General features: G+C 39.2%; 1 protein-coding gene and 1 pseudogene across 2 annotated transcripts; one reads left to right on the top strand and one right to left on the bottom strand.

Moving 5' to 3' along the window:
- Positions 1-45,793: 45,793 nt before the first annotated feature.
- Positions 45,794-98,288, bottom strand: LOC149251516 (uncharacterized). Of its 2 annotated transcripts, none has more exons than XM_089459479.1 (4): positions 97,895-98,288; positions 47,762-48,111; positions 46,624-47,035; positions 45,794-46,524 (listed from the first exon to the last, which is right to left on the bottom strand). In XM_089459479.1, the coding sequence occupies exons 2-4, from the start codon at positions 47,928-47,930 to the stop codon at positions 46,149-46,151; spliced, it is 957 nt and encodes a 318-aa protein (XP_089315605.1). In that variant the 5' UTR covers positions 47,931-48,111; positions 97,895-98,288; the 3' UTR covers positions 45,794-46,148. The 2 variants fall into 2 exon arrangements, with proteins under 2 accessions (XP_089315605.1, XP_089315604.1); XM_089459478.1 differs by having other exon boundaries at positions 97,975-98,288.
- A 17,696-nt stretch (positions 98,289-115,984) lies between these two features.
- Positions 115,985-117,585, top strand: LOC149251515 (RNA polymerase II C-terminal domain phosphatase-like 1 pseudogene; annotated as a pseudogene).
- The last annotated feature ends 26,594 nt before the right edge of the window (positions 117,586-144,179 follow it).

The raw sequence follows: 144,179 nt of genomic DNA, 5'->3' as shown, positions 1-144,179 counted from the left end.
CCCTATTTTACTCTAATCTTCAGGTGAGGAGTGCGACCAATCTAGGACACCATTCGTCGAGTCGTTTGTTGCAGGTAAGACATTCGCCCCTTCTCTCTCATTTGGTTGTAATTTCATGTGTTCTCATTCATAGAGTAGGTAGTAAGGAAGATTTGCAAAAAAATTATGCCGAAGGCGATCAACACGGGTTTTACCTATCACATTTGTGTTGCTCACCCTATGGCCAACTGTGTCAGCACGCTAGCAGCACGAAAAAATACATGAACAATTGCGTTGGTGTAGAGTTAAAAAAAATTTGGAAAATCCACCACGTTTAATGATTTTCTTTTTAGATTTGTTTCCATGGATGCTCATGAAAACTTTTTTATGGATGTTCCACATGTAAATCAACCAAAAATGGTGTTTGAATGGAAATAAGTAGGACACGAAGTTGAAGACCATCAAGAATCCCAAGACCCGAATTGCATTGCTGCCCTTTGAGCATGCGGGTTGCTAAAATTCTTCAAGATTCCTGGGATTAGAACCCAAATCAAGTTATTACATCATTTGGTCGATTGGTGGGATGTAAACCGACAACTATTCATCATTGGGGATCAGGAACTTGAGATTGACATCTCAATTATATACTTCATTACCAATTTGTCTAGGAGGGGAGAATGAATTCAGATGTCTGGTCATCATCCTGTTTGGGAGAGTACAGATATACTGAGCATGAGGCATTCCCAAGTTCCCAGAAAACCAAAAGTGGGAAGATTGACATAAATACCATCACTAACCTCCTGCTAAGAACAATTTTGCATACCATGTCTCGATTTGTTGGATATTACGTGTTGCATAAGGCAACAAAGTCTCATTTTCAGTATGCTATAGACTGCCTAAATCCCATAGTTTTCAATCGGTGTGAGGGATTGTTGGTCAACATGAAATACCAAATTAAAAAGTGTAAGACAGGGAAGCTTAAATAGTTCGACTATGGATCCATCTTGGTGACATTCTTCTTGGAATTTGTACCATTGTTTCGATATCAGTGGATAGAATTGGATGCTCCAGCGCCCAGGGATCAATGATTACTAAGATGGGGCAAGTTGATTCCTCGACATCGAGGTGGTCAGCAAATGTCGTTTCCTCTAGCATTTTTTGGATGGCTGCATCAACAGCTAATCATGGTTGATGATTGGGCATATGTGGGCACAGATTTTTGAGGAGGTCCTTATCTTCCACTTCCACCTAGTACACGGTGGACCGATGCAGGTAAAACTATTTTTAAACTTTTTTGAAGATTTTGATTTTTGTTTCATGTGCATTGAGATTTGATACTTGTGATTTTTGTAGATGTTGTACTAGACAGACCTCCGGGGGTTTCTCCGATTGTGAGGCGGGTGGCACTACAAATCGAGGAGGAGGCACCCTATGAGGACGGAGTTGACTCAATCGTAGAGGTGGAACGCAACCTGGAAGTCTTGACAAGAGGCATTCCAGAATATGCGTCGATCTATGAGGTGCCATTGCGATATCAAAGGCATATTATAGGGGTATCTTCCAAACTGCATCGGTTGTTGAACCAAGTCATCATAGTTGTGTCGTGCTATCATGAGCACCATGTTGGCAGATAGCCATCTCTAGCTTTTATCTTTCTACATTTATGTAGGCTCGAGAAGCCTTGTGTCTCATAACAAAGATTTTGATTTTTGATGTAATAAACTTTTTTTTTTTTTGTAAACACTATATATATATATATATATATATATATATATATATATATATATATATAGATGGTTTTACTATTCACTGTTTCTACTATGTGATGGTTTTTGTTTTACATATGTCGCAAATGTCTATCTAATACATAATTAGCCAATGTATCTATTAATGTTTTCAAACGTCTCGGAATATGTTGATACGTGATGTGATCAAAGTCTTGTTCCAAGAGACGAATATTGTCTATTAATTTGTAGCACAATGCGATGCGAATGAAGATTAATGACTAACTCTCTAATGCCAAGAGAAATGGCTTCTGACAAAAGATCGATAAACTCACTATATTCGGAAATGTTATTAGTAGTACGACCTAAACATATGCCTTGTAAATTCACTAACTAACCATTAGGGTCATAGATTTCCCATGTGGCGAAGATAGATTCCATGTACTACAACAAGAACCATTAGCAAAACTGACATAAACGTTCAATGGCATATGCAAACCAAGTAGAACACGTGGTAAGCAAAGAAAAACAAGCTTGAAAAAGAAAACAAACACACCAAAACCAACTGCACACTAATGAATCACAAGTCTAATGTAAAAATTATTTACATGAAATCGTGCATAATACATTTTTAGGTAAAGCTTGTTTCAGGGCTCAGCCAACTAATTTCCTTCATATTCAACCAACTCATAGGCACCTTTCTATAGTACTCGTTTAACAATGTAAGGCACATGCCACATTAGTTAGAATTTCCCAACTCCTAATTTATCATTGGCTTGATCGTATAACAAGACCAATTCACCTTCAGCAAAAACACAGGGAGTAACAGTTTTATTGTATTGTGCTTTAACTCGTTTATTTTGAGCTTCAATTACTAACGCAGCAATATGGCAAGTTTCATCAAGCCTTTCGAGGTAAATTAATCATTCCTCCTCCGGATAAGTACCAGGGAGTTATTCAAAATCTATTTTTAATGAAGGAATCTCGCATTCAACAAGAAGGGTTGTGTCTAGACCATACATCAACTAAAATGGTGTGAATCTATTTGTTGTCTTAGATGTGGTTTGGTATGACCACAGAGCTGAAAATATCATAAGGTGCCAATTTCGTTTATGCATCCCAACAGTACATTGAAGCATTGTAACCAAGATTTTGTTGACTACCTCAACTTGGTCGTTGGCCTGTGGATAGTAAGGAGTTGAGTTGTCATGACGAAACTCCAACTAAGCAGTAAGCTCTATCATCATATAATGTTGAAAATGAGAACCATGGTCAATGACAATGGCTTGAGGGACACCAAATTGAGCTATGACGTGATTAAAAAGGAATTAAGCCACAACTTTACCATCAGCAACATATGTGAGCATCACCTCGGCCCATTTAGTGAAATAATCGATGGCGACAATGATATAACCATGCACCTCAGTCGAGTGAGGGTTACATGTCATGAACTCAATACCCCATTTTGAAAAGGGTCCGATGGTAACAACTGGGTGCAAGGGTACAGGTGGCGTGCATAGTTTTCGATTATAAATATGGTAGGCATGCCATTTTTGGACTGCTAAAATTCAATCTTTGAAGATCGACAGCGAAAAATAACTGGCACGAAGGATTTTTTTAACCATATAGTATCTCGACATGTGACCACCACAGGCCCCATAGTGACATTCATTTAGTACTCTCTTAGCTTCCTCAACTGTTAAACATCGACGAAGGATGGAATCAACACCAACACAATACAAAGTATCCCCAATAATTCGATAAGGTTGAGACTGATGTCGAATGCGACGACGTTTAGAGTGGGATAACTCTAGTCGAAAAGTTTGGGTCTAGAGATAGATAATGATATCTCCATACCATGGGTCGAAAATATTGATGAGGAAGAGAGTTTCGTCAGGAATTAGCTCATCAGATGCAGTAGATGTGGTTGCAGAGGGAAGGTCACAAATCAACTCGACAAAAACCAGTGATTTCTTCGATTTAGCTTTAGAAAATTCCAAATCAAATTCTTGTAGGATAAAAATCCATTTAGAATACTTACCCCCTAGCAACTAACGAGTCAGAATGTATGTCATGGGGTTGCAGTCAGAAATCACAGTGGTCTTTTGTAAGAGAATATAGTGTCGAAAGCATTGAACATTGTGAACAACTGCTAAAGCCAGTTTCTCAACCTGCGCATATTGAGTCTCGGATTCAATAAGATTTCGACTCAAGTAATAAATCAAATGTTCGTTTCCATCATCATCATCATAAACAGGTACCATAGCAATAGTATTGTCTGTTGCAGCCAAGTACAAGAAATAGTCATGGTGATAGTTTGGGGATGTAGTAAAGGATCACTAATGAGGGTATTCTTCAAAGCATGGAAGGATTTTTTAGAAACTTCATCCCAAATGAATGGGATCCCTTTATTTAACAAGCAAGTAAATCCCTTAGCAAGTTCAACGTAATTCAGGACAAAACGACTAAGGAAATTCACTTTATCTTGTAAACCCTGCAATTGATGTAAAGAAGAGGGAGGGGGGAATTCACAATGGCCTACATCTTAAGGGGGTCGATTCGGATGCCTTCCTTGGATACGAAAAACCCTAAGAAACGACTTGATTCAATGCAAAATACACACTTATTTGGATTCAATCGAATATTGTAGTGTTGATAGTGAAGAAAGATCGCTCTAAGGTGATCAGGATGGTCGTGACACCTAGAAGAATGTGTTGGTAAGTTGTCGAGATATGGTTGAAAGATATGCTTAATATCATGAAAGGAATAAGACATCGCTCATTGGAAGGTAGCGCCAACATTCTTCAAACCAAAAGGGATTTTTTGTAAGCAAAGGTTCCCCAAGGACAAATAAAATAATTTTTGTGTTGATTGGCGGGAAGAATATTAATCTTGTTGTATCCAGAAAAATTGTCCATAAAGGAAAAAATCTCACTCCCAGCACATTCGTCAATGATATGATCTATAAAGGGAGTTGAATAATTATCTTTAAGACATGCCCAATTGATATCACGATAGTCAACACAAACGCAGATAGTCCCTTGTTTCTTAGTCACAGGAACAATATTCGAGACCCAATTTGTCAATGGAATAGGATAAATGAAACCAACTTTAAGAAGTTTTTCAACTTCTCCCTTTATGGAAGTTTCCTTCTAGGGTGCAAGGGGTGAAGACACTAACGAACAGGTTTCACATCTAGATAATTAGGTATCTCATGCACTACTCTACTCAAATCTATGCCAGGCATCTCTTCGTATGAAAAAACAAAGACATCTCAGAATTATTTGAAGAGGGTTGTATAAATCTTGATCTCATCTGGAGAAAAAGAAACCCCAACATGGATAGTTTCGAAAATCCCTGGTTTGACAGAGATGTCAATGGGTATTGTAGCTATAATGTTTCCCGTGTTTCTTTCGGACAACACTTCGTGAACCGAAATAGGTGTCTGAAGTGGATGAGTCAGTACACTGGAAACAAGGATTTCTAGACAAGACTAAATCTCACCAAGGCTTGGGAGAAACAAGGAATGATGATGGGCATCATTCCAAGAAGTTTCCTCAAGAGACATAAATTCTATGATACTTTCATCAATTAGAAATGTCTCATTCAAAGGATCTAGAGAATCACAGGAACTGAGCTAGGGAGATTGTGAATATGCATCTAGACTCATACTGAAATGATTATGAATTTTAGAATTAGCCACAGAAGCCAAAATGACAGCCTGATATGCTTTTTTTATGAGGCTAAGTGGCATAACATTGCCCAAACTATCAATCTAATTAGGACGGGGAACAATCCAAGGATCATGATGAGTTGAGATCATGTTAATCGAAGTGACACTTGGAGGTGGAAGGGAAAAATTTCCCATAAGGGAAGACTCTTTAAAAATAACCGCCCCAACACTTTTGTAAGCGATATCGATATTTCCAACATATGGCACATTACCATTTGAGGAGTTGGAAGAGAAAAAGGTGAGTTGATTGACGGTGACCATTTTCCCTTGATGAGGAAACTAGAGCACATGAAATAGGGTAGAAATATGACCAATTAGAAGATTGTAATTCAAATTGGCATCGACAATTCTACTTCTAGGTTAAAAGTTTTCCCTTCCAATTGATCTGCCAAGTCATTCAGAATACCGTATGGACGGAAACATCCACCATCAAAACCTTCTAATGTATTAGGGGATTGGTTGAGAGTTGGGGAGCGAATAGCTTTCCAACATTAAAGGGACATGATAAAAGCAGAAGAACCCTCGTCAACAATATTCTGATGAATAGTCTTCCTTTTGATAATAACTTGTATCAAAAAGGAAAGTTGATGCGGGATACGAGGAATGTGGTTTTCAAGGTCAAAAGTAATCAGATTCGAATCTGTAGGATCAATCCCTCCAATGATAGATAGTAATTCTTCCCTTTGTGATGGAAAATTATAAAGGACTTCCAAAGTTGACATCGCTGAAGGTACTTGAACTAAATCTTCCACAATGTTATAATGTTGAGCAGCTCGCGCATTCAAATTATACAATGACCTTCAAAGAACACCTTTGGGAGGTGGTCAGATAATGGAATAATTACTAGGTCTTTCAATATGAAGAGGACTAGAACTGGGTGGAGTGGAAGTAGAGGGTGTATCAGTGACATCCTTTTCCACAACTAGTTTGGTAGGACTCTAATAATCTTTTGATAATGTAACAACAGAAATAGGTGTCGTATCACTCATAAAAACTTGAGAACCTCCAGATGATGAGGGTTGTGGTTGATCTACCAATTAAGTCTGCTATGATGGAAAGGGTTCTTTCAACATGATCAATGTCCTTGGGGTGCCTTTTAATAAATGACTAACCTCAGCATGACGGGGACAATCCTTGGTATAATTATCTTCATCACATATAAGACAAGGATATTTCGTCTTGCATTTGGATGCATCATCAACAAACGGTTTAAGAGGATTATGTTTAGGGGTATCATATTTAAACTTACCTTTACTCTTATTTTTTCCTTTCAAGGCTTTGTTTACTGTGGTAGATTGGAAAACATTCACCTAAGAAGTTTTACCAGGATTTTTGGGAGTATTCAAAGGAGGAGAAGGTGCAGTAGCTGGAATAGATATCTACTTCGTAGAAGTAGAAGAAGCACTAATAGAAGTTTGAGATATTGACCCAATAATACCATCAAGAAGTGGTGTCTCCATAGGTTTATAATATGCCAGATCAGTTGAAGGTCATGGAGCATCGTATAAGAGATCATAAAGCATTCCAAATTGCAGATATATCAAATCTAGATACTGAGCACAAGCGATGTCTTGTTCTTCAGTCACACAGCCACCCATATCTATGTCTTTGGCAATTTGATTAAAAAATGGAAATAAACCATTCGGTTAAAATTTCGTCAGGAATATCGAACTTAATAAGACGACACTGATGTCTCCATTCATGGATGTGATCAGATATGTGGATAGTAGTTGTCTGTTTCAAAGAAGTTAGGAGATGGGTACCAGTTCCATATAGAATGGGTAGATGGAAGTGAGTAAGAAAACCATAGCCAAAGTGTTGAAATCTTGAAAGGCACCTCGAGGTAACTTGATGTACCATTTGGCATAACACCCATTAGAGCTCTTTGGGAAAGACGCAATCGAATGGAATCATCAACCCAATAGTTGGACGAACACCATAAATGGTATTTCATGACATGAGCTTGGGGGTATTCTCCATACTTCCCTTCGAATTTTGGAGAATCGTCGGGAATTTTGGTAGGAACCGGAGGCCAATATGGTGAATGAAGTATTGGGTCATTTGTGAGCCTTAACACATCTGGTAACTCCAATGTAGACAAAAACGGGAATTGAGGATTAAAATGCATGAAAGGCTTTTGATAAGGTCCATATTGAGGATTCCAACTTTGCTAGTACTAATTTTTCCCCCATAGTGGTGGATTTTGACCATAGGTATTTTGATATTGTCCCCACTGTGAGGAATTTTTACCATACAAAGGTTGAGTTTGTCCCCACAGAGGCAGGTTTTGACCAGGAAAAGTTTGATATTAACCTGACACGGGTAGTTGAGAACCATAAGGGGGATAGACAGCCTGTGAAGAGTATTGAGTATAGGGTTTATGAAGCAATGGTTGACCTTGATACTACAATGGTTGAACTTTCTACTACAATGGTTGACCTTGCTACTGTAATGGTTAACCTTGATGTTGCAATGGTTGTTGATAAGACCCTTTCTGCACGTAAGGTCCTTGTTGTACGTAAGGTCCTTGTTGCTGATAAGCCCCTTGTGGGATTTGATAGATTCCTTGTTGATATTGATAGGTTCCTTGTTGTTGATATGAGCCTTAATGCAAAGGATTACCATCTCCTAAAGGATAAGTTCCAGAAGCAAGCTGAAACTGACCAGATGCCCCAAATGAGGGATTAGGACCAGACTGCATTTGGGATCATGCCTGTTGATTGAAAGGTGGATTTTGAGGTTATTGTGAACCATAAGGAGGGTATGGTTATTGGTAAGGTAATTGAGCCGAAAGAAGCTACTAATAAGGAATTTGACCAGATCCAGATGGAATGGAGGTTCCACTAGGATAAGGAATACTACCAAAAGTTTTACTTTCTCCCATAATGTGAATTTGGGATCCACTCACATAGGTTCCACCAGAGCCAGGAGGTACATATGGAGGAGTTGGTTGCCCCCCATATGGTGGGATAGGGGGTGGTACATATTGTCCACTCAATGGAGGAGGGATAACCATTGTACATGTCAAAAGAGGAGTTTACGGACCTATAGGGACATTAATTGTCCCAATCGTGACTGTAGGTTGAACAGGAACCGAAGAAACCACAGTTTTAACAGGAATTTGGGAAGCCACGCTTGAAACGAATGGGCCAGTGGTAGATGTAATGACAAATGACCATATTGGATGATGATAAAGAAAATATGCGCCTGGAGTAGCTGAAACCAAATGACCAAGAGAGGTGTAACCTGGCAGGAATAAAGGTTCACTAATTTTAGGTGGTGGAGTTGGCCCACTCCCCACATGAGGAGAAGACACATATGGAAAGCCTTCAGGTGGAAATTGATATTCATATTCATCACCAACACCAGGAGTATGGGTGGCTGAGACTTCGGTAAGAGGGTCTCGAGGAGATGATGGAATAGATGGAATCTCACCTTTTGATGCCATGGCTGGAAATAGTTAACGAGGAGGAACTCGTGACGTACGAGGAGAAAATTCCAAAGGTACATTGGAATTATCAAACAGACTATATGGGCGTTGAGAAGATATCACCAAAGGATCGTAAAGCATATTCAGGGGAAACAATAAGAATTGTTGAGGAACCTCAGAACCTTCTGGTTCAGATTTTGAGATGACAAAGATGACTCTCGAGGTGGAGGACGAGAAGTAAGAAGTTGAATGCTCGGGACAAGTTCAAGTTCAAAACCTTGATCTTCAAGTGACTCTAGAATATCAAGATGGACTCTTTGTGGTGACCCTTCAGTGTCATATTTTGAAGGGGATATGTAAGGTGGACTCGACAGTTTTGCCACGATGACCTTTTCTCAAAATAAAAAGGAGAGGAGGTTATTTATATGAGATTTAATTAAAATTTACCATTAATAAGGCATAATGAGGTCAAGGATAACTGCATGGGTAAGACATGTTATCGAGGGCAATAAATATTAGAACTTAAAAACAAAAAATAAATCAGAAAGGGTAATCTAGGCAAGAGGGTTTCCCAAGTATCCGTGAACCACTATATACACCTTAGTCGAAACCAAGGACTTAATGTACAGTATCCAATCTCCCTGAATGTTGTGTTTGGTTATCGTGTTTACAAGGTGGCTAACTCGGTTACCTGTGACTAAAGGATAGTAACCTAGTGGGGTATCCCAATATATACGCGACGGTACGGGGAGCACAAGTCCGTGTTAGCATTGTCTAATGCATAATCGTTCGATGAAAGAGCTCCCATATACTTTCCATAAGTTGAGCACCTCCGATATACTTGAGAGTACTGGAGAAAGATCCTATATACTTCCGTACATGGAACGAGATTTCACCCTCGGGATACAATGCTAGCAGATAACAACAACTACTAGGTTTATAGATGCTAGAACACGTATCTAGCCTAGAACTCTAAATTTTTGCGTTAAGTTCCAAATGCTCCTTAGGTTAATTGAGTAAACTTGAATGCGTAAGATGCAACTATATGAGAAAAGTAAAACTTTCCATTTCTATGAAAGCTAGACTAATCAAGGGAAGAAGTTTCAATCAATAATGCATCAAAAAAATGCCTTCCACTAACTTTCACTTTCGTTTTCCAAATTTAATGCCAAAAAGTACAAACGATTTTCACTTTTCACTATCTTAAATGCAACTTTTTCAGAAGTAAAATGACTTTCACTTTTACTAAGATGCACTTATATGAATGATATATTTTCTTCTATTTCAAATGATCGAATGCAACTAATGCATCACAAAGCAAAATAAAGATATGGTTCAAATTCTCTAATGCAACTGACGCACCAACCAAAGAGACACGAAATCGAATCCAAAAGTACTTAAATGAAAATATTTTCACTTCTCGTTTTTAACAAATAAATGGTGCAGTATTTTCAGCTTGAAAATAAAACAATGTAATTTATGCTTGATTAATAACAAAAATGATTTCCAAATACAAAATGATCTAATGCAATTGAAAATAAAATTATGACAAACAAGTTAAAGAAAATGAAAAAAGATGTTTTTTTAATGATTCCCACATAAAACAACACTAAATCAATCAGCAAACCAGTATCTCAGCGACACAAACAAGTAGCAAGTGATAACCAATTGACCTAAAAACCCTAGAACTCAATCAAATTTCCACTTCTAGCACTTCAAAGCCAAAGAGACAAATTTTGCCAATTAATCAAGACAATCAGATAATACACTGACAAACCCAAGCATACAAGACAGGGAAAGACCTTAGAGGTCAAGACACACTAGACCCTACGGCAGAAACCCTATTTTTTCTCAAATCTCTGAGATCAGCGCGGCTGTCATAGCCAAACCCATGCTGAAAGTGGTTTCAGCACAACTGTTTTAAGGAAAAGCATGCTGGCAACGCGACTGTTCAGGGAAAAAACGTGCTGGGCAAGAAAGTTGGGAAAAAATAAAAATAATTTCAACAAATAATTCAGACCTAACACTCTAAAGCAGTGATCATTCAATGTGAAGACCTATACATACTCACACTAACTGATAATTAAATGGTCAGTCAAACTAATCAAAAGACTAAATTAAATTAAAAATTAAATTAAAAATTAAAAAAAAAAAACAAAACAAAACAAAAACAAAACCAAAACAAAAACAAAAACAAAAAAACAAAAAAACAAACAAACAAACAAGCAAACAAAAAAAAAGAGATTGAAGAGATGGACATAAGAACCCTCTCTAGCCCAATGAGTGGGTATAGCAACAAACTAATGCAAATTTTCCTAGCTTACGTTGAAAAATACAGAGAGAAACCCACCTCGCTTTTATGCTAAGCACTCAATCATTTGATGATGACCTTGATCCCTTGGCTTCCAGGCTCACTCCTATCTATTCCTTGTGTCTGAATACCTATAAGAGAGATTAAAAGACAACAAGAGATACAAGAGCATACATAGTATATATCAAACATAATATACTTGACAGATCAAGGATTATCAATCTAAATGCATAAATATTTAGACATTTATGGAAAGTGAACACCAGATGTATATATTAATGAATCAAAAAGGGAATCATACAATCATTTCCTTGATGTTGGATACCTCCTTTTGGGTGGAATTCCAAGTCCAAGCGAGGAAACTTCAAGAACTCCTTCTCCAAGTTAGCTGGGCAGCATTTGGGAATAATTTTATCATAGGAATCCAGGAAATCAATGACCAACCATTTAGGGATGGAGGAGACTTGATTTATAGGAAGGGAGAGGGAGTTAGGGATCCACAAAAGAGGGAGGAAGGTCCACATCTCAAGGGGAAGGCCTTAAAGGTAGGATCAAGAGCTCCAAAGGGCAGAGATCTACCATATATCTACCCAACAACATCCATCTTATTGTTCTCGAAGTTTCTATTGTGCGGAGCTTCTCCTCCATTTTGGGAAAACTTGCCAGAAGAGGTTCAGCAAGGGATTTCATATGAAAAATCGTGCAGGTAATTATAGGTCAAAGAACTGCAACCTGCCATTAGCACGGGCAAGCAGTGGAGCAAATATCATTGGTCTTGAAATTTAGGGTTTCAGTCAACCTTCTCTAGAATTGACTCATGGCAGCTTTTCTTCCATTCTTCAGGGATGTTTTAGTATGTGTTTCATGATGATTACGCTTCACAGTTGTTAACATTTTGGCACTTCCAGATATGGAACGGGAAGTGTGACAAAATACTGTGTAACAAGTAGTTTCCTTTGAAATTTATTATATGAGAAGGAAATATAGGGACAAAGAAAAGTTTTTTTTTTAATATAAAAATTAGGATCCTTCTCCTCCTCTGTTAAAAAGGAAAATTTAACACTATCTCTACACCTGAGACTGCTCTAAGGCCAATATTGAGAATACAACCAAAATAACCTTGAGAAGGAGTTATAGGAGCAATGGGGAGAGGTTTCAACATAAAGGAACCCACAGACACAAAAAGAATCCATCAACATCCCCCTATTTTGGACATTTTCATGAGACATCAATGGATGGGATTGTTTGAGCAATTAAAGGGATATGATGATGAGATAACTCAAGAATTTTCCATGGCCCTTAGATGTCATGGAAAAAAGAGTTCCACTATTGTTGTTAGAGGACTTGCAATCCATTTTAGCACATAACTTATAAGTAGAGTAACCACCATACCCTTAGGAGTTCGATGGATAAAGGAAGATAAGGAAATAAGTGTTACATACAGGAAAAAAACTTCTTCCTCCATAGAGAGAATCCTATGGAAGACAAAAATGGAGTAAGAAGAGAGAACCTCCCTTACCCTTGGAATGAAGTGGCCTATCGCATCCTCAAATACATATTATGTGAGGGGAGGTTGAGCATTGTGTATGGCTACCAATTTAGGTTTCTCTATGAGCTAAGGTTCCAAACAAAGTTACCCATTCCAAACAGACTCAGTATGCTACATTTCCTATTACAATCCATCATTTAAATGAGTCTAAAAGTAATGGAAGGGAAACACCAACACATTTCTCAACATTGCCACATCAAGCTAATTGTCATTGATTCCTTGAGCCACCTAAGGAATCTTGTGCTATGGACTGACTTTGTAGACATGGACAGATATATTTTCATTGAAATACAAGCCCTCACCTCCACACAGCAAGAAGAACCACCAACCTCTAGTACTAGGGGTGTTGATATTGCAACAAGATGATGGAGCTTAGTGAAAAGAGTCGCCTTCACTAAGTGGACCCGCAGGCAAATTATGGCGCAAGTTCTATTTTTGATCCCAGCAGGGATGATCACAGTGTGGGTGACCACAGTATGAGTGATCACAGTGTGGGTGACCACAGTATGAGTGATCACAGTGTGGGTGACCACAGTGTGAGTGATCAAAGTCTATTTTTAGACTGGCTGTCAAAAATAGAAAAGTCAAATATTATTGTCTTATAATAATATTTGGACTATAAACTTGATCTTATTCTCTTGGAGCACTTCAGGATGAGCTACGGATGGGTACATGCAGATCCCAGAGGGAAATACGTGGTTACCTATGGGATGACTAATATTTGCATGCAGGACTTCAGTTAGAACTCAAGTGAGTTGAGTTTAGTGGACTGGAGGTGCAGTTGATGGAGTTGTGTTCAGTTTAGCTTTGTTAAACTAGTTGTATTTAGTCTAACTGGCAAATAGACTAGAGATGAGTTGGGTGAATTAGTTATTAATTAATTCACAAGTTATTAACTCATAATGCAACTATAGAATACATCAGTTAACTCAGTTGCATGTCAGTGCATGTTCAGTTCAACAGGGACAGGTGTTAGAGGATCAGATTGCTATCAGTTGTGACTATAGTTGTGCATCAGATCTTGCACAATCAGAGGGATTGAGTATGCCAATGAATTGGCCAATATCAAGAATTGTAGCCTGTGCTCACGTCAAACAGAGTGTGAGTGATTCTTTGCAGGTGAAATACGAGTTTGGTAAACCATTCTCATCAGTTCTTGAGCAGGTATTGAGCTGGAGAGGCAGGCAAGCAGTGGAATAGATTTGGAGATCATATCTGAGCTGTATTGTGTGTAACAGGTGGAGCTGGTACTAGATTGCTTGTGATAAGCATTGTACTTTGTAATGTTACATGTTCTCAATCATTAATGTACAGATAGTGTGGGGTTTTTAGCGAGATGCTTTCCCCGGGTTACATACTGTGTTAATGTGTGAATGCTCTTGATGTTTTATTGTTATTGATGTTGATATATTGATGATCAACGTAGAGGAGCTTATGTATTGTGTATGTATTCCGCAATAGTACATGATTAGGATAATCTCTGTTGAATATGTGTTAAATTATTCAAAATTTCTACAAGGGGTAGCGAAGAGAAGGAAGAAGAAAGGGAAGAAGGGAAGGAGAAAGCATAAACAGAGGAAAAGGAGCAAGAGGAACAAAAATTAGAGGAAGAGAACCCTGAAGATCCCTCCAAACCTCAAGGGACAAAGAGACAAGGGGAAACAATGAGCCTATCACTAGGAAACATAGAGCAAGAGGTGGTTGCCACATTGGCCACATTGGTCACACTAGTTAAACCCAAAAGGAGGCAGCCAAGACAAGGCCCCTTGTACTTTAAAACAAGGAAGAGCACCAAGATAAGGCAAGGGAAACCTCAACCTCCTTCAAAAATCCCTAGTGAGGGAAGAAGTGGGACCTAATGAGGCAAATATTGAAGAATTTACCTCTCCTAAGGCCAAGACTAAGAAACCCGTGCAACCCATAGGGAGGCCCACCACTGGAGCAGTCATATTTAAGAGGAACAAGACACAATTTTCCCCGTTACAAGAGGAAACAAAAGAGCTACAGGAGAGCTACAGGATAAAACAAAGGAGCTATAGGAGAAACAGTGGCTACTACAGGAGCAATAGGAGACGCTACTGGAAGAGGTAGAGCCACACCAAAATAAGAGGAAAATGGCCTCCAAGAACTCCAAGAGACTGATCCACAACCCAATCTAGAATCCTACTACCAATTTGTTGAGGGAGGTAGGATTATACATCGGAAATTTTCTATACCAATCTTCTTTGAGTTGGAGAAGGAAAGAGGAAGAACACATAGATGGATGCAAATTGAAAAATCCAAAAAGGTAGAAGATGAGGGCCTCATCAAGGAAAAATTAAATTAAATGAGCAAGGAATTAAACAACTTAAGGTTGAGAGAGTCAATCATGAAGGAGCAGCTACATGCAGAAAGAATAAGTCTAGGAGAGAAGCTACAAGAAAAAGAGGTGCAACTTGCCACTATGGCAAGTCTATCCATGGAAGCCATATAATGTAGGAAGTCATCCAAGTCCTATGCCATCTTCCTCAAGGAGAAGTGGTTGCAATTTCAGATAAATACCCTAGCATAGTATGGCTCTCTTCCTCTTCAAGACTACAAGAAGTTCATTGATTTTTTCAAAAAGGAAAGTATTAAGGATGGAACGAAACTGATTGAGTTCTACATGCACAATATGATCCTCACAGACATGAAATTTTGGGACCCCAACTCAATATTGAGGGACATGCAATTAATTGCATTAGCCTCTTGGTTGACTCATGAGGAAACAAGAGTTGAGGAATCAAAGTGGGTGATGGCCAAAGAAGAGAGGGAGCCCTTATACATCATAGCAGAATTAGTGAGCCCCAAGACTGTCATTAGTAACCACAACCTCATCTCCACTGATCCTGAATTGGCACCTTGGTATATGGTAGCCCAAGAACAAACTATAATCCATTTTGAAGACATCTTTAGGATGTTGGGGACAAAAATTTTGTAGGCTTTCCAAAGAAGATGGCATGCCCTGCCTCATAATTTGCAAATCAAAGAGTATCACTCTCCTGAAAGACTAATGAATGCCTTGGAGAGAACCCCACTATATAAGAGAATCATGAAAAGGTTGAAGATCAAGTGGATAGGAGTCAAACTAAATCCTCCCTTACTGTTGGGTTTATAGGAGGGAAGAAACCAAATAGAAAAACAATTGGAATGGACAGACATAGAATCAAATGCAGGTTTATATCCCTAGGAAAGCACACCATCTGAGGTGCTTGGGATGTCAAAGAGGCCACCAAGTCCGTGAATGAACTTCATATCAGTGATTGAATTGATTAGAGGGTGAGAAACACCTTTAGCATGGGGTGATGATGGGTCCCATCAATAGGTATATTTTGAGGCCCATTGCACTATACTCCAGCCCTTAAAACTCTCCTTTTCTCACATTAATTTTCATTTTTAACCATAATATTCTTAGTAGGAAGACTAAAGGGTGTTTGTCATATTTCATGGCCTAATGTGATTAATATGGGGGAAAAGAAGCATTTTTGGAGATATTTACTATGCAGGAGCTGATTGGAGACATCTAGAGAGAATATGGGGGGGTTTTCCAATACATTAACTCCCCAACTCATCTTTAGATCAAAGATTCCTCACCAACAACTCGAATTCACTAGTAGCCAAGGAAATCAAGTGCATGTGAATATCCAAGGGAACCAGATCCACCAATCTCGATATTTTGGGGGGAATCACTCCTCTTTTCAAAGGAGATGCCCCTCGACTACTTTTTGTATAAATAAACAAGCCAAAAGGCTCATTATGATTCAAATTTGTGTTGTAGCTACTGAAAGCCTAGTGATTGACATTTTTATTCTCATCTTTCATATGATGTTTGTGATTCTTATTTTATGTTAATGAGAAGTTCACTATTGTTCTGCATTTAACTTATTTTTGGAGGGATAGAACCCTTGGGTTTGGGCACAACCTAGAGGCTTGAGTCCCTCTCTTGTATTTATTCCATGTTCTTATTCAAGTCATTTTAATTCTTTTCTTTTTTCAGTAGGTATTATATCATAAAACTTCTAGTTCCAGGTTTCCCTATCACCTATCTCGTGGGAAGAGTGATTGGAAGATCTATAATAACGACCCAAAAATATATGTTTATAATTTCCTATAAATTGTTAAGTATTGGATTGTAATGCTTCTGCATGTTTATTTTCTACAACTTAGAAATTAGTAGCATTGGTTTGGCAATTAGATTTGTGTAGTAGAGTCGAGTAGATTTTAATAAAATTCAACTCATCTTTTCCATGTTAATTTACTTTGTTGTAATAGTGATCATTTGATGCATGTGTTTGACTAGTTTTTAGGGATTGTGTTGACCTGCAGGGGTGGGTACACCTTTACACATCCACCTAGACCATTCCATCTCCCTCCTATACACCTCACATTGCCTCCAAACTCTGCCATTGAGATCACTCTTCTAGGATAAATGGATGGCACCGTGGGAACAAACTTTAGTGCAAGAAAGAACTTTGATGGGTACTAGGATTGGATAAGGAGCTCCCACACCCTTCATTCACATTATTCTACCTTCATCCACCTTATTCTACCTTTATCCACCTTGTTCTACCTTCAAGACACCATTCTTGTCCTCATAAATCTATCAGACCCCCCTCCTATAACAAAACAGGGCCTCCTATAACAGGCTTGTAGCATTCATTTCTCCAACTAGATTTGCTCTATATTTTGATCCTTGGATATTGAATTTGAATAATGGCACACAAGCCTTGATTTACAATGAGGAAATACTCTAAGACCACTCCAACCACATCCTCTCCTCACTACAAACGTAAGACAACAAATAGAATTAGAATTAGCATGTTTTCCATAATTGTGTTAAAGATTGAATTTCTCGTTTTCAAGCAAGTTGAAAATACATAAATGATTCATGCAAGTATGATGTTAATTTGATTAAGTATGCAAATAAAGAAGCATGGTTTACTTCTACAACTAGACTATCATTTTCCTTTCATGCAATTTCAATCAGCATTTACATTGAATGAGTGGCATTTTCACTTATGTAGTTAGAATCATGTTCATCTCCTTACAATAATGACATCATTTTCTCTTTGTAGTTAGTTGAAGGAGGGGTATCTGAACACCTTGATTTGGTCTCATGACTGAGGGTGACATGAGTAGAACCTAACCTATTATGCAGATAGCACTATCACCTCTAAGTTTGTACAAACCCCGGGATGATAATTTAAGTTGAGAAGCCCTTGGGAGTTGCAACATCCTTAGTACAATATAGGGGCTCATAAATCTTGTAGATGCCTCTGATCCAATTAATCACAAGCTTGGAATCCCCATAAATATTCAACTATTGAATATTCTATTCAATAGAAACCTAAAAAATTATTTTAAGAGCCATCATCTCAGTTGAATTATTTATAGCTAGACCCAATCCTGCCTTGAAGGAGAAATACTAATGTTATTATAGGAAAAGGACGCCCCCAACCCACCCTTTGGTGGATTTTTTTATGTTTCCCCATCAAAGAATGCCCATTGGAGGTCTGTTTGAATGGGATTTTTTGCATGAGTGGAGGAGGGGGGTGATGAACAAAATCATATGAGCATAAGATTACAAAGCTCTGAGAAGATACATTAATATCAACCGAAGGTTTATCTTCGAAAATCATAAATCAAGGAGAAAGCCTAGAAGTTATTTTGAACATGTGCAAAAAACCAATTTTGTAAGTAAGATTCAATTGTATCACCTTCCCAAAGAAAATTGTTATGGAGAAGTCGGCACAGCTCTACCCAAACAGACTTGGAAAAGTGACAGAGATGTGATAAACATATTCAACCTCTAGATGAAAAAGAGCACATCTGCCAGGCCCCTGAAAAGAACTCTTTTGAATCTTGTCCTAAGTAGGGATCTTGTTCTTTATCATATTCCAAATGAATAACTTTGCTTTTGGCAGGGCACTTGACCTACCAATTTTTCCCCACCAATGTTGAGTCGTTTGAAGAGAATCAAATGTAATCTTAAGATAACATTCCTGGGGGTATATCGACCATATGTATCGAAGGTCCATACTAGATTATCTGGTGACTCAAATAGTGATATATGGCTCATCATAAGAGACTAAGCGAGGTTTTCTAAGAGAGCTTCTCAATGGTCTCCAATACCCGATTCCTTACTAGATTCCCACACTTGAGACCCCACCTGTTGTGGGAGACATGAAATATTCCTAAGAGGGAAATTTTTGTGTTCAATTAAAAACATAATTAACTCTTCAGATATAAGGGAGTGCTAGTTACAACCAACCCAGGCATCTCTACCAACAAGGAGGTCAACCCCATTTCCAATCTGCCAGCAAAGACCAAATCTGATGAGAGTGAAGGCAACAGTGATAACGTTCCATATGGTTGATCACCCTGATGGAGTAGGGGAATCTAAATGAATCCAATCATATAATGGATGAGGAGAAACATACTTCTTATATATGCATTTTTCCCAAATCCCTTAACCCGAAATAAATCTCTAGGCACTCTTAGCTACTAAAGATAATGAAAACCAATAATATCCTTCAAGCCCAAACCCCCATGCTTTTTTGGGAGAGTGATTGACTTCGAGGAGGCTAGATAAAAGGGCCTATTATCCTCTTTCCCTTCCCAAATAAAAGAAGGGAAATCTTCCTGATGTATTTAATAATTCACTTGGAATCTAGGCCAAAGTGGCCCAGAAAACTGGGATAATTTCAATAACAATTTTGATGAGCACATATTTTATTATGTGGGAAATCCATTCGTTGCACCAAACCTTGATTATTTTTCAATTTTATCAATAATCCACAACCAATCATTTTTTTTTGTAATTATTTGGCTTGAGCGTGAACCCTGAATATTTGAAACCGCTAGAAATGTCCTCTAATTTTCCTTCCAGAATCCCATCCAATTGTTGCTTGCCTTGGTCTGAGATACCCCAATTGAACAGAGATGACTTATCCAGGTTAATGATCATCCTAGTGGCCTCACAAAAATCCTTCATAATAATCTTTAAACTTTGGATATAGTGGATTTTTTCTTCACATATAATAATAATGTCATTCACAAAAAGAAGACGAGAGATGTAAAGGTTTGCACCTATTTGAATGCCTTTGAAATTTCTCCTAGAATAGTTTGAAGAAATAGACATGTTGAGGCTTTTAGCAAGCAAGAGAAAAAGTAGAGGGGACAAAGGGCTTCCCTGCCTTAGCCCTTTTCCTCCATGAAATAAATATGAAGCTTTGCCATTAATCAACAATGCAAATGACGAGGAATTGATACAACTATAGATCCAACCAACAAAACCATGATGAAACCCAAGGTGAACAAGGAAGAGTTGAATGAAAAATCAATTTACATGATCAAAGGATTTTGAGAGGTTTACTTTGTACACCACGACGTGTTTTTTTCTTATGAATTGTATGAATACTTTCTTGAGCAAGACCAATGGCATCATGAATATGCTAGCCATGTAGAAAACCAAATTGTTCAAGAGAAACATGGTTTGAAAGAATCATCTTGATACAAGAAGCAGTGATCTTTGAAATAATTTTATAAATGGAATTATATGTAGAGATGGGGAGAAAGTAATCAAAACATGTGGGCTTATCAATCTTTGGGATCATAGCAATTATGGTGGTGTTAAAGGGAGCTAGAATATGACCATTTTTCCTGAAATATTCTATAAGGTCCTTTTCTATGAAATGAAATTAGGATATGTACAATTCTATTGGAAAATCATCTGGACCATGACTCTTCCCTTTTTGGAAACCATGTAAGGTGGTTTTGAGCTCCTCTATATATATTCCAGACATGAGAAACTCATTGTCTTCATCCTCGACAAACCTCAAGAAATAAGAGGCACTTCTAAGGATATGATCAATATTTAGTTCACTAGCGTCCCTAAAGAAGTGCCTAAAGTGTGAAACATCAGCAATACCTTGGAAAGAGGTGGAAAAATAACTATCTTCCCTATTAATAGACCAAATTGTGTTTATTGCTTTTCTGTCATTGGAAAATTGGTGAAAAAAATTGGTTGTCTCATCGCCAACCCATAACCAAAGGGGCATGTTCTTCATCCACCACTCCTTTTGTTGGGATGGGGTCCCCTAGGGTCAATTTTGGGGCAAAAGCCCAAGTTTTGTTGTATAAAGATGTAAGGTCTCCGCAAGTTGTGGTCGTGGAGAGCGTAGATAATTAAAGAGTCATAAAGGGTTTTACCCTTCTTTTATGTAAGATGAGTCGGCTTTTGAAGATCTACCCATGGTCCATGGACCGTGGGATTGTATAAATAGGTGTGTCTTAGGATGTCTAAGGCAAGTAATGAATTTTGATCTATGGGATAATTCTAAAGAGTTAGCGGAGGAGAGTATAAAGAAAGACTTTGCAACTATGTGCACAAAGGCCTAGAGTAGAGTTCGTAGTTGAGTATGCGGACCCCTGTAGTTGAGTACGCAGGGAAGTATTGAGTCCGTAAGCAGAATTGAGTATCAATAAATAAGATTGTTGCGTAAATACTTGTGTCTATCTCCTTACTTCTGTTTATATGAATGTGCCTTATGTTATAATGGGTTTATGAAATAATGATATATCGATGCGTGACTTTACACGACTTATATTTTTATATAAATGCAATTACTATTAACTGTTTACGCGAAGATTATCTTATTGTATGTTGAAGTTATCAATCACTTTAGTTTATCTCAGTAATTACTGGGTTATAGGTAATCTTTGATGTGTGTAAATAGTGGATTCTCCGATTCAGGGTCTGCGAAGACAATGGTAGACTATCATGAAGGTCTAGAGGTTGAATAAAGAAGTTACATCGATAAGCCTTAGAGGCTTATCGATCTGCACGAAGGCAGATTTAAAGCATAAATGACATCATGCTCATCTCTAGGTGCAAAACCTTGGTTCCAACATCCTCCCATACTGCTTCGGGTGAGACTTCAGTCCACGCTCCGCGGATTGATGCTAAAAGGGCCAGTAGTGTAGAGATTTGTTTGGTGCAACTAAATCTGAACCTGAGTCCGGACCCACTAAGCCAACAAATGGTTTCGTTGCCAGGACTGGGATCTACATAAAGAGATATGTGATGTGGCATCACTTGAATCCAACAAAGAAAGAAATCGAGAATTGTTTGGATAGAAATATCCACGAATTCATGCTGCAAGAAAACAAAAATCCGCGCCTAACGAAAGAACAGTGACTGGATAAATACTGATACACAGAGATACATGAAATCTTCTTCTGCACCTTCCCGATCGAACTATATGAGTGGATCGCTAAATTGGCATACGTCCAAGGAAGGTGGAGGCTTGACGGTCCAATAGTGTGGGCCCCGGAGCTAGTGCAGAGATTGGAAGATTCTGAAGATAAGATCGCATGCGCCGTCGATCACTGGCTTGATCGAGTCATGGGAAGATTCGTGACAGAATTCGCGGTCAATACCCCAGTCAGCTACAACGAAGCAGAGTGACACTTCTTCAAGGGACCGTGAGGTAAGTACTTAAGATCTTTGAATACTTGGATTAAGATGTTCTTGTGTGAAAAGTGAGTTATGCCATTACCTTGATGTTTGGAGCTACGCGAAGTGGAAATTTCTTTAGGGATAGAGGGAGAACAGGCCCTGAATATATCCCGCTAATCGAGCCTCTTCTGAGTGACGACGAGGGAGCAGCACAGGTTTCACCTTAAAGCATTGTCCTAATAATAAGGCAAGGGTTTCCGCAAATACCTCATCTGTCCACACCACCTCCACCTTCACCTCCACAACATACACCTTCGCCCACACCACCACCATCTCCGCCACCATTCAATATGTCGAATACGATGAAATTTTCCATTTTCAAGGGCTTAGGAAATGAGGACCCAGACCAATTTTGATTCATTGTGAAGGCCATGTAAACAACACAGAATATTACAGATGATCATATGAATAAAGCACAGTTGGTTATTGCTCTACAAGATCGTGCGTTGATGTGGTACATTAAGTACTGCATTGATAACCCAGTGGCATCATTAGTGGACACTCAAACTACTCTAAACAAGGAGTTCGGTAGGGGGTTCAAGAAAATCGCGATGAAGATCGGTCAAACGCCCTGGGAGTTGGATCAAAGACTGAAGTGCGAATCTGCAAGCCAATATGAATCTCACAGACAGTCAGCACCGTGATTGGTATATAGTTGCACTCCTGCCTCACTTAAGGATTTCTTTGTCACAACAAAAGATAGGAACTCATGTGGAAGCACTGGAGATCGCAATGAGATTACATGAGACACCTATACAGAACGTGACTTTAGGAGTTCAACAAATTCATACTGAGTTTCATAACCTCTCCTTGGAGTTTTAGAGCTTGAAAAATGAGGAAGTGGATCAACCAAAGGTGCGCAAAGAAGTTTGGTGCCTCAAGTGTAAGAACCAGGGGCATGATAAGGATCATTGCCCTGTTTTCGCGAATTATGTGGCAGGAGGAGGGCCCATGCCTCTGAGGCAGGAAGCCCCAGCAGGACCAAGTACAGGGCCCGCGCTATGGTGCGCTATCTGTCAAGTAGCAGGAAAACATGTAACAGACAATTGCCACTTACTGCAAAAATTTGTACAGACACTGCAACAATTATTCTGCAACTTCTGTAAATCGGTAGGCCGTGATGAGTGTAATTGTCATAGCTATGAATTAATGATGAACAGAACGCCCGCATATCGAATGCAAACAGAAACTCGGCCTCTAGATCAAGGCGTAGGGGGGTGTGTGGGGGGGGGGGTGGAATATAAGGGTCGCAAATGAGGCCAAGGAGGAGGAGGACCTAGTAGAGGTCAAGGGCAATTTATTTGCTATAATTACGGAGTGCCAGGACACTACGCACGAGAGTGTACGAGCCAGACATGCCTGTCATGCTGGTATTGTACTCAGTTTGACCACACGATAGAAGAATCACCTATATTGATAGCTGAAATGCAGGAGAAGAAGGCGTAGCCTCAGCATCCCACCCAAAACCTGCAGATGATGAGGGAAGATCCTCACGAAGAGGATCCCAATGTCAATATTGTGTTGCGAAGTGGTATGACAACTGGTGACAATAAGGGAAAACAACCTGAAGAAGGTGGATGGGTCTACAAGGCTCCATTAAAAGAAGTTGGCTTTGATCTGGAGCATGCAAAGGAAACATTCATGGAAGCAAATAAAATCTTCGCTAAAGCCTCTACCTCAGGAATTCAGGATGGGCTATCTAAAGAAGTTGACCCCTCCATGCTTACTAATTTCTTGGAGACTTGCATGAAACTATTGCGCGACAACAAGGCTGCAAAACAATTACAGGAGTTGATAAACAAATGTGCTGGTAGGGATAATGCTTCTGATGGGCATCGCGCGGTCAGAAAGATCGGTAGACATAAGACGAGAACAGGACGCGAGATGAGGCTCACTACACAAATAGGATAATATGAGATGGATCAATTTATTCTAGATCTTAGGTCGGATTCGAATGTTTTTCCTAAACAGACTTGGAAAAAAATGGGGAGGCCTACACTGCAGTGGTCTCCAATTCAATTAAGAATGGAAAATCAACAGAAGATTGTCCCTATGGGGAGATTGCATGGGGTAAACGTAGATATAGAAGGTGAAAGTGTGTTGGTTGACTTTGAAGTAATAGAGATTGTTGATGACAGCAATCCATATCCCACGCTCCTTGGAATTAATTGGACTATCGACATGAATGGGACCATCAATTTGAAGAAGCATACAATTTAATTTGAAATAAAAATGCTATGTGTGGTAGTACTGTTGGAACTCGCAGAAGGACCGTGCTATACTAAACCAATCCTCGACTATGAGGAAAGTGACAATGATTTGGACTAGATCTATAAGATAACAGCGTGAGACCAAGATTGGGTTAATCTGATAGCCGATGGATGAATTGCATGGGACTACGAAAGCTCTTGTACATTAGATTCAGACAAAGAATTGGAGCACTGGCAGAATAGGTTACATGAAGTATCTACGCTGTGATGTAATATGATGACTAAATCGTTGCATTGTGTATCATCCAAGGTAAGAAGTTTGCCTTATTATGATGGTCTAACTGATGTAGATAAATTTCTGGATGCATTTGAAAGGGAATTTCCTGAGAAGCATCACTTCCAAGTGCTGGATTTGGCATTGCGTGCTACGCCTACATGGTGGTGGGGTACGCATAAAGACAGTTTTGAAGAATGGCGCAACTATAGGAGGATGATGAGGATGCGATTTAGTCACCCCAAGGTATGGTTGACTGAGAAGTATGATGGGAGAAATGATCTGCGCGATCATTTGGCAAAGTGGACTAAGGTTTATGGAACAGAGCCGTAGCCAGAGTGGGTGCATATTTTCTGTCACACTTTGGACATCATCCCTATGAACTAGTATTTGGAAATAGAGCTCTGCCATGGCACTGCGAAATGGGATATCTTAAGAGAGGGGTTCGTGATGATGTTTAGCTTTGAAGACGGATTTGAAAGTATTGATGAAGGGCTACAGGAGGTTAAGGCAGCAATCTTTAGGATTCCTCAGGATCCCTTGGAATTGATTCAACCGGATTGGAGCGCCCAGCTGTGCCATGCGCTGGAATTCTATAATATGACTATTGAAGGAGAGGATTAGGATCCAAGGGATATTAACATCCCCGAAGCAGAAGGCCACCACGAAGTAGAGGTACCACAGATAGAGAACCTCGACATCACTACGCCAACAAAAACTAAGAAAGTAAACATTGGTACAGAAGCAGAACCGAAGTTTACGAAAATAGGGGATTACTAGGATGATTCTATAGTGGACAAAGTCACTGAGTTTCTCCACGAATATCAGGATATATTCCCTACCAAATTTTCAGACTTGAAAGGCATCATAGGCAATTTAGGAGTGATGAAAATAACTTTGAAACCAAACACGAAACCTATTAAGCAGAGGCCATATCGCCTTAATCCAAAATACAAGGAAAAGTTCTACTTGGAGTTGGACAAGATGCTTACAGCAGGTATTATTGAACCAGTGGAGGAATATGATTCGGTGAGTCCAATGGTAGTTCAGGAAAAGAATCAGAAGGATGAAATAAGGATTTGCGTAAATCTCAGGAAGCTTAACGATGTTTGCATTCATGATCCTTTTCCAACTCCGTTCACAAATGAAGTACTGGATAATCTTGGAGGACATGAAGCATATTCATTCACTGATGGGTCCTCTGGATAACATCAGATTAAGATCGTGCCATAAGATAGGAGCAAGACGACCTACGCAATAGAGTGGGGATGTTTCCAATATACAGTGATGCCTTTCGGAATTAAGAATGCGTCAGTGATCTTCTCGCACGTGGTCATCGCAGTGTTCAAAGAGTTCATTAACAAGTTCTTGGAAGTCTATTTCAATGATTGGACAGTGTTTTGGCTAGTTAAGCGCCATGTAGACAGTTTGCGCTTAATGTTGGATACATGCCGAAGGTATCAGATTGCACTAAACCTAAAGAAATGCTTATTCTGCATCCCTTTTGGGATCTTTCTGGGTCATGTGGTATGCAGGCAAGGACTTATGGTGGACCCTACTAAGATCACAGTAATAATCAATTTGGAAGCCCCAAGGAGTGTTAAACAGCTACGCTGGGTCATACTGGATATTATCATAAGTTCATCAAAAGTTATGCTCAAGTTACCGCGCCTATGGAAAATATGCTGAAGAAGGACGCTACGTTCTGTTGGGACGAAGAATGTCAGTGCAGCCTGGATGTACTAAAGGAGAAAATGGTCACCGCATCGATCTTAGTCTTCCTGGACTGGAAAAAGGAGTTCCATGTGCATGTAGATGCCTCATGTATTACGCTAGGAGCAGTGCTGACACAGGTTGGCGAATGAGAGTTGGATCACCCTATAGCATTTGCGAGCAAGAAGTTGTCTAAGGCTTAAAAGAATTATTCGATGACAGAGCCCGAAGGCTTGGCAATGGTGTACACGCTCCAGAAGTTCAGACATTACCTACTATGCAGACATTTCAAGATGTACACAGACCATTCTGCATTGAAATACCTAGTCAATAAGCCTGTGTTGTGGGGGGGGGAATATGCCGATGGTTGTTGTTGTTTCAGGACTATGATTTCGAGGTGTTTATGAATCCAATAAGGTTGAATGTAGGGCCAGACCATCTATCGCACATTGAAACGAGGGAGGAGCCTACCAATTTGGAGTAAGGGTTGCATGATGCGCAACTCTTCGCGGTGTGCGTAGTGGACAATCACTTTGCAGACATTCTCCACTTTCTGACCACAGGGACGGCTCTAGAGGGATACACCAATCAACAGAAAAAGGAACTGGTGATGCGCGCGGAAAACTTTTCAGTTATTGCAAGCCATTTGTATAAGATGGGATCGGATGAAATACTTCGATGCTATGTGCCTGATTTCGAAGAAACAGTATCCTCGTTGAAGCTCATGGAGGAGTTGCAGGAGGGCATTATGCAAGAAAAGCAACAGCGCAGAAGATTTTGTGTGTTGGGTTGTGGTGGCCAACGTTGCATAAGGATTCTAAAGCATATTGTAGGGCATGTGATGCATGTCAGAGGATGGGTAGGCCATCGCGAAGGGATGAGCTGCCTTTGAATCCGCAGGTGTCATTGCAGCCATTTGAGAAATGGGCAATTTATTTTGTAGGACTGATTCAGCCTCAAGGCAATAAGATGAGCGCGCGATATATCATCATCGCGGCCGAATATTTGACCAGATGGGAAGACGCACAACCTGTGAAAGAATATACAGGGGAAACAACAGTGAAATTTCTATTTGAATATGTGTTGACCAGGTTTGGTTTCCCGAAGGTATTGATGAGCGATCACGGTACGCATTTTCTCAATGAAACGATCAGTGCACTGATAGAGAAGTTCTAGGTTTACCATCAGAAGAGTACGCCATACCATCCTCGGGCCAATGGAATCGTTGAGACTTTTAATAAGATATTGGAGAATTTGATGATGAAGGTTTTCAATGCTCAGTGGAATGATTGGGATGTGTGCGTACCAGTTGTGTTATGGGCCTACATAACTACTTGTAAAAATCTTACATGTCATACACCTTCTAGGTTGGTCTATGGTCTAGAAGTTGTAATGCCTATGGAATACATTGTGCCTAGTCTATGCATAGCAGCTTTCACTGGAATGGTGGACTACGGAGCCTTAGAAGAAAGGCTCGTGTAGCTAACAGAGCTCAAGGAAGATAGGTTTTTGGCTGGATTCCATCAGCAAGTTCAGAAGGGACGTGAAAAATCTTGGCACGATTGGCACATCAAACTGCGCACCTTCAAGGTAAATGATTTAGTTTTATTATATGACAGTAAGTTTGATAAGTTTCCAGGAAAATTTCAGATGCACTGGTTGGGGCCATATGTTATCAAAGAGATTACAGATGGCGGAGTAGTTCAACTCACAAAGTTGAATGGAGATTCATTTCCAAGAAGGGTAAATGGAAGTCGATTGAAGTCATACACTGGGGATCCGGCCCAATGACTACATGACAGTAGCACAGTCTTAGTGCTCCATGCAGATGCAAGGAGGCGCGGGACTATAAAATACAATTCTCGGTTTGAAGAGCTACATGACATGGGGTCTGCGCGAAAATGAATGATGTCACAGTCCTAGAAGAAGAACGAAGGGAGTTGCGCTATACGAGGAGAGACCGCGCAATGCAGCCTGAAAGTAACCATTACAGTCACTGTTCATGATTTGATTGCCAGGAGACGGTTAAGAGGAGCAGGGGATGGAATTCAAGGCATTTAAGGCTGAATTTAAAAGTGAAATCTTTGGAAATCTGTCGCCATTTCAGCATTTATGGATGGATTTTGGGGGGAACAGTCAAATTTGAATTTGAATTCGCCTATAAATTACACATGGCTGTCCAGCAAAAAACACTTTGCATTCTTATAATTTCAGTGTTTAGTTTTCGATAGCTTATGAATCCTCAGGTTTACGCTTATTTGGTCACTAGTTCTGTATTTGACAAGTTACTCGAGGACACCCAATGGTTTATTCTCAGCACGATGTCTGGACCAGGAGAGACTGCTAGTACTAGAGGGGCTATCGCCTCTGAAGGAGTTGCTCCAGAGGTGATGAGCATGGAGACTCCAGCTGCAGTGCCTATGGCGCTGAGGTCGCCTAGGCCGAAGCCGACGCTGGTGAGGGAAGTCCCCAAACCTAATAAGGACAAGCAAAAGAATCCCATGTCAGTGCGTGAGTCACCAAGGAAGCATGCATCCACTCAGGCTCAGAAGAGAGACAAACCGAGCACGAAAGAAAAGGGAAAAGTGGTGGAATTGGAGGCTGAAGAGGGAAAGTGCAGGTCCCTAAGGACCCAGATGCAGGAAAATTCCTCCTTAATACACCCCTGCTACCAGAGAACATCACTTTTGAAGGTCTACGCTTGGCACGAATTCCCCATCTCAAGCTGGAAGATTGGGATTTGGCAGACCATGAGAGGTTCCCCCACTTGGCAATAGAAAATTACATGAAGAGGGTGTTCTACAAAGAATCGAGTGTCACCGCGCGGAGCCGGTGGAGTGGATTCGTGGAGTGTATTGTTCGAGGTTGCTGAACCTATTATGGGTGCCCCACTACCACCACTCCAACATCAATCTGATTATGATCAAGCAGTTTCTAACCCTGGTGCATGACGGTTGTTTGTGGCTGAGCACGCCAATCCCCATCACTGATATGCTAATCCATCGGATCACGTTGTTACCGCACTCAGGGTTGAATCCGGCCAAGGAGTTTGGCGGAAAGACGAGCAAGCGCGACCTCACAACGAAAATGAAGGATAAATTCAAGCTCGAGAAGAAGTCGTGTGGGTACTCTATAACCTCAGTCACCGACCCCGCGGTGAAGGTCGCCACATAGATCCTTGCGGGAAAAGTTATGAGAAAATGTCGCGCGAAGGAGGTTACAGTGCCAGTGATTTATTTGGCTGCCTAATGTGCGGAAGGCATACAGTTCAACTGGGCGCGCCACCTTTGTAGTGAGTTCCTCGCAAACTGTCGAGAGGCACAGGACGAGAGAAAAACATTCCACTATTTATGGTTGTTGCTCTCCATTGTGCTTGTCGCTTGGGATATGCCAGAGGATAGTCAGTTTCCTCCTTTGGATAAGTATTTTCCAGAGGCCACACAGTTTGCCTCCTTGTGGGCAACAAAGGATGTTGTCGCGTCATAAAGACCAAATTCTTTTGGGTGCTGATGGAGGCGAGCATTCGCATGGCCATCAACCAAAATTCGTGGTTGTCACCAACCGTGTTTGAGCAGCTTTCAGGGTACACAGAGTTCAAAGCCGACTTCCACCGTGTATACATCTGGGCATGGAAGGATCCGCAGCAAAAATGGTTCAACCTACCCTACCTCGCTACAAATGACGCTATTGAGGAGGTCATCAAGCATTAGCCGACAAATTGGCATTCTCCATCCGATCTGGCCGCAGGGACTAGCAAGTCCGGGGAGAAGAAGAAGAAGGAAGCGACCAAGAAGAAGGTTCAACAATTGGCTGAGAAATGAAGAAAATAGGTCGAGGAGAAGGCCCAGGTGGAAGCTGAGCATGCTACGAAGCAGTAGACCGAACAAGAAGCCCGCGACTCTGAACACAGTGATAAGTCTCCTTCACCTCAAACAGAGGAGGAGGACCAGTCAGAGCAGGGTGGTGGTGGTCAGGAGGAGTAGAGCACTCCCTTCCAAATCAAATGGTACAGGGAACAAGGAAAGGAAGGGCCACGGAAGAAATCAAAATTAAGTTGTCGCTAGACCCAATTACTTTGATAGATCGCAACCTTGATGAGATTGGAGACAAGGTGAGTGATACCATGGCAGAACTGTTGCAGTAGTTTGAGCAGCAGCAACAACAGACACTGAGCACCATATAGAAGGATCTGTGCGAGCTACAAATTCAGATGACTAGAATCCAGGTAGGCACAGGGTAGAGCAGTGCTGCATCAACAAGTTTGGCACTGGGGACCACTCAAATAGCTGAGATATTTCGATCACTGAACCTTCGGGCAGTTGCACTGCCAGATGGATCTTTGAGCGGGGAGGTGGCTGATGACAAGGCCATAGTGAGTTATTTGAAGAACATCGGCCTCAACCTGGTCATGCTCTCGAATGAGTACATGCACACACTGCAGGCAAGTGTGCTAACAGAGTTTAGGCGCGGGAGCAGCCTGCTCAGCCTCATAAGTGAATATCGAGTAAAAAACGAACAGATATTAGCTGAGAAGCCAGAGACATTGGAGGCACAAAGGAAAATTTAGGGAAAGAATGCCTATCTTGTAGCCGCAGTAATAGAAGCCTACATAACGGTACCTAAACTGCATATACCAGAGGAAGCATTGTTGGAGGCAAAGATCAGAAAGCTAGCTGCAGGTGTGTGCAACGCCAAGATAGAAGTGGTCAAAGTTCAGTTCGAGCTGAACTTGAAGATAACAAAGTTGGAATTGAAGTCACATCCTTCAACTCCGCTAGAGGTCAAGGAACAGCACGAAAACGCTATGAAGGATGGAGTCGCAAGAGTGGATGTCGCGGTGGTAGACTGCACTGTGCTTTTTGAGCAAGCGATGGAGGTATTCACAGCTCTGCAGGAAGATCCCACCCTGCAACTCTTGAATACAGAAGTGCGCGAGCTCTAGACATAGTATGATGAAGTAAGGGCAACGGCGTGCACCATTGTTGTCGCACAATGCCTTTCTAAGCTACAGGAGGAGAGGCAGCTGCTTACACAGGTGGAAGCAGCGAAGAATAAAGAGGCAGTCCTCAAGGCCAAATTGGGGCCTTGGTTAGATGAGGCCTACATTGTCTCCCCCAACATTGAGGAGAAATTAGCAAACTTGCAGAGTACGCAAAAACTGATGGCTGAATAATTATAATTTATTATTATAATAATTATAATTATGACACATCAGTTTCTAATCCCCACTAACAGCTACTCCCCACCGTCATGGACACTAACAAATCTCCTGTGCTCAGCATGGTCCACCATACGTGCACTGGTGGTGGACATTTGGTCGCAATCCCTCGATTCTCTTTTTTCACTCTGCAACATTTACAACCCTTTCACTGATAGAAGGCCTTTCTAGGAGAACCTTAGAACTATTTTTACCTCACATCCTTATGATCTTATTATCAGTGGGGATCTAAATATTACTTTGGGGATTCATGAACTATGGGGGCCAACACTTTAAAGGGATACTGAAGTGGAAATTTTATTAGAAATATTTGATGATTGGAGAATCTTGGACCTTATTCCACCAAAGCTTCTCTTGAATTGGAGGAATAATAGAATCAACTCTGATAGAATTTCCAAGAACCTGGATCAATTTTTGATTTTTGAAGCTCTAGTGGAATCTCTTTTCTAACTTCATCAGTGGGTTGATTTTGGAGGTCCATCTGATCATTATCCAATTATCTTTGAAATGCAACTCGCTGGTCATAAGCCCCTTCTCCCCTTTAAATTGAACCCCCATTGGCTTGAGGATCCCTCCTTCATTAAGGAGATTCAAGGATGTTGGAGGCCCTATGATCTTGACAATTGTAGCTTGCCTCCTTTACAATTTCAAGAGAACCCAAAAAGGGTAAAGGCCACTACTATAGCTTGGGGAAGAAGGAAGAGAGAACTGGCCTCAAAGTGATTAGTTGATATGGAATCACAAATTAGGGTGATCCTAGAAGGAGCATATTATGGTTTAGGCATAGAGGATTAGAAATCCCTTCTGTTGGATATAGAAAATCATAAACATTCCATCCTCCTGGATTACGAAAATGTGTTGGCTTAGTGGGTCCTGACCCAGGTTCAGAGTTAGTTGCGCCAAACAAATCCATACCCTACTAGCCCTTTCGGCATCAATCCGCAGAGCGCAGACTGAAGTCTCACCCGAAGTAGTATGGGGGGATGCTGGAACCAAGTTTCTGCACCCAGAGATGAGTGTGATGTTGTTTATGCCCTAAATATGCATTCACAAAGATCAATAAGACTTTAAGGATTATCGATGTAACTTCTTTATTCAACCTCTAGACGTCCGCGAATGTCTACAACTGTCTTTCGCGGACCCTGAATCAGCGAATCCACTATTTATGCGCATCAAAGATTACTTATAACCCAGTAATTACTCAGATCAGCTTAAGTGTTTGATAACTTCAACATACAACAAGATAATCTTCGCGTAAATAGTTAATAGTAATTGTGTTTATATAACAGTAGAAGTCATGTAAAGTCACGCATCGATACATCATTATTTCATAAACCCATTATAACATAAGGCACATTCATATAAACAAAAGTAAAGAGATAAACACAAGTATTTTTGGAACAATCTTCTTTATTAATACTCAGTTCTGCTTACAAACTCAAGACTTCCTTGCGCACTCAGCTGCAGGGGTCCGCGCACTCAGCTGCGGACTCTACTCTAGGCCTCTACGCACACAGCTGCACAGTGTTTCTTCCTACTCTCCTCTGCTACCTCTTTAGACTTCTTCGATAGATCAAACTTCATTACTTGCCTTAGACATCCTAAGACACACCTATTTATAAAATCCCATGGTCCCCGGACCATGGGTAGATCTTCAAAAGCCGACTTATCTTACATAAAATAAGGGTAAAACCCTTTATGTCTCTTTAATTATATATGTGCTCCATGACCACAACTTGTGGAGACTTTACATCTTTATACAACAATATTTGGGCTTTTGCCCCAAAATTGACCTTAGGGGACCCCATCCCAACAGGCCCCCAACACAAAGACTGTGACTCGTCCTCGAGTCACTTTGTTGGCGCGAATATATTTATGCAAAGATCCCCCAACTCCACTCGTTCCACTGCTACCTCATTCGCGCTTTGCGTGGCTGCCTGCTTGATCTGTTCCACCAGCTGCTCTATGGTTGGTCCTGCACTGTCCTGCTGGATTTTTTGCTGCATACTCTAAAGGATATGTAACGATAATGTGGTTGTGCATGCAAGGGTGGTGGGCCACAAGGTTGTGGAGCTCAACAACAATTGATATGCCAAATCTGGGTGAAGAACTAGTCCAACAGGTGGACCAATCTCGGGACAAATAGAATTTCCCCCTCCATTTGAATCTTTGGAAAACTAGCTTCAATACGTGACTCTACTAATGGAACAACTTGTGAGTGATCGCCATGATGACAGGAACGAAATCATCGGTTTCATGAACGATCTCCAGCATAACCAGTGGCACATGATGGATAGCTTGGGTGCATGCGGCAAGGCCAGAAAATTAGACATGAGAGGCTAGACCATCTAGAAGGCATAATGGAACATATGGAGGGGCATACCCATGAGATGTTTCATCCTCCCCAGCCACCAAGAAATGGCTCGGACAATCCTAATTTGGGTAACCTATTAGATCAAGGACGACAATTAGGCATTTTCTAGTTCTTGGGATATTTTGGTATTTTTCGGCTATATGTGTGTGGCCTCTTAGTTTACTTATGCCAAATGACTGTGTACTTTTGCTTCTATCTTATAGCCAACAATTGTGGTAGGGATGAGGCCAAAAGTTTTTTTACTATGAGCTCTACATGATGTATCTTTAACATAAATTAAAAGAATATTTTGATTCACAAATAAATAAATAAATAAACAAATATAATTTATTTAGAAAAAAAATTAAAAACATATTAAAAAAAACTAAAAAATAAAAATAAAAATGTACAATTGTGTATGGGGAGTAGGGTGATGCCTAACATCACCCCCCACGCACAGGGCTTACCAAGCAACCAACCGAACACTCTCACACACAGTTTGATAACACATTTTATATATATATTCTTTTATTTTTACTTTTTATTTAAACTTTTTTCTTATAATTTTAAAAAAATTTAATTTAATTTTTATTTTTTCTCATATATATATATATATATATATATATTTTAAATTTTGTATTTTAATATTTTTTTTTCTTGTTTTCCAATATTTTTTAGAATATAAAATGTTATTTTTAAAATTGTTTTTTTCTCACTTATATATATATATAATTATTTTCTCAAAAAGTATATATATATATATATATTTATAATATTTAAAAATAATAATACTAATTAATAGTTAAACACAAATTTACAAATTAGGTAACGTCGTTTTTAGATTCACAGTGGATTTTATGTTTTTTATTTTTGATGTACCTAAGGTCAAGAGTCTAATGTTAATTAATTGGTAATTTTCATCCTAAAAATAAAATAAATGTAAGAAAATTTTGAAAAACATTTAAAAATAATAATAATAACTAGAAAGGTAGACAAATTGTAAGTGCTAAGTTTTAGCGTTTTTCGTATTCATGGTTTTTGGTTTTTAATGTCATTGTCAAAAAATGTTTGAGTTTTAACCTTAAAAAAAGGGGTGATGCTACATCAACACTTTTGCATTTCAACATATTTTTTTCATGTCATTAGTAAATCATAATATTTGGTATTTAATGCTATGATTGAAAAATGTTTGAATTTTACCATGGAAGAAAAAAAAATTGTTGTCACCACTTTTGCATTTCAGTGTGGTTTTTCATGTCTCTTGAAATCATGATATTTGGTTTTTAATGGCATGGTTAAAATGTTGGAATTTTAACCCTGAAATGAAAAAAGGGTGATGTTGCATCACCACTTTTCAAGATCTACATGAAAACCATGATTTGATGCAACCTCCAAAAAAACGAGAATTTGGTAAAGTTCTTGTTAAGTTGGTAACATTATTCAATATGGCTACAAAGATTTTGTTCAAGTATTGGGTTGGTATAGCAAGTTATAAGGATAAATTATGACAGTCATAGTGCAATCTTCCTTGCAAAGAACCCAACTTATCATTTGAAGACAAAGCATATTGATATTTAGTATCACATCGTGAAAGATATGATTGAAGACAAGAAGGTGCCACTAGAAAAAGAGGACACTTTGAAGAATGTTGTAGATTCATTAACAAAATTTGTGAGCACTAAGAAGTCCTCTTGGTTTAGAGAAATAATGGGCATTATTTCTCTAGATTGATTAATATGTACGCCTGCAACCCCATGTGTGCAAAGAAAACAAGTGGGATAATGTCGGATATGTGTTATATTCTTTGCACAATTATTCCCACACATTGTGTGTGGTGTTTAGTGCAACATGTTGATCACAAAAGGTGTTTTGGGGGGACGAATCCCCCCTTGCTCATGAGGTTTTTAATGGGTGTTAAAGGTCCCTTGAACGAGGGTTCAAGGGCAACACCAAAAAAAATGTGGGGCAACTTTTTGTGTCTGCTTTTATCAATTCTAACACACCTTTTTTATTAAAAGCAATTTTTTAGTGCATGGTGGTATTGCCCATAGTTTTGTAGTTGTTGTTAATGAACTATGATTGTCTTCTAATCCAAGGTAAATCGATTGGTCGTTCATGGATACCACAAGATGTATATATTGTATTGTGATATGCTACAAAAGAATATTATATATTGAAAAAACTTGTTGGTTTTCCCAATTTGATTTTTAGGATAAACTCCTCATGTTAATGTGTGTGCTTTCTATTACATATTTTCTATTTTATTAAAAATTTGTTTGCAATAATTAATTGTACAAGGTCAAAACCTATAAGGTGGTTGCCTTGAGTTACATGCAAGATGGGGTGGTAGCCTTGATTTATGTATTATTGACGTGGCATTGTCGTGATTTCCATGCATCTATGGTGGCAATGTGGCTAGTCCACATGGCAAGTCCTCTTTGATGTGATAGTGTAGTTTAACTATAATTATTTTAACTCATAATTTGATATGAGTTAAAAAATTACAATAAGGAAAATTAATAGTCCACAACATAATTGATCTTTATGCGAATGTTTTTGGGATGGAAGAACCCTTTACACAAAAAATTAATGGCCATAATGGAAATGGTCGAAAGGGCATGTTATATCCAAGTATTTTAGTGCCAAATGCTACTCTAGAGTCCATCTTCTTCAAAAAAATGATATTTGAAATATGTAGTAGTGCAAAACCTACATGGATGAATGCCCTCCAAAAACGAAATTGAAAAATAAAACATAATTAATACCCTGGCTCGATCCAAATCAGATGTGTGATAGAATCTTCAAACACATGGACTAAGCTAATAACCAATGTGTAGATCAAGGTTTCACTCTCCACAACTAGGATGTGCATTGTTAATGTAGGAACTACAAACATGAGACACAAAACCCTACACACATAGATCCACAAAAATAAAAATAAAAACAGAGGAAAAGAATACAAAGGTTTTATCAGAAAATAAGGAACCAGCTTAACAAATTTGGTACTTGGTTAGTGAAAAAGAAAAGATGGTGAGACAAGTTCCAACCAATTGCTCTATGTTTCATTCACCAAGCTCGCTCAAAGCACAAAGTGAAGAGCATATTTAAAGCAATGTTATAGAAACTCAGCGTTTTTCAAAAATGCTAACAAAACAAGAATAATGGCGTTAAAAAAAACTCATATATATATATATATATAAGAGATCACCTATGAGAGACACTACTATGTTGCAAAAATAAAAGTTGGTTTTGCATGAAACAAAGTGTGTTCCAAGCTAGATATAATAAATAGATTAAAAATTAATTGATTAATTTAAAAAAATAAAATAAAAAAAAATCTTAGTGCAATTGAATCATCTTCTCAATCCTAGAAATGATCAAAAATAACATAAACCATAAGTCCTTAGTTTCTTGCAATGACAACAGATCTAGATCTAGATCAACAACGGGAGGGGGTCTTCAAAAGAGAAGGCTAATACCATGTTAGAAAACTAGGGTATGTTCACACAAGTTGAAAAGAGAAATGCCCACATACATAAATCAAATATTAATATACCAATGTTTACTTGGTTGAAACCTTTAAAGAGGGAAACAATCCATGACCCTGGCAAACCCAAGAGGCAATATAGTAATAGAAAAATAATAGATTACATGAACATCTCTCATAATCAATCATCGAAAAATGAATTTCCATGCTTTTCAAATAGAGATCAAGAACCAATCAATAGTTGAATCATAGATCTTCAATTGTCATTAATATTGAGGAGGTGTTTGAACTGTCATCACTTATTCATAGGACACTATTATGGCCATCAAATTATAAAAGTACAAAAGGAAACTAAGGAAACACACTTTCATCAAATATTATATTATACCAATATGACCATAACATCCTTAAGCCATATTATTGACCTAGCATGGAGAAAATGAATGGCACTACAAAAAGTTGGTATTTTCAAGAGAATTGCACAGTCATCATCATCATCATTATGGAACCATAGTACATAGGGTAAGTGAAGGTGACAATTTCATATATAAACCACCCTTCCCTTCCTAATGGGTGAAAATATATGTTGCAGAACTCAATTAAATAAACTTATTTTGTTATGAGCATGAAACCAATAAACTTAACCTCTTATAAACAGATAACATGTAAATCCTTCAAATTTTGCATAGTCCTCTACCATTGAGCCTTTATGGTTGGGTCAAAGAGATCCATAGTAATCTGCATGAGTACTTTCATTCCAAATAGAAAGGGAAATACCCAACATGGCACCTTCATCATCAAAATTCATCCATCCTTGTGATTCAAAGTCTTAAGGAATTAGATACTTTGGTTAAAATAGGAGAGAAAAATTGATCGAAACCAGAGTGCCCATAGAGGAGCCTTAACCCCCTGTAATTTCTCTACAAAGTTAAAGTATCACAATGAAGCAATGACTAAGCATGTCAATGAATCATGTTACAAAGTTTTGAACTATGACAATCATCTTGGGTGCTCTATATAGTAGCAAACATAAGTTGTGATAGGATTTTGGCTTACAAGGTTGAGGCAACATGGTGAGAGATTTTTTAAGGCTTGATGCCTATGTTGACCATTTTTTCAATATGGCTCATCCATTGGTAATTGAAAATATATGTGGATCTTCATGGACTTGAAGCTCAAGATTTGTCAAAGTTGGGTTGACAATTGACAAACAATCCTTAATCCAATGTTCATTGAAGGGGCTTTGACAGTGAAAGAACATATTGAGCAAGATCCATTTATCTAACTTATTGGTGTAGAATTTATCTCCACTTGAATTCCAATGGTCTCCTTGATACCACCTTGAAGATTAACTTAATAAACATTAACCACACATAATAATTTGCATGGGTCCTTGAGCACGTAATTATGCACTAGGTAATAATGTATAGCTTCAAATAAGCATTCATATCAAGGGATAAAAATTAATAGGTCCAATAAAATACCCTCTATTCAACCTATGTACGTGATTGATGTTCCCACATATCACTAGAGACTTGAAATCCTCTCTTGAAAATAGTTTACCCGCACAATCTAGAGCAACGCAAGTCTATAATTTCACAAATAGGTTTGTTCAAGTTGTCATTATAATACAAAATCCCATCCACCTCCATATCATTTAGAACTTCAATTAATCTCTCCTTCAAAGATCAAATTAAGTTATCAAAATAAACATTGAGCCTATCACATCAATTTGAGGGTAAACAAAAATGAAAAGTTATAAATATTCCTAAAAAAATGTTCAAGTCCTCTACTTGTTGAAAATGTAGCAAGAAAGTCTCAATTTTGATTTTGTCTTAATCAAATTGAGGAAATTCGAAATCTCACATCAGCAGACAACTTGGAGGAGTTAACTGAGGTGACATGGATTTGTCACATAAGAACATTCAATTCGAGTTAATGAGATGAAGTCCAATTTGCATGTATTGATTCCAATTTTATAGGAGTCTAGCTCAGTTAATTCGAGTTAGGAGCATGACATTTAGTTGTGTGCAGTGGGTTCCTAAATTTTAGGAGCCTAAGTTGAGTTAATTTCAGCTGTGGCAATTTAATTCAGTTAAATTGAGTTATGGTCAGTTAAACTAGTTCTAATTGTTGGAGGAACTAATGGAAGGTCAAGTTGTGGAAGTGGAAATTCAACCACACTCAGAGATCATCTAGTCAACTGATCAATTAGCGAATAATTAGCTCATGCATGCAAAGAATACGAGTTGCCCATTTGTGGTGGATATTCCATGGCAGTGTACAATTAATTATATACTAGATTGACTGTATATTTTACTGTATTGGTCAGGTGATCAATCCTGGGAATTGCACAAATATTTTGGAGGAAATTCCTAAATAATAAGGGTTAATTCCTCAAGGAACAGTGCAAGGAAATAGGATCTTCAAGGGCTTGAAAATTGGTTAAGTGTTGGCCAGAGTCATTCAGGCAGGTAGAGGGATAGACTATTCACTTGCAGGGTGTGCTCAAGCTTGAGAAAGCATATGTATTTCTTCTCTATTCTCTGATTAATGCAATATAGATATGATGGGGTTTTGGGAAGTTGTTTTCCCCAAGATAAATCAATGTGCATGTGTGATGTTTCCTTTTGCATGTCTATGATTTGTGTTCTAGATGGTGAATTAACTTTCCACAGATCAGTAGAATAGCTTTGAGTCTTGTGATTCAGTAAATTTCATAAGTAGTTTCGTATATACACATTAATTTCAACATGGTAACAAAGCTAGATTTGTAGAAATTTCTACATGGTATCGGAGCAAGATTCACATTAGAACCAGTCCTTGAAATCCTCATGTATAGTGATCAATGAAGAACTAATGAGTTGCGAGGAGGCAAAGTTATGGATTCCTAGTTATGGGCAAATCCAGAAGACCCAATGAACAAACTTATTAATGTAGATAGAAGGCTGCTAGTGGGAAGATCAATGAGCCAATGTTTAGTGACACAAAAAGGAGTTGTGATCATTGATATTGGTAGATTGAGGAGCAACAAGATTTCCCATAGGGAGATTGAGACTCAAAGGGAGTTCAGTTTCAGAGGGAGAAACCCTATGGGAGCTAGTACTTCGGGATCTGGGGAGATCAGACTCATTATTGCAGTAGTTGCAACAGCATAGCAATAGCAGCAGCAACGGTATGAGTAGATCGGATTTTGTGATGCTTGCAACCATACCTTCAAGACTGAGGTGGAGTGATGTAGATCCTTAGTCCAAGAGTTGCAGAAATTTGGGCAGGGTCCTTGAGGCATTCTCCTGATAGATCATTACACTTGCTACAGGAGCCCACAATATCTAGTAGCAAAAGAATCAATGTCAGTTAGATATTGAGGAGTGTACAGGAGTGTTGACAACAAAGCAAGAGGCTCAGTAGCAGAGTTAGCAGCAACATAGTTCTCCCAGTAGACAGTTGCAGAATGATTTAGTTTTTTTATCTTTCGGATGCTTCTTAGTTGTGGATGTTGCAGTGGCAGCAGTGACAGAGAGAAGTGTTGCATGCAGTACATTCCAAAGGTGCTAGATCGGGGTATATGTGAATCATTTTCTTGTCGAGAGGGAGTGTTGAAAATGCAACAAGAAAGTCTCAATTTTGATTTTGCCCTAACCAAATTGAGGAAATTTGAAATTCCACATCAGTAGGCAACTTGGAGGAGTTAACTGAGGTGACATGGCTGTTGTCACTTAGTTAAGAACACTCAACTCGGGTTAATGAATTGAAGTTTAGTTTGCATGTGCTAATTCCTATTTTATAGGATTCTAGCTCAATTAATTCGAGTTAGGGGCATGAAGTTCAGTTGTGTGCAGTGGGTTCCTAAATTTTAGGAGCCTAAGTTGAATTAAGTTTAGTTGTAGCAATTTAATTCAATTAAATTAAGTTATGCTCAATTAAACTAGTTCTAATTGTTGGAGGAACTAGTGGAAGGCCAATTTGTGGAAGTGGAATCAACTTCAACCACACTCAGAGATCATCTAGTTAATTGATCAATCAGCGAATAATTAGCTCATGCATGCAAAGAATACAAGTTGCCCAGTTGTGGTGGAGATTCCAAGGCAGTGTAGAATTAATTATATACTAGATTAAGTGTATAGTTTATTGTATTGGTCAGGGGATCAATCCTAAGAACTGTGCAAGCATTTTGGAGGAAATTCCTAAATAATAGGGGCTAATTCCTCAAGGAACAACGCAAGGAATTAGGAGCCTGGAGGGCTTGAAAATTGGCTAAGTGTTGGCCAGAGTCAGACAATCAAACAAAGGAATAGACTATACACTTGCAGGGTGTGCTCGAGCATAAGCAAGCATATGTATTTCATCTCTATTCTCTGATTACGGCAGTATAGATAGGAAGGGGCTTTGAGCAGTTGATTCCCCTAGATAAATATATGTGCATGTGTGATGTTTCTTTTTGCATGTCTATGATTTGTGTTCTAAATGGCGAATTAACTTCAACAGATCAGTAGAGTAGCTTTGAGTCTTGTGATTTAATAAATTTCATGATAAATTTCGAATCTACACATTAATTTCTACACTACTTTTCCATGCAAGTGCAATGTTCCATTTCCCTCTTTTACTACAATTCCACACACTGCTATAATGAATTTCATAGTAACATATGTCTATAATGTGATTTTATTCCACATTAATACTACTCTACTTTTCCATGCAAGTACACTATTCCATTTCCCTCTTTTACTATAGTTGCACATACTCCTATAAGGGAATTTCATAGTGACATATATCTATAATGTAATTCAATTCCACCTCAATACTTTTGTTTTTTTTTGGTAAATTTCTTGATGACATATCCTTATAGTGGAATTTAGTTTTAAAATAAATTTATGCCAAATAATTTTGTGGTGATGTTTTTAAGAAACCTATACCAAAGAATTACAAGTACAAAAGATTGTCAAGAGGAGAACATAAGACCTACCCAAATGCCAAACCTGTAGTTTGAACCCATATCTATCATTTCAATAGGATCGTAGTTGTCTTATGCTTTATAAAACTTTGTGAGAATAAGAATTAGAGTTATATAGTTTTCAAGCTAGGTGTTATAGTGGTTAAGGGTTATAAATATTATTAATTATGGATTAAAAGACAGAGGTTATCTTCATGGATATAGTGGTTAGGGATTCGCGACTACATGAATTACATTAGGGGTTATAAGTGAGAGGAGTTATATGGTTTATTAGTTACAGGTCATTGGAGGATAATGATTACAGGGGTTATAACATCACCTATTGGGGATTATGTGTTATAAGGATTGTAGGGTACATGTGTTAGAGATTATAGCACTAGAGAATTAAAATAGTTATAACCATTAAGTTTATGCAATTGTAAATGTTATTTACATTAATAATAGTTGAGTAAGAGGATATAAGTATTAAAGTTTAAATATTAGGGGTTATAAGTAACTTTTGCCGGAAGAGTTAAGTTTTATAACGGTAGGAGATTGGGGATAGATAAGTTACGAGTTAAAATATATCTTTTGTGGATTGTATGGGGTAGGTGTTGGGGGTTATATGAGCTAGGTGTTGTGTTATGGTTTATGAGGGTTAGAAATTAATATTCAATAATGAGTGTCAATGATTATAAGGATCAAGTGTTATACATTTATATAGGTTCTAATGGCAATCAAGGGGGTAAATAGGACTATAAGTGTCCATCAACTTTTGAGAAGTTGAGCTTGCTCTCTACATGGGGGATTAGAGAAACCTATGACTTGAGGTCTAGGTGAAGTGACTTGGTCATAGTGGGAGGTGGTTAGAGAAACCTATGACTTTAGGCCTAACTTAAGTGGCTTGGTCCTAGTGAAAGGTTTGGGTATTGACCAACCCAGTGAAAATTAGGTTAGAAACCAAAGTTGAAACTAGCTTAGGAAAAAGTTCATTATGAGATTTGCTAGGGACAACAAAAGGTTTTTACAAAATTGAGCTTTTTGTTTGCAATGCATTGAAGAAATTACTACTTCTAAACAATGTTAGAGCTAATTTCATTCAAATAAATATGATAATCCAATAATTCGCAGAATTTTCCCTCCAACCCCACATCTTTTCTCTCTTCATAATCTAATGTTATAACATGAATTGAAAATGTTCAACTAATGAAATGAATTGAAAATGTTCAACTAATGAAATGAATTGAAAATGTTCAAACTAATGAAACTCATACCAACCTTAACAAAACACAAACTAAAAACGCAAATAAATGCTATTACATATAATATTACATAAAATATAAACGTGCTTTACCATTCCGATCATTAAAGCTAATCTACATAAAATATAAACGTGCTTTACCATTCCGATCATTAAAGCTAATCTTTATCAATGGCTGGGAAGAATGATTCTTGTAACTCTGGCAATTCACCCTAGCAAATAGTACTCTTTTAGTGGTATAAGTTTACACCAACTTCCCTTATAGTCTCAAGTATAGGAGCATTTCGGTTGGAAGTTTTAATTATAATATGATTTTTTCAAAGATTTAGTCTATCGAATCCCAAGCGTCCTTGTATATGAATGATTAATCCTGGTTCAAAAATAGAATCCTGGATTTTAAGCTTTGCCCTTCAATCATACCATACCATATAAAGAATTTTTCTATCTGATACAGACAAAATTTATATTTTCGTTATATTTTCAACATCCTAAACCTTGCATTTTTTGTGTTAAAGGGATGCCCGTGCTAGTACCTTTCATAAGCTAAAACTAGGCTGCTTCTCGCTCCCAATTTACAAGCAAATCAATCTTTGATGGCTCAGAGTGATATGGATATAACCTGTTGCTAGGAAGAGATTATGGATGCTGTGAAAGTTGCACATTCTATGGTGGGCAAGAAGCCTCTGTACACAAGCAGTTGCATGCCCAATGTCTGCTGGGTAATGTGCTCTTTTGTTGTCATTGTTGTTTTGTTTGTTTTTTTTTTCATTGCGGTTTATGGACACTGGAGATCAGTGGCCGCTACGACCACAGTAACTATCCAGAGAAATCTATCCGAGGGGATCACTTCCCACCAGCCTATTAATAGAGCTTAACCCTAAGAGCATCGAGGAGAATTGACGCCATAACCACTCATTAACAAGATACTTTTAACACTCATTAACAAGGTGCTTTTAACGACAGAAACCCAACCAATTGAGCTACCATTCGGGATACACCTGTTGCCATTGTTGAGATGGTATGAAATACTGATTATGATTTGTATCGTACTCTACCACCGATCTCTAGTGTCAGAAGAATGAGCATAAAAAAATGACGCCTACACAATCAACATAGAAGCATTCAGTTTTGTAAAACGCAAAGAAGAAATATCGATAAAGCTTATATCCTTGGTTGATCATAAACTTGGAATACTGTCTTCGTATTTCTCAGATTAAATTACCCAAAATTTGCCTCTAATCCCACTGCATATGAGAAGTCAATACGAGAAACATATTAGTCCCTACAGAAGCAATCTAACTGTAGATTTAGTTCTGCTCTACATTGTTGTCAAGATACAAAGAAACCTAGCTCAGTTGAGAAAATCTATTTAGCCATCATTTTCTTCTTTGCAGCTGTACCAAACCTTTTGTACTTCAGAGAGAATATAATGAATGCACCAGACAAGAATTTCCTACAAGCTTTCTGATCTTAAGAAGTCCTTGAACGCTGCATCACAAAAGACAAGCAACATCATCTTCTAAAACAGCCTCCCACATATGGCTTGATACAAAGTTCTTGAGACTCCCCTACAAGCATTCTTATCTTCTTAATATAATCTCAAATGATGCATCACAGGACTTGCACATAAGCATATTCCCAATAAGTTCTTGAATGATGCATCACAAGATCTCCCTATAAGTATTCTTAACTTCTTAAGAATGAACTGATTCACAAGACTTGCCGACGATCATTCTCATCTTAAAACAGTTTACCACATATGGCGTTAACCTTGCTCGAGTCACAGTAAAAGCCTTCTGCCTTGTTGCTTGGCTACGCACTTTCAAGACATCTGTTTCACTTTGCCTTAATCCAAGATAACAGGACCTTTGAATGGTTTGTAAACACTCCATTAAACACAGGTTATCAGGTAGAAATGGCATGCATGTTAAAATTAATGGTTTCCCCAGGTCGGCAAAGCTTTACAGACCCTGAAAACATAGAAACAAGCAAAAGATATAAAGGAATAAAGAAGTTCTGAATATTACTACTCAAACTTTTAATAGGAATAGCAAAATGTACTAATCCTGGCACACAGCTCTTTGTAGGATTTTCACTGGAAAGAAAAAAAGAACAGTTAACATTTTGAGAATTCACACAAACAATTACAGAATTCCTTGTGTGTTAATTATACAAAATCAATCAATTCCTCTCCTACATTTCCTAGGGATATAAACTACAACACTGTTTACAAGACTGCAAGATCTGATCAGAACTGCTACATAGCAACTCAGATCCAGCAGGAGAAAATCTTTGCCACTGACTGCCAGCCAGTGTATACATAAAGCGCAACCCACAATGATTTCTAATGTTGCATGGCTTTCCATGCAAGAACTTATCAAAGCCTTGGAATTTGAAAACCTGAACAGCCATAGGTTAATTAGATAAAAACTAACTCATCCATCTCTCCGTTCCCTTTTCCTTTTCTCCTTTTTCCGCTTTTTCTTTTCCAACTTGTTTGTTTTTTCATGTGTTTTCTTTGATTTTGTTAATCTGATCTCTCCATCGGTATCCTCATCCATTTTCAAATCCTTTTTAGCTCGATCCCTTCTCGCTTCATGTTTATATTTATCTCGATTCAATTTCTCCAGGCCAACAACACATCCATCAGCCTTAGTGGAAGGTGGCATACTTGGTCCAATAATACGCTGCTCCCAGTCTTCCTTCAGTCGCATATCAGAAAGAACTTTAGACGATTTCTCTTCATGAGACATAAGGTAGGGTCCTGTTTCATCCATTCGTGATCCTACAGCTCCTCTACCACGCTTGGCCCTGCCATTCACATCACGGTATTTTTAATCAGTACTAAAGAACATACCTAACATGAGACAAACCCCCCATATATTAGCAGAGAGACCATAAGGTGCAGACCTTGAGCGTAGGAAGTCATCAACCTCTTCATCTAGTAGGCCCTCATCTCCAAGGCTACCAGAAATTTCATTATCATGAAATGAATCTCCTGATTCTAAAGAATCTGTTTCATCCCTCTGTTCTTTCTTTCTCTTGGCTGAATAGTGTGGATGTTTTTCAGAAAGCTCTGACATTTTGGGCGAATCAGCATTTTCTGAGTCACTGAACTCATTTCTATCACCGTCAACATCCTTGGAACTTGTGTATGCTATATGTTTTGAATTACACCCATACTCAGAGGTATGCCTTGAGCTTTCCAATTTGGAGCTTCTGTGATGTTTAGATGAACATTCATGACTATGCATACGTTGCTCAAGTTCCAACTCCTTTTCTCTGAGGCGCCACATTTCATTAATTTCTGCCATGCGGTTTGCTGCAATTGCATACAACATAAAAAATCAGCTATAAATCCAAACCAAAGCAGAACGTGCAGTGATTCACAACAGGGGGAACTTTTAAAAAGAAAACACACATAAAAAGTACTTTAGGACAAACAGATTTCTCAATGCAAACTATCTACTAAGAATAATTAATTCACTTGCAACTCTTGCATCTTATAGGAAATCAAAACACTTAACACTAAATTCCAAATGCATCAGCAAATATCCAAAAACAAAATCTTGGCACGGTGGCAGCTCAAACAAGGCCACCATTCTAAAATTGTTGCTGCTTGCGCTACCATAGCCATTTAATACAGAAAAAGTTGACTTTTAAATAATTTCACTGCTATGAAAAACTTGAAAGAAATCGAATAATCAATGGGGACTCTTAATTAAAAAAACAGTTCATGTAGTAATCAGGAGAAAGTACATTTATTTTGAAATAAAAGACTGCCAACCAAAAATTACTATCTGTCCAGTTAATGAAAATTAAGACTGATATGCAACATCTCATGCAACAGTATGACTAAGAAATCCAAAAAAATACTATTTTAGTTTTAGAAGCAAATGCAAAGGATGGGAAAACAATCTAAGAACCAGCACTGTGATACAATGAAAAATAAAATAAAGCTGACAGAAGACACAAGTTAAAAGTCATTTGCCAATATAAAACTTGTATCCTTATCCATGCCCATGCACACAGAGTGAATGATGCCAACCTTGCTGCACAGAACGAACTGTTGCAGTCAGAAACTGTGAATTGGGCCGTCCTCGCCCATTTGGTTTTTCTAGATAAGCATGCACACCTTCTCTATCAGCTCGCATACGTAACCTTTTAGCTTCCTCCACGATCAGAGCTGCTAGTTGTTTCTCACTTTCAGGGTCCATGGTGCAACCGGATTATCTAGTCCCCCATGAAATATTCCGATAACTTTACAAAGAAAGAACCCGAAACCTCTATGAGCGACACTGCTGCAATTTCTAAGTGCCAATATCCATTTTGTACCTGGGTCATATGAACCAGCTCAAGTCTTCAACCGGTAGACCAAAGTGAGAACCTGCAGAAAATCTGAAGAAATATATACGAGTCAATTCCAAGACATTTGAGTGGATTTCACCAATGCTAGAGATTACCTTGTTCATAATTCTAGGCATAAATTTGACAAACAAGTTTGTATTAGGTGCTTTGACTAATTGAGATTTAGACACAACATCACAGTTTCCAATTTCAGCTGGGCCACATAAGTTATTCATGACTTTTGAAAATCTGACAAGCATTTACTCCCTTACTGTAACAGACATGCGCAAGTGGAAAAGCAGGTCTGTTCCTAATGATATGCCAGTGTTGTTGAAATTAAGATTAGGTAGCTTTTAGTAATGATAGACAATTTGTTTTTGGCATGTACGGTTGGAATTTGGAAACAGGGCCGCCCTTCCATTTTGATCATGTATACCTATGTTGCCAAAAGGAATATAACCCCTTGACAAACCCAATCAATATCAGCACATGGTCCAGGTATACATAAATGATAAAAGAACATGTGTTCAAAGGTCATCACAAAATTAGACTCAACTTCTACTCAACTCGATGATGCTTGGTTTGAGAAGCGATCATGTAGGTGTGGTGAGCTTGAAGGTACACATGGCTTAGGAGGTAGCATTGGAGCTCTGCAGGCCTTTGGAGGAGAATTGGACCTTTCTTGAGCAATGTTTTAAAGCCTTGCAGTAGCAGAGCTCACTTCATTTCAAGAACCACCAACAGCAATGCTAGCTGCATTTGAGTCAGTTCAAGCAGATCGACTGGAGAACCCCTGAATGCCTCTGTTGATGATGCTAATGACCCAGTTTTCCCAAAAACAATTGAGGTAGCACCCATTGAAACACTCATTTCAGTTTGCCTAAAAGTTACATCTATTGAACCAGTTGTTGACCTAGATTTTGGAGCATTTAACATGTGGACCTATCTTGTGTAGAGTTAGGTTGCTTATGGTCAACTAGGTCCACTTTGTATTGTTTCTTATGGTCAACTAGGTCCACTTTGTATTGTTTGCCTCCCTTCATATAAATAAAAAGAGAGTCTTGCCATCATATGCATTGATGTTCAATCATGTAATTACATAACTGTTTTAGATATGTGAGAGGCAGAGCAAATTAATCTCTTTGTACTCTTCTTCATTTGTATTTTCTCTGTCTTGAGTGCTAAAGTTGGAGGAAATCCATGGGAGGACCAAGGTTAGGATTTTTCCCTAAGAGGACAAAAAATACCAGGGTTTGAGATAAACCCTACAGGACCAAAAGAAGCATATCATCTTGTAGCTCTTGTGAGAGAAGAAGACTAGGATATTGTGGCATTTGGAAACCCTAATGCTACTTGGTGTGGTTGTTGTGGAGAACACAGAGAGTGACGATCTTGTACACTTGTGGATTGCAAGTGTAGGTGCCAAGGACGACTTACCAATGTGTATGCTAGCTTGTTTACATCTTTGAGGGAGTGGCCAGCCTTGGTGAGGAGTGACTCTTAGCTAAAAGGGGTTTGATAGTTCAGGTTTTCTTGAAATAAACCCTAGAGGAACAAAATAAGTGTTTCAGCTTGTAGCTCTCGTGAGATAAGAAGACTAGGGTTTTGTGTCATTTAGAAACCCTAATGCTACTTGGTTTGCTTGTTACAAAGAACATAAAGATAATCTTGTACACTTTTGGGATGCAAGTGTAGGTGCCAAGGAGAACTTGCATATGTGAATGCTAGCTTGTTAAGGATCTTAGGTGGACTAACGAACTTTGGTAAGGAGTGATTCCTAGCTAGGAGTTGGTTAAGGTTTTCTTAAGATAAATCCTAGAACAACAAAAGAAGCATTTCATCTTGTAGTTGTTGTGAGAGAAGAACACTAGGGTTTTGGGTCATTTGGTAACCCTAGTGCTACTTGGTTTGCTTGTTATGGAAAACATAGAGGAAGGCGATCTTGTACACTTGTGATCTGCAAGTGTAGGTGCCAAGGAGGACTTGCCAATGTGTATGCTAGTTTATTTCAGGATCTTTGGTGGAGTGACCAACTTTAGTAAGGAGTGATTTTGAGCTAGGAGTTAATAAAGGTTTTCTTATGGTTTTTCCTAGCTAGGATTTAAACCAATGTTGCATGACTCATGCTCGAAAAATACTTGACTAGCATATCACTCACTGACTCGGTAAGACTTGGGAACAAACTCGGGTAAGACTCATGAAAGACTTGAAATATAGCAAAAAACTAAAAAATATCTCATTTTTTGCATAAAGATAAATTAATGGCATTTCCAACACATAAAAGTTATAAAACCATGGTTTACACAAGAATTCATAACAACATCTCATAAAATACAATCGTATAACATAACACAATTGATATTTGTATTCAAATATTTTAAAATCAATGCAGGACCTCATACAATATGAATTGCAACAAGACTGATGGTCTTCACAAGCATAGCTAGATGTAATAAATTGCAAGTGAATATGGAAATAAACAACATAGATGGAAAGGAATAAGAGGAAAAAATATGGTTGGGAAGATATCCCAAAGAACAGTATTCCAAAGAAGAAAAAATATGGAAACAAGGAGAAATGTTAAGCAATGCAAGAGCAATGTACAATGAGGCATGAAGAGAACAATAGTGAGTACGCCAAGTAGTGTCCACTACCACATCGAAATGATGAAAGGTTTGTAACAACAGAAGTTATTCTTCTCCTTTCTAGTAGAATGACTCCATATTTACTAAGGATAACTTGGAAAGATCATGCACTGTTTCTAAATTTATTGCGCAAGGTCAGCCACCAACTTTGCTTCAGCATGGGATGGTCTCCCCTCTGTTTAGTGGCCATCTGATAAACTAATGTTTCATTCAATGAAGCATTATCATATGGTTCACTATTGCTACCAGCTTAGATATCTGTTTTATTAACATTTTCCACAGTTTTAGTATGAAGCATAACCAATTCTTTTGAAGCAGAAATTGAGTATCACTTTGCTACTAAATGGGGTGTTACTTTACCACTAATTGGACAACCATAATCACTACTTCTGAAGGGTAGAGAAGAAGCTTTGAACTATTTCCAATAAGTTTCACATATATAGGTCAATTCTAAGTCACATGGTTCGAATTCGAGTTTGGGTTCAACAACAATTAAATTCAATTCCAGTTCAAAGGCTCGGCTTTAGGTTCGACTATATATATATATATATATAATTTTAGGTTTATATTTTAAATTTTATTTATGTCCTATTTTATCTTTTATATAATTTATTAATTTTTAATTATAAAAATATATATATTTTTTATTAATATTTAATGTAGATTTATTGTACTTAACTGATAGTTTAACAATTAATACAATGTGTGTGTATATATTTAATATAAAAAATATATATATATAATATAAGATATATATAATAATAAATAATATATAATTTAAAAAAAATTAAAAACCATAATTAACCTCTTCTCATTTTTGACAGTAGTCTGCGAACGAGAGCAAGCACTAGTGAAACGTGAGTCATCACGGTGTGACCATTGCAAATGGGGAATCACAACCTCACCACAGTGCGGCAGGTGGGAAGTAGCAATCACAGTCGCCCGAAATTGACAACACTGCAATCAATGAGGCTGATGGTTAAAACTGGTTTGGTCAGTAGTATAAAGAAGATATGCATAACTAGCAAAGGAATGTGAAAAACTCTATAAAACCCACAGCAAGGCACGTGGAAAACACCCATTAAAACCCACAATAATACATCAAAACGATTGGTGACGGAAAACCTCATCGAACCGAAACGAACTATAAATATTCTTTGGGATTTGTCGAATTTCTCAGAGAAGCTGTCTCTACCAGTTTTTCATGGATAAGTAAAGTTTACACATGATTGGCAATTAGATAAGATAAGATAATTATATTTATGTCCAACTAATGACCACAAAGTAGGTCAAAGTGACTATTGAGTACACTGACGTATATAAAAAGCGGGAGAACCAAACAGTCTCCTATAAAAGATACAATGCATGAAGTAAATCAACACCTGGCCCTGGCGGAGAAGATCCAGGACCTAATAGGTCTGAGGATCAGAACCATCTTTCCTAACATTTGAGTCTGAATGAATAACGATGAAGAAACTCAACAATGTCTGTTGGCCCGATGAAGAGCCGATGGCAAGTGCAGACTGTCCACTAAATCGTGTCTTGGGGGGGTTCACACGCTGCTGAACGCTGAAGGACCTAGTCTGTCTCCCAGGAATGGATCTGAGACGGAACTGTTGCTGATATCTCGTGTCACAGGGTGAGGTCCCACATATCTTCACTGATCTGGAGTCTGGATATGCACTGGTACCAATCAATCTCTTGGTGCCCCTGTTTGGAGGTAGTACCCTGAAAAATGTCGTGATCCTCTGTGTGGGGTCTGCTCTGATGGGAGGTTGAAGAATATACGCTCAGAACCTAAGAGCCTCCTGCATATATAGGGCCAAACATCTCTGATCGGGGTACCTGAAAAAGTCGGCAAGGGTCCGAGAATCTCTGAACAAGCAATGAAACTTTCCTCTGATCTCGTAGTAGACAGGGCATCCAAGGATGAAGTGCACCTCGGTCTCCACTTCCTATAAATGACATACCCGACAAAGTCTGTCTAGTCTATCCACCTAGTGGTCTGTCTCTACTCGAAGTCTATGAGAACCTACTATGAACTGGCCTAGAGGAATGCGAAGAGCATGCATCCAATGGTGAAACATATACTGGGGTCAAACAATGAGCCCGTCTCTCAACTCCAAGAAGTGCTCAGCATAGAAGGCCATCTTTGGGCGCAACCCTCCTAGAGGATTGACCCAGGTGCCCTGGACGAACTGCCTGTAGATGTCCTCCCTGATGATCTTGTTTAGCTCATGTTTAGTAGGTAAAAGGTGACTAGGAGCATCTAAGGAATATCGGAAAGGAGGGAGACGATCCAACTGAATTCCCACTGACTCTAAGAGGTTTGAAACTCCTTAAAACCAACATTTGGCTTGGCCTCTGGGGGTAGGACAAGCAATAGCCTCAGAAGAGAAATATGCCAAGTAAGGATAACGGTCCCTAATCTTTATCGAGTCTGCCAAGCCCTGGACACGATGCAAGAATGAAACCAATCTAAAGACCGTCTCAAACCGAAAGCGTTGAGCTCCAAACTCTGCAAGGATGATGTGTTGCGGCACTGTCAGTTTGTACCTAATGATGCGGCAGAGAAGAAGAATCTGGACTCTCTCAGCTGAAGCCCAGTCTGACTCAAGTAAAGACGGTTCCCAAATCTCTGAGGCATATAGAATAGTGGGACGAATCAAGGTGTCCATGAGGCTCATATTGGACGAGATGTCCTGGAAGTGATGTCGAAAGTAATGTCTCTCGAGAAGGGCTAAGGATCCATATCCTTTGTTGATCCGAGGCTGAAGCGTTGGTCGCAAACTGAAGCGGGGACCTGAAAATTGCACCCCCAAGTAAGTATACGTGTTGGTGATCTCAATCTCCTCCCCTCTGAATAGAAAGTGAAGGTCTGAGGTTTTCTTCACCCAATTGAAGATCATAACCTTGGTTTTACCCAGGTTGACTGTCAACTGTCGATGGTCACAGAATAGAGCTAAGGCATCCAACTGCCTCTGTAATCCTTCTAGGGATGAGGAGAGGAGGACCACTTCGTCAACAAAGAGTAGAATAGATATCAGAACCTGGTGAAGAAGGCAGCCATCAATGTCCTGGATATGCTCGTGTAGGAATGCTTCCAACTCATCAATATAGATCCAAAACAGGGTAGGGGATAGTGGACAACCCTGTTTACCCCCAATAGTGCTTGAAGATGACCAAGAACAGACTCATATAGGCACATAATAGCGGTCAATAGGGTTGCAGAAATGCCAATATATCTAAGTCTCTGGAGCAAGGCCTCCCTCGGAACAGAGTCAAAAGCTTTCCAAAAATCTACGAAACAACAATAGACTTTCGAAGAGCGGTGTCGTGCCTCCTCAATCACGGTGCGAAGGGTGAAAATGTGGTCAATGGTCTGATGATCCGGTCGAAAACCTGTCTGTCCCCTAGCTCTAAGTTGTCTCTGCTCAAGGTCACTGGAGAGCTTCCTATGTAGAACAGTAGCATACAACTTCGAGAACGTGTGACCCACCATGATCGTTCTGTAGTTATTGGGATTTGAGCTGGAACCTGATTTGTGGATCGGATGGATGATGTGGTGTGCCCATGTCGGTGGAAAACCTTCACGAACTACATGGTTGAAGAGATCAGCCAAGTAGCTAACCAAAGCACGGAAACCGTGCTTAAAGAACTCTGCTTGGTAGCCTTCCTCATTGGCTGCTTTGTTGCTGTTCATCACCCAAATGGCCTCTCTAATATCTCTGTCTGAGAATAGATAATAGGAAGAGGGTGGGGAGGTAACATGAATTTGGGCCTGCCCAGGAATATCATAAAGGTTGGAAGTGTGAGAGAACATGGATGTAGGGTCGAGGTCAGGTGGAAGAGGGGATCGTCGGGGAAGGATGGTATACCAGAATTGTTTAGGGGAATGGACAAGGAGAGCATAAAGTTCCTGTCTTCTATGGGAGACAAACAATCGTTTCTTGTGACGAAGAAGACGACGATAAGAGGCTTTGAGTTCGGAGTAGGAGAGTTGAGAGTGGATGAAAGCATATCGAAGTTCTCGATCTAGAGTCTTGCATTCATCATCGTACCATTTGTTCATGGGGCAAGATCCAAATTTAGGGGAGATGGAAGTGGAAGAGTGCAGTGGGGGAAGGATTTGAGTGCTGCTTCCCCAATGGCAGCTGAAGGACAAGTGTATTCAGTGGAAGCAGAGTCAAGCAAGGAGAACTAGGTTTTCAATGGGAGTATCTTACGTAGGGTAGAGGAGAAAATGTCAGGGTCTCCTTCGTCAAATCAAAAGGTAGTTCGGGGTGGGCCCCGAGGGGAGGGATGGGATGGAAGGGGAAGGTCAAACCGGAGAGAGAAGGAAATAAGTGCATGATCAGTGAGGGGGATGGGGGAGACTGAGAGATGGCGAATAAAAGGGAGCAAGTTATGGCTAGAGAGTACATAATCAACTACACTCACACCCCCGCCATATGGCCGACAAGTGAAAAAGCGAGAGTCTGGGAAACAGGGGAGACCATTTAGAATCAACAACTCCTGAGATTCCCCCAACTGCAATAGATGTTTACCATAAACTGTAATGGGCCCTAAAGCATCATCTGACATCCGGTGAAGCCCTACTGAATCTGGATCTATCCCCTGAGTACAAAATACATCCTCTGATCAGTCGTGGAGAGGGATCTGGAGATCTCTAGTGCGAGCATTGAAGTCACCTAGGAGGATGACTTCCCCAACAGCACAGTACCGGGTGATGTCGATGTACAAGTCTATAAAGGGATCCCCATTTGAGCCATTATGGACAGCAAATGGTGAAGAGGCTGGGGGGAAGTAACAAACTACAATGTAGATGTCCCTCGGAGGAGAGACTCTGACGCTAATCTGAATCCACATAAACCTGGAAAACTCATCTTCGGCTACCAAAGATACCATGTTCCAGAGTGAGTCACTAGCCAAACAAGCAACTCCACCTGATCCTTTGACCCCTCCTAAGCTCCTCGTCTCTTGCCTGCAAACTGAGATCCAATGGTAACCTGCAATATCTGGGAGGGGTCGAACAGGGCTCACATGAGTCTCGGTCACGAAGAGGATGTCCATTGATTCAAGAGCATCATACAAGAGTCTCGACGATGACCAGAAAGATCCATTGCCATTCCAACAACGGATAGAAATACCTGTACCCTGTCGCCTCCCCAAGCGGGCCCGTCATTTGGAACCTCCAGTTCGGGGTTTCCACCCAGGTGGGAAGGAGTCCCGAATCACTACCCGGAGATTCTTGATAACCACCCATTTCCCTGCCTGTCGTGCTGCCATAACTTGTTCTCTGGATTGTTTAAGTTCCACAACCTGTGCTCGAGTGAGGTCCTCGTCTAAGAAAATCCTGTTGGGAAGAGAAAACAACTTTCACTTAGCCCTGAGGGCGCAGAGTCGGTCAGATGCAATCCGAAACCTGAGGAAGAGAGTGGAGTCGTAGCCCAGCCAAGCTCTGTCCAAAGCTATATCGGGGAGGCTAAGGGTGTCCCAAAGGAACCTAGCCCCCAGTTCCATAGGATCCGGTGACGGGTGGGGTAAAGGGAGACCTCTCACCTTGAGATTCAATTCTCTTACCTTTCTGTTTTGTTCTTCCCTAAGTTTTGCTTGCATTACCTCCTCAACTGCTGCAAGAGGGGTAGGAGTTTTATCCTTCCCTCGAACCACCAGTACCCAAGAATTGATGTGTGTCTCTGTTTCTTGTTTGAAAGTGGCTTGTTGAGATCGAATCTCTTCTTGCTTGATTTTAAGGTCAAGGATTTCTGCATGCAGCAAGGATTTCTGCATGCAGTGCACCATTTGGAGGATGGAGAATTTCCTGTTCTTTAGTTTCATGTAACATATTCTTAAGGGATAAATTATCCCCCTCCACTTCTGAAACTCTAGCAAAGAGGGTGTATATTTCTTAACGGAGCTGCTTGTTTTTAATTTCGAGAAATTCCATTTTCCGCAACATTTGTTCTACCAAGGCTATCCAGAATGAAAAATTGGACTTCGGGCTGACTACCACTTACTCTTGCTAGTTTTCAACAACTGATAATTTAGCAAGGCTAAACATGTCATCTTGGCACAATTCGTCATGTTGCACGAATCCAATCCCTGGATTTGGAACCCATTTTTTTGTCTCTGTATGTTCCTCAGCAGTAGAATTCATCAAAGGATTTAGAGAAAACCTGTCTACCGCCATCTTGGTATTAGTCACAATGGAATTTAGTGGGCAGATTTCGTCAAACACATGACGTGCATCCTCGGGCTGCCTGTCAGTTATCTGGCCTGCTCCTCACTATTGCTCTGTTGTTGCTATCCTCGGGTTGCCTGCTAGTAAAGAACCCAATACCCATATGCCCCAGAAAATAAATGAAGAAGCCAACACTTGCAGGCCTAAGCGCTGCAAAACTTGATTCTCGGCTTCACGTCAGATCCAGCGAATGGGGGAGAAGCGAATCAGTAAATGGAGCACCCAAATCCGGAATTCAGGCTTTCTGTTGAACACGGGTGGGACGGGTGCGACTACTTGAGCTGGACTCTGCAAAGACTGGGTCGACTGATGGTAGGAGACGAGATCGATTACAGCGTCATTCCCTTAACCTTGCAAGCGGCAATCGAAGTGCAGAACTGAAGTGGTCCCAGGCTTTGTAATGCAGACACGGCCCTGGGAAAAATCTCACCTACGTTGTTCTCCTCAAAAGAACAAAAAATCTCACCTGCGTCTGTAAACATTCCTTAGAAGCATTCCTTTGTATCATTGGCCTTACCCCTGTGCTTGAAATACAATAAAAGAGCCTCTTAAGAGCATGCAATATTGAAGATGAGAATTTGCTTGGAGATCCTAGCAACCCATATATTAGAATTGTTAAACCAGAATCAACAGTGAAATAAACGAAATGCAAAAATCCATAAATTACTAAGAGAAAAAAAATGGTGTTTAAAAGTTAAAACTGATGGCCGAGTTTGACAAGTATTGGGGAGTCTGTGGGGCAAGTATGGCCGAGTCACTCGTTTTGTAGCCGACTTGGCCATACTCGGCCCACTTGGCGAGTCATGCTACACTGATTTGAACAGCTTGACTTGTACCAGCTTGTATTGAGATGTTTGCATGTACATGTACTTCTCTCTCTCTCTGTGTTCAACTCTCCAAATTTTGTGTTGTAGATTTGAATTTCAGCATATGTAATCTTCATGATTGAGTAGATTCTAGTGTTAGTTATGCACACAGACTCAACATAACAGTGAGTTGAATTGATCAAGTGATTTAACACACATCTAGAAGATAAAAAAGAAAGATGTATTGTTGTAATAAGTATTTTCAGATATGTTATATGCTTGGAAAGTGTGACCTAAGCACTGAAACTTTGTGGTATTGAAGTACATTTGATTGTTATTTATTTTTTTGGGCTGCCTTGTGAATTGGGTTGAGTTTCCGCTGTCATAAATTAATATTTCAGATTCAGTCCTAAGGCTGAAAGTTCATAGTTAATAGATCTGGGAAACCTCATGCTTAACGTGTAATCTCTAAATTTGCTTTGAGAAGCAATTCCCAAAATTTCCAAATGTAATCAAAGCTTTTCAAAAATTTAGACTTGGTATTAGCGCTGATTTGACTGAAATTGATTGGGTGTGAAACTCTAGAGTGCTTAGGAGAAGTACTTTAACCCTAGAAGAGTTGTCCTATTTTATTTGTTTTTATCTTGCTTTAAGGTGTGCTTCAAAGTTGCAGGATGATTATTCTCGATCTTAGAGAGAGTATCAGTTTGGAAGGTGCTCCCAATTTCTTACACGTTCAGGCTACAAATGCTTTTGGAGAAAGCCATGCTTTGGGAGCACTTTGAGAAAGAGATTATTGAACCTACCAATCTAACACAATTGGCCATGCATGTTAAGGAGGAGGTCAAGGCAAAGAGAATCATTCTTGATAAAATGAAGGATCTATTCATCCATCATATTTTAGACAAGATGACACATAAGTTGATGTATTAAGTTTTGGTTGGTTTATATTCGAGTTCTTGTAGACAAATGCCCTTGGGAAACAAGCTTTCAACCATCCACATCAGAAACACAGATACATTGGTGAGCTACCTAGCTCGGGCCTCAGAGTTGGGACTCGGGAGATTAGTTGGCAACCAAAGGGACAAAAGTAGAAGATAAGGAGTTGATGCCCATTGCCTTGAATGGACTTGCTCCATCTTGGAAGGCATATTGTCCAAGTGTTTACAATCATGATGTTAAAATTGGCAACTAGGGCCAAACCCCATGTGGGTCATCTTATTAATGGCAGCTGATATTTTTCTTGGATCCCTCTCATCGAGAGGTGTAGGATTGATCTAAAGATCATCCGATTCCGATAAGTATTCATGGAGATATGAATTTATTTGTGTTATGGGCAATTCGTCAAGGTCGGCCAGCAACCAAATATACCCCACTTGTGCTCAACGTTTTAGTATAAATAAAGGAGGACTTCAAGTCATTTGATATCATCTCTTGTGATCTCACTCTCCACTTGTTTGGGTTTTTAGTGGAAGAAGAGGTCTAGAGGAGATGACTTCTATGCAGCCCTAAAGAAGGGTCATCTAGGAGAGCCCTAGCCGCAGACTTGTAGGAGATCTGGCCACAGATCTAAGAGGCCCTAATCCGCAGCCAAAGAGAGCCCTAATCCGCAGCTAAAGGGAGTCCTAATCCGCAGCTAAAGGGAGCCCTAATCCGCAGCAAAGGGAAGGCCCTAACCAGCAACTAGAGGAGGCCCTACGCTGCCCTACCTAAGGGTGATATGGATATACCCTAGCTGCAGCAACCTAGAGTCTGGACGACGTGGGAAAACAGGGATCCAAAGTCTGCTATAGGAGGCCGAGTGGCTGAGGTATGTGCGGATAGTCTTAGGGCTGGAACAGTGATATAATCAGGATCCAGTTTGCTGTGAAGAGGGCTGAGAAGGCTGACTGTTAGGCCGAGCTCCTAAGGGTCAAACACGTTGCTGTTTGGAAGTTATTTTGGCACATTTCGAAGGTATGTTGCTACAGCAATCTGTTGTGCTAGGCCGCAGGCCATAGCACACAACTAGAGGCTATGTGAGGGCTGTCAAGGGTGGACAGCGCCCTAAGCAAGCAGCATGGGTGAGGAGGAGACCAATGGGGGTATGCCACAGCCCTTAAAGGGTTAGTTTGTTGACTGGGATGAAACTAGGGCTGCTGTAAGTGCCCTAACCAAGTGTGCAGCAAACAGCTGTGCAAACAAATGACAGCATGGCCTAATTGGACTTTTTGGGCATGTTGGTGTAGCTGGACATATTATGGGACAGCAGCTAGTACAGCATAGTGCTATCAGCAAAAAGTGATGGGTAGCAATGCAGCATAATGTTAAAAGGGTGCAGCATGACGTGATGCATAGTATAGCACTATGTATGATGCAGCTACATGATTGGATGCAGTGATGATGAGTGCAACATAGAATGCAGATCCGTGATGAAAGCAACCCAGTGATTGGAGAAGCACAATGACAGGAGCAGCAGCATGAAGTGCATAGCATGCTCATTAGGTCCAGCAATGTGATGATGAGTGCAGCATGGTGCAACACATGGACGAGATGCAGCGCAATGATAGGTGAAGGAGTCACCTTGGAGAATCAGTTGAAGTAGCATATCTTCAACTGATCTCATGTAGAAATGATCTATTCTCTTATCTAGAAAGTCAAAGTGTTGACTTTTGTTGTAAATGTACTATCTCTCTCTCTCTCTCTCTCTCTCTCTCTCTCTGCTGAACTATTGAAGAACATATAAGAAGAATTGATCAAGGGTTTTCCCACATTGGGGTTTGTCCCTGGCTAGCGCCACATCTTATGTCCTCTTGTCTTGGCTTGTCTTCTGCGATTTATGTTTATGTTCTATCTGCAGTTTACTTTAATGCTGATGTGATTGCTAATCTGGAAGAGATATTGAGCTAACTGTGAAAATAGAAATAAATTGCTCTAAGCATAGAACATACCTAAAATTAACACATGACCATTCACAAAATTATGCAAAGCTTTGGAATAACCTTGTGCAAGAAGAGATCAAGTTGGAATCTTGTTTAGAGCAACAAAAATAAGTATAAAACCTTATCCTCATTGGGAGGATGAGGAAAGTAAGCAAGAAAGCATACAAGAAGGGTAAGAAGGAAGATTCAAGTCTAAGAGTGAAAAAATTGAGTAAGGTGTTCCATTTTAGGTGTTATCAATTGGGACCTTATGCCAACCAATATTTGAAGAAGAAGAAGGGGAAGGCCAAGCAAAAATAAGCTACATGACTCTTTTTACAAGGAAGCAAGGGTCAACTAGGAGTTGACATTGCATTACAACCCACAGTAGAATGAGGTTGTGGAGAGAAAGAACATGTCTATTATTGAGACTACTAAGTGTCTAATTCATGATATGGATTTTCTTATGTGTCTTTAGGTAGAGGCTTGTATATTTTGAACAGGAGCCCCCACAAGATCTTGAAGGACAAGACACCAAAGGAGGCATTCACAAGTGTGAAACCAAATGTAGCATATTTCTGTGTATTTAATTATCTAATTATATTCATGCACCGAGGAGAAGAGGATTACGTTAGAACCTTTAAGTATCAAGGGTAATTTTTGTTAGATACAATAAGACTTCCAAAGCCTAAAGGATTTACATTCCAACCAATGTTGCACGAAGCGCCCCCCGCCCCCCAGTTCCAAGCCCCGAAGCGCGTCCCGTACGGAAGCGCCTAGGAAGCTTGGCCGAAAGCGCGCTTCCGAATATTTTGCCGCTTCCTGGAAATTCGGAAGCGTGGTAGAAGCGCCACTTCCAGGCCTCCGAAGCGCACTTTGTATGGCACTTCGAGGCTCAGAAGCGTGGCGCTTCGAAGGAGGAAGCGTACGCTTCCGGAAGAGGCCACGCGCAAGGCAAAAAAATCATTTTTTTTTTTTTAATTTATGTTAACTTAGCATAAAGGGGGTGGGTTAGGGTGAGGTTAGAGTGAGGTTAAGGTGAGGAATGAAGAGAATAAAGCCCCCATTCATTCCTCATTTTCTCACTTTGAGTTTATGAGAGTTGGAGAAGAGAAGAGAGGAGAGGAGAAGAGAAGAGAGGAAAGGAGAGGAGAAGAGAGGAGAGCTTGGAGGAGTGAAGGAGGAGGAGCTTGGAGCAGGAGCACTTCATCTACAAGAGCTAAAGAGGTAAGTTCAAACCCCAGACTCCCTTATTTTTTTGACAATTTTTTTGTATTTTTCTCCTCCCTCTCCTACTCTTTCCCATTGTTTCTACTTGCTCCTTTACTTACAGATTGTCCACCACCTATACCCATATTCCAAGATGGTGTTCTTTTGGCTTCTATGTATCATTCCACTCTTGGTTTTAATGATGGCAAAGGGGAATAGGAATAGAAGGAAAGAAACACAAGAGGACAGTGGTCCCAATATGAGTGACCCAATGTATGATGAGGAGGAAGGGTTTGAAGAGGAAGGGGATGAACCTGAAGGGGACACTGAAACACAAGATGGGAAAGCTATATCAACACCCTTGTGGAACTATGTGACCAAACTTGATGGGGGAAAGGGTGGTGGATCTTACAAATTTGTGTGCCCTCACGGTTGTCATGGAGGAAAACCATATTGTGGTTCATATACCCGTCTTAGGAGGCATCTTTGTGGGGTGCTGGACGGTGATGAAATAAAGGGTCCTATGGGGGTACAAATTTGCCCAAACATTTCAACTGAAGAAGGAAGAAAATACATCCAAATAGAGATGGCTGCACAACAAAAAAACAAGAAACAAAAAACTCATTCTAAATCAAGTGCAACCTCTAAATTTGGTAGTTGCTCATCTCCTCATGGTACTCTGCAAGCTCTGGAGGTAGAAGAACAATAGGGGATTTCCTTAATGTTGCTGGGAGGGATGATGTGGATGGAAAGATAGTCCGTTTTCTTTGTGCTTGCGGTGTACCATTCAATGTGCTTTGCTCTCCCTATTGGCATGAAATGGTAAAGGCCATCAATGAAGCCCCAAAAGGATACAAGGCCCCCAACTATGAGAAAGCTAGAACAGTGTTATTAGAAAGAGAAAAAGCTAAGGTTCAAAGAGCTTTGACACGTTTTACAAATGAGTGGGTAGATTCTGGGGTATCCATTTTATCAGATGGGTGGACAAATATTAGAAACCAACATTTGATAAATGTTCTTGGTGTTTCTTCTAGTGGTGCAGTATTTATTACATGTCATGACTCCTCCTCCATCAGTGCATCTGCACAAAACATTGCAGATCTCCTATTGCAATCAATCAAAGATGTTGGTCCGAATAATGTGGTTCAAGTGATCACAGATAATGCAGCAAATTGTAAGGCAGCAAGAAAAATTATTGAGCGTACTCATCCACACATCTTTTGGTCTGGGTGCCTGGTTCACACATTGAACCTTTTGATGCCTGATATTGTGAAGCACAAAGAATGTGGGTGGATTACTGAGCTTTACAGGAGAGGGAAGCATCTCATTAAATTCATCACAGGGCATACAAGGGTAAACTACTTCTATGGCACTTACTCCAAGTTGCAGTTGCTTAAAATTGCAAAGACAAGATTTGCTAGTTATTACCTCACCTTTACGCGGCTAGTGAAGATGAGACAAGCTTTAACTAATCTGGTGTGTGCTGAATCATGGGATGAAATTAACACTGACATAGATGGTGCTAATGCAGTCAAGGACACTGTTCTTGACATTTACTTTTGGGCACAGGTTAAATATGTTTTGCAATTCACCAAACCAATTTATTACATGATCAAGTTTGCAGATTTAGATCGACCAATAATTGGGGAGGTGTATGAGCAAATGGATAGCATGTTGGGGCAGATTAAAGACATTGTTGAGCCTAGAGATACCACCTTGTACAATTATATTCGTGTAGAGGTGGAAAACCGATGGGAAATGCTAAATGTTCCATTGCATGCATTAGCATATGTTTTGACACCTAAATACTATCATCCATCATGGCTTTCAACACCAGCACCTGGGGGGGGAAGCAGGAGAAAACCACACCAAGATCAAGAGGTTCACAGAAAATATATGGCTGCATTGAGTAAATTAATCCCTGATGAGGAGGAGGCTGCATTGGTACGGAGACAGGTGAGCAACTATACGCTTAACACTGGTCCATTTGGGAGCATGCATGCAATTAAAGATCGAGAGACTTTTTCTTCTCGAGTGGTAGAACATGCATGGAGGGGGTACTCCACTTCTACAGCCTTTGGCATTGCAGGTGCTATCACAGGTGGTAAACACTTCTTCTGCAGAGAGGTGTTGGAGCTCTTATTCTTTCATCCACAGTGTTAAAAGGAACAGGTTGAGTTTAGACCGGGCAGAGAGCTTGGTTTATGTTCATTACAACTTGCGATTGTTGTCCCATTACTGTGAAGATGCAAAGTCTAATAAAGACCTGTTGATTTGGGACAAGAATCCAGAGGAGCCCAATTTGGAGGATGGAGTGTTGCGATTAGAGCAATTAGAGGATGCTCTTATCCAGGTATGTCCATTGTGGTATGAATTTTCCAATTTTTCCTTATAAAGCATTTCTCTAATTCATGTTTTTATTTTTTTGTTAACTAGTGTTTTTTTTTTGCATGAATTTTTTGAGCGATTCCAGGATGATGATGATCGTGTTGATATGCCACCCCCACCCCCATCTGGTCCCTTGGTTCCTAGGTTCCATGGTTCAACACCAACAACAGGGGGTTCTTCTTCATCAGTTTCAGTGCCACAACTTCCACAGGCACCATCTTCTTCATTGCCACCACGTGGAGGCCCGCCGCCATGTTCTCTTCGTGGTGGAAGGAGGAGAGATTAGTAGATATATTCACAATCTACTACTTTTTGTCATAGATTACTCATTAGACTTGTAGGCTTGTGAATTTGAATTTTGAACATTTTTTGTCTTGGCGGTGACCAAGTGACATATTTTGTAAACATTATTATTTGAATTTTGGACATGACAAATGTTGACAGTTGCTCACTTGCTAGATAAATCATAATATTCTCTATGTTTTATGTTTTATAATATGCTTAAATGTTTTATGTTTTATAATATGCTTAAAAATTTGATGTATGTTTGTAATAGCTAGAATATAGATGATTGTTGTACATACTAGTAACTACAATGGAATCATGGATGCCATATCTATCTTGATTTATGCAAAAATATGCATGTTTGCATGTCTTCTACAATTAATTTGGTATTTGGGATGTTCGTTTTGAGTATAAATGCAAAAAAATATAAATATATATATATATATAGCAGACGCTTCCGCGGACACTTCGCTTCCTAGATTTTTGGAAAATGATGCTTCCGCGTCCCCGCTTCCAAAAAACGTCCCCGCTTCGTGCAACATTGTTTCCAACACAGTGGAGCATTGTGCCGAGTCAAGATGTGATGCGTGATGAGGATATAATGTCCTCTAGTTTATAGGTGTCTCCTCTAGAGATTGAAACAAGTGAGGAAGTTGTTCCAAAGGTTGATTAAAGGGGTAAAGTAGAATCATATCCAGGTGTGGATGAGGTGACATTGGGGATGAATATGCCCTCATCCTCTAATCCAATGTGCAAAAATGACTTACTCAAACATTACAGGATGCATTGGAGTACATAAGAGAGCCCAAATCATCAACGAGGCCGACCCTACCTCCTAGGAGATACCTTAACTATATTGCATTGGCTTCTTCCATTTGTGAGCCTTCCGATTGTTTTGAGGAGGTGAGGTGTCATATTTTGATGGAGGATGATGTTTGGGTTGTCTCCAAGACTATGGTAGGTCATATTTGTAAATGGTGAGTTTGGTTGAGTTGTAGAGGGCGCAGACTACTAGCAGTGAAAACATTTTCTTTGTGAAAAATGAGTGTTAGCTTTTAGGGTTGCTCTATAAGTGTTTATAGCGTGCTTGAGGGTGCTTCATGTGATGTGGGGTGCATGGTGTGTTGATTACCCTTGGTTGTATCATGATGGACATACACATTGGAGTTAACTTGCTCATTGATTGCCATGCCTCAACTCGATGTTTATGTGGCACACTTCCTTGGAGAGTTGGAGACCTAGATAACATGATGATATTTTTCACGGGGTGCAGACATGGATAGGTTGCTTGATTGCTTGGAAGGGTCTCTTGCCTTTGACAAGGAGCATTTGGCATCTTGGAGGAGGGTGTTGAACCTTAGATGGCGGGGGGTACTAGGTTGCTTGCATAGAGGCTTGTACTTGACTTGAGGATCCTTTAGTTTGAGGAGAAAATCATCTATGTGTGGTGGACCTAGTGGTACACATGGCTTAGGAGGTGGTGCTGGAGCTTTGCTGGCCTTTGGAAGAGTGTTGGACCTTTCTTGAGTAGCGTTTAATCTTGAAGCCTTGATTTTTGGATGTTCATGCCCTAGAGTTTGACATGTGTCACCTAGAGTTGGAGCACTTCAAAGGTGGGCTTATCTTGTAAAGAGTTAGGTTGCTTGTAGTGGATTAGGTCCACCTTGTATCATTGGCCTCCCCCACCTTTCACATAAAAAAGGAAGGATAGTCTTTCCATAATATTCATTGATGTTCATGCATGTAATTACATTCTTCTATTAGAGATTGTGAACTAGAATGAACTAATCTCTTTGTAGTCTTCTTTATTTGTACTTGTTATCTCTTGAGCATTGAGATTCTTAGAAGAAATTCAAGGGAAGACAGATGTTAGGGTTTTTTCCCTAAGCAGAAAAAGAAAACTAGGGTTTAGTATAAACCCTAGAGCAAAAGAAGCATTTGATCTACATTTGATCTTGTAGGTGTTGTAAGAGAAAAAGACTAGGGTTTTGTGGCATTTGGAAACCAATGCCACAAAGCTAGGGAATAAAGTGAAGCAATCTCAATCCTAAAGCAAGTTTTCATATTTGCCCATACACTAACTTTGCCACGTACATATACCAAGTGCACAATGTTTTGAAGACTCCAGACAAATCTTCTTCCATAGTAAATCTGTTTTTAGACATCTATGCATCCTTTTGGCACTTCCGGGGAGGGCTTGTATTTCAATGGTATTTGGCAGTCAATATCCATCTATAAGTTGGAGTAACCACAAAGCAAAGTGATCTCACTCCTAGAGCAAGTGTGCAATTCCTTGGGGCATACAAGGAACCTAGCTTTGGTTAAAACTTAAAACTCAGTTTGGTCACTGCAACTATTAATGAGAGCCCAAAACCAGCGCAGACAAAGTTAGTGTATGCGCAAATATGAAAAGGAGTAGCAGAAATTCTTCATTAAAAAGAGAACATTTCTTCTTTGAGCTGTGTCTTTTGGCTTCAGTGCAGAATTGAGCACTCTTTGGGTATTTTCACCAAGGCTCCTTTTTTATAAATCACACAGGGAAATTTTAGCTTCTTCCATATTTATTCATTGTGTTAGCAGTCCTTTTATCGATGAATGTCTGGATTCTGAGAGGATACATTGATGGATTGTTCACAAAATGAGCCTCTAACCACTTTATTAAATTTGCATTACAAGCTCTAATAAAGAAGCCCAGATGGAAGGGAGAAGGTTTTAAATTTTTTATATTATAGACTAATTGCCAGAGAAGTTAACCATACATAGGATTTGGAATTTCAGCTATAAAAGAAACCCCAGTAAAGAAAGTTATGCTTGGGATATTTGAGGTAAAGGCTTGTTGCCATAGTACTTAACGACTTATTTTATCTTTTCTTGTGTCTAAAGCTTCACAAATCCCGTCGAACAATTTGTGTGAGGTTTGTGGGTTTTGTGTAAAGCAAGGAAGAAGAGTTTCTCTTTGTGTTATATTTGCACGAAGTTCTATTGAGATAGTTGAGTATATAAGTATTTAATGAGAGCTTTTTTTATGTGCAGAAGGTTTGTGGGTTTTGTGTACAGCAGGTAAGAAGATTCTCTCTTTGTGATATGTTTGCATGACGTTCTATTTAGATAGTTGAGCATATAATATTTTAATGAGAGCATTTTTTATGTGTGGATAATGGTTAAGGGAAAGGATTTGAACACATGGTTCATGGATACCATCTTTTTACCCAATATTGATGAAAACCTTCATATTCGACATTATACCATAGGTACAGAAATGTCCTCAAACATGAAGAAATGAGGATGACAGAAGATGGTTCATTTGTTGACCTTTGGATAAAGTTTATGTGGTTTTAAGTATTATATATACACTGTATAAGCTGCTATGAGAAAACAGCGATGAAATTGATCTTAAAAGTTGCCCCAGAAGAAATATCTAGTCTCCTAGAAGATCCTTCCCACATGACTAACAATTTACTTCTGCCATTGTTGTTAAACGACTACTCACAAGAACAAGTGCAAATAGGTTCAAATAGCAGCACTCTACCATTGTGTATTATTCTTGCAAGCGAGAGTGAACATGAAAGACAAAGACATGGATAAGTAAATTCCTGCTCAGATCGTCACCAGAGGATCCTTAGCAGTGTCCTGTTAGTCACCAACTTAAGAGCCTGTTGCTGCCTGGGGAAGTGTCGATGCATTAAAAGCATTCCAGCAATTGCAACTGAAATGTGTGAAACCTGATTCATTTATAGTCGCAGCTCCACAACAGGGTAGAGAGATCCATAATTCATTGTCAAAAACAGGTTTGATTAAAGTATCATTATTGTATATGCCTTTGTAAAAATGTACTCCAAATGTGGGAATTTAAGGGACGCACATTGTCTTTTTCATAGTATATCGCACAAAACAGAAATCCTGGAATGCATTGTTCTTATGGTGAGGATGCACTCGGGCTCTTGTCTCAATTGGAACAGTACGCCATAAAGCCCAATGACATTACCTTCATTACAATTCTGACTACCTGTAGCCATACAGGCCTGTTCATGCATATCTGTTACGCTGAATATACAGGAAATGGAGAAACAAATGGCATGCTTGCTTGATTGTTTTGCATTTGGGTTTGTACAACCGCTGTTATAATGGAGAACAAAATATATAGGGGAGACAGTTTGATTCTTAAGTATATCTCATAAGGGACGCAGTTTGATATGAAGTATATCTCAAAAAACAGAAATCCTGGAATGCATTGTTGTTATGGTGAGGATGCACTCCGGCTCTTGTCTCAATTGGAACATACACCGTAAAGCCCAATGACATAACCTTCATTGCAATTCTGACTACCTGTAGCCATGCCAGCCTATTCATGCATATCTGTTATGCTGAATATACATGAAATCGAGAAACAAATGGCATTCTTGCTTGATTGTTTTGCATTTGGGTTTGTACAAAAGGCTGTTATAATGGAGAAAAAAATATATAGGAAACACAGTTTGATTCTTAAGTATATCTCATAGGAGATGCAGTTTGAGATGAAGTATATCTCACAAAACAGAAATCCTGGAATGCATTGTTGTTATGGCGAGGTCCAAGGATGAACTTGGGCTCCTGTCTCAATTGGAACAAGATCATAAGCCCAATGACATAACCTTCATCACAAATCTGACTACCTGTAGCCATGCAGGCCTGTTCTTGCATATCTAATACATTGAATATACGGGAAATGGAGAAACAAATGACATGCTTGCTTGATTGTTTTGCATTTGGGTTTGTACAACGGGCTGTTATAATGGAGAACAAAATATATAGGAGACGCAGTTTGATCCTTTAACATTCTTCAGGAATCAGAACACATGTAACTTTCTAATGAGAACACTACTCAAGATTGTTTTTCCACGTCTATACAAGTTCCAGAGGTATTAGATCCATTCCACAATATATTTAGTTCGAAGAATCCTTCATTATGCACTCAATACTCATGAATATGTCCAATGTGTCCCTATAGGATTGTAATCTAAACTTGTTGCTGTCACTGGAACTATATTATAAACATCATTTTAGAGGCAGATGTGCAAATTTGGTAATTCCAGTGTTCTTTTGGTGCTGCAACTGCATGTAAATTCTTAACCCATACAAATTCTTATAAAAATTGGCAATGTTGCATTAAATACACTATTCCAATCCAAGGTTACATAGTTGCAACTGAAACACAGCCACTATCTGAAATGCTTGGCACATTGTGAAGGGGTAGATCTTCTTCCAGTTCAATTGGACACAAACATGTGTCAATGAATTGTGATTGAATTTGTTCAATGGAAGGAGGCAGTTAGTTGATACTGTCTAATGTCTCCTAGGGCCTGTTTTTCTTGGCAAATAATGTGAAAGTTGCATTTACATACCCAGTGGGTCAAGTCATTTCATGCATGCACTGAGGTAGGATGTTCTAGAGAACCAAGAGATAGCCTGATAAGATAACCCTAGGGCACTGTAGTTGAAGCTTAGGTTGTGTGTGAGCTGAGGGATGTTGAGTTGGTTGTTGTTATGGTTGATCTTGTTCGTAATTCTCCCAAACTAATTCTATTATTCACTGAAGATTGACATACCTTGATGCCAAGTCTAAATTATGAGAGAACGACTGCCATGAATGTGAGTAAGACATAACTAGGGGTTATAACTTATGGGTAGTTGCTAAGAACAAAAGAAATTTGTCATATAGCTGGAAATACATGGTTCCCAGCAATCAAGATTCCTTGGCCAGTCTGAACCATAGTTTTAAAAACCAGAAACAGGTTTCAAATCAGCCGCCTATCTAACCGTGATTCGAACCGGAACCGAATTGAACAGGATTCAATAAATCAGAATTGCAAAAAGTACATAAAATAATTAAATTTTAATGAAGGAACTTATTTTCAAGATTACAAATCATGATTCCAAACCATTAGAGACAAAATATGGAAAGTTTTCTTATCTATGTACCATGTAAGGGTGCATATATCAAAATGGCACAGAGTGCAATACATATCAATGATATTATCGACAAAATACATAACCAATGAGGCTCTAAATGGCATATAGAGTCCAAAAACAATGCTACAACTCAAGCTACTAGGCCACTAGCCTATTACAAATCACTGATCAACATGATCACTCATCAAACTCATCACCACTACCACACATGGGATCATCACCAAGAACTACATAAACATCATCTAGCTCAAAGTTTGAGGACTCCTCAAACACCTCTCCATCCTCAATAACAGTACTAGTAGTAGCATGAGCAACAACAATAGGCCTAGCAAAACTAGTAGCAACTACACGACTATTGCTTCCCTCACAAGTCGCCATGTACCATGCTTAGTCTTGGTGGTGTTAGATTTTTGGTAGCATCAGACAGGTGTTCTAGTCTCGATTTGTTTCTAAGAGGCTAAGGAACATGAGATCTCCAAAACCTAGAAAAGGTTTTGAGAGAAAACACCTAGAGACCACTCAATTAAATTAATTAATCAATAATTAAAAAATGCTTAAGTCTAACTTAGGAAAATTGATTAATTAATAGGAATTAATTGAGGAGATCAACTTATGCTCTAGAGACTTCCAGAAAATGACTTGGATCAAGTCTAAGATGATGTTAGCCATCGATCACAATTAGATCTTGGTCGATGATGCTCCAGCAAGAGATTATGAGAACAAGTTGATGGGATGGAGATAGACACAATTACAAGAGGAGAACAAGGCAGTGTGAATTTCCCAGTGTGCAGTGATTCAGCAAGGGAAGAATTCGAGCCAAAGAGAGCATCATAGAGAGGAAGCAGCAAGAGGAGTATTCCAAAGAATTTCCTAGCAGTTTTCCTCTGCTAAAGAGGCAAGAAAAAGGAGGCTGAAATCTTCTGCAGGGAGAGTCGTCCAGGTAATGCGAGTTATCCAGTCCAGCAGAGCGAATTGCCGAGAAAGGTTTGTTTCAGTTGCTAAAGGTCATATCTGAGTCCAGAAGGCAGAGCGAAAATTTTCCAAAGGTAGAGGAGGCTAGACAGCCTAGTTGGAGGCAAATTCAGGGTTATACGATTTGCACTAAGCAAGCAATGCGAGCAGCCAGAGGGGTGTAAGCTCACCAGTGGAGGCCAAGTTGATTTGCAGAGGGAGAAAATTATCTCCCAGATATTTTGCCAATATATTTATCGGAGGATTGCCAATTGGGCATCCAAATTATAGTACTCTCCATATTTGTTGCATAATAATAAAATAAGCCCTCATCTGTTACACCGGTTTTCCCTTCGCGGTTTCTCTGGAACTATTAGTCCAAAAATATTGTGTCGATTTTTATGTGTGTGCATCTATTTCTAAGTTCCTGATTTTCTTTCTGCAACATAATTTTTATTGTGAAGAATTGCAGTGTGATTTATTCATTATTTGTTGTATAACAAATAAACTGCTAATCAGTTAGGAGAATAAATTCCAGTTGCTACAATTCTAAGGAAATTTTCACATGGTATCAGAGCTATTTTGATCATATCAAAGGCTCACAAGTGAGAGAAGCGAAAATTTGCAGTTTCAGAGGGAGGTCTAAGCGTAATTTTTGCAGATCTATGCAAACCAGCCAGGCAGTGTGAATTGTTGGGCAGGAAAATCGATTTTTAGGGGCAGAGTGTAGGAAAAGTTTGATTTACCCATAGCAAAGTTCTGTAGAAATTTCTGTTTTCCCACCCCGGTTTTCAGTTTCACCATATTTCTCCCATGTAGTTAAATGCCCTTTCCCATAACCATACATTTAACAAGCTAAAAAAATAAATATTGCTGAAAACACAAATTCTGGAAATTTTACAGAATGCTGGAAATTGCAGAAATAAAAATCAGCAGTAATAAACAGCAATTAAAACACATTTAAACACTGAGATTTTTGGTCAACTTGACCCTGGAAAAACCCCCTACAACTCTTGGGGAAACCAGTTTGAGAGCTCTTCTTTATTTCTGAAAATTGCCTTTTTACAGTGAGAAATATTCAGCAAAAAATCAGCAAGCAAATTAACAACTTAACTCTTTTCCCATGCCTCACAGCAAACTAGAAATTACAGCAAACAGGACAACAATAAATGTTGTACAGCCTCCTCGATTTTCGTGCCCACTTTCAGCATTAAATGCTGCTGTACGGCTAGCATTAAATGCGTTGTACAGACTGCAATAAATGCACTGTACGGCCCTCATTTTGCGTGCAAAAAAATCAGCAAACTGCTCCTCGATTTTTTTGCAAACCACTCCTCGAAAATCGTGCCAAAATCTGTCTTTCACTGTGTGTTGAACCAGCTGTACAAATCTGCTCAACTGCTACCTTGGAATGTGTGCCAAGCTGTTGTCTCCTTCTCCTCCCTGCTCAGAAATCTCTCTTGCTCTCCTTCTCCCAATCTGCTCATGAAAGAATGAATGACCTTTTCCTCCTTTTCCTCCTTTAATCTAACCCCAAGTGACTTTTGGGTGATCCAAGTGACTTTTGGGTGATCCCTAAATCCAATGGCTGAAATAGATTGAGATCTAGGGCTGAGATTAAATGCTCATTTAAATCTCACTTTTTATTTTTTAATTCACCCCACTTTAATAAAGACCCACTTAGTCATTTATTTCCAAAGTCACTTTTCCTTTCTAATTTTTCACTAACTTTATAAAAGTCACTTTAAAATTAGACTTAGTAACTTTATCACTTAAAGTCACTTTTAAATTAGATTTAACTTTATAAAATTATAAAGTCACTTTTAAATTAGATTTAACTTTATAAAATTATAAAGTCACTTTAGGAGAAAAATAAATTCTTTTGGACACTTTTCCCTAGGCCAAAGATCAAAGCCTTATGGAACCACCTGTCCTCTGGTACCAAATTTCAACACTCCCTCTTACCGAGGAAGGTGTTCCTCACCACACCCATCTTGTCTCTGAAGTAGACATGCTTGCCCTGTGGTAAGGCTTTGGTAAGAATATCTGCAACCTGCTCATCAGTGGAAATATACTCAAGCTTCACAGCTCCCTTCTGAACATAGTCTCTGATGAAATGATATCTGATCCCAATATGCTTTGACCTGTCATGAAATACTGGATTCTCCATGAGTTTAATGCAACTCAGATTATCACAGTAAATCACTGAAGGTCTCAACGGCTGACCAAATAAGCCAAACAACATCTTGTGAAGCCAGATAGCCTCACAACTATCTAGACTGGCTGCCATATACTCTGCTTCCGTTGAACTTAGTGCTACTGACTGCTGCTTCCGGCTAAACCATGACACTACTGCTGAACCCAACCCAAAACAACACCCTGAAGTGCTCTTCCTATCAGAAGCACAACCTGCCCAGTGTATCCTACCAATCTCACTCCATCTCCCTGTCTGTAGTCCAGACCATAATCCACTGTCCCCTGCAAGTACCGCAAAATGTGTTTTGCAGCCACCCAGTGAACCTTCCTAGGCTCACACATAAACTGACTCATCGTGTTGACTGCAAAACAGATATCTGGTCTAGTGTTGACCAAATACATCAAGGAACCAATCAGCTGCCTGTACAATGTGGGATCCACCAACTCGGAATCCGAAGCATGAAGCTTCTTCCAGTTGGTGATCATCGGTGTCGACATGGGTCTACAATCCTCCATGTGGAATCTGCTAAGGATGTCCACAATATACTTCCCCTGCCCCAGAAAGAAATGCCCCTCCTCCTGCCACACCTCCAAGCCCAAAAAGTAATGCATCAAGCCGATGTCCTTCATCTCAAACTCCGTCGCAAGATCTCTCTTGCAGTGCTCTATGAGTCTCTCTGCACCTGTAATGACCAAGTCATCCACATACAGCACCAGAATGAGAGGCTCCTCACCAATCACAATAAAGTAAAGGTTCGAACCTGCCTCACTCTTTGTGAAACCCATCCCCTGCAAATATGTATCTATCCTGGAGTACCAAGCTCTGGGAGCTTGCTTCAGGCCATAAAGGGCCTTCTTCAGTCTGCACACATGGGACTCCTTCCCATTCACCTCAAAGCCCTGTGGCTGCTCAATGTACACCTCCTCCTGTATGAAGCCATTGAGAAATGCGGTCTTCACATCCATCTGGTGGATCTTCCAACCCATCTCTGCTGCTATCGATATAATGGAGCGGATCGAAGTATATCGAGCCACGGGAGCGAAGGTCTCCTCATAATCAACTCCCTCTACCTAGGAGAACCCTCTAGCCACAAACCTTGTTTTGAATTTCTCAATGCTGCCATCTGCAGCATGCTTTACCTTGTAAAGCCATCTGGAAGTAACCACGGATTTGCCCTCAGGCCTCGGCACCACCTCCCAAACATCATTCTTCATGATAGACGAATACTCCTCCTGCATGGCCTCTCTCCAGACCTGCTGGCTAGCTGCCTCCTCATAGCTAGAAGGCTCAGAGTCAAGGATGCTGGTAACCATCGCCATATAGCTACAAAACCTCTCAGGTGGTCTACTCTCTTTGACCGACCTCTTCGGCTCAGCAACAGATGTGGCATCTCTCAAGGTGTCCTGAAGCCACTTGGGCTTCCTCTTCCCTGAGCGCACTTCTCCCACCGGAGAATGAAACTCCTCCTCCTCATCATCATTAGGAGCCTGAACTCCTGACTGTCTGTCTGCTGTCCTCCTGCCTGCACCTGAACCTGTAGAAGCTGAGGTACCGTGTGAACTGTCCATCAATGGACTCCCTAGTGAACTGCTCTGTGAACTGCTCTGCATGCTGCCCGGAGCACCACCCCTCTGGCTCGGTGAGCCACTGCTCACTGATGGACCTGACATCCTCATAGATGTACCTCCGGATCCTCCTGATCCCTGCCCACTGGATCCCTGCGACTGACTCAACTGCTGCTGAGGGTCTGGCTGATCCAGATACTCTAACTCCCGTGACCTCCTAAAGGCCCTGTCCTCCTCGAACTTCACATCCCGTCTGACAACAACTCTCCTCTGTGCAAGAATGTAAATCCGAAAGGCCTTTGAGGTCTCACTATAGCCCACAAAGATACCCTTCTTTGCGGTGGGCTCTAGTTTGCTCCTCTTCTCCTTGGGTATATAGGAGTATGTAATGCATCCAAAGATATGAAGATGACCAATATCAGGCTTCTTCCCAGAGAAAGCCTCCTCCGGAGTCATGTGCCCCAAGGCACGATGCAGACTCCTGTTCTGCAAGTAAACAGCTGTGTTGCAGGCCTCTGCCCACAAGAACAATGGCAACCCCTGATCATGTAACATGGCTTTGGCAGCCCCTATGATGGATCTGTTCTTCCTCTCCGCAACCCCGTTCTGTTGGGGTTTGTAAGGAACAGTGAACTCCCTCCTAATACCTGCTTCCGCACAATAATCAACAAACTCTCCAAGGGTGTACTCTCCTCCATTGTCCGACCTCAGGGACTTGATCTTTCGACCTGTTTGTGTCTCCACAAGAGCTCTGAACTCCTGAAACCGCTTGAAGACCTCACTCTTCGTCTTCAAGACATAAATCCAGGTCCTCCTAGAGTGATCATCAATGAACAAAACATAGTACTCATATCCACTCAAGGAAACATGAGACATCCGACCGCTCACATCAGAATGAATCAAATCAAGTATCCCAGTCGCTCTGCTGTCACTGCTGGGAAAAGGGGATTTGGCAAACTTGCCCATCGCACAACCTCTGCAAGTATCAAAGTGATCAGTACTGAAATCTGGCACACCTGTAGTGATCTCCCGCAATGTCCTCAAAGCTCCATGATACATATGTCCCATCCTGCAGTGCCAAATCTCACACAGCTCAGAACTGCTAGCTCTGCTGTCGGTACTACTGCTCAATGCCAAAAGGGGCTGGAATGCAAACTTGTACACCTTTGCATGGCGTACACCTATCACTTTAGCTGAATCAGCTGGAGTGCCCCTGGGATACATCAACCCCTGTCCTCCCCTAAACAGTACCTCATATCCTCTGTCCTCCAAAGCTGAGACGGATATGAGGTTCTTCCTCATCCCTGGCACATAAAGAACATTTGACACTTTCAAGGGAGGTTTGGACTCCCTCTGAAATGTCAGTGTCCCCACCCCGACTGCTCTAACAACTCTGTCATCACCGAGTACTACCTCAATATCAGTGCCACTCTCTGAAAGCTCTGAGAAGTACTCACGGACTCCTGTCATATGACATGAAGCCCCACTGTCCACATACCAGATACCTGAAGATGCTCCACTAATAGAGGGAAAAGCATGCTCCCTCTGAACCTGTGTGGCAGGTGATCCTGCACTAGAGGACTCACACGTAGTGAACGCAAACTCCCGGTCAAAACGACCTGCAAAGTCCTCAATCTCTGCTGAAGCTGCCACGTCCTGGTTCTTCCCCTTCTTCTTCTTCTTCTCCGGACACAACTACATAGTGTCCCATATTTTGATAATTCCAACACTTCACCTTGGAATATTCCTTCTGTGTGTTCCCCTGTTTACCTTTACCTTTGCCTTTGCCCCCACCACTGCTTGTGGAAGCCTGCTTCTTCCCTATTGCTTTCTTGCCTCCTGCCACCAGTGCTACATCCTCATCCTGCTCAACTGGCTTGGCTGCCCCAAGCTGACCTTTCCTAATCTCTGTCTGAATGCAATCATCCCAAAACCTCTCCCATGTGGGAAGGGTCTCACGTGCACAAACCCCATCAGCAAAGTTCAACCATGAACGGGGGAGGCCATTCACTGCAATCCGCACCAACTCAGTGGGTGGAATGGCCTCTCCAATCGCTACCAACTCATCTTTCACATTAGTAATCTTTGTGAGATATCTAGCTGCACTATCATTTACCCATCTTAATGTTCTTCAACTTCTCCTTCAGGACCATCTTCCGGTTCTCATTGGTACTCTGGTAGAGATTGGACAATGTTGTCCACATCTCATGGGCATTGCTCTTTCCTCTCACATGAGAAATGCAATGGTCTTTGATTCCGTCTAGAATCAGCCTCTTACCCTTGTTGTTCTTTTTATTATAAGCTGTCAACTGAGTAGCATCAGTAGGCACAACAACAGGGTTCTGTGTGCTATGCACCATGATATCCCAGACTTCTACCTCCTCAAAGATACTCTGCATTCTCTCCTTCAAACGTTGTAATTTATATGCCCATCCAGCCTATCCTCCACCCTCAATCCCAATGACATCCTGCTGTCCTAAAACTGAAAAATAACACTGCTGTAGTAAAGATAAAATTGTTGTTTATGAAAAAAATCAGCTGCTGGAATTTTCTGAGTGAAAAATCAGCAGCTGTAATTTTTCCTTTTGCTGTCCCAAAATGTCCTTCAGCACTCAAGCTCTGATACCATGTAGAAATTTATGTTTTCCCACCCCGGTTTTCAGTTTCACCTTATTTCTCCCATGTAGTTAAATGCCCTTTCCCATAACCATACATTTAACAAGCTGAAAAAATAAATATTGCTGAAAACACAAATTCTGGAAATTTTACAGAATGCTGGAAATTGCAGAAATAAAAATCAGCAGTAATAAACAGCGATTAAAACACATTTAAACACTGAGATTTTTGGTCAACTTGACCCTGGAAAAACCCCCTACAACTCTTGGGGAAACCAGTTTGAGAGCTCTTCTTTATTTCTGAAAATTGTCTTTTTACAGTGAGAAATATTCAGCAAAAAATCAGCAAGCAAATTAACAACTTAACTCTTTTCCCATGCCTCACAGCAAACTAGAAATTACAGCAAACAGGACAACAATAAATGTTGTACAGCCTCCTCGATTTTCGTGCCCACTTTCAGCATTAAATGCTGCTGTACGGCTAGCATTAAATGCGTTGTACAGACTGCAATAAATGCACTGTACGGCCCTCATTTTGCGTGCAAAAAAATCAGCACACTGCTCCTCGATTTTTTTTGCAAACCACTCCTTGAAAATAGTGCCAAAATCTGCCTTTCACTGTGTGCTGAACCAACTGTACAAATCTGCTCAACTGCTGCCTTGGAATGTGTGCCAAGCTGCTGTCTCCTTCTCCTCCCTGCTCAGAAATCTCTCTTGCTCTCTTGCTCTCCTTCTCCTAATCTGCTCATGAAAGAATGAATGACCTTTTCCTCATTTTCCTCCTTTAATCTAACCCCAAGTGACTTTTGGGTGATCCAAGTGACTTTTAGGTGATCCCTAAATCCAATCGCTGAAATAGATTGAGATCTAACGCTGAGATTAAATGCTCATTTAAATCTCACTTTTTATTTTTTAATTCACCCCACTTTAATAAAGACCTACTTAGTCATTTATTTCCAAAGTCACTTTTCCTTTCTAATTTTTCACTGACTTTATAAAAGTCACTTTAAAATTAGACTTAGTAACTTTATCACTTAAAGTCACTTTTAAATTAGATTTAACTTTATAAAATTATAAAGTCACTTTAGGAGAAAAATTAAATTCTTTTGGACACTTTTCCCTAGGCCAAAGATCAAAGCCTTAGGGAACCACCTGTCCTCTGGTACCAAATTTCAACAAGTTCCAGCAGGCAATGTGGTTGTCGGGAAGTGGTTCCGGTGAGTAGACCAATTGATTCATTGAGCAAATCTAAGCACAAAAGATTTGCAGCAAAGGTTGCAGTTGCAAATTTGTGCTGGGCAGGAAGAGAAAAACACATGGGGAGATTTCCAGAATTCTCAGAGGGTTTCCAGCTTCCAGTTTCTAGGAGGAGATCCAAGTTTCTAGTAGCAGCAAGCCGAAGCAGACAAATTAATTTGCCAATGCGAGTTTGCCATAATAGCCAGTTCGAGTTACAAAGGTTGCAGTTCATGTGCCAATTCTTGGAGAAGGGCATCCAGAAGGCAAAGCGAGTAGTCTCAATGAGCATCTAAAGGCAGTGCATTAGCCAAAGAAGGATTTTCGGAGGTAGATTTGCGCATTCCTAAGGGAGTGTTAGTAGCAGGAAGAAGGTCGAGCAGAGAGGAGAAGGAGATTTGCAAATCCAGTCTCTAAGTTATTTGAGTTTCGTGAGATGGCTTCAGCAGGACTCGAGGATCAGGACATACTAGACAGAGCCTCTAATTTTGGCATCTCGAATGCCAGAATGCAATTTATGTTAGATGAGCATGGTCTAAAGGAGTTCGTGACAAACATCATGGCAAAGTCAACAGATCAACAACAATTAGCTATCTTCAAGAAAGAGATGGCCAAGATGAAGAGGATGGTGTTAGACGAAATCTGAGATCATATCGTTCCACACATTGCAAACAAGACTACAGCAAAGGACATGTGGGATGTCATTGTAAAGTTGTATGAGAATCCATTGGAGAATCACAAAATGATTCTCAAGGAGAAGCTAAGGGAAACAAAGATGCAGAAGGGCGAGAACATGACTTCCTATCTCACCAGAATTTAGAATGTTCGTGATGAGCCAGCAGTTGTAGGAGAGAAACCTGAAGACAAAGAGCTTGTGTGAATAGCTCTAAATGGGTTTACCAAGGAATGGCAAACCTTTGTTCGAGGGATCACTAAATGAGATCAACTACCAGATTGGGAACGCCTATGGAGTGTTTTCATGCAAGAGGAGCTAAGGCTCAACTTGGTTGAAGGCACCCCTAGCAACAACAGTAGAGGACCAAACGCTGAGGAGGAAGAAGAAAACGTAGCCTTTACAAGTAACGGGAAGGCAAAGAAGGGTCCCGACCAGGGATAGAACTCAAGGGGAGGCAAGAAGAAGAAAAAGGACCTATCGAAGGTCAAATTATTCGAATGTGGTGAGTTTGGCAAACTATGTCACCCAGTGTCTGAAGAGGAAGGACAAGAGGGGGGAACAAACGACAGCTTCGGTAGAGATAGATGAGTTGACCTCCAGGTTGGAGGAGTTTGCATTGATAGCAGCTATATCTCCAGATGGGGGAAGAGCGTGATGCTTCAGAGTTGCAGAAGTGGGCAGGGTCTGAGGAGTCACTATATCGGGCGTGTGTTTCCTTTTGGATCATTACTTTTACTACGAGGACCATAGTATTTGGTAGCAGGAGAATCAGTGTCAGCAGGTGCAGTCAGATCTTGAGGAACAATGTAGAGCTAGTTGTAGTCAAATACTAGAGAGGCGCAAAGATAGTTGGTCACAACAAAGGCTCAGTAGACAGAGCAGAGCCAGTTGCAGTGAAAGACTCAAGGGATCGTTGCAGAGCCAGTGCAAAGACACAGTAGATCAGCAGGGATTGAGTTTCCAGTTGCAAGTGTCGAAAATTCATGTGATTGGAGGAGGCAATGCGAATTACCCAGTTGCAGATTACAGGAGTAGTTCCAACTAGAGCAAGATTCCTAGAGGGATTTTCCATACTAGAAATATTTCCTAGTTATGTTTCAGAGGGAGATCAAGTGGGATTAGTCTCACTATAGCAATAGTTGCAGCAGTAGTGTAGGGATAGAAACATAGCAGTGAAAGCAGTAGTGTGACGTAGATCAAAGAATGCACAGTAGCATGGTGACAATAACAGTATGTTGCAGATGTCAGAAACAAGGAACGTGATCCAGCTACAGGATGAAGAGTATAGTAGTTTGATATAGTAGAGAACACCTTCCTCACTAAAAGGGAGTGTTAGATTTTTGGTAGCATCAGACAGGTGTTCTAGTCTCAAATTCTGTCTAAGAGGCTAACAAGCACGAGATCCCCCAAACCCAAAAAAGGTTTCAAGAGAAAACACCTAGAGACCACTCAATAAAATTAATTAATCAATAATTAAAAAATGTCTAAGTCTAACATAGGAAAAATTATAAATTAATGGGAATTAATTGGGGAAATCGACTTATGCTCTAGAGACTTCCACAAAATGACTTGGATCAAGTCTAAGATGATGTTAGCCATCAATCATGATTAGATCTTGGTCGTTGATGCTCCAGCGAGAGATTATAAGAGCAAGTCGATGGGATGGATATAGACACAATTACAAGAGGGAGAGCAAGGCAGTGCAAATTTGTAGAAATTCCTCTCTACAAATTTCCCTCTGAGACCATGTAGAGAATCTGTCTGTAGATTAACCCCGATAATGCAACATAAATCAAAGCAAAATACTATAACCTACTTCTACTATCAATTTGCGAACGCTTAAAAATCGAGTTGAACAATATAACCAGAAGAAGATGAATCAATCACACAATACACATGAAAATACTTTGGGGAAAGCCTCAGCTAAAAACCCCACTATCTGTATTATCATACAAGGTGGAAATACATAGGAATTATACAAAGCCTTAGCTCTCACATCTAGCTAGCTCTCAGTACAATCCTCACAGATCCTCACAGGCAATCCTGGCTTCTCACAAGCCTTCTCCTCTGCCCTCCAAGCTCCTATTTCCTTACGCAGTTCCTCTGAGATGATCTTCTCCAACCAAGTGGAAAACTGATCTCACACACTGATCCCACACCCTGTCAAAACTGCGCAATCCTCCAAGAATTGATTTCTTCTACATGCATAAGTTTTCTTTATAGGAAAACACATGCAACTGATAGTACACTGCCTTGAATTTAATCTCAACTGGGTCTTTCTCAGAGTAGACATGCATGAGTTTCTGATGAGGGAATCTTCAGTTAACTGAAGTACACTAGTTGAGTGCATGCATGCATTAACTCTCTATTAGTTCCTCAAACAGTTTGGAACTAATTTAACTAGACTTAACTCAGTAAACTGGGTTAACTAATTACAACTCAAATATAACTCAATCTTATCTCCTTAATTCAAGGCTTATCTCCTTAATTTAAGGGATAACTCTTGCATGACTTCGAAAAGACTTCTAACTTGAATTTCTCCAACTAATTAATCCATAATGAATTAGTTAATTATTTCCAAGTAGTTGGTGAGACTAAATTCGATTTTAATTCAAGGACATATTAAAAGTGGAATTTCTGGATTCTATTTTTATCATTTCTTGTTGCTATTTTCAACACTCCCTCTCAACAAGAAAGGAATTCAACTCAATCCCGATCGTGAACCTTTGGAATGTTATGCATGCAACACTTCTCTCTAGTGTTGTTGCTCCAGCAACTCCAGAAACAAAAAAACATCCAACCTGAATCAGTATGATGCATCTGTCATCAAAGTCTCTGACTGTTATTGCCTTTGTCAACTGAAAACTTTGTGCTTCTTCAGTATCTGACTGCTTTAGCCTCTATCACTTTGATCTCTGATTGCATCAATCCCACTAATTCCTCCCGCTACTATGTACTTTGGGCTCCCGTAGCAAGGTACAATCCATGAGATAAAACTTCTCAATGGACCCTGCCCAATTTCAGCCTTCTTGGGACTATCACTTCACATCGCCCCACCTCACCCCTAGAGGTATGGCGGCATGTGATCCCTCTGCCCACTTGGATCAAAATTCCCCCTTAATGGAGGTATCTGCATGAGTGGATCTCTTCCAGTGTTGCAGGAAGCGCCCCCCCCGGATCCTAGGCCGGAATCGCGTCCCGTACGGAAGCGTTCCGGAAGCGCCAAAGGAAGCGCGATTCCGTTTTTCCCGAAGCGCGATTCCGCATTTTTTGAGCGATTCCTGGTTTTTGAGAAGCAAAATCATTACCTACAGCTTCATCTAATATTTGCTAGGCATTTCATTGTCAGAAATAAACGGTTGAACGCCGCGTAGAGTCCCTCGAGGCAAGTTACAATATGATTATTTGAAATGCTTACCTAACACGTTATCCAGAAACGAACGAGAGAGGTTGAGCCCCGTCTCAGCGATGAGATCATTCACAGAAAAAAATAATTAAAATCCCAACACTTGCGTCGAAAGTCACTCTGCTTTCATTCGTAACAATGACGAGTGATGATAGGAGAGGAGGCCATAAGAAAGAGCGGCATAACAGGTTACCGGTTGTTTTAAATTGAAAAATACAGCAGTGTGCTAATTTCGTCGTTACCTACGTATAGAATAAGATATCAGTTTATTAAATCAATTGAATATATACTTGCAACTTGCGAGGAAGATGTTCAGTAAGTACCGTCTATTGCGATCCACATGATATTAAATATGATGTAATGTTGCTCATCACCAATCTGTCTGGTGGCATTTAAACAGATAGAACTTAACTGTCCTCAATATGCTGATTATTACTATCGGATCTTGAGAAAATGCGTCCAAAAAAACATGTCACTGTTGTAAGATATTATGGTGAGTGAATAATCATGTTGCGCAAAGGGCGTGCAAGGAAATCAAGAAGTGCCAAAGAGCAAAAGACAGGGCCAGGGGATTCTGATGCTTACTGCATTTACGTTGGTCGGTTTTCATGATGTATGTTTGTAATAGCTAGAATATAGATGATTGTTGTACATACTAGTAACTACAATGGAATCATGGATGCCATATCTATCTTGATTTATGCAAAAATATGCATGTTTTCATGTCTTCTACAATTAATTTGGTATTTGGGATGTTTGTTTTGAGTATAAATGCAAAAAAATATAAAAAAATATATATATATAGCAGACGCTTCCGCGGACGCTTCGCTTCCTAGATTTTTGGAAAATGACGCTTCCGCGCTCCGCGCTTCCGCTTCGCTCCCGCTTCGTGCAACATTGATCTCTTCACTTGGTTTCCTCTCTACTTCTCCAATTGTGACTCCTCCACAATTGTCTGAGACTTCTTCTGGCGATGCATGTTGAGATGTAATTCACTCTCCCTCTCAACCACCAAGTCTCTAACATTTGCCTTGCTCCTCAAGGCTTTGCATACATCTTGAACCTCAAGAGAATACAGGTTCTTAATTCATGAACCGATTTGTTTCACCTGTCTCGTGGTGATGTGTCTAAGGAAAACCTTTCTCTTACTAAAGACAACATCGTAGCCTTTGACCCGGATGCGGGTGTTCGCACGGCAGAGGATGCTAGGCCACATGGCCAGCAGGTGACGACACGAATCTACACGAGGGAGGACACTCGGAACGCCGCCGAAGACATAAATTCTGAGGCCTCTGTTCAGAACCTTCAATGAATTTTAAGGCGGATTGTATTGGTGGCAGAGCGCATTTATGGCGCCCAAGTATCAAGAGAATGTTGATAGAATTAAGCTGGATGTTGGTATGGGGTATAAACATTCTCAGAGAGGAAGGCACGCTGCGCAGACGGGCCTGGGCAAACTCTTCCTTCTGGCAGACGCTGCGGCTGTCGAATTCCCTGTTGATAAAGGCAGGGGCATCACTGTATTATTTTCAGGTGTTGAGGAGAGAGGCCCTGCCTTTGAAGCACTGTTTTACACAGTCAGCTCCACTGCCATCATGGCCAGGCCAAGAGAAAGAATGTCGTGCAGACGCGGCACTGGTCGAGGGGGCTCCTCACGCCTTCCAGCAGCGGATTCCCATCACCATTGCTGCTGCTGCTATTGTCACAGAAGGGCCGGGGCTCCCCACTTGCAGGCTACACAGTTCATGGACACGGGTAGCCCCAATGCAGGACCACCCTCGCTTCCAGCGTTTGGCACTGCAGTGTTTACTCTTGGAAACATCAGCGCACACATTTCAGTCCTATTTATTAAGGAAAACGAGAAGGATGAAGACGGGTCGAGCAGCAGAGAATCGCCCTCCGATGACCAACCGCAAAGGGCTGAGGAAAGGGCTCCTGAGAAGGCTCCCACCCAACTTCAGACGCAGGAGGCGTCGTCATCCAAGGCAGGGGAAGAACGGGAAGGCCTCCCTGAAGAATACGGATGGGTCCCGATCATTGAGGAGGAGCCTGAAGAGTAGCAGTCAGTGGAACTCTCCGTCGACCATCTTTTTGTTCAGGTCTTTTGTCTCGGTCGCTATTTGTGTATGGGATAAATCACATGTTTATGTCTGGGTCTTTTAGTTCTTATGCAGGTCTTTATGTGCTTTGGTTTCAGTTAGTAGGTCTTTTAAGGGCAATAGCACAAGTCCTTGGTCGCCCCTGCGAGGGTAGTTTTTTGTGTCAAAGCCCCTGCGAGGGTAATGTTGGTTTAAGAATGAAAACTCTGATGAATTTTGAGGCGGCTTGGACTCATTTCTTTGGAAGGGCCAGCTGCCAACCCACAGTGCCACTGTCGGCCATGGGAAACCTGTTTTTCTGTCTGTAATGTTCTTATGTACATAATTAAATAGATTAGCATAGTTTTACTGAGAAAAAAAAAAACATCGTAGCCTTTGTCCTCCAACATCGCGACGGATACCAAGTTCTTCTTCAGTCCAGGCACATACATCACATCTGTCAAGGTGATAGGAAGTCCATGCTCCCTCTGAAAAGAAACCGTGCCCACTCCTGAAACACTATACCTTTCGTCGTCACCCATCTCTATGCGCATCTTGAGGTCTTTCTCCTCCAAGGTACTAAATAAACTTTTATCACCGGTCATGTGGAATGAGGCTCCACTGTCAAGATACCAACCACAACCCATCATCAATGACACCATGCATGCGATGAGGGTAAAGTCCATTTTGAACTGAGAGGCTTATGCCTCACCTTCTAATCCTTCCGAGGATCCCTTCTTGGACTTCTTCGATGGGCAATTAATTGCATAATGTCCCATCTCGTGACAATTAAAGCATCTCACTTTAGACTTGTCACCCTTCTTCCCTCCATGAGAAGAATTCGATTTGGAATGGGAAGCCTTCCCCTTCCCTTTCCTTGCCTTACTTGCTAAGGCCAGATTTTCTTCATCATCACACTTCGATGATGAAACATCTCGTGTGCTCCTCCTGATCTCCTCCTGCATCAGATCCGACCACAGTGGTTCCCAATCCGGCAGTTTCTCCCTTCCATTCACAGAGTCCTAGTAGCTATTCCAACTCTTTGGAAGGCCAAGGAGAGCGAGGCTCACCATATCATCATCGGCAATAGTTATTCCCACACTACTAAGCTCATCTCTGCAGGTGGTGAGCTTGTTCAGATATGTGGAAATGGTATTGCCCTTCTCCATCTTGATTCTTCAAAGCTTATCCTTGAGCGTCAATTTCCTCTGGTCACTATTGTTCTAGTAGAGGTCCTTCAATGTCTTCCACATTGAAAATGGAGTATCCTTCCCATGGAGACTCAAGACAATATGGTCTCTAACTCCCTCAAGGATGATCCGTCTCGCCTTCGCCACACACTTTTTCCACTCAACCAACTCTTGTGCACTAGTTGAAGCTGGATTTTCGATTTCTTGATCAATGAATTCCTTCAAGCCATTGTCTTTTGATACAGCCTCCATTCTATCTTTCCATGCTATGTAATTCGAACTACCTTCCAAGGCATACTCGAGTCTCAAGCCATAGAACGCCATTGGCCAACCTTGAAGTATGATATGAATTCGATTTGCACCTGCAACCCCGAACTTTAAACTTCAAATTCTCTTCTCAGTATATTGTTCACAGCTCTGATAAACTTGGCTCTGATACCATGTAGAAATCCCTCTCTACAAATCTCCCTCTGAGACCATGTAGAGAATCCGTCTGTAGATTAACCCGATAATGCAATATAAAACAAAGCAAAATACTATAACCTACTTCTACTATCAATTTGCAGAAGCTTAAAGATCGAACTGAACAATATAACCAGAAGAAGATGAATCAATCACACAATACACATGAAGATACTTTGGGGAAAGCCTCAGCTAAAAACCCCACTATCTGTATTATCATACAAGGTGGAAATAGATAGGAATTATACAAAGCCTTAGCTCTCACAGCTAGCCAGCTCTCAGTACAATCCTCACAGATGCTCACAGGAAATCCTCGCTTCTCACAAGCCTTTTCCTCTGCCCTCCAAGCTCCTATTTCTTTGCGCAATTCCTCTGGGATAATCTTTTCCAACCAAGTGAAAAACTGATCTCACACATTGATCTCACACCCTGTCAGAACTGCGCAATCCTCCAAGAATTGATTCCTTCTGCATGCATTAGTTTTCTTTATAGGAAAACACATGCAACTGAGGGTACATTGTCCTTGACTTTAATCTCAACTGGGTCTTTCTCAGAATAGACATGCATGAATTTCTGATGAGGGAATCTTCAGTTAACTGAAGTACACTAGTTGAGTGCATGCGTGCATCAACTGACTGTTAACTCTCTATTAGTTCCTCAAACAGTTTAGAACTAATTTAACTGGACTTAACTCAGTAAACTGAGTTAACTAATTACAACTCGAATATAACTCAATCTTATCTCCTTAATTCAAGGCTTATCTCCTTAATTTAAGGGATAACTCTTGCATGACTTCAGAAAGACTTCTAACTTGAATTTCTCCAACTAATTAATCTATAATGAATTAATTGATTATTTCCAAGTAGCTGGTGAGACTAAATTCAATTTTAATTCAAGGACAAATTAAAATTGGAATTTTTGGATTCTATTTTTAACATTTCTTGTTGCTATTTTCAACAAAATTTCTCAGTGTGCACTGTGCAGTGATTTAGCGAGGGAAGAATCTGAGCCAAAGAGAGAGCATCAAAATGGGGAAGCAATGGGAGGAGAATTTCGGAGAATTTCATAGCAATTTTCTTGTGTCAAAGAGGCAAGACAAGGAAGGCCGAAATATTCTATATAGAGAGTCGTTCAAGCAGTGTAAGTTAACTAGTCCAACAAAGAGAATTGTCGGGAAAGGTTCGTTTCAGTTGTCGAAGGTCAAATCTAAGTCCAGGAGGCAGAGCGAAAATTTTCCAGAGGTAGAGGGAGGCTAGACGACCCAGTTGAAAGCAGATACAAGGTTGTACAATTTGCACTAGGCTAGCAATGCGAGCAGCCAGAGAGGGGTACAAGTGTTGAGAAATCAAGTGGAAGAGAATATTTGAACTACTAGGAATTACTTGTGAATGTATTTGGTTTTCTTTGCAATTTAATTCGCTTCATCAAGAAATTACACTTCAGAAATTAAATGAACAGTAAGGAGAGAGAAGAGATCACAATGCACAATAACAAGGGACACCATAATTAGGTCAAAGACCAGGGCAAAACCCCACAAGGGAAAAACCCAACCAAACCTTTCTCCTTCAACAATACATCAAGACATAGACTATACTGACCCAAGAAGGCTTCCACAAGTGCTAAGTCTCCACAATTGAATGTCCAACAAAGATCACCCAGGAGATGTTGATCCTCTCATTATATCAACAGAAGACAGTTATGTTAGAACTCAGAACTAGGCTCAGAACTCAGACCTAGACTTCAGATCATTATAATTAGCAGATCTCAGACACCAAACTTCAGCTCAGAATGATAAAGGCAAATCTCAAATACCAGATTTCAAATCTCAATGATAATAAGCAGATCTCAAAATAACAAACTTCAGATCTCAATGATAATAAGCAGATCTCAATGAAAATAAGCAGATCTTGAACCTTTGACATCAGATCACAAGTATAATGAGCAGATCTCAAACATCTGACTTTAGATCATAAGTATAACAAGCAAATATCAAACCTCTGACTTCAGATCATAAGTGAACATAACTCTAATCACTAATTTCAGTTCATAAATGTAATGAGAAAATCTACAGATCTCAGACCACTTCACATAGGAGAGCAGATGAGTAAGGTATGGGTGTTCCAATAACATGCAAAGGAGAGCGAACTATATAGCCATCATGTGATCCGAATGAGTGAGTTTCTAGGCAAGCCAACTAGCCATCATATGATCCGAAAGAGACAGTCTCAAGGCAGGCTAACTAGCCATCATGTGATCCGACTTAGCATTTGTGGAGCCAATTGAAAATATAAATAAAATAATAATTTTCTTCTTTCCAAAAATACATTTTGACCAAATCAAAAGCATGAAGAACATGCTAGAAACAATAATAATTTTGTTCTTCTCAAGTACAATGATAATTATGAAGACCTGACATAACTACACGTTCTTCAACAGCGAGCAGGCCAGTGGAGGCTAAGTTGAATTGCAGAGGGAGAAAATTATCTCCCAGACATTTTGCTAGTATATTTGCCAGAGGATTGTTAGTTGTGCATCCAAATTATTGTACTCTCCATAATTGTTGCATAATAATAAAACAAACCCTAATCTGTTGCACCGGTTTTCCCTTCGAAGTTTATTGGGGACTATTAGTCGAGATATATTTTGTCGATTTTTATGTGTGTGCATCTATTTCTCAATGCTTGGTTTTATTTCCATGGCACAATTTTTATTGTGAAGAATTGCAGTGTGATTTATTTGTTATTTGCCGCATAACAAATAAACCGCTAATTAGTTAGGAAAATAAATTATAGCAGTTGCAATTCCAAGGAAATTTTCACAAGTGGTTCGCTTCCTTCAAGCTCCTAGTTCAACTACCAAATATGCACTTGGATCAACACCCCCAGCTCCACTAGACAGCTCCAAGATGACAAAGAACCTCCAAACTTGATGTTGTTACAGAACTTCCAAGCTCTCATATGCTCACAAACTCTAGAAATGAAATGTGTGAGGGAAATAAGAGCTTAGGCATCCTTTTATAAGTTTAGGGAGGCAGATTTAAGAAGGCGGGGAACCTGCCATGGTTTGCCCAAAAACACCTGCGGGTCCCGTCAACATGCATGGGCACGTGGTTTCCTAACCAACCGATTTTGTAAGTGGTCAGGACCATTACGTACCAAGCTTGTCAGTTTGTTAGGTACCAAACAGGCCGGTTTGGTATCTATCCAGTCCTGACCAGCCAATGAATTGGATTTATTGAATCAGTTTGAAATCTTAGGGAACTAATCGACCAGTTTGACCGATTTTCGTTCAACTGGGCCGGTTTTTAAAACTATGGTCTGAACTAGGGCATTGGAAGGAAGGGGGATAGCCTAATGAACTATGTGGCAGAGAACCAAATCCCATTCTTTGTGTTGTGCAAGATAAGAAGGAAGAGAAGTTGGTTGAGTGGGACTTTTGTGGCTGGGAAAGAACTACAATTTTAACTTATTTTCTGGAATGTCTAGAAATTCAACTAAGTGAGGAAAACCAAAGTCGTAGCAAATAAATTTACCCTTATTGTTTCATTTCCCAGCACAGCGGTGGTGTCTACACAAGCCGGTGCCTGAGGTTTGTGGAAAAACCCTCCTATGAAGCTATTTCCCCAAGTGCATCCATTAATAGATAACTAAATCAGTCTTTGTAAAATTTCCACCCTAGGTGATTACTCTCCTTATGTGTTCTCAATCAAATAAATCAATTACGGAATTTAATTAACATAACAATATAAATTTGAAACACAAGAACAATCACACAATAGTTGGAAAATAGTAAATACTAAATAGCATAAGCATAAATTAATACAGTAAAGATGATTTCTCTTTCTAAGTTAGCCTTTCATTCCTTAATCAAAGCTTACAAGGAAACCTCCATAGACTGCTTAGCCTAGCCGTTGTACAGCCTAGTCAAAACACCCAAGAACTGAGTTGTATGGCTTTCACAATGGCTACAACTTGCACAGGAAAAAGGAACAATCGTTGTCTGGTTTGTTATACAACATTATATAGATCTGTATGGACATGTTATAAGGTTGTTGCTATATGGCCCTTCTTCAACCTGCTAGACTGTTGATTGGTCTCCTCTTCCTATCATTGCTTTCTTTCCTCTAGTTGCTCCTCTGCTCAACCGTTCAACTGTAAACAATACCTCTCTACCGTGTCTTAGTTATGCTTTTCTAAGACCCTAATCTAGCAAAGCCCTAATCTCCAAAATCATCATCTGATTTTGAGATGTATGGTTGCGATTAAATTTCATCTAAGTCATTAATGCATTAAGTGCACTTTATTAGACTCAACTGGAAAACGTAAGATATTTTATTTTATCCTAAGCGAATTGAAAAATAGAATTAGTGACCACTTTTCTAATGTGGTCACCAATGAAATGGCTCAAACCACTTTCTACATGTTTACACTAAAAGTTTCTACTTGAGCCACATTTCTCAACAGTTCTTGGCGAGAAAGGAATTCTGCACCAATCCAAATTTGTCTCTGAATGTTTCAAACTTCCCTTTTGCTGAGGGCTTGATCAAAATGTCAACTACCTGTTAATCTGTGGGAATATAATAGAGCTTCATTACTCCCTCCTGAATCCTATCTCGTATGAAGTAATATCTAATCTGTATATGTTTAGACTTATCATGAGATACTAGATTCTCTAAGAGCTTGAGACAACTCCATTATCATAGTAAATCACACTATGATCCAACTCATGATCAAATAATACTTCAAGCAACTTGTAAAGCCAAATGGCCTCACAACTATCAATATTGGGTGCCATGTATTCAGCCTCTACTGAAGTAAGTACCATGAAAGTTTGTTTCCTGTTGAACCGGGATATCATCATTGATCCCAAGCTAAAGCAACACTCTGAGATGCTCTTCTTGTCTACTACACTGCCTGCACAATCTGAGTCTATATACCCCTGTAACTTCACTTCACCATCCCCAATATATCTCAAACCACACTCCATTGTGCCCCTCAAGTATTTGAGCATACGTTTTGCTTCTACCCAATGCTCCTACCTTGGATCCACCATGGAGTTGGATGGACTAGCTCAAGGTGTTCACTGCAAAACATATATCTCACTTAGTGTTAACCAAATACATCGAAGAGCCTATTTGTTGACTGTATGTTATAGAATTCACCAACTTTGAATCTGAAGTTGTCACTGTCTTCAAATTAGTGATCATGGGCATGGCCAGAGGTTTAAATTCCTGCATCTGAAACCTCTTTAAGATCTTTATTACATACTTAACCTGACCATGGAAAATATCCCCTGGTCTCCGCCAAACCTCCAAACCAAGAAGTAATTCATCATGCTAATGTCCATCTCAAACTCAGTTGCCATATATGCTTTGCATCCTGCAATGAACTTCTTTGAACCTATAAGAAACAAGTCGTCTACATATAGCACCAAAAGCCCATACTCTGTAAATATCCATCTATCTGGAATACCATGCTATTGGTGCTTGCTTGAGTCCATATAAGAAATTCTTAAGCCTGCAAACATGGGACTCCTTCACATTTACCTCAAAGCCCTAAGGCTGCTCTACGTACACTTATTCCTTTTTCCTCGATAATTCCATAAAGAAAAATTGTCTTTACATCCATCTAATCTATCCTCTATCCCATAAATATAACTAAGTACATAACAGATCTAATGTGTGTTCCTGGTAATTGGAGTAAAAGTCTCCTTGTAGTGCAATCCCTCTTTATGGGAGAACCCTCTTGCCACAAACCTCAACTTGAACTTCGCAATGTTGCCATACGTTGCATGCTTAATCTTTTAGAGCCACGTGAAACTCATTACAGACTTTGGCACTATGTTCCAACTTCCAAACATCATTCTTCATGCTGGAGGTGTACTCCTCCATGGCATCCCACTATTCCTTTGGGTCTGTCGGCTCCTAAAATCTGAAAGACTTCAAACCTATGATGTTGCTCATCAATGCCATGTAGTTTGGAAACTTTCTCAAAAGTCCACTCTCTCTAAACATGCTCTTTGGAGCCTCAATATGCTCCTGAGCATCCCTCAATGTTCGAGTGAAACCATCAAGGTCTCATGACAAAACTGGAAGGGGCTACTATCTCCTTTCTCTTCACCTAAGAGGCTATTTAGTATTGTACTGCACTGGGCATTGTAGGTATCACACAAAATGCCAGAACACTGGAGAATTGTAATACTCATTGTGGGAAACATCAAGGTTGCATGACAGAACTGGGAGGGGCTACTATTTCCTTCTCTTCACCTAAAAGGCTATCGTAGTGCACTAGGCATTGTGGGTATCACAGAAAATGCCAGGGCACTGAGAATTGTAATAGCCATTGCAAGGAATGATTTCATGAGTATGCTGACCGTGTTTTCCCTGTTAAAGCTGTCAGAAGTTCATATAAATAGTAGAATGTATGAGATTAAATGCTGGAACAAATAATTGTGTATATTGCATGAGATTCCTACTGTTAATTGATAAGATGGTTAATTCTTAGTTATTGCAATTTGGGTAAATGTTATTATGTTTATATGGATGTTCTTCCACTGAAAGCATTAATACACGATAACCAGGGGAGGCTGTTATTATTTCTCCTGTATCAGCTGTTAAAATTTAATACTCTGCATCAGCAGAAAATATGATTTATGTCCTAAAATGGTTGAATGTGTGAATGGATAATGGAGGAAGTTGGCATAGGCAGTGTTACTTCTGCTGATATTTTGTAGTGCCTTTGAAATCTATATTATATTGTTGCTTAGGGTTTCTAACTAAACCTCACGAACGCTAAGTTGTAGCAAGAAACCTTGTTGGTAGTGCTGGTTGGCCAAGGCTGGCATCTGGGGATACTACAGCCAATTTAAGTGGGTGCAAAGTTAGGTGCCTCCAACTTGGCAAACTTTATCCACTTACTAAGGTGATAGAGTTTGGTTTCTTGGGCGGCCTTCTCTCTACTAATTAAAAGGAAAAAGCTAAGACCCTGACAAACAGTCTCAGATTATTCCCGAAGCCTATGCTTCAGTTACAAGGGACCACAACTATCTGCAGCTATATCCTCTGAAGAAGGCCGTCGTCCTAGAGATAGCATCTTCCCACCGGATACTCAACCGATCTATACCTCGAGGGCTGGCAAATAAATTGCAACTGATTTCTACGAAAGCATTAAAGACGAATCACATTTTGTGCATGCAAACATTTTTAGCACCCCATGATATAATGAACCAAAAAAGTTGGTGTGTTGATAAAGTGGTTGCCCCATCCACATGAATTAAACTCCCACCTAAGGAATCATACTAAAAAGAGTTTTGTCCAAAAATCATGACATTATCAAACCTTTGAAGGATCCCACTTTGACCTTTCCAAAATTGATGTAAGTAAACAATAGCTCTGTGAAATCACGGCGCCAGAACTTTTCTTTCTGAGTGGAATTTGTACTGAAAGGGTTACTTCCTCGTCCTTCTAATTTGCTACTATGTTAAAATCTCCACAAACCAGCCATACAACCTCAGAAAGTTCATAAAGCTCTACCTCTAAAAAGTTTTTCTCTTAATAATGTCATTAAAAGACCATATAAATTCAAAAAGTAGACAAGAGAGTCTCTGAGTAGGTTAAATCGCGATAGAAGCTAACTGAGGAGACATGAGGGTGAAAATTCCACCTTGGCCATCAGTATGATTACAGAAGAAACAAGCAACACTTTACAAAACAATAGATAAACTCATACACTTGAAAACACAAAATGCCCACTACAATAATTGATGTCGTTATCTGGCAGAATTGTATTTCTTTTCTAAGATCACTGGAACATTCGATTAAGAAGTTTTCATTGGAAACCCATTATATAATGCATCTCTTCCTCATTGTCATCAAGGCTTACAAGAGCATTGTAAGGGTTAAGAATAGTTGTAGTTTAATGTGTGAAAATATACTCTAATGTAATAATCTTTCCTCAGTGTCTTAATTTAATTTTTAGTATTATTATTTATACTAAATATAATATAAATTAAATTTCCGAGCTGACATCCAAGAAAAATTTAAGTCGTCAATTCTCTCCTTTTGATTTTTTACTTTGACAAATTTCCACAGTTGAATGGAAGAAGTAAACTTCCGAATGCGTGTCGATTTTCAACATCCGTAGATTTATTTGAATGGAGGCTTTTGTCAGTACTAAGTAGAGTTATTCAGAGATCTATCTTCCGGATCCATCACATAACTCTTTTAGAATGCAGACGCATTTTGAACCAGTTAATGTGGTTCATCTTCAGGATGATTTTTTATCCCATCGATTTTCGACATCGTCAATGTTCATACATTCAATTGTCAGTCAACTGTGTTTGAAGTTTATAACTTTATTCCCATATAAACAGACCAGATTTGAGAAGAATCAAGTTTCATTTAAGATTTTTTAAGTTACAATGCAGTCTCTGGGGTCCCAATGCATCACTTCAAATGCCCGGACATGCAACAAATCTGGAATTAATGGCAAATTTTTCACCAGGTATAATTTAGGCTATGTATAAAGGTTTGTAGTCCCTTTCTTGTTTTTCTTGAGCCACATTGAGAAAGACAGCACAAGCATTGAGAAAGACAGCACAAGCAATAAAGGTATTGCAATTCTTAGACATGCATCCATAGCTTGTTAACGGATAATCAACCCAAAGGCACCGTAAGTTTAGGTGATTACATGTTCATAGGAATGTTCAGGTAAGTTAGTCTACATGTCTAATCTCTTTGTAGTATTTTAAACTACCTACAAAGCTTGCTCCCACTTTCAGGGTTACGGTACATTTCCCATACATTCTGAAGTTTCAAATCAAAAAAAAATTCTTTCCTTCGCAGTAAATTTTTGGGAAATTTCTTCCATTTTAAGGATGGTATTCAGTGTAAAGTAAACTGCACAGACTTAGTATACCTAATCTGGTAGAAATTGAATTAGAAACCTACATAGCATGTTAAATTATTGACAACGTCCTAAGAATAATGGCACCAACTAAACCTTCAAATTCCCAAATCACTTTTTTATATATAAATTTTCTCTTTTAACAAACTCATATAAATTATATGTTTCTTATCATATAAAAATAATCATAAATAACAAAAGATTTTGAAAACGAGATCTAATAACTAACATATATTTTATTATTATATTAAAATAGTGATCCATAAAACTAAAGCTTATCCCAAGTTAAATGGCATCTTTAACTTCATGTTTTACAGCATACACAATTCCAAAAACTACAGCCCAGAGGCATAATGCATGTAAAATTAGAATTGACACACCCATAACATACTCATGGATCAATTTTATACATTAAAAAATAAATACCATTAGGAGTACATAAAAGTCACACAATGATCGTTTGCTTTATATCATTTGCAAGCAGAATCCCTAATCCTGTTGCTCACTATCCTACTTAAGAGATATCATGAATCTATCATTAATCTTCAAAATCAACATCCATTACCAAAAAAAAATGAAGAGTCTATCACGTATTACACCACTTATGCCTGTCTAACCTAATGTTGATGATCATAACTATAGTCACTTTTGAAAACATATAAGAGATAGTAAGGATAAAGATCACCATAGCTTAGTTCAACCAACGGAGATCAGAATTGACAACTTATTTTTACCCTATACTGGAGCCCACCCTTGTGTCGAATATATAATTTGTAGAGGCCAAACAATCACACTCAGTCCACCATCGTAACATAAAAACCAGAATGTTGCACACAGTATCATCTAATAAACGACAATCATTTATCAAATAAACTCTTCAAGTCAACTTAGGTTATACATCATTCAACCAAACCAAGTCAAAACACTTAAGACTGTTCCTGGTTCTAAGCAAGTCAAGTGACACCCATTAAGTAGTAAGTCCGACCAAGTTAAGCAGAGACCAACCTTCTATTCAACCAGAGGCATATAAGATCAACCTTACCCGGTTGGGGGAGTATTCAGCCGAGGATCGCATCCTATGGTTTTTACCCAAAGCCTACACGATCGTTGCCTTATAAGACACTTAGAGTGCTCCCAAGCTATATAGAAAATGTAGTCCCATGTATATAATAACAAATACATCTTGGACGACACCATCTTTGTTATCAATATAATGTGGTGAACAATAGTAAGCCTGGACTAATCACAAGTGTTGGCTAAGATCTATAATATCGTGTGGTAATATCAGGCTGCCAACCCTGCTGGCGGGTGCCCAGAAAGTATGCAATAGGGAAGCAACCCTTGGCCACAAACAAGGCCACATAAAATAATCAGTGAATCATAAAAATAGAATCACAACCCCAATAGTCCCAATCCGTGGACTAATAAGAACCTAGAGCTATAGGCATAAAAATGAACAGGAAGAGACCGGCAACATATCGAATCAACGCTCATTTCATATATCAATATAAAGTCAATATCGCTATAGAAAATTGCCCCTTCTGCCACCTAAGGCTCAGAAGGTATTTCTGAAACCAAGATTCATGGATCTGAGCTCAAAAAGAAGAGATGAGGGTTTTGGTTCAATTATATTATGCCCAAATAAAGTATCCCTATGTAGGGAAAAAAACAGCGTAGTAGGATTCGACGAGGAATATAAGAATTGAAATTCCAAGGGAGCGAAATGCCACAGAAATGCCGTATGAATAAATCTAAAATAAAAAGTTTAAGGGCAAAAATAAAATAAAAACACTTGAATGATCGCAATATGATTGCAAAAATGGTATTTGTTTTTATTATCTTTCCCGAATGTTTTCTTCAATCAGTGAAGCATGAAAACCCTTCCCCAACAATGTAATTTCAAAATTCCAAGGAAGAAAAATGCCATGTGATTAACTTTTAAAAATTAAAAAAAAAAAAAATGACCACAACATGATTCCAGTAATGGGATTTGTTTTCATTATCTTATCCTTCCCAAATCATTTCTTCAGACAGGGATGCATGAAAACCCTTAACTAACAATATAATTTCCCCAATTCATTTCCTCACAAAAAATTCCGTTTAGTTTTGATCAAGCTGAAACGCATTACCGTGATAATTTATGAGAAATTCATCTCGTGCCTTTCATACAAGCGACGAAGAAGAGAATGAAAAGGTTCCCTAAACTCACTGTAACAATTTTAATATCTATGCCCAAGCATGCCGTTGTAGGTGTGGTTGGGTCAAATTCTCTCAGCTCCACACGGCCTCGTCCCAAAAAAACAGAGCAAACTCTCTCAGCCGCACACGCCCTCGTCCCAAAAACGCACACAGCAAATTTCACAACTGCACACGGCCTCGTCCCAAAAAAAGATAGCAATACGGCTTTGACCAGATACTGCGCGTAGTTCCTTTTGTCAAACTTCCTCTCCTCTCAATGCGAAAAATTGTTTTCGGTTGAGAGTGGACTGTCAAATTACTTCCTCTACTCTCCTCTCCCCCTATAAGTAATCCTCAACCCATCGAATACTACATCGAATACTATTTTAGTTTTTAATTAATATAATAATATTTATTATTAATGGTTAACAGTATGTGTTTTCAAGGAATTTAGACTTCTGGAATTTAGACTTCTGTGATCCATAACGTTTGTTTAGAAACTTTTTGGCGAAATCACATAATTGATCATTTGTCGAGGCATTTCGAACCAACTAGTGTGGTTCATGTCAGGACAAGTTGAAGATACAGATCCAGTATAGCGAGTTAAATAGTCCAAGCAGAGACTCCAACGGCTAAAAAGACTAACGACTATTTTTCAACTTAAGGACCCAGTCAAACCCCCTTTAACTAAATTAATATTAATATTCTTTATAATTATTATTATACTTCTAGAGCTAAGTAAACTGGGTAAAAATTTTAACCAGATCAGAGGTTATTAATCTATTTAAATTATTCTATATATATATATATATATATATATAAATATTTTTTCTAAAATGTGATATTTTTAAATTTTAAAGGTAAAGAGTATGGATTTTTTTTATAGAGGAGTTTGTGTTTTTCCTAAAATGTTATATTTTTAAATCTGAAGGGTAAAGAGTATGGATGTTGTTATAGAAGAGTTTTTGTCTCACAATCAAGGGCCTCATACACCGATATCTAATTTGGACGTGATTTTAAAATTGAAAAAAAAAATGTTATTAAAAAAATTGACTTGCTAATTAATATTAAAAATAGTTATTATTAATTGTTATTCGTGATGAAAAGAAGAAAGGGTGCCCCCAAGCAAAATACAACCACAAAGACATAGAAAGGAAATGATTGAAGAATTCTCTTCTAGCAAGAACAAATGCTTGGTAGGGAACAAATTTGATGCCCTCAATCACGAAAACGAAGAAGGGGGAGTCCCAGATCCATTACACCAAGAGGTCCAATTGGTCAACTCCAATGCATTAGTTCTGAAGGTCAAAATTGCATGGCTCCCCTCAAATATTTTCCAACTCAAGAAAAGTTAGTGATAGAGGAAGAGGTTGCATTAGAAGAGGAAGAGGTATTTCATTCCACTAGAAACACTAGGAACTATCAAGGATCTTTGGTTCATGGATATGCAGACGAAAAATCAGAAGGTGAAAAGGTAATCTATGAAAAAACACATAATACAATAGGTCACCACACTATTAGAGATTAGAAGTGCACATGCAAAGAAGGATAAAGAGCTAGGCTCTCAAAGTTCATTGCAAGAGGCCTTTCAGACAACACCTAAACAAACCCAATACAAGGACTTAGGGGCAGAAAAAGAAGCTACACCTGCCAAAAAGGAGAAATAAAGGAAAGTGATATTACACCTGCAAAAAAGGTTGAAGATTATAATGCTTCCTCATCTCCATCCTTTTTATAAGTATTAAAGAAAGAACGCATGCCCCTCCCCTCCTTTGACAAGATGTAGGAAAGATTGCAAAGAAAGAAACTCAAACTCCTATAAATCTTCAAGCTTCTATGATTTAACGGGAATGTCTTTTAATCATTCTTGATCATTTGTTAAGAAATTATTCAGAGAACATAAATTAATATTGAGAATTACTGAGAGAAACAAATAAAAAATTAACCAGCAACAACCATAAACACATAAACACACGTTTTATCTGGGAAAACCCCAAATTTGGGGAAAAACCCAACCTAATGATATTTCATTAGCATTGCCCAAAAACCTCCAAAAACCTGGCCAATCCGACCAAGTGAGCTTTCACCACTCACCTCCAGGCCTTGCTTTACAATGAAATCCTTCAAGCCTTTTATAAGCTCCATTACATATAATACCACGAGCAGAATACTATGGGTGCACAATACCATGTGCCCCAAAACCATCACTGTTTAACCTGGTCAACTTTGACTCTATTACCTAACAATTCCCCCCTTAAACTTGACCTGGGGTTCCTTGACTAACTCCAGCCAAACCTGCTAAGTGAGACAATCCTGCTCACTCTAGCCCTTACCCCCAGAGTTTTTACCCGGGGTATTGTTAACCTCACATCCCCCTAATCACCTAGGTCTAACCAGACTTTACTAGTGATTATCCAGGGGTACACATGCCTTACCAGGTCTTACAATAGTATGCCCATTTACATGCAATAATTTTGACTTCATTAATTTTATTTTTTTGTCACTGCTGTTCTGACCCATCCTCTCTCAATTTGATTTGCTCAAAAACTTCTATCAAACTGCTTGAATTCCTATCCAACATCACTGTAGAATTATCATCTACCATGAATTCCTTCATCGCTGTGTCAATTTTGATTCTCATATTCTATGAACAGCCCAACATCACGTGCTCAAGAGACTCGGGTCTTTGATTTCGATATACCCGTCCGGGTGCTTTACCGTCAGGTCGCCGGAGTGAGACCACCCGCCGCGGAAGCTCTCAACAATACTCTTTTCCTTATTTTCTCATTCCAATGCTCACTCCAACCTAATCCAATAAAAAACCATGCCACGCCATTCCCAACATTGTTTTCATTTTGTGGTGCCTCTACTGACTCCTCCACACAACGTATGCATCGATGGTCTGCTCTCACTTTGAGCGCCTTACTAACATATCCATGATCCAACCCTTCCATGTCCAGCCTGTTTAAACATTCAACTGTAGTATTTGTGTGCCGCATACACTTACGCAGGGTTTCCACGCTCTTTTGCACCAGTCAAACAAGCATTGTACGCCTTCTCATCGTCAGGTGGAACGATGAAAACGACCACGCGCTTCTTTTGTCATGGGAATCACACTGCTTTCCCTGCGTAACACACTTAAAAAACAATTTGGTTCGACGACGTCCCAACTGCTCCATCACCTCCAAAGTATCCTCGCCTCCTCCGTGTTAATCTGTTTCGAGCCAGAAGCCTAAGAACCCAACATAACTCCCATAAATCTTCGAGCTTCTACGATTTAACGGGAATGTCTTTTAATCATTCTTGATCATGCGCTTTCTCTGTATTAGTTTGGGTAAAGGGCCCAAAAATGTAGTCCCACCTCTTGTCGGTTACTATGTGTTGTAAATTTTGTCAAATTTTACAAGTCTTTTGCTATATTTATTTATATAGGCATAACGGTTTATATATCAAAAAAATAGATTTTTTTATCCATTGGGTATTTCAAGGAGTGTGTGTGAGAATCAAATAGCTCAAATAGCCCTCTTTTGTTGTAATTGTTGTGTCCACCGTGTATATTTTTATAAATGCAATATTCTCATTCTAGTTTAAAAAAATGTTATTGGTGAATGGGTATTGCTTTATTATTATTATTCAAAAAGAACCATGCCAGTTAAAATGACTTATTGGTGGCTTGTAAAGGGGTAAACTTCCTCTCTTGTTAAATGTTTTTAAACTTCGAGTTTTTAACTTATTTTCTTATGTTTTAAGAAAAACAAACTCTTGATCAATTAAAAGTAGTTTTAGGTATTACTTTAAAATTGAAAAGCACTTTTCATGGCCAAAGATAGTATCTATAAGAAAGTCAATATCCCTTATAATCGTTATTGAAGTGACCTCCATTAAAATCATATGCTTTGTTATCCTTAAATTTGCATTGATTCACCATCATTATTCAAGGAAAACCATACCACATAGAATGACCCATTAGTGGTGTTGTGGCTCTAACAACAACCCCACTAAGGGGCCCCACCTTTCCACCAAGTGCAGAGGTCACCCTATCAAGCGTGCCTAGGGTTTAGGAGATATGATAAACCCTATAATAACTTGACAAAATGTAGGAAGACTTATGAGATCAACTAGGGTTTATCAGACAATCCATCAGCACAAAGACACCCTCCTCCTCCCAGTTAACTAAGGTAATCCTTGGGGAAGGCCTTGACTTGAGCCCTCTTGCAAATTTTTGAGTTTGTAGCCTTCCTATAACACAACACTAAGCCTTTACCCATTGTTATATCACTCTATTAATCATCAACGTATTGCTATAGGCTCAAAACAAGCATCATTTTGTCACTTTTTCTCACATTTTTGTTACTTTTCCTCAAAATTTTGCATATATCCAGCCCTATACTGCAACATTGAGCTTCAAGGATGTGTTATAGTGTCTCCTTTGCCTTCTTCTCATCCCTATACCACTCTTTCCCATCATCCCAGAGCTACAGGGTCTCCCTGGTCCATACTTGGTCAAAATTTGGTGTTTGTTTCTCAAATTGGCCTCTTTGCACCACTATAGTGCATCATTGATCATCAAGAAAACACTATAGCATAGAAATGATGCTTAAGTATGCATTATATGGTCCCATTTACCTTTATTTCGGCTCCATAGCACTGCACAACCCATCTTCTCAGTGCCACAGGGTTCTATTTGGCCAAATTATGGTGATTTTTCCTCAAAATTTACCCCCTATAATCTAGGAATTCTCGAAAATTGGTGTTTGGTTCTAAAACTTGTTACGTATATTTGAATGAAATACTTTCACCAATTTACAGCATTAATAAAAACGTGAAGTTTTTAAGGAGAAATTTGTGGAAACATAAAAATGAGAACAACAAACCATAAGAAATATACATCAACAAATTTGATAACGGAGTTCTGCTTCATACTCAAAAGCTTACATCTCCAAGCCCTTTAATATTTAGTGGGGAGGCCCTTTCCATAATTGTTCAAAGTGATCAACATAAATGAAAATACATTATATGGATCTCTGAGTGGTTCCATTGTGTTATGTTCGACCTCAAAAATCCAACGCAACTCATGGCACTGAAAAAGGTTGATTACAACTCCCAATAATGACCTCCAAAGTTTTGTTGGCTCGTAGGCTTTCTCTGCATAAATTCAACTAGCTCTACCTTAAGAATAACTTCCTTCGGCCTAGCACATTGGAAAACCCTTACAATATAAAAAATTATGGTGGTCAAACCTACGGGGGGTGGCACTAGTTGGCATAATAATTAATTAACCCAACGTGGGGGTCGAATTACATACCACCATGTTTTATTTTATATTAAAACATAACAAGCATTATAAATATTAAAACTCCCCTGTCAGTGGGGTCCAATGATAACACGCCAATATAATCTATGGTGGGATGGTCCAATATGAGCATAAACAAATATATGTTATGGTTCTAACAAACCATATCACATTTTGAATACACTCCATCATTGGTTTTTTCTTCATTGAATAACTACCTTTTTTGTTATTCTTATGAATCAAAAATAGTACTTTTGACTGCTGAGAAAAACTAATATTCTTCCCTAAATTGTGGACATCACAACAGTTCTGCATAAAATGCATCATTGGCACCTTGTCTAAGGGCTTCAAAGTTCTATATTTTGTTGTTCAAAACTTCTATAATGTTAGCACTATAAAGAAAATTGAAAATATGGGCAGACCTGCATCATTAAAGATTACATCAAAAATTAATGAGTTGTATACTATAATGTTGTAAAAAGACAGAAAAAGAGAACTGTAGACTATATTTTTGTAATATGCTCTCTGTCGAAACTTTATGATTGTTTGCAGATTTCCTTACTCTGGGAGTTACTTCTACGCCTGTTGGAACAATGAGAGGTGGTCTATATGTTCTAGAGTTGTGTGGAAGGAATTAAGATTCTGACTACCTAACATATTTTCAATTAGAATGTGTCTAGGGCCCAGTGATAGAGCACTTTTGATAACCTGTCAGCACATTTGTTGAATTCCCTGTAGGTATGTTGGAAATTGATATCCTGGAAGTGTCCTTTGATTTCTCCAATTCTATGTTTCCAGGTAGCCAAATTTAATACTTCTAACTTTGTTGCACCTATTAGCCAATCGATTACACATTTTGAATCTTCCAAGATCAAGAATTTTTTTTTTTTTTTTTTTTTTTTTTTTTTTGTGCTTTACAATTGTCATGAAAGTCCATGAAGTTATGAGCTCTTCTTTGGTGTTTGTTCCAGGTTCAATACCAATTCTATATTGGATGGATTTTTTCTCTGATAGTTTGATCAGTCCCCCTCCTCCACACAGATTCCCTTGTGCAGCCCTGTCGAAGAAGCCAATAGAAGCATCTAGAGGGATCACTGGAAAATTATGTCTTCTAAGTCCCTTTATGGGGTGCTCATAGATATGGTCTCTAAAATGTGCAACTATCTTGGAAGATTGAGAATGTGGGCAAACTCTTTCATCTCTGAAGATGATTCTATTTCTGAGGAGCCAAATGCCCCAAGCCACAAATATGGGGAGAGGACCAAGGAGTTTTGATTTATTGGCCCAAAAGAAAAGGGATTCCTCAAAGGAGGACCATCTTATGTAAATGTTAATGCCCATGGTCATGAGAACGATGTCTCAGATTCCTTGTGCAATATAACAATTTGTTATCAAGTGGTCTACAATTTCTTCTAGTTGTCTACACAGAATATAGTAGTTTGGTCCAACGAAACCTCCTTTTTGAAGAATTTCCCAAGCCAAAATTTTATTGTGAAGGGTCAGCCATGTGAATCACTTTAATTTTGTTGGGTGGCTATTATATAGTTGGTGCGAACTCCAACCAAATATCAAACAATGGTAATATGCATCGATGCTCCATTAATAAAACACCCTAAATCATATATTTGTTGGGGGAAATTTTGTCATTTCGTTGGTGGAGCTCTAAGTCTGGAAGAGTGATGGTTACATCCGGCGAAGCCACCATTTTTGGTGGGATCCACCACCCCTTTTCCAAAATACGAATCAAAACATTTCAAATAAATTATACGCGATTATAATAAACAACCAATTCCTGTAGATTAAGGCGCTTGAGCTTTATGTTGGAGGTCTTGTGTTCAAACTTCACTGGGTGTGCTCTAGAAAAAATATGACTTGTGTTGTGTGTGGACCATTTTGGCTTCCAGCGTGGTGCCACGTGGCGCGATTCCATGGCCCACATGTCATGCACCAGTTGGCCCACTTGTTCCTATGTGAGCGCCTAGTCAAATTCCTAGCTAAGCACCATGTTAGTTGTGCCATGCGTCAATGTTGTATGTTACCACATCATTCCCAATACACTGTATGGGCTACCACATGGCAGTCAACCTTTGACTTTTCCCTATGTTGCCCAAAACTCCAAACTGCAATAACTTTCACATACGGACTCAGTTTGATCCCATTCAAATTACACCAAAATTGATTTTTCGAGCTCTACACAATGGCGCTAGTCTCACTAGAATCTGAGGACTTTGAATTTTTTTCCATTCTGAGATCCTCCTTAATCACCCTAAGCCTCCAAAATGCATCACTAAGCATCATATCAATTCCATATCACTCCCTTGAGCCATATTACTTCTCCAATTCTCTCCTTTACCATATACACAATGTTATAGGGATATTTGGGCCTCCTTCACAGAGTTACATAGTCAAAATTCAAAAACTCAATTTTATGGCCTCCTCCTTCACAATAGTGCAACAAAAACCACTTAGCTAGCAACATAGTGTTGAAATAAGAATCATTCCAACACTATGCAACTCCCTTAATCTTCCAACCTATGTTAAGATAATTTTCACAAAGTTCCCCTTGGTTATGATGTCTTTTCCAATGTTGTCTTAGTGTAAAAATGACTTGATTTGGATGTGAATTTCGAGGTAAAATGGAGGATTGACTATGTGATTTAAGACTATTTGAAACTCCCTTATTATGTCTCTAATATCTCCAAGGTATTTTCCCATTGAGTTTTTTAGGGTTTCCCCTCATAAAGGCCCCTAGGTTTCATGTTCTAGAGCCCCAAAATTCAATATCCAATCTAAGTTTTTGGCCTCCCAAATCACTATAGTGCATTAATAATCATTATTTCAGTGACACAACACTCCCTTGAGCCTTATTTTTGTGTCGTGTCACTACCTAAACCATCTAGCCAATGCTACAGGTTTGTTGGGGCCATGTTTATTGACTTACAAGGTTAAAATTTGAGGTTTTTCTTCAGTTTTTAGGCCTCCCACGCTATTGTAGTGCACTTTAAGTCATTATTGTTGTTTCATAGCACACATTTAACCACTTATATAATGCTACATCATAATCCTAATCTTCTACACCTATCCTTTGTGATTTTCCCAAAAAAATTCCCTTAATTATGGGACCCTTCCTTAAACTTTTTGGTGGAAAATTGACCTAAATTTGAGGTGAATTAAAGGAAAAAGCGAGGATTTTCCAAGTGATATATGGCTTATTAAAATTTCCTTATTAAGTATTCAACAACCCTAGAGTACCTTTCCCTTGACATTCCTAAAGTTTCCTCTCATCAAACCCCTAGGGTTCTATATTCTAGGGCTCAAAATTCAACTTTTAAGCTTAGTTTCTGGCCTCCCAAACCACTATAGAGCAGAACTAATCATTATTCCAATGACATAACACTACATTAATCAATAATCCAATGACACATATTTTTCTCGAGCTCCAAAACTGATCCAAAATGTCTCTCTCATCTTTTTCCATGAATTCAGAGACCTTCTCTTGAGCCTTTCTTGAGCAGAATTGGCTTGAATTGAAGGAGAAAACCAATGTTAAAGTGATAATTTCTCAAGTACCCCAAAGTTCATTAAAACCTTTCTATTATGGTCCCAAAACTTACTAGATGATGTCCTCCCTTGGCTTCCCAGGGTTTCCCTCACTAGGACCTTAGGGTTTCATGTTCCAGGAACACCTCATTACCAATTCTTTGTCTTTTGGGATTGAATTTTGACTACTCATTTGTCGTCAATATTGGGCATCTAAACGAGTGTTTTCCTTCCCATAAACCTTGATTTTCTTCCCATAAGTATAGAGAGGGTCCTCCATGGGGAAATGCACAATGATTTTGGTCAAATTTTAAATATGTAATTATGATGGTGCAGAGAGGTCCTATAGTTAAATTTATCAACATCCTAGTCTCGTCACCAATGAAAACTTGATAGAAATACATAGACATAATCAAATCTTGAAAGTATTTTGTATATTGCATGTTAATCCAATATCTGTAATGGGTATCTATTATTTTTAGTGAATATGCAAGAAATTTCAATCTAATGACTATCATTTCCAGAGGATAGCCAAAGAGGAAAGCTCTTAGCTGTAAGAGATATTGTACATTGCAAACCAGTTGGAATAATGGCACACATGTCAATGGAATGGGTGACCTCCGTCAATCAAATTCTAGGAGAAACTCAAGCCTGTCAAACAAGGAAGACATCATTTGAAAAGGTTGTTGGATGTGAGGGAGTTTCCCTTCAATGTCCTCATTAATGTACTTGTTAGAGGCGAACCAAAATAAAAGTACCTACTTGCAAGGAGTACTTTGTGTTGTACATTGGTAGTGACAGAAGCCCAAAGAATATCTACAATTCTCAAGTGAATCCCTAGAACTAGCACGTGAATAAACCCATGCCTCCATTACTGCCAACTAATTTTGAAGGTACAATGATATTAACTAGCCAGTGGCAGTTGCACGTTTATAGGAACACATTCTTATTTCCATTAGTGAAGGATAGATCAGTGATTTCCTAGGGCGCAATTTAAGATCATCGTAGCATGGAAAGCTTTCCACTTGACAAGTTCGAGTGATTACATCATCTTATGAATCTATGTGGCATGTCTTGAAGATGAAATGAGGTTCTCAACTGAAGATCCATTCTAGATCATAACAACTATCCACCTATTTATGAGAATTCCAAAATTATTTTCCTTTATTTAGTTTGTAAATTAGGGGAAGTTGAAGAGTTGTAACTAACCTGCTTAGAAGCTCAACAATCACAGATGACGATTACTAAACTTGGCCTATAAATTTGTAAACTTTGAGTTTAAAGGGACTTTTTAAATCCTTGATTCCATTGGAGGCCAAAGCTAGAAGGATAGTACTTATGTACTTACTATTGTAATATTCCAAGTCCCGAAAGGTCATTATTGGAGTTGCATGATCACATGCATCTTATCCATGTTTTCAAATCTTCATTAACAATTTATGTATATGTGTGCATCGTGGGATATGTGTTGCTAGGTCGTGAACTATTTTGTAAGTTAGATGGCATTTCTCACATGTTTGTTGTTTTAGTTTCTATACTTTCATTTATGAGCACTCATTAGATTTAAATGCTAACTATTCTTTAGTTGTCCTAGTAAGTTGAACACTTATTGTTGTCCTGGATTACAGTTAATTGTTTCCTTGCTTGTGTAGTTGCGTGTTTATTGGCTCATTTGCTTCTTAATCCTCTTCTATATTTCATTGTTATATAACTTACCCTTTTTCCATATTAGTGCATTATATAACTTCAAGTTAAGATACACGTACCCCTGTTGTAATGATCGTCAACTTCTCATAACATTTCCAAAACTAAGAATGGTTATCAGGCCAGAATTCAGATGGGTCTCTCATCCCAAATGGTGTGAGGTCTAGTTGTAATCCCATACCAAAGAGTACCCCTATCTATTGATAGGACATTTTTTCTTGTCAACAGGTGGTTTATAAGGCATAGACTCAAATGCCTCTAGGTCTTGACTAGTAACTTATTTCCTTATATCCTAAAATGTTGAAGTCTTGTCGAATTCAAAAAATAGTTTTAAGAAATATAGTATTTATAAGAAAGTTAATATTTCTTATGGTTATCGTTGACGATACCTATTATATATTTCTTAGTAACATTTAACCTTAATCTCTATACATAAAATCAAATATTAGTGAAAATCATAATCTAACATTTTATTATCGTTATTGTTATTTTACTTGTCTTTATTAATTTCATATTGATTATTAAAGTTTACGGAGGTGTACATATTTTGCCCCACTCTGTGACTTCTTACAAGCAAACACGTGCTCTTAACCACTAGACCCACTCAAGCTACATAATAAATAACATAGATCCATAATAAAATTATGACTAGAAATATTTATGAAACTTATAACTGTGGTATATATATATATATATATATATATATATGAAAGTCATAGAGTGGGGCAGAATATGTACACCTCTGTAAACTTTAATAATCAATTTCTCATGTAGAGATAGATCCCTCATCTCACAAACAAGAAGATTCTTATACACCAAGTTAATGTTTAACTAAAATGTGACTTATAAACTATATTATTATTTTTTATTACTATATATTTTTAATATAAATATAATCCACTACTTATTATATTTTCACAAAATAATCTTTATACTAAATTAAAATAATATCATACTAGAACAACTCCTTGTTGTAGTGACTACAACACCCCCCAAATTTTAACCCTATACATTTAAAATTCTAGGTCTCCCTTGTTTTTATAAGGTTTTGATGGTTATTCCTATTACATGACTTAGACAAACCCTTTAAAATGCCCTAATCATCACTGAATGCAATTCACAATTGAACCATGATCATGACAGGTTCTTCAGTTTGTATGGATTTTGTGCATTAGCTTTCGATGCTTCATCTTTTTATTCCCAAACCTATACAAAATTTGGAGCTCATATCCATCATTAGACAACAAAGTCAATGCAAATACTTTAATTTAGGAAGCTAGTGAAAACATATGGTACAAATTCATCCCGACTCATCCATCTCTTTATATATCCAGGGTTTGGGCGAGGTTGCAATTGGACCAGAAAGCTTACCATCATTAGACATTGTTCCTAATGGAATGTTGATATTGTTGGTTCAACACACATTTAATAGTGTAGGAATTTACAGGGTAAGTTCCTCAGAAAGAACACCAGAAGGACACCGCTCACAACCAGATCACAGATCAATACACTAGTATTTTTGACGTGGTTAAAACCCTCAAAGAGGGAAACAGTCCACGGCCTGCGCCAACGTGGCTACTACAGGCAATTTATTAATCAAAGAATGAAAATTTACATAAGCTTCTCTCATGCACGGATTACCCGAACAATGACCCTCCATGCGCTTTAAATAGAACTCATGGACCAATCGGGTGTCAAGCCACGGATCAAGTGTCGGTAATACCGAGGAGAGAGTGAACCGTCGGATCACTACATATTGTGACCGTCGGATCACTACATATCGTGACCGTTGGATTGTAAGTTACAAAATGTACAACGGTAAAGAAACACACTTTACCTAACTCTATACCTAACTCTACACTAGACCAAGTTGAACTTAATTATATCCTATGTGTCGGAATATCCTAACATCCCCCCTTAGTGACAACTTCCTGAACTCCAAGCATATATCGAAGTTTAGTGAACTTCGCCTCTGTGAGAGCCTTTGTGAAGATGTCTGCAACCTGATCATCTGTTGAACAATATTGCACTTCAAGAACATGGTCATGAAGGAGCTTTCTGATGAAGTGCATGTGTAGTTCAATGTGTTTGCTGCGCTGATGCTGGACTGGATCTTTGCATAGCTGAATGGCACTTTGATTATCACACCAAAGTGTGGTTGGATGCTGCTGCTCAAAGCCAAACTCTGATAGGATCTGACGAAGCCACAAGGCTTCCTTACTAGCTTCCACGGCACCACGATACTCTGCTTCTGCTGACGAAAGAGAAATGGCAGCCTGTTTCTTACAAGCCCATGTAATAGGTCCTGAACCAAGAGTGAAGACATAACCGGCAGTAGACTTCCGATCATCAGGGTCACCAGCCCAATCAGAATCAGTGAAACCAACTAATAGAGGAGCTGCTTTGGCACTGTAATGAATCCCAAACTGTACTGTACCTCGAACATAACGAAGTATTCTTTTAGCTGCTTTCCAATGACTTTCACGGGGGTTTTTCATAAAACGAGCAACAAGGCCAACAGCAAAGGAAAGGTCAGGACGAGTATGGGTTAAATACAAGAGTTTTCCTACAAGTTGACGGTATAAGGTAGCATCAACTTCAGGAGAAGTACAAGAGACTGAAAGGGAGAAGGGGCTGGCTTACAGTCTTCCATGTGAAAATGACGAAGAATATCACAAGCATACTTGGACTGGGAAAGGAAAATACCCTCCTTGGATTGCAAGACTTGAAGACCGAGAAAATAGTGTAAGTGTCCTAAGTCTGTCATTTCAAATTTCTTTTTAAGGCTGGACTTCACATGGTTTATAAGGTTGGGATCACTACCAGTAAGAATAAGATCATCAACATAAAGAACAAGGATGATAAGAGAGTTGCCCACTTTCTTGGTGTAGACAGTATTGTCAGAATCACACCTAGAAAAGCCAGATTCTAAAATAAAGCTATCCATTTTGGCATACCAAGCCCGAGGAGCTTGCTTGAGACCATAAAGGGATTTCTTAAGTCGACAAACAAGGCTGGAGTCTGTTTGTATGAAGCCAATGGGTTGTTCCATATAGATTTCTTCCTGCAAGTCCCCATGCAAGAAGGCAGATTTAACATCCATCTGATGGACTTCCCATTTTAAAGAGGCAGCAAGGGAAAGAACAAGGCGGATAGAGTTCATTTTGGCAACAGGGGAGAAGGTTTCAGTGTAGTCAATGCCTTCAACCTGTGAAAAGCCCTTAGCAACAAGACGAGCTTTATGTTTATCAACTTTCCCATCTGGTCCATACTTGGTTCTGTAAACCCATTTACATCTAACAAGTTTGCGTCCCTTTGGTAGAGGAACAAGATCCCATGTATCATTTGCCAACAATGAATGATATTCTTCATTCATAGCTGCTTCCCAATGTGGATGGCCTGAAGCTTCTGCAAAAGTGTCAGGATCATGATTTACTGGAGCTTGAGCCAGTAAAGAAGAGGCTCTTTCGAACTGAGAACGTGTACGTCGCTGATCTGTAGGATCACCGGCAAGATCACCTGCTGCATCCCGAGTAGCACGGACCCATCTTGGAAGTTGAGGATCCTGAGAAGGTGGGGGAGGATTATCATCCTCACTTTCATCATCTGAAGAAGAAATGTTTTCAAAAGTAGAAGAGATAGGAAGAGGTGGCACATCCGCCGGACTAGGCTCGCAGGCCGATTTATTTTCATCAAATTTTACATCTCTTCTAATGATAACATTTTTGGACTTAAATGGAATAAGTCTATAACCTTTTACATCTTCAGAATATCCAACAAAAGTACATTTCTCACTCTTAGGTTCTAAAGCTTTATGCTTTTCATCTGGAATATGGGCCCATGCTTCACTTCCAAAAACACGAAAGTGACTTACATCTGGTTTAATGGAACTCCAAGCTTCTTCTGGAGTGATATTCTCTAGAACCTTAGTAGGAGTGCGATTGATTATATAATTTTCACAATTAATTGCTTCGGCCCAAAAACTAAGACTGAGTCCTTTAGATTGCAGCATACAATTAGCCATTTCCTTTAAGGTGCGATTTTTCCTTTCAGCTACACCATTTTGTTGTGGAGTGTATGGAACAGTATGTTGCATTTGAATTCCATTAAAGTTGATGAATGTGTTTTTAACATATTCTCCACCATTATCAGTTCTTAGCTTAAGAATTTGATGTCCAGATTGTTTTTCAACAAAGGCTTTGAAGGCCAAAAATGTGTTAAATACTTCGCTCTTGAGTTTTAAGAAGTATACCCAAGTGCGTCTGGAGAAATCATCAATGAAAGTTAAGAAATACTTGCAGCCAGAGAATGAAGCAACAGGAAGTGGACCACATAAATCACTGTGCACAAGCTGTAAAGGGGCTGAGGCGTGCCAAGAGGCACGTTTGTCAAAACTGTCCCGATGATGTTTTCCGAGTACACATCCGGAACAAACACCATCTCTGCAAGATACCATAGGAAGACCTGTCACCATATTTTCTTTACATAGATGCTGAAGGGAGCGATAGTTTAAGTGACCAAATCGCTCATGCCAAAGTTTGCTCACTTCATCATTATGAGCAACAAATACTGAGGGAAGATTTGATGACCCAAAGTTGTGAAATTTATACAACCTTGTGGAATCATCAGCAATACTAGTAGCTAGAATCTGTTTAGGATCTCTTAGATCCTTGATTACAACATCATGAGGTGAAAATTCAACAATTTTACCTTCACCTGAATGAGTTATCTGATATACAGATAGAAGATTGCAGGATAAGGTTGGAACACATAATACATCATTAAACTGACCATTGTCTAGATGAACAGTTCCAGTCCCGACAACATTAAGAGATCTATCATCACCAACATATATATTTTTGGTGTTACAATCATTTAAAGAAGAAAACATGGCTTGGTTTTTGGCCATGTGATAAGAGGCTCCAGAATCAATGAGCCACTCATGAGAAGGAGAGGAAGAAGATACATTTAATGCATAACCAGACTGAGATGATTGACAACGACATGTAGAAAGTGCCATTCCGGAAGTTGAAGTTGAAGTATGCTCCACATGGATGTTATGTTTCTTCATTGCGGCTTCCAAGGCTTCCATCTTCTTAAAGCATTTAGATTCTAAGTGGCCATCTCGATTACAAAAGTTACAATGTCTATCAGTCTTCTTCCATTTGTTTTTATTGGTCTTATCATTTTGCTGAAATGATCTTTCATTTTGAGGCTGAGTTGGTTTAGGACCATTCTTTTGAGGATATGACTTCTTAGGATTCTTTGAATTTGGTTGCTGCTGGGCGGCTAACGCTTTCGTGGAAGAGTTTCCAAGATTAAGAAGACCAAGGTGTAAGAGTTTTTCTTGTTCTCTTATTAAAGAATCACAAAAAGAGTCAAAGGAAGGGGCCTTGTAGTCTTTTCCTTGACAAATGAAAGCTTCCCTTGTAGAATGGAAGGTGGAAACAAATACAGAGTAGGCTGGTCCCAACTTAGTAAGGATGGAATAAATAAGGTTACTATCTTCTTTCTTAACCTTAACACCTTCCAAAAGATATCTAAGGGTCTTGAATTTGGACAAGAAATCTTCAATGCAAGAAAAAATATTAGGATCCAATGTAAGCAACTCATTTTCAAGTTGATGGGCTCTAATTTCATTTTTAATCCCAAAAACTTTAGTGAGTTTTTCCAATGCTTCATGAGGAGTCTCAAGTTCTGCAATATGGAATCTAAGATCAGGAGAAATAGACATCTGTATCAAACCACGTGCTTGATCTTGTCTATTTTCCCATTTTGCAGCCTTGTCTTCATCTTTTGGTTTCTTCTCTTGGTCTGTGGCTATTCTGTAGAGACCTTTACTTCTAAGTAAATCTTCCATGTAGGCTATCCATTGGAAGTAGTTAGTGCTGTCAAGAATGACTTGGCATGGACTTTCCATTTAAAAAAAAAAACTGAAGCTGAAGATGCTGAAAGTAAGTGTTCCAATGGATAGATCTCGAAAAATTAGGCTGTGTTAAAAAAAACGGCTCTGAAAAAGGCTTCCGCATGAAGAAGTTATGGCTTTTTGAAAAAAAATTGTTGAAGTTGCCGGCAAAGTGCGCGAATGTGCGGGAATGAAAAAATCCGCCCCCACAAAATGGAGACTTGAACCCAAGACCTCTACTCTCTTAAAATAGCTTTGAACCAATTGATCTATACAAAAAATTTGAGAGAGAGAGAGAGAGGGGGGGGGCCTTGGTTTGCGTGCTTGCCTTGAGAAAGCTCTTTTTCCCTACAAAACACAAAACACAAAACCCAACACGAATATGCAAAGAAAAACGAACCTTGCGGCTCGAAGTTAGCTTTAGCCAAAAAACTAGATATTTAAAAAAAAAAAATCTCAAAGTTAGCTTTAGCTGAAAAACTAAATATTTTTCTCAATGTTTCTGATTTTCCGAGATCACACTAAGGTGCAGGGAAAAGAGCATACGCATGAGAAAAATCCTTCCTTTCTGTTTCTGATTTGCCCAGATCGCACAGAGTCGCAGGGCAAAGAGCATACGCAGAAATGAAAGGTATAGATCCGATTAAAAAAAAGGGCTAAATAAATCGAAACCGAAATAAGCAGAGAGAAAATAACAGTAAACTGCAAAAACACTGTATACCTCCCGATCTAAAAAATGACGCAGCTAGGGCTACCGAAAACCTTTTCGTGTGAAACGAAAGGGGTTCCTCACTGGAACAGATGCTCCGAATGCAACAGAGCAGTCCTCTCGGCCCGAAAGCAGTCAGAAAGAGCAGATCTAGGAAACGACAGCCGCATGCAGTTCTACCGGCTTCAGATTTGGATCACCAACGGACGCGGCCCTCAAATAGTTCTGATACCATGTAGGAATTTACAGGGTAAGTTCCTCAGAAAGAACAACAGAAGGACACCGCTCACAACCAGATCACAGATCAATACACCAGTATTTTTGACGTGGTTAAAACCCTCAAAGAGGGAAACAGTCCACGGCCTGCGCCAACGTGGCTACTACAGGCAATTTATTAATCAAAGAATGAAAATTTACATAAGCTTCTCTCATGCACGGATTACCCGAACAATGACCCTCCATGCGCTTTAAATAGAACTCATGGACCAATCGGGTGTCAAGCCACGGATCAAGTGTCGGTAATACCGAGGAGAGAGTGAACCGTCGGATTGTAAGTTACAAAATGTACAACGGTAAAGAAACACACTTTACCTAACTCTACACTAGACCAAGTTGAACTTAACTATATCCTATGTGTCGGAATATCCTAACAAATAGATCATCATATCCAGATGCATATGCAGGTTCAACCAACCATAGGTCAAATCACTTTATGATTTTAGATGTTGCTCGAAAGGCCAGATTAATAAAATATTCAGTCTTTCTCAAGGTCATCAAATGAGTAGAATAAACAAGTGGCTCAATCAAGCATAGCAACATCAATAAATTATCATAGAGGTGGTTATTGGAAATCATTTGCATCAAATAGACACAATGATAGGCTTGACACCATGACTACTATCATACCAATCACATGAAAGGAGCTACATCTAGTGGCCATGCTATCAAGAAATATGTGTGATCAAAGGCCATGTTTTGGGGTTATAATATATCTTTAGGAATGTACAATTCTTGTCCGGTAATGCTCAATCTAAGTTTCTAGTAATTGTCTTTGACTTGGCTGAAACACTTGTTATCAGTAATACATTGCATTATTTTTTGGGTTGCATTGATACCCTCCAACGCAAGATTAGAACTAAAGTAGATCCTCAACATATTTTTGGAATGGTAGCAGAGTTAAAAGAATACCAGGAAGATGAGGCAATTTTGAAGCAATATGTTGACAATGATCAAATCTTTGACAATGGGAAGTTGATCAATGTTGAATGTGAAGTTGTTTGATCCTAGTCAAACAAGACCCGTCCCATTATTTCACCACTTATCAGATTGTAGGATAAAAATAATGATTTTATACTGGATCAATCCTAATACTCGAGACACCATTGTCCTTGTTAGGTTACGACCCGCTTGGGAAGAAATTAGGAACTATTTAACCTTGAAGGGGCATAAACGCTTTGAAGTTTATATTTGCACTATTTTTGGAAGGGATTATGCATTAGAGATGTGGAGGCTTCTTGATAGTGGGGCTCACTTAATCAATCTCACAGAGCTCCTTGACATTGTACTTTGTGTGAAATTGGTTTAAAAGGGTCCTTGTTGAATGTTTTTCATGATAACCTCTACTATCCTAAGATGGAAATGGTAATTGCTAATCGAATGAAGGTTTGAGAGGACAAAAGATCAACCCCATTTTCATGTTGTTCTGATATTTACACATATTATGCTCCACAGGCAAAGACTAGTTACCTTGTTCTAGTATTGTGTGTTGCAAGAAACATTGCCTGTAATATTTGGTGGTTTTTTCAAGGATTTTGATGAAGGTATTTTGCAAAATATGGTTGATGTATTTTATGACGTTGATGTAAAAATTCTCCCCCCTACACTTGATGTTAGAATTTATTTGATTTCAGTTGATGATCCCAATGTGAATAGATATCTACCTTTACCAGAGGGCATGGTTGATTCGAAGGTGGAGAGGAGGCTTAACCTACAAGAATCGAATGCAGTTGTACAACCTGAAACTACCTTTAATGGTGTAGACAATCAAGATATAAAAATTATGGCACATCTGGTTGATCAGATGCAACCAATTGTTGTACCTTCATCTAAAATTTAGACAGATCCATATTTTATGGATCAAGAATATTCTCAAGCGATTGCAACAATTAAACCCTTTGTTCCTCAAAATCATAATGCTATGGAATTTGGTGTGCAAGGTTCACCAAGTAGAGAAGAAGGTGAAGTTCATGATACTGAATTGGATCTGGATACAAGAAAGTGGTTCTTTATATTACAACATGGCATAGACATTGGGAAATACAACTTTGTTGATCTTCCTTTCCTAGTTAGGCCATTGAAAATTACATTGCCCCCAAATCAAGCTCCTGGTGGATGGCTTGGACCAGAGGAGGAGATGAGTCCTAGGCAAATTACAAGGCCATCTCAAGAACCTCCTCTTCAATTTTATTCTCTCTCTTTTGATAAGCAATAGCTCTCACAATTTTCTTGGCAATGATAATTGTTTTGATGAATGTAAGAGATGGTAACCTGAAAGGATTGATGACCTAGAGAAGCATTCTACGAGCCAAAGTGAAAAAAAAAGCAACAATGCCCCATAAGGAAGACAACGGAAGAAAGCCTTTAGGTAAAGTGACTCGTCATCACAGAGCCACACATCGAATGAAAATTTAGTACAACATAGAACTATGGGTGTAAAAAATAGGAAAATCAATTAAAAAATGACAATGAAGAAATACTCGGGAACTTGAGGAATATGGTAAAGAGAGGAAAGTATAGAATTAGGATCCACCACATCACAAACATATAGGTATGAATGCGTTGTAGCGATGGCACAAGAGATAGTAGTAGTCCCCTGCAAACTACTATGAATCCTGCGATTACATTACTCACTCCAATTACACTGTAACGTTGGCCAATTACATTGATAGGTGTGGTCTATATTGGAAATGCGTTTGGATAATTTTGATTTTTAATTAAATGAATGTCTACGACTTTCTCCCATGGGAATATTCTTCATCTAATACATCATTCAACGAACAATATCAAATGCTTGCAATTTTTTTTTTTTTTTTTTGCAGTTTCAATACGAGGTGTCCACTTGATAGAAGTATTGAATTCTAAAATACAATTATAAATATTTCATTTCATTCCACTCCCTTCATCTATTTGTTTCATTTCCTATTGGCTAGATGCATTCATTTCATTCCACTCTATCCATCCATCCCTTTCATGCCCCATCCTCTAGTTTCATTATTTCATTCCCCATCCTTACTATTTCCCTAGGTACCAAACTTGATGAAGAGATTTGGGTGATGCATGCACCATAGGCTACCATCGAAGATTTTGTTGCTATCTATGTTGTATGCGAAGACTATCGGAAAGTATACCCCACTTAACAAATAATTTTTAGTTCGAGTAATTTTCAGTTAGATTTCACCCATGAGTTTAAGGTTTTTTCCCATAAAATGATAAAAAAACCTTTTAAACAAAGTAATAAAAGAGGCTCCACTATATTTATTGGATCCTTAATAATCCTTGCTACGCCGAGCATTTTTCCATACATCCCTGCTAAGCTTGATGCTCTGAAGATTCTTCATGTAAGATTGAAATATTTGTTTTTTCTCAAATTAGCTCTTATTCATTATGGTATCTCCAAATGATTTTTAGGAGTCTATGGTTAAACTAATCTACTTATTTTAAATATTTAAATATATATGTAAATCATTTTTTCTATTTGAATGACATGCATATCCAACTACTATGACTTGGTATAGATTATAAGTTGCATGGTAATATAATTCAATTATAACCTGACATATGAGTGTCTCTTATTACAACATAAATAATGTTGCAGTTATTTCGACATTGTTATTTTACTTAAGTTATCACTATACTCTATCTGTATCCTATTCACATTTGCCTTCTCTGAATTATACAAACGATGGACATAACTCCCAATGTACTGTACACTACGATGAAGAGGGACATCAACACTTTTGGTTGCTGAAGGCTAAGAAAACGCAATAAATGAGAGAACATTAATAGATGTATATTAGGGTTTGTTGTTACTTCAAATAGGAGAAACACCTGATAGGTATATATTAGGGTTTTCAATTCCTTATCTTATGCCATTTTGATGCCAAAAAATAAATAAATTGATTGAATTATTGGTATTGTGGTTGCTTCAATAATTTTCTTACAATTCTCAAATTTTATTAATATTAACTTAAATCTATACCATAAACTTAATAACTATTGAGGCCTATTGAGGTATATCAAGCATGTTTACTAATGTGGTTGTGCTAGTATGTAATATGAAACATGCATTAAGTGTGGTGGTATGGTATTATTGTGTAAGTTCATGTAAGTGAGCAAAGAGTATGAATTTAGGAAACTGGTAGTTAACACACAAGGTCTCAAGCACGTCATATATTAATTGAACAATAAGAAAGGAAAAAAATGATACAACCAATGATGTTGCAAGTTAATGATCAGTTCTTAAAAATTGCGCATAAAAATTTCACAAAGGATTTAAAATAATAGTTAATTTAAGTCTTTACCTTTTATGCCACCAAATATGATCATAGAATATTATGAAGGATATCATAGAATGGATTCTGCTATATGTTAAGCATAATGGCACAATGAAACATTTATAATACCATCATGAAAACTTAATCATATCATCACATCAAATTGAAGATGTTTAGTTTTATATATGTATTACAAAACGAACGGGCTTAGGCCAGGAAGAGGGAAAAGCATCACAACTACCAATATTGAATCATTCTTGTTTATGTCCAGTGTATCTCCCATGCCTCATCAATATCCATGTCTTCATTGTCTACTCATACCTCATCAATATCCATGTCTTCACTGCTTACCCATACTACAACCTTCATCACCTATTTTAATGAGCATTAGAAGATTATCATGTTGCATATTAATTTTAGATTGTTTTCCCTCTGTAGAAGCTAATTTACATTGCGTCTTTGCTACTCTTTTATATAAATCATTGATGATTCAAAGAATCATGGACATGATTTTGAAGTCTCTATTTTTCTTCATAACCATGCTTCTTAATGTGTCACCTCCATGCTAGATAAGATCATGTAATGAATGATCAAAACATCATACCATCTCATGTTTTAGGGAAAGCACATAATTAAGATTAATAAAATAAACGAAAAGAATCCACTAAAAATCTCTAGAAGTTTAATTATGTCGATAGGCGTGGTCTATATTGGAAGTGGGCCTGGAGAATTTTGATTTTTACTTAGACGAACGGTTAAGATTGCTCTCGTCGGAATATTCTTCATCTAATCATCTTCCAACAAACAATATTAAAGGTTTGCAAATCATTTTTAGTTTCAATACCAAGTGTCCAGCTAATACAAGTATCAAATTTTAAAATATAACTAAAAATATTTCATTTCATTCCACTCTCTCCATCCATCCATTTCATTCCCCATTCGCTAAATGCATTCATTTCATTCCACTCTGTCCATTCGTCCCTTTCATTCCCCATATCTTAGTTTCGCAGTTTCATACCCTCACCTTACTATTTCCTGGGGTACTAGAAATTGACAAAGAGTTTCAGCCAATGCATGAACAATAGGCTACCATCGAAGATCCTGTTGCTATTCATGTTGTATACGAAGACTACCAAAAATTACACCCCACTTAACAGAGAACTTCCAGTCTAGTTAATTTTCAGTTAGATTTCACCCATGATTTTAGGGTTTTTTCACATAAAATTATAAAAACCCTTTTGAACAAAGTAATAAAAGAGGCTCCACTATATTTATTGGATCCACAATAATCCCTGCTACGCTAAGCATTTTTCCATACATCCTTGCTTGGCTTGACGCTCTGAAGCTTCTTCTTGTAAGATTGAAATAAAAACTTTTTCTCAAATTATCTCTTATTCATTATGGTATCTCCGAATGATTTTTAGGAGTCCCTAGTTAAATTACTTTGCTTCTTTTAAATATTTAAATATATACGTAAACCATTTTTTCCTATTTGAACGGCATGCATGTCCAACCACTATGACTTGGTATAGATTATAAGTTGCATGGTAAATGTAATTCAATTATAACTTGACTTATGAGTGTCTCTTATTGCAACTTAAATAATGTTGCAGCTATTTAGACACCGTTATTTTACTTCTATTATCACTATGCTCCATCTTTATCCTATTCACATTCACCTTATATGAATTATATAAATGGTGGAAATAACTTCCAATGTATTGTACAATGTGGTGGTTAGCACTTTTGGTTGTTGAAGGCTAAGAGAAAACAATAAACAATGAGAGAACCTAAATAGATGTACATTAGGGTTTCTTGTTACTTCAAATAGGAGAAATCTCTAATAGGTATGTATTAAGGTTTACAATTCCTTATCTAAGTTATTATTATTCAGAAATGCTATGTCATTTTGATGCCAAAAAATGAATCAATTGATTGACTTATTGGTATTATGGTGGCTTAAATAATTTTCTTACAACACTCAAGTTAAATTAATATTAGGGTTTAATATTAGCTTAAATCTCTAAAAAATATTTAATAATTATTAAGGTGTATCAACATATATCGACCACATTTACTAATGTGGTTGTGCTAGTTAAATTCATTGCAACGCAACCCTAGCTGCTCAACTTTCTTGCACTAGCGCAATATAACCAATTAGGGAGATAACGAAGCATCACAATGCATAAAAGAGTATTGAAGAGGCACATCATTATTGTCCTATTATACATATTTTTCAACAAGTTAGTGTTATGAGAGGTAGATGAGGACTTCACATTTCTCTGGTTAAGAACTCAACATGGATTGCACATAAAGTTGCATTGATTCTTAGTTTTCTCATATTCATAACAAGATGGGGGTGTTTAAGGAAGTGGACACAATTTTAATCTCAAAACAATGACGACAAGGTACCATTATCTTCTCTATAATGTATCGTCTCAACAACATGCATACTCCAACAATCTATTCTCCAATCGTTGCAAATCTAGAAGTCTATATGCAATCTACCATTTTGTATATGGATGCAATGTTATGAATAATGAATGGCACATCCTAAGTGTTATAAATTGAGAGTTCATTAATGATAACTATATATTTTACAGAGTAAGGGTGATCACTACACATCATAACACACATCCTTGGTCTAAGTGTCCATGATTTGGGTATTTATCTCTATTTGTTCGAGTCTTATGCAAGTGTGTTCATTTGTTCATAGCATCATGATAATTATGGTGTCTTGCATTATTTATATTATTGTTTATATGAAATCATAAAGAGGGGAACATGATGTACTTGTGGACTATGTATTGAATCTTTGGTTGCTTGGAAAAAACTTAAGGAGCAATTCCTCAGAGTGGCTTCTTAAGAGTGCAGACAAAGCCTTAAAAATGGTTGGAAGAAGAACATTGTTAGGTGAGGTTGAAAAGGTGGACTTGATATAAGATGTGAAAAGAAGGATGACCAAATTATAAGAACTAAGACAAAGAAGGAAATAAAAGAAAACAAAAGAAAAGGTGTAGACGTTGTCGATGGCAAAGTTGGAGATAAAAGAGCTATGGAGGATTTTAGAACAAAAATGATACGCATGAGCAATAATAAATTAAGGAAGAAGACAATCAGTACAAGAAAATGAAGATAAAAACCATTATGACTGAACTTTTGGTAAGATTAAAAGAAGCCTCAAACCTGAACAATGATTATCTATAGCAATGAGGGAGGCTTGGGGTCTTTATCAGTGTTTAAACTCCATATTGAATGATGCCTTCAATATTCACACCTGCAAGTGAACCCTCAATCGCACCTTTTGCCACCTAGAGGTAGATTTGGAAAGCTAAAATAGTCCTAAATGATTTATCAACATAATACATTGGGGTTTTTGCAGTATGATCATTATTAACTTGGTGAAGGTGTAGTAAAGAGTTGCCACTAAAGTGTATTGGATATGTTTTTGGAGTTTGTATCTTCAGAGTGGTTGTATGTTTGGATTTTGGACAAGTCTTCATACCATAAAATGCAATTATTATAGGGTATACATAGAGTGGACAAGGTGAAAAGTGCTCGAAGTACTTTTTGAAACGCACAAGGAAGATTTTGAGCCAAATCAGGCCACACTTATGAGTGGCCTCAAGGCTTGCACCAATATTAAGTCCAATGAATAGGGAAAACAAGGTCATAATCATGCTATCAGGTCCAACTTTAAGGCTGATATGTGTTATAGCTCTGATACCACTTGTTATATATCTAACCTAGAAATATATGATAATATAAATAAACCCAAGAATAACAAGATCTGAATATAGATAGAAATGATTCACTTTATTGATCAAACCTTTAAGGTAGGGCAACACCATACATTCACTCCTTAAGGAAGGAGAACACCCCACAAGCCATATGCCTGTTCATACAATATTCCTTGACATCTCTTCATGTGGAGTCTCTAGCCTCTATATAGGCCTCATACATACCATACCATCGGTCATTACCATGGTTCCCTAATACCATTGCACTAATACCATGGGCCCATTACATTATTACTAACTACTTGTGGTCCCTTACATGATATGGGTTAACCACCTTATTTATTACTATGGCCCATCCCATTATTACATTATTACCTTGGGTACCTCCCTTTGTACTCCATATTATCCCCCCTAGGTATATAACATTCCACCCCCCTTAGCATGTTTCGTCCCCGAAACATGGGAAGAACACAAATAATAAGATCTACTCAAAAGAGTAGTCCACTAGTACCATGCATGTGCATCTAGCCATCCAAGAGAAAGGTGAACCCTCGATCTCGTTGGTGCCTCGCTCGCTTGAGATGGAATTTGACCGTGGTAGCTCTTCTGTGTTGATGTGTAGTAGGTGGGTCTTTGCTCCTCTCTATTTGTCCTGCGGGGGTTGTTGTCCTTGTGGCTAATTGGTTGCCATCTTGTTGGTTGTTGTCTTGCGGGGTGATGTGGGTGATGATATGTTGAAGTTTTAACCCACGGTGTCTTTTTATTTAATTAACCCCTTACTAGAGCCTGACTGTTATGTTGTGGTGCCTTCTGTGGTGTCTTATCTTCCAATATTACTTCAACCACTGAGCCCTCATCTGATGTATCAACACCTGTAACCTTTTCTGCTTCAGCCTCTGTTTGTGTTTGATTGTCAATCATCATTAGCTCATCATCTGATATGTTAGTCCCTGGAACATCTTCTGCTCCAGCCTCCATGTACTCTACCTGTTTATTGATGGAAATATCCTGTAATGTAATTTTATTCTTTTTATACCAAAGCTTCAGGAATTTCTTCTGCACATTAATATTGATAGTACCCACAGATTCCATCCAAGGATATCCCAAAACAACATCCATATTATCCATCTCTGAAGTATAAAAATCACCATGCAACACATACTTATCCATAGAAATCTTCAAATCCTTATACACTTGAACATCCTCATCATCCACCTGTGTGTTTTCAATGTGTTTTGCTGGAACTTGCAATTTTTTTGCCAAATTAACATTGATAACATTATGCTTGCAACTAGGATTTATAGAAACAATGATCTTCTCCTTTTGAATCAATCCATGAACCTGTAATAAGGATATACCAGTAGGAAATAACCCCACATGTTTCCCCTTATCTTGTTTTCTAGCCTGAGACCATTTGTCCATAAGGAGTTTTTCCAATTCTTCATTCGAAAATTTGGACAAGTCTTTGATGCCAAGTGAGTTCCACCATATGGCGGCCTCTTCTTTCAAACCAATTGGTACTATAGACTTCCAAAACCCCATATATGATCTTTAGTTTTTGTATGAATTCTTCAATAGTAGGGCTATCATATTTTCCTGTAAAATTTTCCATGAAGAGGGTTTGAGAAAAATTCACTTACTTGGCGAAAATTTGAAATGGCCACAATTCCGTCAATATTGCTCAGAATCTCTATTATGACCTGTTTTTGGAAATGGAACAACCATTCTGCATCTGCCCATGTGATAGAAATCTTGATCCAGGCACTGGAATTTCAGATCTGCACTGCAACTCTCCCGCCGTCACCAAATTTTTTGAAAAAAGAGTTGATTTTAAATCAGCGATATCTCCCTCATCCGAACTCCGATTCGACTGATTTTTTTTTTGAAATCAGGTATTTTTTCACAAAGAATTCAGATTTGCAATTAGATTTTGCAGATCTTGCACCAGGACGTCCAGATCTGCGCCGCAAACTCGCTGCCCCGAAAAATTGTTTGCAACACCACTGATTTTTAAATCAGCGATATCTCTTTCATCCAGACTCTGATTCGGCCGATTTTTTTTTTTTTTGAAATCGGGTATTTTTTCAGAAAGAATGCAGATCTATGATTAGATTTTGTAGATTTTGCCCCAAAATGTACAAATCTGATCTGCAAACTCACCGCCCCAGAAATCCTGCCAAAAAAATAAAAAAAATAAAAATAAAAATAAAATAAAATAAAATTTTCTTCACTTTTGCCCAAGAAAGTGCTCTGATACCACTTGTTATAGATCTAACCCAGAAATATATGATAATATAAATAAACCCAAGAATAACAAGATCTGAATGTAGAATAAAAATTCTTCTTTATTATTGATCAAAACCCTTAATGTAGGGCAACACCATACACTCACTCCTCAAGGAATGAGAACACTCCACAAGCCATATGCCTTTTCATACAATAATCCTTCACATCTCTCCATGTGGAGTCTCTAGCCTCTATATAGGCCTCATACATACCATACCATGGGTCATTACCATGGTTCCCTCATACTATTGAACTAATACCATGGGCCCATTACATTATTACTAACTACTTGTGGTCCCTTCCATGATATGGGTTAACCACCTTATTTATTACTATGGCCCATCCCATTATTACATTATTCCCTTGGGTACCTCCCTTTGTACCCCATATTATCCCCCCTAGGTATATAACAATATGTATGTGGGAAATAATCTTGCAGATGTACCTTATATGAAGAAAAGTTCAACTTTTGTTGCACAAATATAGGATCTTAATGTAGAAGACCTTTTAAGCAAAGAAGGAGGTTCACTACAATATCTATCAGTTCCTAAAACATCCCAAAGTTTTGGTAATTGTTGAATGAAATAGTAATTAATGACAATCGATGGATAACTCAACTAACACCAAGATTTCCCTAGTGTTTGGCTAAGACACCAAAGGACCTCTTCCAAACTACAATATCCCCCTCCCAAGCTACAAAATCAAAGCTCATTGTATTTCTTTGCCACATTACAAATATCAATTTTGTCATAACTATGAAAATAACAAATGCTAAAAGTCATGTAAGAGTCATAAGAATATGAAAGTTACTAGGAGTTGAATAGGTTATGAGGTAGTTGAATAGTCATGGGGAAGGCGAAGAGTCACCTACTCATTTCCATAAATGTATCCTCATGCCTCTAAGGTAGGGGCTTTTAGCACTTGAGTCTTTTAGAATTGAGATATTTGTTAGCACTTAGGTAGTTGGGAATATTCTTACTCTTGGAGATTTTAAACTCAGATAGGGTGGGGCTAGGGAGTTATTTTGGAGATGATATGAGTAGTCCTCCTTCCACTATTGGATTTTGATGGACTTGTAGTACATGTATCAGATATTTCAACATTATCAATGAGAAACTCTTTACTCTTGACATAGATTCTCGTGCACTTTCATGGTGGTTGTAATGGCTATTCAGTACTTCTATTGTGTGTGCATGTTTGCTTTCACATGAGTTATAGGTTCATGAATTAATTTGTAGCTTATTTCTCATATGTTTTCTCGATCTATACTCTTTCATTCCACACATAACACTAGTTTTTTTTTTGTCGATAAAAAACATTCTATTAATTCGTCAAAATTTTACAATGCACAAACATGAGAATCCTTGCTCCCCCAACCTCACTCCGACCAAATTTGTTGGCTAGGAGAGGAAAACAAAAGCTAAGGATGACCTGCCAATATTTATAAAGTAACCAAAAGAAAAAAGACCATATGGACTAAAACACAGAAAGGATGAGAAGACAACCAATATCCATCAAAGGACACAAGGGAAATTGTAAAAAAATGTAGCAAGAAAGGCTCAATTTGACTTAGCCTTGGTTAAATTGAGAAAATTCAAAATTTCCACATCAGTAGACAATCTAGAGGTAGTTAATTGAGGTGACATGGTTCTTGTCACTCAGTTATCTTAATAAATTTGAGTTAGTGGGCTTGGAGTTCAATTTTCATGTGTTGATTGCTAATTTATAGCAATCCAGTTTAGTTCTTTCCATTTGTACTCTGTTAAGTTAGTTCTAAGAGTTAATAGAACTAGTTGGAGGTAAGTTGTGCAGTGGGACAACAATGTAAGTCAAAGATCATTCGGTTAACAAATCAATCAACCAAAAATATCTCATCCATGCAAGGAATTCGAATTACTCAGTTGTGGTGGAGATTCCAAGGCAATGTAACATCAGTTGTAGACTAGTCTTGAGTGTAGAGGTGTTGCATGCAATCAATGATCAATCCTTGGGAATTGCGCAATCATCGTGGAGGAAATTCCTAAAGAACAGGGGCTAATTTCCTCAGGATTTACACAAGGAAATAAGAGCTCGGGTGGGGGTAGAAATTGACTAATTATGGGTCTGAGCTTCTCATTAAGCAGAGATAACAATTATTCTTTTGCAGGTTGAGCCCAGAGTTGGACCTAGAAATTGTAATAGATTCTCAATTCATTTGATTAGTGAAAGCAGGCTTAAGGGGTTTTTACCAATTGGTTTCCCCTAGATACATTAGTGTACTTATGTATGTGGTTGATGCATGTTTACAAATGTTTTTCTAAATTGTGAATTAATTTTTGTAGAGCAGTAGAGAATAATTGTGTCTCTTGATTTAGATTAAATTTCTTGAGCAGTTGCAATTATATCACCAAATTTCTACATGGTATCAGAGCAAGATTCACATTAGAACAAGAATTTCGAAGTTGTCCCTCAGGAGGTTCGAATTTGCAGCTTTATTGTAGCATGATTTCTTCAGAGTTGGGAGAATCACCTTCAATGGACTGAGATTAGAGTATGCCTTGGAAGGAAACTTGAATTTCATTGCCTGGAAGGATCGCATGGAGGAAGTTCTTGATGACAACGGATTGCTGGAATATGTCAAGACAAACATTCCAAAATTAGGATCAATTTATGCCCAGAACCTAGTCCAATGGAAGAAATATGTAGCCAAGGTAAGGAGAATAATCCTGCAGGGAGTGAGAGACTACATTGTCTCAGATATCCAAGGCAAGGAAACTCCTTTCATAATATAGAAGGAATTGACTGAGTTATTCGAGAATAATAGTTACCACAAGAAACTGGCCCTAAAAGACAAACTTTGAAACATTAAGATGCAAAAGAATGATACTATTCCACAGTATCTCACCAAATTTACACAAGTTCGAGATGAACTTGGAGGGTTTGGTGTGAATGTTGCATGAGATGACCTGGTGAGCCTAACTCTTCTAGGCCTTCCAAAACTCTGGCTTAGCTATTAGGACTCGGTGAGCGAGAGGGATAAATTATCGAATTAGGAATGCTTATGGTCCAATTTGGTACAAGAATCAATTAGGAAAAACGCCAAATATGGAGCTTCATCCAAGGGAGAGGATGAAGAAAAATTTGCATTAGTTGGAAAGGGCAAGAAGGGAAAAGGGAAGAAATCTCAAACCAAACCAGAATCTAGCTAAGGGGGCAAGAAGAAAGACTTGTCCAAAATAAAATGCTTCAATTTTCATGAATTCATACACTATGCTAAAAAGTGTCCTCCACATAAATAAGAACTCAGGAGGAGCAACAGGTGAAACATTGGCATTACAGTTCGAGTTAGACTTCACCTTGATCGCATGCATGACCAACACTATGATGGGGAGTGTGTGGTACGTGGACTCAGGTACCTCATTCCACATGATAGGGTGTAGAAAGCTTTTCAGTGACCTAGAGGAGAAAGATCTCTAGATGCATATTGAACTTGGGGACGACAGAAGGTATAGTTCTACCGAGATTCGTACAGTAACCTTTAAGAGGGAGTCAGGATCCCCTCTTCACCTCAAGGATGTCATGTATGTACCAGGCCTGAAGAAGAACTTCATCTCTATAGCAATTTTGGAGTATTGTGCCTATGATGTAATCTTCAGTAAAGGGAAATCCTTTCCAAGACACATAGGTACTGGGCAGGTGAAGCAGATCAAGGTTCGTGTGAAGAACCTGTACAAACTTGATGTGGAAGATCACGCTGCATTAAGTAGTAAGACAAAGAAAGTGCAGAGTCATGATGTTGGTGAACTCTAGCATAGGATATTGGGCCATTTGCATCATGGCTCCTTAAAAATTATGTTGCAGATAACCACTGCCCCCCCCCCCCCCCCCCCTAAAGGATCACTTGAGAAGCAGGATGTTTGCAAGGGTTTTACCTTGGGGAAGTATGTAAAATCCACATTCCATGATCGAGATAGCAAAGCAAATGCAGTCTTGGAGAGAGTCCACTCTGATGTTTGTGGACCCTTCTCGACAACCTCCACTGCCAGATATAAATACTATACTATTTTTATTGATGGTTTCTCAAGAAAGTGTTGGATATTCTTCATGCGGAAGAAGGATGAGACATTCTCAAAATTTGTAAAATTCAAGGCACTAGTTGAGAAAGAGACTAGTAAGAAGGTGAAGGCTCTCAGGAACGACAATGGAGGTGAGTATATTTTGAATGAATTCAAGGACTTTTGTGCCAAAGAAGGAATTTGAAGAGAACTGACAGCTCCCCACAACCCACAACAAAATGGGGTAGCTGAGAGAAAAAATCAAAGAATTGTGGGAGATGCCAGAGATATGATACATGAACAAGGCTTGCCACTACATTTGTGGGTAGAGGCATGTAACACAATTACTGGGTGTACTTACCTTCCCTCATAATGATATTTGTGTGAAGGGATGTAATGTTTGACGAGGGGAAAGCAATGAGATGCTCTCTTGAGATGGAGCTACAAATCCCACCAGAAGATGATTTGTTAGCTACAAAGGAGGAGCCTCAGGAAGTTGTGGAGCAGCCATAAATGGAGGAGCAGAGAGGAGGAAAAGTCCAAGAGACATCCACTCAAGCAAAATCATCCATAGAAGGTAGGAAAAGAACCAAGGAAGATGAAAGACTGGTGCAGGATGCGCGGGAGAATGTGGGGACTCCTTCAAATTTGTGTAGGCAAAGGAGGACACTTGAGAGGTACACTGGCTACATGGCTCTAATGACTAAGCTTGTAGATTCCGTGCCATCTTATTTTGAGGAAGAAGTTGAGAAACTAGTTCGGGTTGATGCAATGGTGGAAGAATACTAATCCATCATGAAGAACATTGTTTGGGAAGTGGTTCCAAGACCGGCAGAAAAATCAATTGTGGGTTTGAAATGGATCTTCAAAGTTAATCATAGAACAGACAGAAACACAGAGAAGTGTAATGCCAAATTTGTGGCTAAAGGATTCTCTCAAGTTGAGCGAATTGACTATGAGGAAACCTTTGTTTTCATAGCAAGGTATTCATCCATTAGATTAATTATTGCATTGGCTACGCAGATGGGGTGGAAGATCCAACAGATGGATGTAAAACAACATTTCTCAATGGTGTTATTGGGGAGGAAGTGTATTTAAAGCAAGCAAAAGGTTTTGAGACATTTGATCGAAAGTCTCATGTGTGCAGACTCAGGCGAGTATTGTATGGTCTCAAACATGCACCTTGAGCTTGTTACACTCGGATTGATATTTATCTCACTGGATTGGGCTTCACCAAGACTGAAGTGGGTGCGAGCCTCTATCATATTTTGGTAGAAGATGAATTGCTTATTTTTGTTTTATATGTTGATGATTTAATATTGATAGGCAATGAGCAATTGATCAGATCTTGTAAGGAGGACCTTTCCAGGGAATTTGAGATGAAAGACATGGGTCTCATGTACTACTTCCTCAGGATGGAAGTATGACAAGGTGATGGGGAATTGTTTGTGTCTCAAAACAAGTATGCTACCAAGATATTGAAAATATTTCACATGGAGAGTTGTAAGCCCATAAAGACACCTCTAATGACCAACTGGAGGAAGGCGAATGCCACTTCAGGTGAAGAGGTTGATGCTATCATTTACTGGCAACTAGTGGGTTCATTGATGTATCTTGTGAACACACGACCAAATATGTGCTATGTAGTCAACCAACTGAGCCAAGATATGGCTAGGCCGACCAAATTATATTAATAGGAAACAAAGCATGATTTACGATACCTCAGAGGCACTACCTAGTATGGATTATGGTATATATGGACAGAGGGAGTGAAGTTATGTAGCTTCATAGATGCAAATTGGGTAGGGAGTCCATCTGACCGAAAGATTACATCAGGTGGAATTTTTAGTGTTGGGTCTGCTACAATTTCCTGGTACAATAGGAAGCAGAGGTCTGTGGTGCTTAACTCGACAAAAGCTGAATACATGGTTGCAATTCAAGAAACATGTGAGGTGATGTAGATGAGAAAGATACTTGTGGGAATTTTTGGTCAGGGGATGGATCCAACTGTGATATATTGTCATAATCAGATTTGCATTATGCTCTTTGAGAATCTGATACTTCATGATTATCCAAGCATATAGATATCTGGTATCATCATTTACAGAACTGTGTGCAAAGGAGGATAATGTTGCTACAATACATTCTGGCAGAGGAGCAAGATGTTGACATATTGACAAAGTTTCCACAGGTGCAGGATAGGGGTGGTTTATAATCCCTTTCTTGCTAAGAGGGAGTGTTGAAAAAATGTAGCAAGAAAGGATTAATTTGAATTAGCCTTGGTTAAATTGAGAAAATTTGAAATTTCCACATCAAAAAGCAACTTAGAGGCATTTAACTGAGGTGACATGGCTCTTGTCACTTAGTTCTATTAGTAAATTCGAGTTAGTAGGATTGGAGTTTAGCGTGCATGTGTTTATTGCTAATTTATAGCAATCCAGTTCAGTTATTTCCATTTATACTCAATTAAACTATTTCTAACAGTTAATAGAACTAGTTGGAGGTCAGTTGTGTAGTGGGACAATAATCTAACTCAGAGATCATCCAATTAAATAATCAATCAACCAAAAATAGCTCATGTGTGCAAGGAATTTGAATTGCTTAACTATGGTGGAGATGATAAGGCAGGCAACATCAGTTGTAGACTGTTCTTGAGTGCATAGGTGTTGCATGCAATCAATGATCAATCCTTGGGAATTGCACAATCATTTTGGAGGAGATTCCTAAAGAATAGGGGCCAATTTCCTTAGGATTTGCGCAAAGAAATAGGAGCTCAGGTGGGGGCAGAAATTGACTAAGTCTGGGTCAGAGCTTCTTATTGAGTAAAGAGAACAATTATTCTTTTGCATGTTGAGCTTAGAGTTAGAGCTAGTAATCATAATAAATTCTTTATTCATTTGATTAATACAAGTAGGCTTAAGGGGTTTTTAGCAGTTGGTTTCCCTTAGATACATCTAGGTACTTCAGTATATGATTAATGCATGATTACGAATGTTGTTCTAAATAGTGAACTAATTTCTGCAGAGCAATAGAGTAGAATTGTGTCTCCTTATTTACACTAAATTTCTTGAGCAATTGCAATTCTTAAGCTATATCTTGGTTGCACTGGTGAGCGTTGGTGGTTCCTTGATCCTCCACCCCCATCAAGGTATGAATAACACTAGCTATTTTTTTGTGTGAATAAGATAAAATATGTTACTGTGGAAACTAACATATTACATCATTTGGGTTGTGTGGGAGAGAGAGCCTAACACAAGACCGAGCCAAAATCCCTGAAATGGCCATGGATTTGTCTTCTTTACAATGCATCCATGACAAAAGTGGGTTCTGAGTCCAGAGGTGGAAACCGAGAGGAACCCTCTTTACAACATTCTCAAAACTGAGAGTATAGAAACTGAGAGAAGAGAAGAAAATTGTAGCGAGGTCGACAATACAAGAGTCGTTTTTCTCCGTGACAGACAACCCTCCGCGGAGGAAGAAAAAAAAGGGAGGTTGACAAAGTCACTCCTGGTTGATGGTTACCAGATCCTCGTCCAGACGAATGGGAGTCTCCTGAGAGCTTCCCTCCTACTGCGCGATGGTGTTCTGTCGACTTGTGGAGGCCCCAACGACCTCTTTCTTGATGCTTGGGGATCCTTCAACAGTTGAATGGACCTTTGTCATCGACTTCTTCTTGATAACTATGTATTGTGGTGCATCTCGAGTAATGAATCTACAGTGGTGGATGGCTTCGACATACATCACAAACTTCTCAGTCAACCGGTCAATCTTTATTTCCAGTGCCTTGGTGCGCTCCTCCTACTCCTGCACTGCTAACCCCATGATGGCTTCCATTTTCCACCATGATTCGATAGTTCACGCGTAGAGGTTTTCACGCACTCAGGTGAAGGCAGGGTCTGGAATCCAGGCAAAGATGGCGTCGAATTCCTCATTAGTGACCTCTCTATGAAGATCATTTGCTTGGGCTTCTAATTCAGCAATGCGTTGCTGAGTTTCAGGATTTACCACCGTCGCGAAGCATAGAGTTGCACGCCTTGCAGAGGTCTCCGCGCGAGTAGTGGGGGGCGAGCCCAAGGACTTCCATTGGGAGGTTGCATGACTTCGTGCACCTCCTCGACTGGAACCAGGGGTGGAGCAATTCTTCGGGGCCATGAGAGAAGCAGAAGGGCTGGGGAGCGAGGGGAACCAAAGTGCGAAGGACCAACGGAGAGGGATAAAGGCAGAGAGAAGAATGAGGGGGAGAAGGGGGAGGGGAAAATATATAGAAGTTGGGTGATGGTGGGAGGCCGGGAGTAGGGAGAAGGGGCGGGAAGGGGAAGCATGTGAAGTTCTGATGCACGGCGGTGGAGGAATGTCTGAGCAGAGAGGATGTGACTAGGAGGCGGTGGTCACACAAGGGAGAGGGGAGGTGGCATCATGGGCGCTAGAATCAAGCAAGCCAAGGATGAGTTTATGTACGTGCGCCATCCACCTGTCCTTCCTATGGAATAGAGAATCGACCTTGAAATGATGAAGGGTACACGAACAATTATTGTTCGGTAGAGTGGTTATCTTCGTCATTGATTGATGCACATTGCTAATGGAGTTCACCTTCCTCCAATTCCTTCCATGCTCGGGACTTCAGGCGTAGGGTACCAGCCATACCCTCATTTGCCAGTCTGTCCGCGAGTTTATTTCCCTTCCTTCTAATTGCTTGAAAGTGGAGGCCTGCCATGTTGTCAATTCTCTACTTGATCTGCTGTATTATTTTGTTTAGGCGCCAGTTTTTCGAAATTTTGTCCACCTCGATGCCCTGCTGAATTTTTTTTCCAATTTGAGTGGCCAGCGTGGAATCTCCTTCTATAATCAGAGGACTGAGCTTTAGGTTGTGCATTGTGGTGATGCCATTTTCGAGGGCATGAAGTTTTGCGACATTGTTTGTGGTTGAACCTATATTGCCCTCATATATCCAGATTATCTCTCCTTTAGAGTTTCTGAAGACTCCTCCAAAACCAGCTAGGCCCAGATTCCCCTTAGTTGCGCCATCATAGTTGAGCTTGAAAGTCCCCTTCTTTAGCGGCCTCCAGGTGTTTTTTTTTTTTTTTTCAAGCCTGGAGAGGGGGGTGACTTTATGGACCTTGATCTGAAGGAGATCCAACATTGAGAGAATTCTCTCTTTGAAGATGGTGGGAGGGGCTTTGACAGTCTGAGTGGGTAGAGAGGTCATTGTTTCCTGGATCGCACTTTTGATCTTCGAGATTATGATTTCCTCTTGGGTGGAGATGCCACGAAAGATTCTTGCATTGCGCTCCTTCCACAGAGCCCAGTAGATCAGACCAGGAATTAAATTCCATGCGCGGTTAACCAAAGGATGTGAGGAGAAGACAACTCTCCAGTTTTTAGTGGTACTCTGAATAGAGGAGGAGACCCGATCAGAGCTATTGAAGACCAGTGAAATCCAATCCCATAAATTGGACGCGAATGGGCATACATTTAACAGATGATTGGGGGTTTCTTCTTCTTGCTGGTAGAGAGGGCATCTTGATGAGCCAATAAAGCCTTTTCTTTGTAGGTTGTCCAATGTTAGAATCTTTCTATGCATGAATAACCATAGAAAGATAGATATTTTCGGCTAGTGCTTCATGTCCCAAATTGAGTTCCACTTCAGTTTTGGTTGAAGTTGATCTTGCTTGGCTATATATCTATAGAATTATTTTAAATTGAAATGTCTTGTTGAGTTTTTCCCCCATCTGAGTTGATCCTCGAAAGATATAAGGAGGATTTGTCTTTTTTGAAGTTTTGATGAGAGGTCTGACTAGGCTTGGGGATTCATATGGGGAGTCCAATTTTCTTGTTCCATCCGAATTCTCCATCTATCCTTTTTGTCACTCGTTTTCCAGTATTGGATGACTTTAATCTTCCCTATGTTTTTCATATCAGTCTTGATTTGGTGATAATGTTCTTGATCAAGTTCCGGCCTTTGTTGTCAAATGTCCTCCCAGAAAAGAGCCTTGTTTCCATTGCCTATTTCACAGAAACTATGATTTTGAATGATTTCTCTGTTCTCCCACGCTTGGTTCCAGATGACTGAACCTTTGATATTTCCATTTAGCCTGATAATTTGCTCTTGCAAGAGGGAGGGGGTATACTTTGCTTTCCATAGGATTCCCCAAGGGGAGTTGGGGTTTGCAATCCATCTCCATAAGTTTTTGGCTCCCAGGGCCTTTCCCAAGAGGTTTATGTCTCTAAGACCAAGGCCACCATCTTTTTTGGGCTTGCAAATTTTTTCCCATGTCGTCAGAACCCATTTTTGTTTTACCACTGAACCTCTCCATAAGAAGTTCCTCTAAAGGGTTCTGATTTTGTTTGAAATCGCTTTTGGGGTTGCCATAGCCGAGTACAAGTAGAGCTGGATGGTTTGTAAAATAGACTTGACCAGGATAAGATGACCTGCCAGATTGAGAGATGTGAAGGTCCAGTTGGCAATTCTCTTCTCCATATTGTTAGTCAGGTCCTCCCAAGTGGTCTGGGAGAGATGCCCGTCTATAAGGGAACACCAAGGTAAGTGGAGGGGATGGTACTAATGGAAATGGCTAGGAGTCTGGTGATGTTCCTTTAAACGGGCAACGAAGTGTTAAAGAAGAACAACTTGGATTTCATGGGGTTGATGGAGGTTCCAGATGCAGTAGATAAGTCCAACATGATGGACATGAAAGAGGAGGCTTCTTTGATAGTTGGGAGGCCCATGAGATGGGTATCATCCACAAATTGTTGGTGTGTTGAAGGGGGAGCAGAGGCATGGGGTTGGAGACTAGAGAGCTTATTATCTTGCAAGGCAGCAGAGATAGAGCGGCTTAGCCCTTCAACCATTATAACAAAGAGGAAGGGAGAGATTGGATCCCCTTGCCTGATACCCCTAGAAGGATTAAAGGGTTGCGAAGGGGATCCATTCACAAGGATGGAGAAAAAATCTCCTGACACCATAGCCATGATCCACTTGATGCTGTCTTTGTGGAACCCAAATGCTACTAGGACCTGTCTCATATAGTTCCAACTAATTTTGTCAAAGGCTTTGGACATATCTAGCTAAATCATCATACCATTTTTTTTTGGGGATTTAAGAGAGTGGATAAGCTCATGAGAGAGGATGATACTATCCATGATTTTCCTTCCTTCCACATAGCCAGACTGTTGATGGGAGATGAGGAGAGGGAGGATGACTTTAATTCGATTAGCAAGAACTTTGGAGATTATTTTGTAGATGACATTGCAGAGGGCTATGGGCCTAAATTTGTCCAGGGAATCAACATAAATGCCCTTGGGAATCAGAGTTAGGAAGGTGGAGTTAAGGGCTTTAAGGACAAACTTTTGAATTCGAGATTCTTCCACAAGGGCATGCACTTCCAAATTGATGATAGGCCAACAAGCTTTGTAGAAATCAATGGTGAAACCATCCGGACCTGGTGCTTTGCCATTGGGAATTCCCATGACCACATCTTCCACTTCCTGGAGGGAGACTTTCCTTAGGAGCATTTTGTTATGATCCTCCGTGAGGATTTTGGGGATATGCTTGGTGATTTTTTTGATGTCTTGATCCTGGTCATTCCTTGGCTCTTTGAGAAGAGAGCTGAAATAGTGATTGAGCTCTGTTTCCAACTCCTCTTGAGATGACCATCTTGGTTCTTCAAAGCCAGAATTCTGTTGTTTCTCCTATGCTGTATCATTGTTTTATGGAAAAAAGTCGTGTTCCTTTCCCCACATTTCAGCCAATTTATTCTGGATTTTTGTTGCCACAACTTTTCTTCCTAGATGGCTCTTTCCTCCCAGCTTTGTTGTAGTCTTTGTTCCTCTTGATTACTGTTCTCCGTTAGCCCTTCTTCAATTATGTTTTGTTGGAGAGGTTCCAATTAATGCTCCAAGTTTTTTTTATCCATGGTGATGTTGCCAAATGTTTCCTTGTTCCATTTTTTTATTTCCTCTTTGATATGTTTTAACTTTTGTTGGAAAGTGTACATTTTATTACCAGTTCTGATGGGATTAAGTCCACCATTGTTTCATTTTTTCCATGAAGTCTTGGTGATCCAACCAGAAGGCCTCGAATCTGAAAGGCTTATTTTTCAGACCATTGGAAATTTGAATCTTGAGAGAGATTGGCCAGTGATTAGAGCATGCTTGTGGTAGGATTCTCGCCTCCATTTCCCAGGAGGTAAGATAAGTTGCCTCAGATAAAAGGAAGTGGTCTAAACAGGAGGAAATTTGATGGTGTCCTCCTCTTTTGTTATTCCAGGTGAAAATGCCATTGCTGGTGGGAATGTCGATGAGGTTGAGGTTTTCAATGGTGGTGAGGAAAGCCTCAGAGTCCTTATCAAGCTTTCAGATGCCTCGTTTCTTCTCAAACAAGTTAGTTATCATATTCAAATCACCTGCTATGATTTTAAGAGGATGGTGAAGAGGGTCAAGGAGATTGGAGATGTTTTGGAGCATTTTGATACAGTCTGTCACCTTGTGCGGGGCATAAATATTAGTTATGCAAATGCTCTCGTTGGTACCTATGATTCTCAGGATCACTGTTATGGAATGAGTGGCTAAAGAGGATATGAGGTCGAATTTGGAGTCTTTCGAAAATGTCATTATGCCCCCTGCCATGCTTGTAGCCTTGTTGGCCAAGGAGTTGTAAGGCTTGAAGCAAGAGTTGAGAAGGAAGGGGGGGGGGGGGGGTGAGTTGATTCAAGTTTAGTTTCTTGAATTAGCAGGATGTCAAGATGATCAAACAAGATTCTGTTTTTTTTAAATATGTTTCTTCCCAGGACTGTTCAGTCCCTTAATATTCCAAGAGATGCAATTCATTGACATGGAGATGGGTATAGAGCCAGAGCCTTTACCTTTCCTTCGTTGATTAATTTGGCACCCAGTTCTTGGAGGAGTTGACTGGTGGTCTTTCGACCTCGCTTTCGGCTTGAGCCTTTGAGGTTGAGTCCTTCTACTAGAATATTTGCTAATATGCCCTTTGAAATTGTGCTTTCTTGTGCTGGATGGTGAGATTTGAGTTTTAGTTCTTCCTGGAGGAGATAAGCTCCTTCGATTTTTTGTAACTATTGTTTTGATATGGCATTTATTCCTTTTTGTTTCCATTCCTCTGCAATTGTTGCAAGGTCTACCCCCTCCAGAGCTTCCTCTATGGCATTTTCCTCTAGTGTTTCCTCTATTTCTATTTGCTCCATTTCTGTATCCTCTTGCATATGCTCCTTTCCTCTATTGGTATAACCTGTATCCCTCTCATTGTATTCGCTGTCTACTGGATCATTTCTTCCTCTCCTGCTTCATCTCCTATCAGTTCATTAGGATCCATTTGCTCCTGGGTGTTGTTCAATACATTGAATTAGTTTTGGCCTGCTTCTTTAAATTGGTTCTTCTTGGGGATAACCTTTTTCCTATTGTTCTTGTTCCTGGAGATGACTTTAGTAAATCCTTCGCTATCTTTTTGTTTACTTGCTTGCTCTTGCGATTGAGGGGTTTTATTCATTGGATAATCTCAGAAGAGATGCCCATGCTCATGACACTTTTTGCATCGGAAGGGAATATGTTCATAGTCTATACTTTGCAGCCAGACTTCATCCCTGAAGATTAATTTAATTGCTTCTGGCAGGGCACCAGAGACATCTATATATACACAAATTCAGGCGTAGGAAACATAGTGACGTGTTCTGGTGCCTTCAAACATTTTGATGTACTCCCCCAGCTGGTCTCCTATACCTTTTAAGACTGAAGGAGCCCAATAATTAGTTGGTAAGGAGTATAGGTGTACCCAGACTAGAACCCTCGTAAATTCCTCTTTTTATGGTGTGAAGTTATCCCTCCAAAATATCATGTATAAACCGACTGAATTGTAGAAATAGGGTCCTCCTTCAAATATTCTATCTCTATCTTCTATGAGGTAAAAGATGACTATAAAGAATCCTTTGGAGCCCAATTGGAGTCTAATCTCCCCTTTGGGTGTTCATTTGCTTTGAATCCACCAGTTCAGGGATTTTTCAGTTGGCCAGATGCCCATGAACTTGCATATTACTACGTGTTCTTGCATGTATTCTCTATATACTGCTACCCCGGGGTCCTAGATTTCCAGTTTTGGGATTTTCTTGGCTTTGGGGTTGCAGTTATTCTTAGTCTTTTTCCCCTGATCCTATGACTGCTCCTGAGTTTTTGAAGGATTTACGTTAGCAGGGAAGGGCGTGTCTACGACCTTACCTTTTTTTGCTCGAGTATCCTTGGTTATCCTGTTCGTTGTATCTTCATTCCTCTCAGGAAGCACATGTTGCTATGGATGTGTTGTTTCTTCTTGGTCAGAGTTTCCTCCTGGTGGCGTGCAGAAGGCGGAGCTAGAGGCAAACTTGGTGAAGAAGGAAGCTTGGTTTGGTAGCCGACTAGAGACCATATTCTGGAAGGAGCGAGCACCAGGATGCTGTTGCGGGTCTTCCATGGCGGTCAGGGCACCGAAAACCTAAACCAGAGGCACGAGGCGAGGCCGTGGGGAGCTCTCAAACCCCAAAACCATTCACCTTATGATTATTTCTCCTTAGGTCTGCATAAAACTAGTTATTATCTGTGAACAAATTTGCAATTAATTTCTAGTACTCTCTTACTATTGTATGTCTTGTATGGTTTTAGTTAACTAACTTCTCTTGAGATGTACTTAGTCTTATTGTTATGTTGTTATGATGTTGTACTTTGTATTGCAAGTTTATCATATGTGGGTTGATTGGTCCTCACTCTTCAGGTACTTCACACTCGCCCAAGAGGAAAGACACAAACATGGTGGTAGTCGGGCCCACATACCAAACGGGATTCCTATCCCAAATGGTGTGAGGTCTAATTGGAACTTCACACTGAGGAGATCTCCTTACCATTGGCAATGCATTTTTCCTCTTCAACACCGCTCTAATGGGGTAAAAGGGACATGCGGGGTGGGGGGAGTGTTATCGTCATCCCAACAACTCATATTCCAAAGGGATGTGACAATACGCCTCATTAATACATAATTTCTCGCAAATGCAAAGCTCAGTGAATGACACTTGGTTTCAACACTTCGCGCTATGCAAAGTAAATCTATGTGTATAAGGGATTTTAATGAACACAACAAATGGTATGATCAGGTTGAAGAAATTGAATGGGAGGTATACCAGGCTGTGATGAAACCCTGTCATCTTGAGATTTAAGACTAGGGAAATCCATAATTGGCAGCAACAGGCAGACATGTAAATTAATTCCGCCATCATGGAGTTGGGAATTAATTCTTCTGTTTGGCATTTGGCTTAGCTCTAGGATACCTCCTTAGGGATGGCCTCATTAAGTTATCCAGATGACTAGAATCTCCTCTTCTCAAGCTGTCAGGAGAATAGAGGTTGCCTACATTCTCTCCTCATACACATTCTACGAAGGAACTGGGTAACTTTGACACCCTCCAGAGTGAAATTCTGGGGCACAACCATGTCAACCCAGTGTTTTTCGCTTAACCTACTTGATGATTTTGAAAAGTTACAACTATTTGGACAAGTTTCTTTGGATCAATTTAGTGATAATGGGGACACTCTGAAGTGGAAATTTTCCCATAGGCTGTCTAACCTCCCTAGAAAGCTACCTCTAAAACAAGGCAACATTAGGAGGCCTCGACATGTAATTGAGCCTGACTTGTTGATTAGTAGCTCAGAAATGTTGTTAGTTGGAAATTCAATATGCGTAGAGGGGTTTTGAAGCCCATCCCTATTAAAGCATCATTCCTCCGTGCTCTCCATTTCAAGATCTCAATCTCTTGGCAGGTATCCCTAGATTAGGTACTTCGAGACCTCGAGGAAGCAAAGCCAAACTCATTGGGGAGAGTCCTCTCAAGTTCATCAGTAGCCAAAGTCTTTGGCAACACCGAACTTGTTTTCTCTTTGGGGAAAACTACACCTATCACTAGTGGTTCCAGGTGGCTTATGCTCAACATTTCTATCCCGCTCTCCAAGCTTCCAGGCAACATTCCCTATGAGTGAGCACAAGTATAATAAAGTGATGCATATTACCAGGAATAAGCTCATTCGCAAGAATAGGTGCGAGATGAGAGTTCAAAAACTAAATACTAGAATCTCATCCCTTAGTTGGTTCAAGAGGAAATACCTCAAGCAAAACATGAATTATTAGATGAAAGATGCACTCTCACAAACACTAAAGTTCTAGCAAATGTGGTAGATTGGGTTCTGGATGCAGGACACATTAGGGGCCACTACAACCAATACATGTACACAATGGATAGAAATAAGATCAAGGAAGAAATCCTCCTAACCCTGAAACACATGCAGAGGCACGTGATAACAATGGTCCGAAGGTTTGGGCGCATTGGGTAGCAATTTGGAATCCCCCTTGATCCTGGATGCTCTCTAGGTAAAAACAAAGAGCCCATTCCAGCTGAAGCTATAGATTTTGAGAGGTCTGCCTAACTCTCTTGCAAAATTTTAGTTTTTCTCTTCTTTGTGTTCAAATTTAATAGTTTTATGTTTAGAAATGGTCGCAAAGGTCCAAAAATCAAAGTTAGTTTTTTTGTTATCGTGATTTTATTTGGATATATTGTTCTTTGGATATTGAAACAATTGAATTTATGTATTTGATTTGGTTTTCCTAGTGGAAAACCAAAACATAATTTTGAATCCACTCATGCATATTTTTTTATCTGAAAGAATAAAAATTATTTACTTTACCAAAAAAAATATCATATTAGAACAACAACAAAAAGTTTAAATTAGACAAAAACATGTAACAATAATATTAACATAGATTCACCCCCACTTTGTCATATTTGCAAATAAGCTTTGTTACAGTATCATTGGCCAATACCATGTCTTAACAATACTATATGCCCAAAAAATCCATGGCTTATTTCATATCACACTTGTTCATATGACAATTTCTTTAATTAATCAATTTAATTAAAAAGGCATAACTACTTTGAAGATAAATCTCAACCTTTGATTTATGCACACTAAGAATATTCTAAAATATTTGTAATATTAAATCCTACCATCCTTGCCCAAGGGCAGTTTAATTGGCCATAGTCGTGTTATGAAGTATTATGTAAACCAAGAAATTCAAAGTTTAAATCCCAATGAGTCAAGCCAAACAAAAAAAAAAAAAAATCTCCATCCACTTAATAATTCTTGATAATTATGTTGATAGGCATGTCTATTTTGGAATAGTGCTTTTATAATTTTAGTTTAATTATTAATCATTATTAGGAGGATGATATGGATTTAACCTCCATAAAATAATATTAGAGAAAAGTCTTAGTAGTATACACAAATCAAAGGCTAAGATTTATTTCCAAAGTAGTTATGTTTTTTTTGCTCTTTAATTAAATTCATTAATAAAAAAAATGGCATATGAACAAGTGCCATATGAAATTAGTTATGGTTTTTGGGCATGTGGTATTGATAAGTCATGGTATTCACCCATGGTATTGTAACAAAACATATTTACAAATTAAGAGTCTCCATGGTTACGAATATTGTTATATATATTTTTAAATGTATATATGTTTAACTGATATATTCAATCTTTCCATCATAATAATTATTATTATTTTAAATAAAGTTATAGTTCAGTTAATTCTTATGATTTTTTTAATTTTAACAACTTGGGATGTATGTTTAAGTAAGTATTTTGATGCGAATCTTTAACATTTTGGGCCGAAAATCGAGCATCTAACGGCAGGCATGAGCAACTAGGGTTTTGAGATTAGTAGCGGCTGTTTCCCATGGAGGGTGGCAGAGGAGGGAGCTCCACTCCCTCCTACAAGGACGCAGTATCCAACAAAGGTAAATCACCGGTGATAAACAACAAAGGCCTGGCTGAGGTAAGAAACAGGAACAACGAAAAGGGGACAGAGGGGCCCAAGACCAAGGTTAATAGTAGCACAAAGGACAAGGAGGAAGAAGACAAAAATCAGGGTTCAAAAGTCCAGAAGCAACAGGGACCTTGCAGGCCTAAAGCAGAAATCACTCCCAGAGTAATATTAAATGATCCTGCTCTGCAGGCGCACAGGGAACACATGGGTAACTACGCCATCATCTGTAAATTTATGGGGCTATGGCCCACTGAAAAAGCTTTACAAATGTGGATCAAGTATCACTGGAAACCCAAAGGAAGCATCGACCTACATCTCGGGTCAAAGGGTTTCTTCACAGTGGTGTTCTCAAACATCGAAGACAAAGACAAAATATTCGAAGGAGGGCCCTACTTTTATGCAGCAGTCGGTCTCTATATGAGGCCTTGGATGATGAACTTCGTCCCAGAGCGGGAGACCTTTACTTCGGTTCTAGTATGGGTAAGGCTCTATTCTTTACCTCTTGATTATTGGCAAATTGAATCTCTAGCAGCCATTGGCAATAAATTAGGGTGTTTTGTCAAAATTTCTGAGGCCACAAGGAGAGGGAAATACACCTCTTTTGCAAGAATATGTGTGGA

This window comes from Pinus tabuliformis, chromosome 7, assembly GCF_031772625.1.
Source record: "Pinus tabuliformis cultivar Carrire ecotype Pingquan chromosome 7, CPIR1, whole genome shotgun sequence".
Classification (NCBI taxonomy): domain Eukaryota; kingdom Viridiplantae; phylum Streptophyta; class Pinopsida; order Pinales; family Pinaceae; genus Pinus; species Pinus tabuliformis.
Note: the sequence above shows the minus strand (reverse complement) of the source record. Positions and strands in the feature narration are given on the sequence as shown.

Coding starts and splice junctions, on each gene's coding strand:
- LOC149251516 (XM_089459479.1), bottom strand. CDS start 47,930: ATGGACCCTGAAAGTGAGAAACAACTAGCAGCTCTGATCGTGGAGGAA. Junction 47,036..47,761: donor AGTTCGTTCTGTGCAGCAAG/GTTGGCATCATT, acceptor ATGCAATTGCAG/CAAACCGCATGGCAGAAATT. Junction 46,525..46,623: donor GATGACTTCCTACGCTCAAG/GTCTGCACCTTA, acceptor TGTGAATGGCAG/GGCCAAGCGTGGTAGAGGAG.